This window comes from Venturia canescens, chromosome 9, assembly GCF_019457755.1.
Source record: "Venturia canescens isolate UGA chromosome 9, ASM1945775v1, whole genome shotgun sequence".
Classification (NCBI taxonomy): domain Eukaryota; kingdom Metazoa; phylum Arthropoda; class Insecta; order Hymenoptera; family Ichneumonidae; genus Venturia; species Venturia canescens.
Window position 1 is genome coordinate 950,361 of NC_057429.1, and position 144,179 is coordinate 1,094,539.

Consider the following 144,179-nt stretch of genomic DNA (forward strand, 5'->3'; position numbering starts at 1 on the left):
GTTCATAAACGTGAAAATTGGTGATCACCGATACACTTTTGTGTGAATCGATACAATTTTACAACATTCACTGACATTTCGAACAGAACAGCCTTCCGACGAGCGATTCGAGATCATACCTTACAATCGAGTGATGTCGTTTCCGAACGTTCATGAACATGAAAATTGGTGATCACCGATACACTTTTGTGTGAATCGATACAATTTAACAACATTCACTGACATTTCGAACAGAACAGCTTTCCGACGTGCGATTCGAGATCATACCTTACAATCGAGTGATGTCGTTTCCGAACGTTCATGAACATGAAAATTGGTGATCACCGATACACTTTTGTGTGAATCGATACATTTTATCAACATTCACTGACATTTCGAACAGAACAGCTTTCCGACGTGCGATTCGAGATCATAACCTACAATCGAGTGATGTCGTTTCCGAACATTCATAAACATGAAAATTTGTGATCACCAATACACTTTTGTGCGAATCGATGGAAATTAACGGGATTCACTGACATTTCGTTCTGAATCGCTTTCCGATGTGCGAATCGAGATAATACATTACAATCGAGTGATGTCGTTTCCGAACGTTCATAAACGTGAAAATTGGAGTTCACCGATACACTTTTGTGTGAATCGATACATTTTATCAACATTCACTGACATTTCGAACAGAACAGCTTTCCGACGTGCGATTCGAGATCATAACCTACAATCGACTGATGTCGTTTCCGTACGTTCATAAACATGAAAATTTGTGATCACCGATACACTTTTGTGCGAATCGATACAAATTAACAAGGTTCACGGACATTTCGTTCTGAATAGCTTTCCGATGTGCGAATCGAGATAATACATTACAATCGAGTGATGTCGTTTCCGAACGTTCATAAACGTGAAAATTGGAGATCACCGATACACTTTTGTGTGAATCGATACAATTTAACAACATTCACTGACATTTCGAAAAGAGCAGCTTGTCGATGTGCGATTCGATATCATAACTTACAATCGAGTGATGTCGTTTCCGACCGTTCATAAACGTGGAAATTGGAGATCACCGATACACTTTTGTGTGAATCGATTCAATTTAACAACATTCACGGACATTTCGAACAGAACAGCTTTCCGACGTGCGATTCGAGATCATAACCTACAATCGAGTGATGTCGTTTCCGAACGTTCATAAACATGAAAATTTGTGATCACCAATTCACTTTTGTGCGAATCGATGGAAATTAACAGGATTCACTGACATTTCGTTCTGAACCGCTTTCCGATGTGCGAATCGAGGTAATAATCGAGTGATGTCGTTTCCGAACGTTCATAAACGTGAAAATTGGAGTTCACCGATACACTTTTGTGTGAATCGATACATTTTATCAACATTCACTGACATTTCGAACAGAACAGCTTTCCGACGTGCGATTCGAGATCATAACCTACAATCGAGTGATGTCGTTTCCGAACGTTCATAGACATGAGAATTTGTGATCACCGATAAACTTTTGTGCGATTCGATACGAATTAACAAGGTTCACTGACATTTCGTTCTGAATAGCTTCCCGATGTGCGAATCGAGATAATACATTACAATCGAGTGATGTCGTTTCCGAACGTTCATAAACGTGAAAATTGGAGATCACCGATACACTTTTGTGTGAATCGATACATTTTATCAACATTCACTGACATTTCGAACAGAACAGCTTTCCGACGTGCGATTCGAGATCATAACCTACAATCGACTGATGTCGTTTCCGTACGTTCATAAACATGAAAATTTGTGATCACCGATACACTTTTGTGCGAATCGATACAAATTAACAAGGTTCATTGACATTTCGTTCTAAATAGCTTTCCGATGTGCGAATCGAGATAATACATTACAATGGAGTGATGTCGTTTCCGAACGTTCATAAACGTGAAAATGGGAGATCACCGATACACTTTTGTGTGAATCGATACATTTTATCAACATTCACTGACATTTCGAACAGAACAGCTTTCCGACGTGCGATTCGAGATTATAACTTACAATCGAGTGAGGTCGTTTCCGAATGTTCATAAACATGAAAATTTGTGATCACCGATACACTTTTGTGCGAATCGATACAAATTAACAACGTTCACTGTCATTTCGTTCTGAATCGCTTTCCGACGTGGTGATCGAGATCATAACTTACAATCGAGTGATATCGTTTCCGAACCATCATAAACGTGAAAATTGGAGATCACCGATACACTTTTGTGTTTATCGATACAATTTAACAACATTCACTGACATTTCGAAAAGAGCAGCTTTTCGATGTGCGATTCGATATCATAACTTACAATCGAGTGATGTCGTTTCCGACCGTTCATAAACGTGAAAATTGGAGATCACCGATACACTTTTGTGTGAATCGATACATTTTATCAACATTCACTGACATTTCGAACAGAACAGCTTTCCGACGTGCGATTCGAGATTATAACCTACAATCGAGTGATGTCGTTTCCGAACGTTCATAAACATTAAAATTTGTGATCACCGATACACTTTTGTGCGAATCGATACAAATTAACAAGGTTCACTGACATTTCGTTCTGAATAGCTTTCCGATGTGCGAATCGAGATAATACATTACAATCGAGTGATGTCGTTTCCGAACGTTCATAAACATGAAAATTTGTGATCACCAATACACTTTTGTGCGAATCGATGGAAATTAACAGGATTCACTGACATTTCGTTCTGAATCGCTTTCCGATGTGCGAATTGAGATAATACATTACAATCGAGTGATGTCGTTTCCGAACGTTCATAAACGTGAAAATTGGAGATCACCGATACACTTTTGTGTGAATCGATACATTTTATCAACATTCACTGACATTTCGAACAGAACAGCTTTCCGACGTGCGATGCGAGATCATAACCTACAATCGACTGATGTCGTTTCCGTACGTTCATAAACATGAAAATTTGTGATCACCGATACACTTTTGTGCGAATCGATACAAATTAACAAGGTTCATTGACATTTCGTTCTAATTAGCTTTCCGATGTGCGAATCGAGATAATACATTACAATCGAGTGATGTCGTTTCCGAACGTTCATAAACGTGAAAATTGGAGATCACCGATACACTTTTGTGTGAATCGATACATTGTATCAACATTCACTGACATTTCGAACAGAACAGCTTTCCGACGTGCGATTCGAGATTATAACCTACAATCGACTGATGTCGTTTCCGTACGTTCGTAAACATGAAAATTTGTGATCACCGATACACTTTTGTGCGAATCGATACAAATTAACAAGGTTCATTGACATTTCGTTCTAAATAGCTTTCCGATGTGCGAATCGAGATAATACATTACAATCGAGTGATGTCGTTTCCGAACGTTCATAAACGTGAAAATTGGAGATCACCGATACACTTTTGTGTGAATCGATACATTTTATCAACATTCACTGACATTTCGAACAGAACAGCTTTCCGACGTGCGATTCGGGATTATAACCTACAATCGAGTGATGTCGTTTCCGAACGTTCATAAACATGAAAATTTGTGATCACCGATACACTTTTGTGCGAATCGATACAAATTAACAACGTTCACTGTCATTTCGTTCTGAATCGCTTTCCGACGTGTAATGATCTCGAATCGCACGTCGGAAAGCGATGCTAGTCGAAATGTCAGTGAATGTTGTTAAATTGTATCGATTCACACAAAAGTGTATCGGTGATCACCGTTCTTAATGTTTATGAACGTTCGGAAACGACATCACTCAATTCTAAGGTATGATCTCGAATCGCACGTTGGAAAGCTGTTCTGTTCGAAATGTCAGTGAATGTTGTTAAATTGTATCGATTCACACAAAAGTGTATCGGTGATCACCAATTTTCACGTTTATGAACGTTCGGAAATGACATCACTCGATTGTAAGTTATGATCTCGGATCGCACGTCGGAAAGCTGTTCTGTTCGAAATGTCAGTGAATGTTGTTAAATTGTATAGATTCACACAAAAGTGTATCGGTGATCACCAATTTGCACGTTTATGAACGTTCGGAAACGACATCACTCGATTGTAATTTATGATCTCGAATCGAAATGTCATTGAATATTGTTAATTTGTCATGAATTGAACAAAAATTTTATTGGTGATCACCAACTTCATGTTTATGAACGTTCGGAAACGTTTTCATCGCTCGATTGTCAGTTCAGATCTCAAATGGCCCTTCGGATTGCGATACTAAATGTCTGTAAAATTGTTGATATGTGACGTTTATCGGTGACCGTTTCCAATCTTTCATAAACATGAAAATAGGTAATCAGCGATAATCTTTTCTGTTAATCGTTACAAATCAACAATTTTTTCCGACATTTCTATCAGAATCGCAATCCGAGATGCGATTCGAGACCGGAACTGACAATCGAACGATGTCGTTTCTGAACGTTCACAAATATGAAAATTGGTGATCACAAATAAATTTTTGTGAGAATCGCTACAAATTATCAAGATTCACTGACAATTCGAACAGAATCGGTTTCCGACGTGCGATTCGAGATCATAACTTACAATCGAGTGATGTCGTCTCCGAAAGTTCGTATACATGAAAAACGGTGATCACTATAAACTTTTTGTTCAAGTCATCACAAATTAACAAGATTCTATGACATTTCGAACAGAATCGCTTTGTGACGTGCGATTTGAGATCATAACTTACAATCGAGTTATGTCGTTTCCGAACGTGCATAAACATGAAAATTGGTGAACACGGATTCACTTTTGTGTGAATCGATAGAAATTAACAAGATTCACTGACATTTCGTTCTCAATCGCTTTCCGATGTGGTGATCGAGATCATAACTTACAATCGAGTGATATCGTTTCCGAACCATCATAAACGTGAAAATTGGAGATCACCGATACACTTTTGTGTGAATCGATACAATTTAACAACATTCACTGACATTTCGAAAAGAGCAGCTTTTCGATGTGCGATTCGATATCATAACTTACAATCGAGTGATGTCGTTTCCGACCGTTCATAAACGTGAAAATTGGAGATCACCGATACACTTTTGTGTGAATCGATTCAATTTAACAACATTCACTGACATTTCGAACAGAACAGCTTTCCGACGTGCGATTCGAGATCATAACCTACAATCGAGTGATGTCGTTTCCGAACGTTCATAAACATGAAAATTTGTGATCACCAATACACTTTTGTGCGAATCGATGGAAATTAACAGGATTCACTGACATTTCGTTCTGAATCGCTTTCCGATGTGCGAATCGAGATAATACATTACAATCGAGTGATGTCGTTTCCGAACCTTCATAAACGTGAAAATTGGAGATCACCGATACACTTTTGTGTGAATCGATACATTTTATCAACATTCACTGACATTTCGAACAGAACAGCTTTCCGACGTGCGATTCGAGATCATAACCTACAATCGACTGATGTCGTTTCCGTACGTTCGTAAACATGAAAATTTGTGATCACCGATACACTTTTGTGCGAATCGATACAAATTAACAAGGTTCATTGACATTTCGTTCTAAATAGCTTTCCGATGTGCGAATCGAGATAATACATTACAATCGAGTGATGTCGTTTCCGAACGTTCATAAACGTGAAAATTGGAGATCACCGATACACTTTTGTGTGAATCGATACATTGTATCAACATTCACTGACATTTCGAACAGAACAGCTTTCCGACGTGCGATTCGAGATTATAACCTACAATCGACTGATGTCGTTTCCGTACGTTCGTAAACATGAAAATTTGTGATCACCGATACACTTTTGTGCGAATCGATACAAATTAACAAGGTTCATTGACATTTCGTTCTAAATAGCTTTCCGATGTGCGAATCGAGATAATACATTACAATCGAGTGATGTCGTTTCCGAACGTTCATAAACGTGAAAATTGGAGATCACCGATACACTTTTGTGTGAATCGATACATTTTATCAACATTCACTGACATTTCGAACAGAACAGCTTTCCGACGTGCGATTCGAGATTATAACCTACAATCGAGTGATGTCGTTTCCGAACGTTCATAAACATGAAAATTTGTGATCACCGATACACTTTTGTGCGAATCGATACAAATTAACAACGTTCACTGTTATTTCGTTCTGAATCGCTTTCCGACGTGTAATGATCTCGAATCGCACGTCGGAAAGCGATGCTAGTCGAAATGTCAGTGAATGTTGTTAAATTGTATCGATTCACACAAAAGTGTATCGGTGATCACCGTTCTTAATGTTTATGAACGTTCGGAAACGACATCGCTCAATTCTAAGGTATGATCTCGAATCGCACGTTGGAAAGCTGTTCTGTTCGAAATGTCAGTGAATGTTGTTAAATTGTATCGATTTACACAAAAGTGTATCGGTGATCACCAATTTTCATGTTCAGGAACGTTCGGAAACGACATCACTCGATTGTAAGGTATGATCTCGAATCGCACGTCGGAAAGCTGTTCTGTTCGAAATGTCAGTGAATGTTGTTAAATTGTATCGATTCACACAAAAGTGTATCGGTGATCACCAATTTTCACGTTTATGAACGTTCCGAAATGACATCACTCGATTGTAAGTTATGATCTCGGATCGCACGTCGGAAAGCTGTTCTGTTCGAAATGTCAGTGAATGTTGTTAAATTGTATAGATTCACACAAAAGTGTATCGGTGATCACCAATTTGCACGTTTATGAACGTTCGGAAACGACATCACTCGATTGTAATTTATGATCTCGAATCGAAATGTCATTGAATATTGTTAATTTGTCATGAATTGAACAAAAATTTTATTGGTGATCACCAACTTCATGTTTATGAACGTTCGGAAACGTTTTCATCGCTCGATTGTCAGTTCAGATCTCAAATGGCCCTTCGGATTGCGATACTAAATGTCTGTAAAATTGTTGATATGTGACGTTTATCGGTGACCGTTTCCAATCTTTCATAAACATGAAAATAGGTAATCAGCGATAATCTTTTCTGTTAATCGTTACAAATCAACAATTTTTTCCGACATTTCTATCAGAATCGCAATCCGAGATGCGATTCGAGACCGGAACTGACAATCGAACGATGTCGTTTCTGAACGTTCACAAATATGAAAATTGGTGATCACAAATAAATTTTTGTGAGAATCGCTACAAATTATCAAGATTCACTGACAATTCGAACAGAATCGGTTTCCGACGTGCGATTTGAGATCATAACTTACAATCGAGTTATGTCGTTTCCGAACGTGCATAAACATGAAAATTGGTGAACACGGATTCACTTTTGTGTGAATCGATAGAAATTAACAAGATTCACTGACATTTCGTTCTCAATCGCTTTCCGAAGTGGTGATCGAGATCATAACTTACAATCGAGTGATATCGTTTCCGAACCATCATAAACGTGAAAATTGGAGATCACCGATACACTTTTGTGTGAATCGATACAATTTAACAACGTTCACTGACATTTCGAAAAGAGCAGCTTTTCGATGTGCGATTCGATATCATAACTTACAATCGAGTGATGTCGTTTCCGACCGTTCATAAACGTGAAAATTGGAGATCACCGATACACTTTTGTGTGAATCGATTCAATTTAACAACATTCACTGACATTTCGAACAGAACAGCTTTCCGACGTGCGATTCGAGATCATAACCTACAATCGAGTGATGTCGTTTCCGAACGTTCATAAACATGAAAATTTGTGATCACCAATACACTTTTGTGCGAATCGATGGAAATTAACAGGATTCACTGACATTTCGTTCTGAATCGCTTTCCGATGTGCGAATCGAGATAATACATTACAATCGAGTGATGTCGTTTCCGAACCTTCATAAACGTGAAAATTGGAGATCACCGATACACTTTTGTGTGAATCGATACATTTTATCAACATTCACTGACATTTCGAACAGAACAGCTTTCCGACGTGCGATTCGAGATCATAACCTACAATCGACTGATGTCGTTTCCGTACGTTCGTAAACATGAAAATTTGTGATCACCGATACACTTTTGTGCGAATCGATACAAATTAACAAGGTTCATTGACATTTCGTTCTAAATAGCTTTCCGATGTGCGAATCGAGATAATACATTACAATCGAGTGATGTCGTTTCCGAACGTTCATAAACGTGAAAATTGGAGATCACCGATACACTTTTGTGTGAATCGATACATTGTATCAACATTCACTGACATTTCGAACAGAACAGCTTTCCGACGTGCGATTCGAGATTATAACCTACAATCGACTGATGTCGTTTCCGTACGTTCGTAAACATGAAAATTTGTGATCACCGATACACTTTTGTGCGAATCGATACAAATTAACAAGGTTCATTGACATTTCGTTCTAAATAGCTTTCCGATGTGCGAATCGAGATAATACATTACAATCGAGTGATGTCGTTTCCGAACGTTCATAAACGTGAAAATTGGAGATCACCGATACACTTTTGTGTGAATCGATACATTTTATCAACATTCACTGACATTTCGAACAGAACAGCTTTCCGACGTGCGATTCGAGATTATAACCTACAATCGAGTGATGTCGTTTCCGAACGTTCATAAACATGAAAATTTGTGATCACCGATACACTTTTGTGCGAATCGATACAAATTAACAACGTTCACTGTTATTTCGTTCTGAATCGCTTTCCGACGTGTAATGATCTCGAATCGCACGTCGGAAAGCGATGCTAGTCGAAATGTCAGTGAATGTTGTTAAATTGTATCGATTCACACAAAAGTGTATCGGTGATCACCGTTCTTAATGTTTATGAACGTTCGGAAACGACATCGCTCAATTCTAAGGTATGATCTCGAATCGCACGTTGGAAAGCTGTTCTGTTCGAAATGTCAGTGAATGTTGTTAAATTGTATCGATTTACACAAAAGTGTATCGGTGATCACCAATTTTCATGTTCAGGAACGTTCGGAAACGACATCACTCGATTGTAAGGTATGATCTCGAATCGCACGTCGGAAAGCTGTTCTGTTCGAAATGTCAGTGAATGTTGTTAAATTGTATCGATTCACACAAAAGTGTATCGGTGATCACCAATTTTCACGTTTATGAACGTTCCGAAATGACATCACTCGATTGTAAGTTATGATCTCGGATCGCACGTCGGAAAGCTGTTCTGTTCGAAATGTCAGTGAATTTCGTTAAATTGTATAGATTCACACAAAAGTGTATCGGTGATCACCAATTTGCACGTTTATGAACGTTCGGAAACGACATCACTCGATTGTAATTTATGATCTCGAATCGAAATGTCATTGAATATTGTTAATTTGTCATGAATTGAACAAAAATTTTATTGGTGATCACCAACTTCATGTTTATGAACGTTCGGAAACGTTTTCATCGCTCGATTGTCAGTTCAGATCTCAAATGGCCCTTCGGATTGCGATACTAAATGTCTGTAAAATTGTTGATATGTGACGTTTATCGGTGACCGTTTCCAATCTTTCATAAACATGAAAATAGGTAATCAGCGATAATCTTTTCTGTTAATCGTTACAAATCAACAATTTTTTCCGACATTTCTATCAGAATCGCAATCCGAGATGCGATTCGAGACCGGAACTGACAATCGAACGATGTCGTTTCTGAACGTTCACAAATATGAAAATTGGTGATCACAAATAAATTTTTGTGAGAATCGCTACAAATTATCAAGATTCACTGACAATTCGAACAGAATCGGTTTCCGACGTGCGATTTGAGATCATAACTTACAATCGAGTTATGTCGTTTCCGAACGTGCATAAACATGAAAATTGGTGAACACGGATTCACTTTTGTGTGAATCGATAGAAATTAACAAGATTCACTGACATTTCGTTCTCAATCGCTTTCCGAAGTGGTGATCGATATCATAACTTACAATCGAGTGATATCGTTTCCGAACCATCATAAACGTGAAAATTGGAGATCACCGATACACTTTTGTGTGAATCGATACAATTTAACAACGTTCACTGACATTTCGAAAAGAGCAGCTTTTCGATGTGCGATTCGATATCATAACTTACAATCGAGTGATGTCGTTTCCGACCGTTCATAAACGTGAAAATTGGAGATCACCGATACACTTTTGTGTGAATCGATTCAATTTAACAACATTCACTGACATTTCGAACAGAACAGCTTTCCGACGTGCGATTCGAGATCATAACCTACAATCGAGTGATGTCGTTTCCGAACGTTCATAAACATGAAAATTTGTGATCACCAATACACTTTTGTGCGAATCGATGGAAATTAACAGGATTCACTGACATTTCGTTCTGAATCGCTTTCCGATGAGCGAATCGAGATAATACATTACAATCGAGTGATGTCGTTTCCGAACGTTCATAAACGTGAAAATTGGAGTTCACCGATACACTTTTGTGTGAATCGATACATTTTATCAACATTCACTGACATTTCGAACAGAACAGCTTTCCGACGTGCGATTCGAGATCATAACCTACAATCGACTGATGTCGTTTCCGTACGTTCATAAACATGAAAATTTGTGATCACCGATACACTTTTGTGCGAATCGATACAAATTAACAAGGTTCACGGACATTTCGTTCTGAATAGCTTTCCGATGTGCGAATCGAGATAATACATTACAATCGAGTGATGTCGTTTCCGAACGTTCATAAACGTGAAAATTGGAGATCACCGATACACTTTTGTGTGAATCGATACAATTTAACAACATTCACTGACATTTCGAAAAGAGCAGCTTGTCGATGTGCGATTCGATATCATAACTTACAATCGAGTGATGTCGTTTCCGACCGTTCATAAACGTGGAAATTGGAGATCACCGATACACTTTTGTGTGAATCGATTCAATTTAACAACATTCACGGACATTTCGAACAGAACAGCTTTCCGACGTGCGATTCGAGATCATAACCTACAATCGAGTGATGTCGTTTCCGAACGTTCATAAACATGAAAATTTGTGATCACCAATTCACTTTTGTGCGAATCGATGGAAATTAACAGGATTCACTGACATTTCGTTCTGAATCGCTTTCCGATGTGCGAATCGAGATAATAATCGAGTGATGTCGTTTCCGAACGTTCATAAACGTGAAAATTGGAGTTCACCGATACACTTTTGTGTGAATCGATACATTTTATCAACATTCACTGACATTTCGAACAGAACAGCTTTCCGACGTGCGATTCGAGATCATAACCTACAATCGAGTGATGTCGTTTCCGAACGTTCATAGACATGAAAATTTGTGATCACCGATACACTTTTGTGCGATTCGATACGAATTAACAAGGTTCACTGACATTTCGTTCTGAATAGCTTTCCGATGTGCGAATCGAGATAATACATTACAATCGAGTGATGTCGTTTTCGAACGTTCATAAACGTGAAAATTGGAGATCACCGATACACTTTTGTGTGAATCGATACATTTTATCAACATTCACTGACATTTCGAACAGAACAGCTTTCCGACGTGCGATTCGAGATTATAACCTACAATCGAGTGATGTCGTTTCCGAACGTTCATAAACATTAAAATTTGTGATCACCGATACACTTTTGTGCGAATCGATACAAATTAACAAGGTTCACTGACATTTCGTTCTGAATAGCTTTCCGATGTGCGAATCGAGATAATACATTACAATCGAGTGATGTCGTTTCCGAACGTTCATAAACGTGAAAATTGGAGATCACCGATACACTTTTGTGTGAATCGATACATTTTATCAACATTCACTGACATTTCGAACAGAACAGCTTTCCGACGTGCGATTCGAGATCATAACCTACAATCGACTGATGTCGTTTCCGTACGTTCATAAACATGAAAATTTGTGATCACCGATACACTTTTGTGCGAATCGATACAAATTAACAAGGTTCATTGACATTTCGTTCTAAATAGCTTTCCGATGTGCGAATCGAGATAATACTGTTACGTCGTGTGGTTTAATGCCCGGATTTTTAGAGAGAGACAAATTATCTAACGAAATACTGACAATACGATTCACGGCTACGGACGGTAAGAGAGAAACTTTTTAGAGCAGCCCGCTTGGTATGACAGGGATTTACCCTGGTCGCGGTTGGTTAATTTACCGACTGCTGGAAATGTGGAACTCTACTTGACCGATTGAATTGATACAGACTGAATTACCGTCAGCAGTATGCTCGAGGGTCGGTAACCGGAAGAATTTATTTGTCCAGAAAAATGATACACGGGGTACGACGCGTAGACTTATTTTAGATCTCGTATTTGAGAAGGTGAGATTTTCCCCCTCAGGACCGAAACCTATGCTCGTGAGATATTTACCGGATGACCTTTTCAGAATAAAAATAAAATAAAACTCACTTACCGTTTAGTTATTCTTCGACGGATGAGTTAATCGATTGTTATTACTTCGATGTCGATTGGTGTTGATGGTCGGGAAACGGTCGATGCCTCCGAGATGTTTTCACAATCGGGATTGTACTCCTCTCGTTGAGTGAAGATCGATGAACCGACCAAACGTCCCAATGAGTATGGCGAATTAGGGTCGATAATGAAGATGCTCTTCCGAATGATAACGTCGGAAACGACGCGAATTTTACTCGGACCCGATTTTAACACCAAATTATAAATAATATCGTTCGGATATTCGACACCAGAGTTTTCAGATAGCTGTGAGTGTTGAGTGGCTTTGCACAATGTTTTCACCCACGATTTATTATTACCGCGGTTTAGAGCGGGTCTGTTACAGGCACGTGCGATAGCCCGGCGGATTTGAAATTTAACGCCTCCTCGACGTCTAGGCATAATAAGAGAATTTCATAATTAAATTTATATTTCGATAATTAATTCAAGTTTGTTTAAAGGATAGAAAAGAGAAAGAAATCTCGTTGACGTGCCAAATTCTCCAGCACAGAACAATGAGGAGGAGAGAGAGAGATAGAAATCTCGTTGGCGTGCCAAATTCTCCAGCACAGAACAATGAGAAAGAGAGAGAGAGATAGAAATATGTATCGGCGTGCCAAATTCTCCAGCACCGAACGATACAAATGAAGGAATTTAAAATACGATCTAACGTGCCTGAGTCTAGCACAAAAAGAATCGTATGCAAAAACTTGAATTAATTATTCAACTGAGAGATTGAATAAAAGAAATATGCCAGATTATAAAGGAAATAAATCCGCAGGTTTATCGCTGAATTAAGGCACGAAAATGAAATTAAATGATGCCACGTTTCAAATAATTTACAATGTTAGATAAAAGAGAGAATGAAAATTAATAAATTCGTTCAGTAATGAACACGAGTTTTGTAAAACATGAAGTTGAGACTCTAGTTAATCTTGATGAAAATAACTCGTGAAAATTTATAATTCGAGAAAAATAATTAGACTCGATTTTATCGAATTAAGAAATATTAATTCTCGAGGAAAAGAATGGAAAAATCACTCGAAGAAAATTGATGATAATAATTCGCGAGTTTCGGTGAAAAAATACTCGAACGAAAGAAATGATTTCGAATTATCGCGAGTTTCGGTGGAAATTACTCAACGGAAATAAATTGTTAATTAATCGCGAGATTCGGTGGAAATTGCTCAGCGGAAATAAATTGTTAATTAATCGCGAGATTCGGTGGAAATTACTCAACGGAAATAAATTGTTAATTAATCGCGAGATTCGGTGGAAATTACTCAACGAGGGTTTAAGGATGATTTGAATGATTATTTTAAACACTTTTCACCCTTTTTACACTTATGTATTGTTACAAACTTTTAAGTTGCGATGTTACAAAATTAAAATAAACTTGTACGATTAACTTGTACGAAAAAGAACTTTAAAAACTTATTAAAAACTTTTCGATTTTCAGCTGCTCTGCGGGAGTATCCGTGCTCGCTCTCGGCCGGAGTTCGACTGGCTAGCTGTGGAGAGATTCGAGAACTTTAAAAACTTATTAAAAACTATTCGATTTTCAGCTGCTCTGCGGGAGTATCCGTGCTCGCTCTCGGCCGGAGTTCGACTGGCTTGCTGGGGAGAGATTCGAGAACAGATGAGTGCGGCGCGCCTGCGCTCTTAAATAGCAGCGTCCCGTTGGAGTATCGGTGAGGCCGGGCGTCTCGGTGTTGGTTGGCGCACACAAATAAAGTGAGTATCCGTGACTCTTATATACTGTTTCTATATACTTTATAAATTCGTTTAACTCGTAATTATTGATTATTTAAAACCAGTTTAATTAATCATTAATTTTACATTTATTTTCAGCTTAATTTTAAGGTAAGTACATTTTCGTTATATTTTATTTATCAATAATTAATTAACTTCAGTTAAATAATTATTGATTTTACATTCTTATTTACTATTCATTGTAAGATTATTATCTCATTATTGTTTCTAGGTTTTCTCTGGATACAACGGGTGTGTAAGTATATTTAATTTCTTCTTATAACAATTAATTGGTTGTTTATTAATTGATTACGAATCGATGTTTATTTTATTGATTGATTGCCATTTTCTATTTTCAGGTTCTTCTGGATTCGACGGTGATAACATTTCGAGTTTGGTAAGTACAATTATTGCTTATTTAATTAATTATTTCGTTATTTTATAAATATTATTTTGATCGCAGGATCTCTACGGGTGTTTACAACGATTTGGACGGAGCGCAGCGAAGTTTCATCGGTAAGTGTACGTTTTCTACATACTTTCTTTTATTGTTTAACATTTAACAATTTATTTTTCTGTGCGTTTTCCAGGAAGTTTTGTACAGCGTTTTGACGAGGACTGTCACATCTGGCACGTGCGTGACTTCGCCTAAGAGACTCTTGAGAAGTTTTTCTAGAGTCCTTTCTTTTCGCTGGGAAAAACCCTCGAAAAAATTGGAAAGAAAGGGTCATAAAAAAGGACTCGAGTGAAGGGTCAGGGTTGACGAGTGTCGACGTATGAATTTTGGTAAGTTTGGAAAGAAGAATTATTTAGTTTTGTTTGTGCGTGAATTCGCGTAATTAATTCTTTTGATAGGCTGTACTGTCGCGCTACGCCGGATGAAGATATCGGGTTTCACCTCGCGGATTTTCTGATGACAATAATCAATACGAGATTTATCCTCTGCGAGTGGGTGAATTATTATTATTTTATTTGTATAAAAATATGCTTTCGGACCGGAAATGCATTTGCAGTTTTTGTAAATAAGTGTTCCAGAGATTCACCTATGTGAATTTATATCGTAGCCTAAGCATTATATAAGAAGCGTTTTAGCGAGTCTATGTACATACATGTCCACACGTATCTATATATACTTTAACTTATGTATAAACCTTATATACTCATATACCTCGATAGAAATAGCGAAATAAGCGTTTCTGTTCCCCATATACATATATTTGTGTTTCTTGATTGAAAATAAAGATAATTTGTTTGTAACGAAATTTGTTTATTTATTAACAATTATTGTTTATATGCTTAAAAATGTGTCAATCGCTTTTGAACTGTGTCCTATGTCGCCTTGCTATGAAATCCCATTGATTTCCTGAGTTTTTGATGTGTTTTGGGTGATCCGCGGTTTTCCGCGGTTTTTCGCGGTTAACCCGCGAATTGGTATATCAGCGAAATATTTGTGTAAAGTGGTCGAGTTTGTAATCATTTTAAAGGGCATTGAATTCCCTATCGTTTGAGAGTAACAGAGATAATTTATCCACATAATTGTTAATTAATGAAATTAAATATTGTTAAATTTTTATGTTTCGGAAAAGTTGTAAAAAGCACCCAAGTTACTTATTACGGTCTTTGCTATTGAATCTAATCGTTTGGAACTTGATTTTCGACGTTTTTGGACGATTCGCGGTAATTCGCGGTTATTCGCGGTTTTTCCGCGAATTGATAACTCACAGAAGAATTATTGCAAAATGGTCGTGCGAGTATTCATTTGAAAGGGATTTTGATCTAGAACACGCTCGTAGCGTTAAAATTTAGATAACTGTAAAATTGTTAGTTAATGAAATTTGAAATTGTTAACTTTTGATATTTGGTAAAAATGATTAAAAGGTACCCGTGTGAGGTATCAAAATAAAGCTCTTTTCATAAGAAACACGTTCCAATTGTTAAAAATGCTCTAAGTCGATTATTGTTAGTTAATGAAAATTGAAATTTCGAGAGCGCTGAGTGATGACTCATCGGGCGCTCGGGCTCCGTGAGGCAGGTCAGTTGCGCGCGGGGCTCGCTAGTCTACATACTATAGCGTTTACTGAACTATAGCGCTCCTTAAAAGTTATTTTCGCCTTTCTATGTTGGTCACTATTATTTCCAATAATAAATTTTATTTTTTAAGCGGCAATTTTAAATATATTTTCTTTATGTTACAGATACATACCAGCCAACACGATGGTGGAGACCCTAGGACGTAACACAATTTAACAACATTCACTGACATTTCGACTAGCATCGCTTTCCGACGTGCGATTCGAGATCATTACACGTCGGAAAGCGATTCAGAACGAAATGACAGTGAACGTTGTTAATTTGTATCGATTCGCACTAAAGTGTATCGGTGATCACAAATTTTCATGTTTATGAACGTTCGGAAACGACATCACTCGATTGTAGGTTATAATCTCGAATCGCACGTCGGAAGGCTGTTCTGTTCGAAATGTCAGTGAATGTTGATAAAATGTATCGATTCACACAAAAGTGTATCGGTGATCTCCAATTTTCACGTTTATGAACGTTCGGAAACGGCATCACTCGATTGTAATGTATTATCTCGATTCGCACATCGGAAAGCTATTCAGAACGAAATGTCAGTGAACCTTGTTAATTTGTATCGAATCGCACAAAAGTGTATCGGTGATCACAAATTTTCATATCTATGAACGTTCGGAAACGACATCACTCGATTGTAGGTTATAATCTCGAATCGCACGTCGGAAAGTGGTTCTGTTCGAAATGTCAGTGAATGTTGAAAAAATGTATCGATTCACACAAAAGTGTATCGGTGATCTCCAATTTTCACGTTTATGAACGTTCGGAAACGACATCACTCGATTGTAATGTATTATCTCGATTCGCACATCGGAAAGCTATTCAGAACGAAATGTCCGTGAACCTTGTTAATTTGTATCGATTCGCACAAAAGTGTATCGGTGATCACAAATTTTCATGTTTATGAACGTACGGAAACGACATCAGTCGATTGTAGGTTATGATCTCGAATCGCACGTCGGAAAGCTGTTCTGTTCGAAATGTCAGTGAATGTTGATAAAATGTATCGATTCACACAAAAGTGTATCGGTGAACTCCAATTTTCACGTTTATGAACGTTCGGAAACGACATCACTCGATTGAAATGTATTATCTCGATTCGCACATCGGAAAGCGATTCAGAACGAAATGTCAGTGAATCCTGTTAATTTCCATCGATTCGCACAAAAGTGTATTGGTGATCACAAATTTTCATGTTTATGAACGTTCGGAAACGACATCACTCGATTGTAGGTTATGATCTCGAATCGCACGTCGGAAAGCTGTTCTGTTCGAAATGTCAGTGAATGTTGTTAAATTGAATCGATTCACACAAAAGTGTATCGGTGATCTCCAATTTTCACTTTTATGAACGGTCGGAAACGACATCACTCGATTGTAAGTTATGATATCGAATCGCACATCGAAAAGCTGCTCTTTTCGAAATGTCAGTGAATGTTGTTAAATTGTATCGATTCACACAAAAGTGTATCGGTGATCTCCAATTTTCACGTTTATGATGGTTCGAAAACGATATCACTCGATTGTAAGTTATGATCTCGATCACCACATCGGAAAGCGATTGAGAACGAAATGTCAGTGAAACTTGTTAATTTCTATCGATTCACACAAAAGTAAATCCGTGTTCACCAATTTTCATGTTTATGCACGTTCGGAAACGACATAACTCGATTGTAAGTTATGATCTCAAATCGCACGTCAGAAAGCGATTCTGTTCGAAATGTCATAGAATCTTGTTAATTTGTGATGACTTGAACAAAAAGTTTATCGTGATCACCGTTTTTCATGTATACGAACTTTCGGAGACGACATCACTCGATTGTAAGTTATGATCTCGAATCGCACGTCGGAAACCGATTCTGTTCGAATTGTCAGTGAATCTTGATAATTTGTAGCGATTCTCACAAAAATTTATTTGTGATCACCAATTTTCATATTTGTGAACGTTCAGAAACGACATCGTTCGATTGTCAGTTCCGGTCTCGAATCGCATCTCGGATTGCGATTCTGATAGAAATGTCGGAAAAAATTGTTGATTTGTAACGATTAACAGAAAAGATTATCGCTGATTACCTATTTTCATGTTTATGAAAGATTGGAAACGGTCACCGATAAACGTCACATATCAACAATTTTACAGACATTTAGTATCGCAATCCGAAGGGCCAATTGAGATCTGAACTGACAAACGAGCGATGAAAACGTTTCCGAACGTTCATAAACATGAAGTTGGTGATCACCAATAAAATTTTTGTTCAATTCATGACAAATTAACAATATTCAATGACATTTCAATTCGAGATCATAAATTACAATCGAGTGATGTCGTTTCCGAACGTTCATAAACGTGCAAATTGGTGATCACCGATACACTTTTGTGTGAATCTATACAATTTAACAACATTCACTGACATTTCGAACAGAACAGCTTTCCGACGTGCGATCCGAGATCATAACTTACAATCGAGTGATGTCATTTCGGAACGTTCATAAACGTGAAAATTGGTGATCACCGATACACTTTTGTGTGAATCGATACAATTTAACAACATTCACTGACATTTCGAACAGAACAGCTTTCCGACGTGCGATTCGAGATCATACCTTACAATCGAGTGATGTCGTTTCCGAACGTTCATGAACATGAAGAACGGTGATCACCTATACACTTTTGTGTGAATCGACACAAATTAACCAGATTCACTGACATTTCGTTCTGAATCGCTTTCCGATGTGCGAATCGCGATCACAGCTTACAATCGAGTGTTTTTGTTTCCGAACGTTCATAAACATGAAGAACGGTGATCGCCGATAGATTTTTGTGAGAATCGCAACAAATCAAGAAGATTCACTGACATTTCGAACAAAATCAGATTCCCACGTGCGATTCGAGATCATACCTTACAATCGAATGATGTCGTTTCCGAACGTTCATGAACATGAAAATTGGTGATCACCGGTACACTTTTGTGTGAATCGATACAATTTAACTAAATTCACTGAATTTTCGAACAGAACAGCTTTCCGACGTGCGATTCGAGATCATACCTTACAATCGAGTGATGTCGTTTCCGAACGTTCCTGAACATGAAAATTGGTGATCACCGATACACTTTCGTGTAAATCGATAAAAATTAACAAGATTCACTGACATTTCGAACTGAACAGCTTTCCGACGTGCGATTCGAGATCATACCTTACGATCGAGTGATGTCGTTTCCGAACGTTCATAAACATGAAGAACGGTGATCACCGATAGATTTTTGCGAGGATCGCAACAAATCAAGAAGATTCACTGACATTTCGAACAAAATCAGATTCCGACCTGCGATTCGAGAACATAACTTACAATCGAGTGATGTAGTTTTCGAACGTTCATAAACGTGAAAATTGGTGATCACCGATACACTTTTGTGTGAATCGATACAATTTTACAACATTCACTGACATTTCGAACAGAACAGCCTTCCGACGAGCGATTCGAGATCATACCTTACAATCGAGTGATGTCGTTTCCGAACGTTCATGAACATGAAAATTGGTGATCACCGATACACTTTTGTGTGAATCGATACAATTTAACAACATTCACTGACATTTCGAACAGAACAGCTTTCCGACGTGCGATTCGAGATCATACCTTACAATCGAGTGATGTCGTTTCCGAACGTTCATGAACATGAAAATTGGTGATCACCGATACACTTTTGTGTGAATCGATACATTTTATCAACATTCACTGACATTTCGAACAGAACAGCTTTCCGACGTGCGATTCGAGATCATAACCTACAATCGAGTGATGTCGTTTCCGAACATTCATAAACATGAAAATTTGTGATCACCAATACACTTTTGTGCGAATCGATGGAAATTAACGGGATTCACTGACATTTCGTTCTGAATCGCTTTCCGATGTGCGAATCGAGATAATACATTACAATCGAGTGATGTCGTTTCCGAACGTTCATAAACGTGAAAATTGGAGTTCACCGATACACTTTTGTGTGAATCGATACATTTTATCAACATTCACTGACATTTCGAACAGAACAGCTTTCCGACGTGCGATTCGAGATCATAACCTACAATCGACTGATGTCGTTTCCGTACGTTCATAAACATGAAAATTTGTGATCACCGATACACTTTTGTGCGAATCGATACAAATTAACAAGGTTCACGGACATTTCGTTCTGAATAGCTTTCCGATGTGCGAATCGAGATAATACATTACAATCGAGTGATGTCGTTTCCGAACGTTCATAAACGTGAAAATTGGAGATCACCGATACACTTTTGTGTGAATCGATACAATTTAACAACATTCACTGACATTTCGAAAAGAGCAGCTTGTCGATGTGCGATTCGATATCATAACTTACAATCGAGTGATGTCGTTTCCGACCGTTCATAAACGTGGAAATTGGAGATCACCGATACACTTTTGTGTGAATCGATTCAATTTAACAACATTCACGGACATTTCGAACAGAACAGCTTTCCGACGTGCGATTCGAGATCATAACCTACAATCGAGTGATGTCGTTTCCGAACGTTCATAAACATGAAAATTTGTGATCACCAATTCACTTTTGTGCGAATCGATGGAAATTAACAGGATTCACTGACATTTCGTTCTGAACCGCTTTCCGATGTGCGAATCGAGGTAATAATCGAGTGATGTCGTTTCCGAACGTTCATAAACGTGAAAATTGGAGTTCACCGATACACTTTTGTGTGAATCGATACATTTTATCAACATTCACTGACATTTCGAACAGAACAGCTTTCCGACGTGCGATTCGAGATCATAACCTACAATCGAGTGATGTCGTTTCCGAACGTTCATAGACATGAGAATTTGTGATCACCGATAAACTTTTGTGCGATTCGATACGAATTAACAAGGTTCACTGACATTTCGTTCTGAATAGCTTCCCGATGTGCGAATCGAGATAATACATTACAATCGAGTGATGTCGTTTCCGAACGTTCATAAACGTGAAAATTGGAGATCACCGATACACTTTTGTGTGAATCGATACATTTTATCAACATTCACTGACATTTCGAACAGAACAGCTTTCCGACGTGCGATTCGAGATCATAACCTACAATCGACTGATGTCGTTTCCGTACGTTCATAAACATGAAAATTTGTGATCACCGATACACTTTTGTGCGAATCGATACAAATTAACAAGGTTCATTGACATTTCGTTCTAAATAGCTTTCCGATGTGCGAATCGAGATAATACATTACAATGGAGTGATGTCGTTTCCGAACGTTCATAAACGTGAAAATGGGAGATCACCGATACACTTTTGTGTGAATCGATACATTTTATCAACATTCACTGACATTTCGAACAGAACAGCTTTCCGACGTGCGATTCGAGATTATAACTTACAATCGAGTGAGGTCGTTTCCGAATGTTCATAAACATGAAAATTTGTGATCACCGATACACTTTTGTGCGAATCGATACAAATTAACAACGTTCACTGTCATTTCGTTCTGAATCGCTTTCCGACGTGGTGATCGAGATCATAACTTACAATCGAGTGATATCGTTTCCGAACCATCATAAACGTGAAAATTGGAGATCACCGATACACTTTTGTGTTTATCGATACAATTTAACAACATTCACTGACATTTCGAAAAGAGCAGCTTTTCGATGTGCGATTCGATATCATAACTTACAATCGAGTGATGTCGTTTCCGACCGTTCATAAACGTGAAAATTGGAGATCACCGATACACTTTTGTGTGAATCGATACATTTTATCAACATTCACTGACATTTCGAACAGAACAGCTTTCCGACGTGCGATTCGAGATTATAACCTACAATCGAGTGATGTCGTTTCCGAACGTTCATAAACATTAAAATTTGTGATCACCGATACACTTTTGTGCGAATCGATACAAATTAACAAGGTTCACTGACATTTCGTTCTGAATAGCTTTCCGATGTGCGAATCGAGATAATACATTACAATCGAGTGATGTCGTTTCCGAACGTTCATAAACATGAAAATTTGTGATCACCAATACACTTTTGTGCGAATCGATGGAAATTAACAGGATTCACTGACATTTCGTTCTGAATCGCTTTCCGATGTGCGAATTGAGATAATACATTACAATCGAGTGATGTCGTTTCCGAACGTTCATAAACGTGAAAATTGGAGATCACCGATACACTTTTGTGTGAATCGATACATTTTATCAACATTCACTGACATTTCGAACAGAACAGCTTTCCGACGTGCGATGCGAGATCATAACCTACAATCGACTGATGTCGTTTCCGTACGTTCATAAACATGAAAATTTGTGATCACCGATACACTTTTGTGCGAATCGATACAAATTAACAAGGTTCATTGACATTTCGTTCTAATTAGCTTTCCGATGTGCGAATCGAGATAATACATTACAATCGAGTGATGTCGTTTCCGAACGTTCATAAACGTGAAAATTGGAGATCACCGATACACTTTTGTGTGAATCGATACATTGTATCAACATTCACTGACATTTCGAACAGAACAGCTTTCCGACGTGCGATTCGAGATTATAACCTACAATCGACTGATGTCGTTTCCGTACGTTCGTAAACATGAAAATTTGTGATCACCGATACACTTTTGTGCGAATCGATACAAATTAACAAGGTTCATTGACATTTCGTTCTAAATAGCTTTCCGATGTGCGAATCGAGATAATACATTACAATCGAGTGATGTCGTTTCCGAACGTTCATAAACGTGAAAATTGGAGATCACCGATACACTTTTGTGTGAATCGATACATTTTATCAACATTCACTGACATTTCGAACAGAACAGCTTTCCGACGTGCGATTCGGGATTATAACCTACAATCGAGTGATGTCGTTTCCGAACGTTCATAAACATGAAAATTTGTGATCACCGATACACTTTTGTGCGAATCGATACAAATTAACAACGTTCACTGTCATTTCGTTCTGAATCGCTTTCCGACGTGTAATGATCTCGAATCGCACGTCGGAAAGCGATGCTAGTCGAAATGTCAGTGAATGTTGTTAAATTGTATCGATTCACACAAAAGTGTATCGGTGATCACCGTTCTTAATGTTTATGAACGTTCGGAAACGACATCACTCAATTCTAAGGTATGATCTCGAATCGCACGTTGGAAAGCTGTTCTGTTCGAAATGTCAGTGAATGTTGTTAAATTGTATCGATTCACACAAAAGTGTATCGGTGATCACCAATTTTCACGTTTATGAACGTTCGGAAATGACATCACTCGATTGTAAGTTATGATCTCGGATCGCACGTCGGAAAGCTGTTCTGTTCGAAATGTCAGTGAATGTTGTTAAATTGTATAGATTCACACAAAAGTGTATCGGTGATCACCAATTTGCACGTTTATGAACGTTCGGAAACGACATCACTCGATTGTAATTTATGATCTCGAATCGAAATGTCATTGAATATTGTTAATTTGTCATGAATTGAACAAAAATTTTATTGGTGATCACCAACTTCATGTTTATGAACGTTCGGAAACGTTTTCATCGCTCGATTGTCAGTTCAGATCTCAAATGGCCCTTCGGATTGCGATACTAAATGTCTGTAAAATTGTTGATATGTGACGTTTATCGGTGACCGTTTCCAATCTTTCATAAACATGAAAATAGGTAATCAGCGATAATCTTTTCTGTTAATCGTTACAAATCAACAATTTTTTCCGACATTTCTATCAGAATCGCAATCCGAGATGCGATTCGAGACCGGAACTGACAATCGAACGATGTCGTTTCTGAACGTTCACAAATATGAAAATTGGTGATCACAAATAAATTTTTGTGAGAATCGCTACAAATTATCAAGATTCACTGACAATTCGAACAGAATCGGTTTCCGACGTGCGATTCGAGATCATAACTTACAATCGAGTGATGTCGTCTCCGAAAGTTCGTATACATGAAAAACGGTGATCACTATAAACTTTTTGTTCAAGTCATCACAAATTAACAAGATTCTATGACATTTCGAACAGAATCGCTTTGTGACGTGCGATTTGAGATCATAACTTACAATCGAGTTATGTCGTTTCCGAACGTGCATAAACATGAAAATTGGTGAACACGGATTCACTTTTGTGTGAATCGATAGAAATTAACAAGATTCACTGACATTTCGTTCTCAATCGCTTTCCGATGTGGTGATCGAGATCATAACTTACAATCGAGTGATATCGTTTCCGAACCATCATAAACGTGAAAATTGGAGATCACCGATACACTTTTGTGTGAATCGATACAATTTAACAACATTCACTGACATTTCGAAAAGAGCAGCTTTTCGATGTGCGATTCGATATCATAACTTACAATCGAGTGATGTCGTTTCCGACCGTTCATAAACGTGAAAATTGGAGATCACCGATACACTTTTGTGTGAATCGATTCAATTTAACAACATTCACTGACATTTCGAACAGAACAGCTTTCCGACGTGCGATTCGAGATCATAACCTACAATCGAGTGATGTCGTTTCCGAACGTTCATAAACATGAAAATTTGTGATCACCAATACACTTTTGTGCGAATCGATGGAAATTAACAGGATTCACTGACATTTCGTTCTGAATCGCTTTCCGATGTGCGAATCGAGATAATACATTACAATCGAGTGATGTCGTTTCCGAACCTTCATAAACGTGAAAATTGGAGATCACCGATACACTTTTGTGTGAATCGATACATTTTATCAACATTCACTGACATTTCGAACAGAACAGCTTTCCGACGTGCGATTCGAGATCATAACCTACAATCGACTGATGTCGTTTCCGTACGTTCGTAAACATGAAAATTTGTGATCACCGATACACTTTTGTGCGAATCGATACAAATTAACAAGGTTCATTGACATTTCGTTCTAAATAGCTTTCCGATGTGCGAATCGAGATAATACATTACAATCGAGTGATGTCGTTTCCGAACGTTCATAAACGTGAAAATTGGAGATCACCGATACACTTTTGTGTGAATCGATACATTGTATCAACATTCACTGACATTTCGAACAGAACAGCTTTCCGACGTGCGATTCGAGATTATAACCTACAATCGACTGATGTCGTTTCCGTACGTTCGTAAACATGAAAATTTGTGATCACCGATACACTTTTGTGCGAATCGATACAAATTAACAAGGTTCATTGACATTTCGTTCTAAATAGCTTTCCGATGTGCGAATCGAGATAATACATTACAATCGAGTGATGTCGTTTCCGAACGTTCATAAACGTGAAAATTGGAGATCACCGATACACTTTTGTGTGAATCGATACATTTTATCAACATTCACTGACATTTCGAACAGAACAGCTTTCCGACGTGCGATTCGAGATTATAACCTACAATCGAGTGATGTCGTTTCCGAACGTTCATAAACATGAAAATTTGTGATCACCGATACACTTTTGTGCGAATCGATACAAATTAACAACGTTCACTGTTATTTCGTTCTGAATCGCTTTCCGACGTGTAATGATCTCGAATCGCACGTCGGAAAGCGATGCTAGTCGAAATGTCAGTGAATGTTGTTAAATTGTATCGATTCACACAAAAGTGTATCGGTGATCACCGTTCTTAATGTTTATGAACGTTCGGAAACGACATCGCTCAATTCTAAGGTATGATCTCGAATCGCACGTTGGAAAGCTGTTCTGTTCGAAATGTCAGTGAATGTTGTTAAATTGTATCGATTTACACAAAAGTGTATCGGTGATCACCAATTTTCATGTTCAGGAACGTTCGGAAACGACATCACTCGATTGTAAGGTATGATCTCGAATCGCACGTCGGAAAGCTGTTCTGTTCGAAATGTCAGTGAATGTTGTTAAATTGTATCGATTCACACAAAAGTGTATCGGTGATCACCAATTTTCACGTTTATGAACGTTCCGAAATGACATCACTCGATTGTAAGTTATGATCTCGGATCGCACGTCGGAAAGCTGTTCTGTTCGAAATGTCAGTGAATGTTGTTAAATTGTATAGATTCACACAAAAGTGTATCGGTGATCACCAATTTGCACGTTTATGAACGTTCGGAAACGACATCACTCGATTGTAATTTATGATCTCGAATCGAAATGTCATTGAATATTGTTAATTTGTCATGAATTGAACAAAAATTTTATTGGTGATCACCAACTTCATGTTTATGAACGTTCGGAAACGTTTTCATCGCTCGATTGTCAGTTCAGATCTCAAATGGCCCTTCGGATTGCGATACTAAATGTCTGTAAAATTGTTGATATGTGACGTTTATCGGTGACCGTTTCCAATCTTTCATAAACATGAAAATAGGTAATCAGCGATAATCTTTTCTGTTAATCGTTACAAATCAACAATTTTTTCCGACATTTCTATCAGAATCGCAATCCGAGATGCGATTCGAGACCGGAACTGACAATCGAACGATGTCGTTTCTGAACGTTCACAAATATGAAAATTGGTGATCACAAATAAATTTTTGTGAGAATCGCTACAAATTATCAAGATTCACTGACAATTCGAACAGAATCGGTTTCCGACGTGCGATTTGAGATCATAACTTACAATCGAGTTATGTCGTTTCCGAACGTGCATAAACATGAAAATTGGTGAACACGGATTCACTTTTGTGTGAATCGATAGAAATTAACAAGATTCACTGACATTTCGTTCTCAATCGCTTTCCGAAGTGGTGATCGAGATCATAACTTACAATCGAGTGATATCGTTTCCGAACCATCATAAACGTGAAAATTGGAGATCACCGATACACTTTTGTGTGAATCGATACAATTTAACAACGTTCACTGACATTTCGAAAAGAGCAGCTTTTCGATGTGCGATTCGATATCATAACTTACAATCGAGTGATGTCGTTTCCGACCGTTCATAAACGTGAAAATTGGAGATCACCGATACACTTTTGTGTGAATCGATTCAATTTAACAACATTCACTGACATTTCGAACAGAACAGCTTTCCGACGTGCGATTCGAGATCATAACCTACAATCGAGTGATGTCGTTTCCGAACGTTCATAAACATGAAAATTTGTGATCACCAATACACTTTTGTGCGAATCGATGGAAATTAACAGGATTCACTGACATTTCGTTCTGAATCGCTTTCCGATGTGCGAATCGAGATAATACATTACAATCGAGTGATGTCGTTTCCGAACCTTCATAAACGTGAAAATTGGAGATCACCGATACACTTTTGTGTGAATCGATACATTTTATCAACATTCACTGACATTTCGAACAGAACAGCTTTCCGACGTGCGATTCGAGATCATAACCTACAATCGACTGATGTCGTTTCCGTACGTTCGTAAACATGAAAATTTGTGATCACCGATACACTTTTGTGCGAATCGATACAAATTAACAAGGTTCATTGACATTTCGTTCTAAATAGCTTTCCGATGTGCGAATCGAGATAATACATTACAATCGAGTGATGTCGTTTCCGAACGTTCATAAACGTGAAAATTGGAGATCACCGATACACTTTTGTGTGAATCGATACATTGTATCAACATTCACTGACATTTCGAACAGAACAGCTTTCCGACGTGCGATTCGAGATTATAACCTACAATCGACTGATGTCGTTTCCGTACGTTCGTAAACATGAAAATTTGTGATCACCGATACACTTTTGTGCGAATCGATACAAATTAACAAGGTTCATTGACATTTCGTTCTAAATAGCTTTCCGATGTGCGAATCGAGATAATACATTACAATCGAGTGATGTCGTTTCCGAACGTTCATAAACGTGAAAATTGGAGATCACCGATACACTTTTGTGTGAATCGATACATTTTATCAACATTCACTGACATTTCGAACAGAACAGCTTTCCGACGTGCGATTCGAGATTATAACCTACAATCGAGTGATGTCGTTTCCGAACGTTCATAAACATGAAAATTTGTGATCACCGATACACTTTTGTGCGAATCGATACAAATTAACAACGTTCACTGTTATTTCGTTCTGAATCGCTTTCCGACGTGTAATGATCTCGAATCGCACGTCGGAAAGCGATGCTAGTCGAAATGTCAGTGAATGTTGTTAAATTGTATCGATTCACACAAAAGTGTATCGGTGATCACCGTTCTTAATGTTTATGAACGTTCGGAAACGACATCGCTCAATTCTAAGGTATGATCTCGAATCGCACGTTGGAAAGCTGTTCTGTTCGAAATGTCAGTGAATGTTGTTAAATTGTATCGATTTACACAAAAGTGTATCGGTGATCACCAATTTTCATGTTCAGGAACGTTCGGAAACGACATCACTCGATTGTAAGGTATGATCTCGAATCGCACGTCGGAAAGCTGTTCTGTTCGAAATGTCAGTGAATGTTGTTAAATTGTATCGATTCACACAAAAGTGTATCGGTGATCACCAATTTTCACGTTTATGAACGTTCCGAAATGACATCACTCGATTGTAAGTTATGATCTCGGATCGCACGTCGGAAAGCTGTTCTGTTCGAAATGTCAGTGAATGTTGTTAAATTGTATAGATTCACACAAAAGTGTATCGGTGATCACCAATTTGCACGTTTATGAACGTTCGGAAACGACATCACTCGATTGTAATTTATGATCTCGAATCGAAATGTCATTGAATATTGTTAATTTGTCATGAATTGAACAAAAATTTTATTGGTGATCACCAACTTCATGTTTATGAACGTTCGGAAACGTTTTCATCGCTCGATTGTCAGTTCAGATCTCAAATGGCCCTTCGGATTGCGATACTAAATGTCTGTAAAATTGTTGATATGTGACGTTTATCGGTGACCGTTTCCAATCTTTCATAAACATGAAAATAGGTAATCAGCGATAATCTTTTCTGTTAATCGTTACAAATCAACAATTTTTTCCGACATTTCTATCAGAATCGCAATCCGAGATGCGATTCGAGACCGGAACTGACAATCGAACGATGTCGTTTCTGAACGTTCACAAATATGAAAATTGGTGATCACAAATAAATTTTTGTGAGAATCGCTACAAATTATCAAGATTCACTGACAATTCGAACAGAATCGGTTTCCGACGTGCGATTTGAGATCATAACTTACAATCGAGTTATGTCGTTTCCGAACGTGCATAAACATGAAAATTGGTGAACACGGATTCACTTTTGTGTGAATCGATAGAAATTAACAAGATTCACTGACATTTCGTTCTCAATCGCTTTCCGAAGTGGTGATCGATATCATAACTTACAATCGAGTGATATCGTTTCCGAACCATCATAAACGTGAAAATTGGAGATCACCGATACACTTTTGTGTGAATCGATACAATTTAACAACGTTCACTGACATTTCGAAAAGAGCAGCTTTTCGATGTGCGATTCGATATCATAACTTACAATCGAGTGATGTCGTTTCCGACCGTTCATAAACGTGAAAATTGGAGATCACCGATACACTTTTGTGTGAATCGATTCAATTTAACAACATTCACTGACATTTCGAACAGAACAGCTTTCCGACGTGCGATTCGAGATCATAACCTACAATCGAGTGATGTCGTTTCCGAACGTTCATAAACATGAAAATTTGTGATCACCAATACACTTTTGTGCGAATCGATGGAAATTAACAGGATTCACTGACATTTCGTTCTGAATCGCTTTCCGATGAGCGAATCGAGATAATACATTACAATCGAGTGATGTCGTTTCCGAACGTTCATAAACGTGAAAATTGGAGTTCACCGATACACTTTTGTGTGAATCGATACATTTTATCAACATTCACTGACATTTCGAACAGAACAGCTTTCCGACGTGCGATTCGAGATCATAACCTACAATCGACTGATGTCGTTTCCGTACGTTCATAAACATGAAAATTTGTGATCACCGATACACTTTTGTGCGAATCGATACAAATTAACAAGGTTCACGGACATTTCGTTCTGAATAGCTTTCCGATGTGCGAATCGAGATAATACATTACAATCGAGTGATGTCGTTTCCGAACGTTCATAAACGTGAAAATTGGAGATCACCGATACACTTTTGTGTGAATCGATACAATTTAACAACATTCACTGACATTTCGAAAAGAGCAGCTTGTCGATGTGCGATTCGATATCATAACTTACAATCGAGTGATGTCGTTTCCGACCGTTCATAAACGTGGAAATTGGAGATCACCGATACACTTTTGTGTGAATCGATTCAATTTAACAACATTCACGGACATTTCGAACAGAACAGCTTTCCGACGTGCGATTCGAGATCATAACCTACAATCGAGTGATGTCGTTTCCGAACGTTCATAAACATGAAAATTTGTGATCACCAATTCACTTTTGTGCGAATCGATGGAAATTAACAGGATTCACTGACATTTCGTTCTGAATCGCTTTCCGATGTGCGAATCGAGATAATAATCGAGTGATGTCGTTTCCGAACGTTCATAAACGTGAAAATTGGAGTTCACCGATACACTTTTGTGTGAATCGATACATTTTATCAACATTCACTGACATTTCGAACAGAACAGCTTTCCGACGTGCGATTCGAGATCATAACCTACAATCGAGTGATGTCGTTTCCGAACGTTCATAGACATGAAAATTTGTGATCACCGATACACTTTTGTGCGATTCGATACGAATTAACAAGGTTCACTGACATTTCGTTCTGAATAGCTTTCCGATGTGCGAATCGAGATAATACATTACAATCGAGTGATGTCGTTTTCGAACGTTCATAAACGTGAAAATTGGAGATCACCGATACACTTTTGTGTGAATCGATACATTTTATCAACATTCACTGACATTTCGAACAGAACAGCTTTCCGACGTGCGATTCGAGATTATAACCTACAATCGAGTGATGTCGTTTCCGAACGTTCATAAACATTAAAATTTGTGATCACCGATACACTTTTGTGCGAATCGATACAAATTAACAAGGTTCACTGACATTTCGTTCTGAATAGCTTTCCGATGTGCGAATCGAGATAATACATTACAATCGAGTGATGTCGTTTCCGAACGTTCATAAACGTGAAAATTGGAGATCACCGATACACTTTTGTGTGAATCGATACATTTTATCAACATTCACTGACATTTCGAACAGAACAGCTTTCCGACGTGCGATTCGAGATCATAACCTACAATCGACTGATGTCGTTTCCGTACGTTCATAAACATGAAAATTTGTGATCACCGATACACTTTTGTGCGAATCGATACAAATTAACAAGGTTCATTGACATTTCGTTCTAAATAGCTTTCCGATGTGCGAATCGAGATAATACTGTTACGTCGTGTGGTTTAATGCCCGGATTTTTAGAGAGAGACAAATTATCTAACGAAATACTGACAATACGATTCACGGCTACGGACGGTAAGAGAGAAACTTTTTAGAGCAGCCCGCTTGGTATGACAGGGATTTACCCTGGTCGCGGTTGGTTAATTTACCGACTGCTGGAAATGTGGAACTCTACTTGACCGATTGAATTGATACAGACTGAATTACCGTCAGCAGTATGCTCGAGGGTCGGTAACCGGAAGAATTTATTTGTCCAGAAAAATGATACACGGGGTACGACGCGTAGACTTATTTTAGATCTCGTATTTGAGAAGGTGAGATTTTCCCCCTCAGGACCGAAACCTATGCTCGTGAGATATTTACCGGATGACCTTTTCAGAATAAAAATAAAATAAAACTCACTTACCGTTTAGTTATTCTTCGACGGATGAGTTAATCGATTGTTATTACTTCGATGTCGATTGGTGTTGATGGTCGGGAAACGGTCGATGCCTCCGAGATGTTTTCACAATCGGGATTGTACTCCTCTCGTTGAGTGAAGATCGATGAACCGACCAAACGTCCCAATGAGTATGGCGAATTAGGGTCGATAATGAAGATGCTCTTCCGAATGATAACGTCGGAAACGACGCGAATTTTACTCGGACCCGATTTTAACACCAAATTATAAATAATATCGTTCGGATATTCGACACCAGAGTTTTCAGATAGCTGTGAGTGTTGAGTGGCTTTGCACAATGTTTTCACCCACGATTTATTATTACCGCGGTTTAGAGCGGGTCTGTTACAGGCACGTGCGATAGCCCGGCGGATTTGAAATTTAACGCCTCCTCGACGTCTAGGCATAATAAGAGAATTTCATAATTAAATTTATATTTCGATAATTAATTCAAGTTTGTTTAAAGGATAGAAAAGAGAAAGAAATCTCGTTGACGTGCCAAATTCTCCAGCACAGAACAATGAGGAGGAGAGAGAGAGATAGAAATCTCGTTGGCGTGCCAAATTCTCCAGCACAGAACAATGAGAAAGAGAGAGAGAGATAGAAATATGTATCGGCGTGCCAAATTCTCCAGCACCGAACGATACAAATGAAGGAATTTAAAATACGATCTAACGTGCCTGAGTCTAGCACAAAAAGAATCGTATGCAAAAACTTGAATTAATTATTCAACTGAGAGATTGAATAAAAGAAATATGCCAGATTATAAAGGAAATAAATCCGCAGGTTTATCGCTGAATTAAGGCACGAAAATGAAATTAAATGATGCCACGTTTCAAATAATTTACAATGTTAGATAAAAGAGAGAATGAAAATTAATAAATTCGTTCAGTAATGAACACGAGTTTTGTAAAACATGAAGTTGAGACTCTAGTTAATCTTGATGAAAATAACTCGTGAAAATTTATAATTCGAGAAAAATAATTAGACTCGATTTTATCGAATTAAGAAATATTAATTCTCGAGGAAAAGAATGGAAAAATCACTCGAAGAAAATTGATGATAATAATTCGCGAGTTTCGGTGAAAAAATACTCGAACGAAAGAAATGATTTCGAATTATCGCGAGTTTCGGTGGAAATTACTCAACGGAAATAAATTGTTAATTAATCGCGAGATTCGGTGGAAATTGCTCAGCGGAAATAAATTGTTAATTAATCGCGAGATTCGGTGGAAATTACTCAACGGAAATAAATTGTTAATTAATCGCGAGATTCGGTGGAAATTACTCAACGAGGGTTTAAGGATGATTTGAATGATTATTTTAAACACTTTTCACCCTTTTTACACTTATGTATTGTTACAAACTTTTAAGTTGCGATGTTACAAAATTAAAATAAACTTGTACGATTAACTTGTACGAAAAAGAACTTTAAAAACTTATTAAAAACTTTTCGATTTTCAGCTGCTCTGCGGGAGTATCCGTGCTCGCTCTCGGCCGGAGTTCGACTGGCTAGCTGTGGAGAGATTCGAGAACTTTAAAAACTTATTAAAAACTATTCGATTTTCAGCTGCTCTGCGGGAGTATCCGTGCTCGCTCTCGGCCGGAGTTCGACTGGCTTGCTGGGGAGAGATTCGAGAACAGATGAGTGCGGCGCGCCTGCGCTCTTAAATAGCAGCGTCCCGTTGGAGTATCGGTGAGGCCGGGCGTCTCGGTGTTGGTTGGCGCACACAAATAAAGTGAGTATCCGTGACTCTTATATACTGTTTCTATATACTTTATAAATTCGTTTAACTCGTAATTATTGATTATTTAAAACCAGTTTAATTAATCATTAATTTTACATTTATTTTCAGCTTAATTTTAAGGTAAGTACATTTTCGTTATATTTTATTTATCAATAATTAATTAACTTCAGTTAAATAATTATTGATTTTACATTCTTATTTACTATTCATTGTAAGATTATTATCTCATTATTGTTTCTAGGTTTTCTCTGGATACAACGGGTGTGTAAGTATATTTAATTTCTTCTTATAACAATTAATTGGTTGTTTATTAATTGATTACGAATCGATGTTTATTTTATTGATTGATTGCCATTTTCTATTTTCAGGTTCTTCTGGATTCGACGGTGATAACATTTCGAGTTTGGTAAGTACAATTATTGCTTATTTAATTAATTATTTCGTTATTTTATAAATATTATTTTGATCGCAGGATCTCTACGGGTGTTTACAACGATTTGGACGGAGCGCAGCGAAGTTTCATCGGTAAGTGTACGTTTTCTACATACTTTCTTTTATTGTTTAACATTTAACAATTTATTTTTCTGTGCGTTTTCCAGGAAGTTTTGTACAGCGTTTTGACGAGGACTGTCACATCTGGCACGTGCGTGACTTCGCCTAAGAGACTCTTGAGAAGTTTTTCTAGAGTCCTTTCTTTTCGCTGGGAAAAACCCTCGAAAAAATTGGAAAGAAAGGGTCATAAAAAAGGACTCGAGTGAAGGGTCAGGGTTGACGAGTGTCGACGTATGAATTTTGGTAAGTTTGGAAAGAAGAATTATTTAGTTTTGTTTGTGCGTGAATTCGCGTAATTAATTCTTTTGATAGGCTGTACTGTCGCGCTACGCCGGATGAAGATATCGGGTTTCACCTCGCGGATTTTCTGATGACAATAATCAATACGAGATTTATCCTCTGCGAGTGGGTGAATTATTATTATTTTATTTGTATAAAAATATGCTTTCGGACCGGAAATGCATTTGCAGTTTTTGTAAATAAGTGTTCCAGAGATTCACCTATGTGAATTTATATCGTAGCCTAAGCATTATATAAGAAGCGTTTTAGCGAGTCTATGTACATACATGTCCACACGTATCTATATATACTTTAACTTATGTATAAACCTTATATACTCATATACCTCGATAGAAATAGCGAAATAAGCGTTTCTGTTCCCCATATACATATATTTGTGTTTCTTGATTGAAAATAAAGATAATTTGTTTGTAACGAAATTTGTTTATTTATTAACAATTATTGTTTATATGCTTAAAAATGTGTCAATCGCTTTTGAACTGTGTCCTATGTCGCCTTGCTATGAAATCCCATTGATTTCCTGAGTTTTTGATGTGTTTTGGGTGATCCGCGGTTTTCCGCGGTTTTTCGCGGTTAACCCGCGAATTGGTATATCAGCGAAATATTTGTGTAAAGTGGTCGAGTTTGTAATCATTTTAAAGGGCATTGAATTCCCTATCGTTTGAGAGTAACAGAGATAATTTATCCACATAATTGTTAATTAATGAAATTAAATATTGTTAAATTTTTATGTTTCGGAAAAGTTGTAAAAAGCACCCAAGTTACTTATTACGGTCTTTGCTATTGAATCTAATCGTTTGGAACTTGATTTTCGACGTTTTTGGACGATTCGCGGTAATTCGCGGTTATTCGCGGTTTTTCCGCGAATTGATAACTCACAGAAGAATTATTGCAAAATGGTCGTGCGAGTATTCATTTGAAAGGGATTTTGATCTAGAACACGCTCGTAGCGTTAAAATTTAGATAACTGTAAAATTGTTAGTTAATGAAATTTGAAATTGTTAACTTTTGATATTTGGTAAAAATGATTAAAAGGTACCCGTGTGAGGTATCAAAATAAAGCTCTTTTCATAAGAAACACGTTCCAATTGTTAAAAATGCTCTAAGTCGATTATTGTTAGTTAATGAAAATTGAAATTTCGAGAGCGCTGAGTGATGACTCATCGGGCGCTCGGGCTCCGTGAGGCAGGTCAGTTGCGCGCGGGGCTCGCTAGTCTACATACTATAGCGTTTACTGAACTATAGCGCTCCTTAAAAGTTATTTTCGCCTTTCTATGTTGGTCACTATTATTTCCAATAATAAATTTTATTTTTTAAGCGGCAATTTTAAATATATTTTCTTTATGTTACAGATACATACCAGCCAACACGATGGTGGAGACCCTAGGACGTAACACAATTTAACAACATTCACTGACATTTCGACTAGCATCGCTTTCCGACGTGCGATTCGAGATCATTACACGTCGGAAAGCGATTCAGAACGAAATGACAGTGAACGTTGTTAATTTGTATCGATTCGCACTAAAGTGTATCGGTGATCACAAATTTTCATGTTTATGAACGTTCGGAAACGACATCACTCGATTGTAGGTTATAATCTCGAATCGCACGTCGGAAGGCTGTTCTGTTCGAAATGTCAGTGAATGTTGATAAAATGTATCGATTCACACAAAAGTGTATCGGTGATCTCCAATTTTCACGTTTATGAACGTTCGGAAACGGCATCACTCGATTGTAATGTATTATCTCGATTCGCACATCGGAAAGCTATTCAGAACGAAATGTCAGTGAACCTTGTTAATTTGTATCGAATCGCACAAAAGTGTATCGGTGATCACAAATTTTCATATCTATGAACGTTCGGAAACGACATCACTCGATTGTAGGTTATAATCTCGAATCGCACGTCGGAAAGTGGTTCTGTTCGAAATGTCAGTGAATGTTGAAAAAATGTATCGATTCACACAAAAGTGTATCGGTGATCTCCAATTTTCACGTTTATGAACGTTCGGAAACGACATCACTCGATTGTAATGTATTATCTCGATTCGCACATCGGAAAGCTATTCAGAACGAAATGTCCGTGAACCTTGTTAATTTGTATCGATTCGCACAAAAGTGTATCGGTGATCACAAATTTTCATGTTTATGAACGTACGGAAACGACATCAGTCGATTGTAGGTTATGATCTCGAATCGCACGTCGGAAAGCTGTTCTGTTCGAAATGTCAGTGAATGTTGATAAAATGTATCGATTCACACAAAAGTGTATCGGTGAACTCCAATTTTCACGTTTATGAACGTTCGGAAACGACATCACTCGATTGAAATGTATTATCTCGATTCGCACATCGGAAAGCGATTCAGAACGAAATGTCAGTGAATCCTGTTAATTTCCATCGATTCGCACAAAAGTGTATTGGTGATCACAAATTTTCATGTTTATGAACGTTCGGAAACGACATCACTCGATTGTAGGTTATGATCTCGAATCGCACGTCGGAAAGCTGTTCTGTTCGAAATGTCAGTGAATGTTGTTAAATTGAATCGATTCACACAAAAGTGTATCGGTGATCTCCAATTTTCACTTTTATGAACGGTCGGAAACGACATCACTCGATTGTAAGTTATGATATCGAATCGCACATCGAAAAGCTGCTCTTTTCGAAATGTCAGTGAATGTTGTTAAATTGTATCGATTCACACAAAAGTGTATCGGTGATCTCCAATTTTCACGTTTATGATGGTTCGAAAACGATATCACTCGATTGTAAGTTATGATCTCGATCACCACATCGGAAAGCGATTGAGAACGAAATGTCAGTGAAACTTGTTAATTTCTATCGATTCACACAAAAGTAAATCCGTGTTCACCAATTTTCATGTTTATGCACGTTCGGAAACGACATAACTCGATTGTAAGTTATGATCTCAAATCGCACGTCAGAAAGCGATTCTGTTCGAAATGTCATAGAATCTTGTTAATTTGTGATGACTTGAACAAAAAGTTTATCGTGATCACCGTTTTTCATGTATACGAACTTTCGGAGACGACATCACTCGATTGTAAGTTATGATCTCGAATCGCACGTCGGAAACCGATTCTGTTCGAATTGTCAGTGAATCTTGATAATTTGTAGCGATTCTCACAAAAATTTATTTGTGATCACCAATTTTCATATTTGTGAACGTTCAGAAACGACATCGTTCGATTGTCAGTTCCGGTCTCGAATCGCATCTCGGATTGCGATTCTGATAGAAATGTCGGAAAAAATTGTTGATTTGTAACGATTAACAGAAAAGATTATCGCTGATTACCTATTTTCATGTTTATGAAAGATTGGAAACGGTCACCGATAAACGTCACATATCAACAATTTTACAGACATTTAGTATCGCAATCCGAAGGGCCAATTGAGATCTGAACTGACAAACGAGCGATGAAAACGTTTCCGAACGTTCATAAACATGAAGTTGGTGATCACCAATAAAATTTTTGTTCAATTCATGACAAATTAACAATATTCAATGACATTTCAATTCGAGATCATAAATTACAATCGAGTGATGTCGTTTCCGAACGTTCATAAACGTGCAAATTGGTGATCACCGATACACTTTTGTGTGAATCTATACAATTTAACAACATTCACTGACATTTCGAACAGAACAGCTTTCCGACGTGCGATCCGAGATCATAACTTACAATCGAGTGATGTCATTTCGGAACGTTCATAAACGTGAAAATTGGTGATCACCGATACACTTTTGTGTGAATCGATACAATTTAACAACATTCACTGACATTTCGAACAGAACAGCTTTCCGACGTGCGATTCGAGATCATACCTTACAATCGAGTGATGTCGTTTCCGAACGTTCATGAACATGAAGAACGGTGATCACCTATACACTTTTGTGTGAATCGACACAAATTAACCAGATTCACTGACATTTCGTTCTGAATCGCTTTCCGATGTGCGAATCGCGATCACAGCTTACAATCGAGTGTTTTTGTTTCCGAACGTTCATAAACATGAAGAACGGTGATCGCCGATAGATTTTTGTGAGAATCGCAACAAATCAAGAAGATTCACTGACATTTCGAACAAAATCAGATTCCCACGTGCGATTCGAGATCATACCTTACAATCGAGTGATGTCGTTTCCGAACGTTCATGAACATGAAAATTGGTGATCACCGGTACACTTTTGTGTGAAACGATACAATTTAACTACATTCACTGACATTTCGAACAGAACAGCTTTCCGACGTGCGATTGGAGATCATACCTTACAATCGAGTGATGTCGTTTCCGAACGTGCCTGAACATGAAAATTGGTGATCACCGATACACTTTCGAGTATATCGATAAAAATTAACAAGATTCACTGACATTTCGAACTGAACAGCTTTCCGACGTGCGATTCGAGATCATACCTTAGGATCGAGTGATGTCGTTTCCGAACGTTCATAAACATGAAGAACGGTGATCACCGATACATTTTTGCGAGAATCGATACAATTTAACAACATTCACTGACATTTCGAACAGAACAGCTTTCCAACGTGCGATTCGAGATCATACCTTAGAATTGAGTGATGTCGTTTCCGAACGATCATAAACATTAAGAACGGTGATCACCGATACACTTTTGTGTGAATCGATACAATTTAACAACATTCACTGACATTTCGACTAGCATCGCTTTCCGACGTGCGATTCGAGATCATTACACGTCGGAAAGCGATTCAGAACGAAATGACAGTGAACGTTGTTAATTTGTATCGATTCGCACAAAAGTGTATCGGTGATCACAAATTTCCATGTTTATGAACGTTCGGAAACGACATCACTCGATTGTAGGTTATAATCTCGAATCGCACGTCGGAAAGCTGTTCTGTTCGAAATGTCAGTGAATGTTGATAAAATGTATCGATTCACACAAAAGTGTATCGGTGATCTCCAATTTTCACGTTTATGAACGTTCGGATACGACATCACTCGATTGTAATGTATTATCTCGATTCGCACATCGGAAAGCTATTCAGAACAAAATGTCAGTGAACCTTGTTAATTCGTATCGAATCGCACAAAAGTGTATCGGTGATCACAAATTTTCATGTCTATGAACGTTCGGAAACGACATCACTCGATTGTAGGTTATGATCTCGAATCGCACGTCGGAAAGCTGTTCTGTTCGAAATGTCAGTGAATGTTGATAAAATGTATCGATTCACACAAAAGTGTATCGGTGATCTCCAATTTTCACGTTTATGAACGTTCGGAAACGACATCACTCGATTGTAATGTATTATCTCGATTCGCACATCGGAAAGCTATTCAGAACGAAATGTCAGTGAACCTTGTTAATTTGTGTCGATTCGCACAAAAGTGTATCGGTGATCACAAATTTTAATGTTTATGAACGTTCGGAAACAACATCACTCGATTGTAGGTTATAATCTCGAATCGCACGTCGGAAAGCTGTTCTGTTCGAAATGTCAGTGAATGTTGATAAAATGTATCGATTCACACAAAAGTGTATCGGTGATCTCCAATTTTCACGTTTATGAACGTTCGGAAACGGCATCACTCGATTGTAATGTATTATCTCGATTCGCACATCGGAAAGCTATTCAGAACGAAATGTCAGTGAACCTTGTTAATTTGTATCGAATCGCACAAAAGTGTATCGGTGATCACAAATTTTCATGTCTATGGACGTTCGGAAACGACATCACTCGATTGTAGGTTATGATCTCGAATCGCACGTCGGAAAGCTGTTCTGTTCGAAATGTCAGTGAATGTTGATAAATTGTATCGATTCACACAAAAGTGTATGGGTGATCACAAATTTTCATGTTTATGAACGTTCGGAAACGACATCACTCGATTGTAATGTATTATCTCGATTCGCACATCGGAAAGCTATTCAGAACGAAATGTCCGTGAACCTTGTTAATTTCCATCGATTCGCACAAAAGTGTATTGGTGATCACAAATTTTCATGTTTATGAACGTTCGGAAACGACATCACTCGATTGTAGGTTATGATCTCGAATCGCACGTCGGAAAGCTGTTCTGTTCGAAATGTCAGTGAATGTTGTTTAATTGAATCGATTCACACAAAAGTGTATCGGTGATCTCCAATTTTCACGTTTATGAACGGTCGGAAACGACATCACTCGATTGTAAGTTATGATATCGAATCGCACATCGAAAAGCTGCTCTTTTCGAAATGTCAGTGAATGTTGTTAAACTGTATCGATTCACACAAAAGTGTATCGGTGATCTCCAATTTTCACGTTTATGAACGTTCGGAAACGACATCACTCGATTGTAATGTATTGTCTCGATTCGCACATCGGAAAGCTATTCAGAACGAAATGTCAGTGAACCTTGTTAATTTGTGTCGATTCGCACAAAAGTGTATCGGTGATCACAAATTTTAATGTTTATGAACGTTCGGAAACGACATCACTCGATTGTAGGTTATAATCTCGAATCGCACGTCGGAAAGCTGTTCTGTTCGAAATGTCAGTGAATGTTGATAAAATGTATCGATTCACACAAAAGTGTATCGGTGATCTCCAATATTCACGTTTATGAACGTTCGGAAACGGCATCACTCGATTGTAATGTATTATCTCGATTCGCACATCGGAAAGCTATTCAGAACGAAATGTCAGTGAACCTTGTTAATTTGTATCGAATCGCACAAAAGTGTATCGGTGATCACAAATTTTCATGTCTATGAACGTTCGGAAACGACATCACTCGATTGTAGGTTATGATCTCGAATCGCACGTCGGAAAGCTGTTCTGTTCGAAATGTCAGTGAATGTTGTTTAATTGAATCGATTCACACAAAAGTGTATCGGTGATCACCAATTTTCATGTTCATGAACGTTCGGAAACGACATCACTCGATTGTAAGTTATGATCTCGATCAGCACATCGGAAAGCGATTGAGAACGAAATGTCAGTGAATCTTGTTAATTTCTATCGATTCACACAAAAGTCAATCCGTGTTCACCAATTTTCATGTTTATGCACGTTCGGAAACGACATAACTCGATTGTAAGTTATGATCTCAAATCGCAGGTCAGAAAGCGATTCTGTTCGAAATGTCATAGAATCTTGTTAATTTGTGATGACTTGAACAAAAAGTTTATCGTGATCACCGTTTTTCATGTATACGAACTTTCGGAGACGACATCACTCGATTGTAAGTTATGATCTCGAATCGCACGTCGGAAACCGATTCTGTTCGAATTGTCAGTGAATCTTGATAATTTGTAGCGATTCTCACAAAAGTTTATTTGTGATCACCAATTTTCATATTTGTGAACGTTCAGAAACGACATCGTTCGATTGTCAGTTCCGGTCTCGAATCGCATCTCGGATTGCGATTCTGATAGAAATGTCGGAAAAAATTGTTGATTTGTAACGATTAACAGAAAAGATTATCGCTGATTACCTATTTTCATGTTTATGAAAGATTGGAAACGGTCACCGATAAACGTCACATATCAACAATTTTACAGACATTTAGTATTGCAATCCGAAGGGCTATTTGAGATCTGAACTGGCAATCGAGCGATGAAAACGTTTCCGAACGTTCATAAACATGAAGTTGGTGATCACCAACAAAATTTTTGTTCAATTCATGACAAATTAACAATATTCAATGACATTTCGATTCGAGATCATAAATTACAATCGAGTGATGTCGTTTACGAACGTTCATAAACGTGCAAATTGGTGATCACCGATACACTTTTGTGTGAATCTATACAATTTAACAACATTCACTGACATTTCGAACAAAATCAGATTCCCACGTGCGATTCGAGATCATACCTTACAATCGAATGATGTCGTTTCCGAACGTTCATGAACATGAAAATTGGTGATCACCGGTACACTTTTGTGTGAATCGATACAATTTAACTAAATTCACTGAAATTTCGAACAGAACAGCTTTCCGACGTGCGATTCGAGATCATACCTTACAATCGAGTGATGTCGTTTCCGAACGTTCCTGAACATGAAAATTGGTGATCACCGATACACTTTCGTGTAAATCGATAAAAATTAACAAGATTCACTGACATTTCGAACTGAACAGCTTTCCGACGTGCGATTCGAGATCATACCTTACGATCGAGTGATGTCGTTTCCGAACGTTCATAAACATGAAGAACGGTGATCACCGATAGATTTTTGCGAGAATCGCAACAAATCAAGAAGATTCACTGACATTTCGAACAAAATCCGATTCCGACCTGCGATTCGAGAACATAACTTACAATCGAGTGATGTAGTTTTCGAACGTTCATAAACGTGAAAATTGGTGATCACCGATACACTTTTGTGTGAATCGATACAATTTTACAACATTCACTGACATTTCGAACAGAACAGCCTTCCGACGAGCGATTCGAGATCATACCTTAGAATTGAGTGATGTCGTTTCCGAACGTTCATAAACATTAAGAACGGTGATCACCGATACACTTTTGTGTGAATCGATACAATTTAACAACATTCACTGACATTTCGACTAGCATCGCTTTCCGACGTGCGATTCGAGATCATTACACGTCGGAAAGCGATTCAGAACGAAATGACAGTGAACGTTGTTAATTTGTATCGATTCGCACTAAAGTGTATCGGTGATCACAAATTTTCATGTTTATGAACGTTCGGAAACGACATCACTCGATTGTAGGTTATAATCTCGAATCGCACGTCGGAAAGCTGTTCTGTTCGAAATGTCAGTGAATGTTGATAAAATGTATCGATTCACACGAAAGTGTATCGGTGATCTCCAATTCCCACGTTTATGAACGTTCGGAAACGGCATCACTCGATTGTAATGTATTATCTCGATTCGCACATCGGAAAGCTATTCAGAACGAAATGTCAGTGAACCTTGTTAATTTGTATCGAATCGCACAAAAGTGTATCGGTGATCACAAATTTTCATATCTATGAACGTTCGGAAACGACATCACTCGATTGTAGGTTATAATCTCGAATCGCACGTCGGAAAGTGGTTCTGTTCGAAATGTCAGTGAATGTTGATAAAATGTATCGATTCACACAAAAGTGTATCGGTGATCTCCAATTTTCACGTTTATGAACGTTCGGAAACGACATCACTCGATTGTAATGTATTATCTCGATTCGCACATCGGAAAGCTATTCAGAACGAAATGTCAGTGAACCTTGTTAATTTGTGTCGATTCGCACAAAAGTGTATCGGTGATCACAAATTTTAATGTTTATGAACGTTCGGAAACGACATCACTCGATTGTAGGTTATAATCTCGAATCGCACGTCGGAAAGCTGTTCTGTTCGAAATGTCAGTGAATGTTGATAAAATGTATCGATTCACACAAAAGTGTATCGGTGATCTCCAATTTTCACGTTTATGAACGTTCGGAAACGGCATCACTCGATTGTAATGTATTATCTCGATTCGCACATCGGAAAGCTATTCAGAACGAAATGTCAGTGAATCTTGTTAATTTGTATCGATTCGCACAAAAGTGTATCGGTGATCACAAATTTTCATGTTTATGAACGTTCGGAAATGACATCACTCGATTGTAGGTTATAATCTCGAATCGCACGTCGGAAAGCTGTTCTGTTCGAAATGTCAGTGAATGTTGATAAAATGTATCGATTCACACAAAAGTGTATCGGTGATCTCCAATTTTCACGTTTATGAACGTTCGGAAACGACATCACTCGATTGTAATGTATTATCTCGATTCGCACATCGGAAAGCTATTCAGAACGAAATGTCAGTGAACCTTGTTAATTTGTGTCGATTCGCACAAAAGTGTATCGGTGATCACAAATTTTAATGTTTATGAACGTTCGGAAACAACATCACTCGATTGTAGGTTATAATCTCGAATCGCACGTCGGAAAGCTGTTCTGTTCGAAATGTCAGTGAATGTTGATAAAATGTATCGATTCACACAAAAGTGTATCGGTGATCTCCAATTTTCACGTTTATGAACGTTCTGAAACGGCATCACTCGATTGTAATGTATTATCTCGATTCGCACATCGGAAAGCTTTTCAGAACGAAATGTCAGTGAACCTTGTTAATTTGTATCGAATCTCACAAAAGTGTATCGGTGATCACAAATTTTCATGTCTATGGACGTTCGGAAACGACATCACTCGATTGTAGGTTATGATCTCGAATCGCACGTCGGAAAGCTGTTCTGTTCGAAATGTCAGTGAATGTTGATAAATTGTATCGATTCACACAAAAGTGTATGGGTGATCACAAATTTTCATGTTTATGAACGTTCGGAAACGACATCACTCGATTGTAATGTATTATCTCGATTCGCACATCGGAAAGCTATTCAGAACGAAATGTCCGTGAACCTTGTTAATTTCCATCGATTCGCACAAAAGTGTATTGGTGATCACAAATTTTCATGTTTATGAACGTTCGGAAACGACATCACTCGATTGTAGGTTATGATCTCGAATCGCACGTCGGAAAGCTGTTCTGTTCGAAATGTCAGTGAATGTTGTTTAATTGAATCGATTCACACAAAAGTGTATCGGTGATCACCAATTTTCATGTTCATGAACGTTCGGAAACGACATCACTCGATTGTAAGTTATGATCTCGATCAGCACATCGGAAAGCGATTGAGAACGAAATGTCAGTGAATCTTGTTAATTTCTATCGATTCACACAAAAGTCAATCCGTGTTCACCAATTTTCATGTTTATGCACGTTCGGAAACGACATAACTCGATTGTAAGTTATGATCTCAAATCGCACGTCAGAAAGCGATTCTGTTCGAAATGTCATAGAATCTTGTTAATTTGTGATGACTTGAACAAAAAGTTTATCGTGATCACCGTTTTTCATGTATACGAACTTTCGGAGACGACATCACTCGATTGTAAGTTATGATCTCGAATCGCACGTCGGAAACCGATTCTGTTCGAATTGTCAGTGAATCTTGATAATTTGTAGCGATTCTCACAAAAGTTTATTTGTGATCACCAATTTTCATATTTGTGAACGTTCAGAAACGACATCGTTCGATTGTCAGTTCCGGTCTCGAATCGCATCTCGGATTGCGATTCTGATAGAAATGTCGGAAAAAATTGTTGATTTGTAACGATTAACAGAAAAGATTATCGCTGATTACCTATTTTCATGTTTATGAAAGATTGGAAACGGTCACCGATAAACGTCACATATCAACAATTTTACAGACATTTAGTATTGCAATCCGAAGGGCTATTTGAGATCTGAACTGGCAATCGAGCGATGAAAACGTTTCCGAACGTTCATAAACATGAAGTTGGTGATCACCAACAAAATTTTTGTTCAATTCATGACAAATTAACAATATTCAATGACATTTCGATTCGAGATCATAAATTACAATCGAGAGATGTCGTTTACGAACGTTCATAAACGTGCAAATTGGTGATCACCGATACACTTTTGTGTGAATCGACACAATTTAACAACATTCACTGACATTTCGAATAGAACAGCTTTCCGACGAGCGATTCGAGATCATACGTTACAATCGAGTGATGTCGTTTCCGAACGTTCATGAACATGAAAATTGGTGATCACCGATACACTTTTGTGTGAATCGATACAATTTAACAACATTCACTGACATTTCGAACAGAACAGCTTTCCGACGTGCGATTCGAGATCATACCTTACAATCGAGTGATGTCGTTTCCGAACGTTCATGAACATGAAAATTGGTCATCACCGATACACTTTTGTGTGAATCGACACAAATTAACCAGATTCACTGACATTTCGTTCTGAATCGCTTTCCGATGTGCGAATCGCGATCACAGCTTACAATCGAGTGTTTTTGTTTCCGAACGTTCATAAACATGAAGAACGGTGATCGCCGATAGATTTTTGTGTGAATCGATACAATTTAACAACATTCACTGACATTTCGACTAGCATCGCTTTCCGACGTGCGATTCGAGATCATTACACGTCGGAAAGCGATTCAGAACGAAATGACAGTGAACGTTGTTAATTTGTATCGATTCGCACTAAAGTGTATCGGTGATCACAAATTTTCATGTTTATGAACGTTCGGAAACGACATCACTCGATTGTAGGTTATAATCTCGAATCGCACGTCGGAAAGCTGTTCTGTTCGAAATGTCAGTGAATGTTGATAAAATGTATTCGAGAAAAAAGAAGTTCGTGAAAAAAAAGTCATAACGGAAGTTACGTGCAGTACTAAAATTGATTATATCTATTCGAGGCCAAGTATTTATCAGTTATTCGAAATATAATCTCCGGCGACAAAAGAGCGTTGAGAATCCTCGTCGGGCTCAGAACGTTTTATCAAAATTACTAAAAAATTAATGGAAATAAAAAATCGCAGAATCTTTCTTTCGAATAATAAGAACGATGTCAACCCATTTCTTTTTAACCAGACCATATAAAAATCGTTAAAAATTCACATGAAAGTCATTCGTTACTTCAACAAGGTACAGACTTTAAAGAATCGATTCCCCTCCGACTTTCAGGATCCCCTGGTATTATTCACAACATTCAACTTCGATTGGATCGGTACAAATTATGTTCAAATACGTCTTAAACGTACTTGTCCGGCCCATCACTTTTTATTCAAATTGCCCATTCGAAAACAAATCGGGGCTGTTCTATAATCACAAATATAATAAAATGGATAGAAATAAAAATAATATCTCCAAGTAATTTGAACTTGATTGTTCTCAAGTTCGTATTGCAATAATAGCAATATCCACTTCTCATTTACTTCAGTGAACACATATGAACCATTCGGTAAGAACCAATGAAAATGAGAAATAATCAGGCGCATTACAAGAAATTTTCGAACCTACTCAGCCATGCAAAGTTTTTTTTTCGATAGTCACTTACACATTTTGATAAATATCACTAGTCGAGTACGACACGCGCGATTCCTGGAATTTGGAGAAAAGTGATTTTGTTGTGAATTATGACTCCATATAATATAAATAGATTAATCAAATTCATCTTTCATTTTCGTTTCATTTTGACAAGAGCGATTCGAAGGAAAATTATTTTCTCGGGAATTACTGTTCCTTAATATTAACACATGGATTAAATTCGTTTTTTATTTGTTTTCGAATGAGCAATTTGAATAAAAAGTGATGGGCCGGACAAGTACGTTTAAGACGTATTTGAACATAATTTGTACCGATCCAATCGAAGTTGAATGTTGTGAATAATACCAGGGGATCCTGAAAGTCGGAGGGGAATCGATTCTTTAAAGTCTGTACCTTGTTGAAGTAACGAATGACTTTCATGTGAATTTTTAACGATTTTTATATGGTCTGGTTAAAAAGAAATGGGTTGACATCGTTCTTATTATTCGAAAGAAAGATTCTGCGATTTTTTATTTCCATTAATTTTTTAGTAATTTTGATAAAACGTTCTGAGCCCGACGAGGATTCTCAACGCTCTTTTGTCGCCGGAGATTATATTTCGAATAACTGATAAATACTTGGCCTCGAATAGATATAATCAATTTTAGTACTGCACGTAACTTCCGTTATGACTTTTTTTTCACGAACTTCTTTTTTCTCGAAAATAATTATTATGAATGATTAGTGGCTCCTATGCATAAAACGTCAATTTTTCAATGAAAGTTTCCAATTTGTTCGATAAATATTCCAAATTATCAATAAAAACTTGGCCTCCAATTGATATCATACATTTTTATACTGCATGAAACTTGGATAGTACATTTTTCAATTTGCTCAATATTTATGAATTTTTTTGAAAGCTTTTTATTTTCCTTTATAGAGATTTTTTTACATCTATAAAATTTTTTTCCTGGTTTTGAATATTTTTTCTATGTTATCCAGAAACAAGGGACCATCAATGTACTTGTCCCAACCTTTTTTCCCTAGGGGAATTTTGGGGTTTGATATCACGTTTTTTTTCTCGACTTCCTCGATTTCATTTTGATGGCTATAGAATTTAAATTTAAATTTTCATGTGTTATTTTGTTAGTATGTTTTTTAAGAATATTATTTTGTTAGTGCATTTTCAAAGATTTTAAACACGCACGATGATGATGATATGATACTGTGATCTCTTTTCCGCACCACCGCAGGGGTAGAGTTCCAGGCGCGTTTTTTTTTACGTCACGTTATGTCCATCAGGAACCCAAGAACATGAGGAAGTTCATGTTGGTGTCAGGAATATGATTTTCGGCTCTTAACGTCGGATTCCGAGAAAAGAAGACCGATTTTTCGTCAAAATTATACTGAAAACATTTCGTCACAGGTCTGTCCTTGGCCTTTAGCGATTTTTTTCCCTTTACTCTAATATATTATGACCATTAGAAACCCAAGAGCATGGAGAAATCCGGGATGGGTGCCGAGGTATGATTTTCGGTTAAAAATTTTGGTTTCCACGAAAAAAGACCAAATTTTCGTCAAAATTGTACAGAACAAATATCGTCATAAGTCTGTCCTTGGACTTAGGCGATTTTTTTCCTTGTACTATAATATGTTATGCCCACTGTGAACCCAAGAGCACGGAGGAACGCGCGTTGGAGGCCGAGATATGATTTTCGTCTTGTAACTTTGGTTTCCGCGAAAAAAGACAAACTTTTCGTCACAAATAAACTAAAAATATTTTATCACGGTCTGTTCTTGGACTTTGTCGATTTTTCCCTTCTACTCTAATATGTTATGCTCATTGGGAACCCAAGAGCACCGAGGAATGCACATTGGAGGCCGAGATATTATTTTCGGTTTGTCACTTTGGTTTCCACGAAAAAGGACTTATTTTTCGTAAAATTTGATGTAAAAAATTATCGGCACAGATCTATCCCTAGACTTTGGCGATTTTTCCCAAGTCTTCATACCAGGAATGAAGGAATGTGAAGACTTCTTTCATAGAACAGATTTTTTCGATCCTTTTTCTCCAAAATTCAAGTGAGAGATAGATAAAATTCAAAAAAAAATCCAACAGAATTGGCAGTTTTAAGATATTATATATATTGCATTCTGAAGATAGAAATTTTTATTGCATTTGAAATGAGCTTTCCAATGACTTTTCGATGAATTCACTTTTATTCATATCACTATATCCAGAGATGCAAAGTGAATGCACACATGTCGATGCACAAAATTTTCAAATTCTGCATGTACCCACCGAGTTTCAATAGGAGCAAGAAACAATATAGTGTGTCTAGACCAACAGAATCGCTTATTTTTTTATGTATGCATGGCATTCTGAAACCATAAAATGTTATGCCATTCTTAAATGAGCCACCGCTGACTTTTTGTAACATTTATGATTATTTTTTTATTATGTTATTTACTTATTATTTATATATATCCATATTTTATATTTCTTCTGTAATTTTTATTATTTATTTATGTCCATATTCCATAATCAAAAATGCAAAGCGATAATATCTGGCGCATATGTTAATACACAGAGTTTTCAAAGTTTGCAAGTATCCGCGGCGGTTCATTCATCTTCATTTTCCTACAGACCACAGATTCATTAACTTAATTATGCCAATACTGAAAGTAATAAAGACAGTACGCTTAACAGCCAACAGAGCTCAAAATTGTTTCATGTATCTGTGCATTGGCTTTCGAGGACAGTAATTTCAGACCTATTCAGTAATAAGCGACTGCATGAAGACTTTAGTAATGACTTTCTCTGTTTATATACTACAGTCGATACCAAAAAGTGAAATGATTTCCACACCGGCTGCTTTACAGAAATATCAAAGTTTACAGGTACTCGCTGTATACTGGTAATACAAACTTTCATACTATGGGGAAAAACATTTCAGAATTTCCTGAACCACATTCTCGAATGTTATTATGTCACATTTGAGAGAAAAAGTGAAAGACATGGTGCATGTTGAGGCAAGCAAAATATGGTGTACTTTTGTATGTCTCCATGGCTATTCGCAGACTAAATATCTGATCATATCCAAACATTATCAGGCGTAGACTTACAGACATAAATTTTTCAACCCATAATGCCAATTGCAGATATGAAGTAGAAATACTCTCTATATATGTCCTTTCATAACGTTCTTCAACTTTAGAGGTGTCCATCGCATTTCAACAATACAAATTTTGATATCACGAGAAATAAAGCACCCAATAACTTTTTGATATAAATTTCCAAATTCATCATGCAACTCAAGGGAATATCTATGCATTTACTCGGCCCAAATTGTATAAACTAGACTCTTCGTTCTATATTTTTCATATTATGTTGTTGAAATCATTACGAGGAAATAGAAATACCCACAACACACATATTATCTAGAGAATAATGAATTGAAATTGGTAGGGATATTCTGTAAGCTAAGAAGGTAGAAAAAAGGGAGTGGAGAGCACAGCCAAACTCAATGAAAGAAAATATTAGAATGCACTAGATTAGACACTTTTATTTAATCAACATTTTTTTTAATTTAAATGATTTCATTTAAATACAACCAATTTTGCGAGTTTTTTTTTCAATATAATTGCATGACATACAATTTAGGAAGGCACACAGTTTAGAAAGAGCGTTTGAGGTTATAATGAACGAACGTTTTTTTTTCTCGCAACTCTCCTGTTGAAAATTTAACCAAATAAGAACAAATGATTGCAAGAAAATTATGTCACAAAATAAACGTAAAAGTCAAAGTGTTTATACAAGGAGACCTTTCCCAATATTAATGTTTATATATTAACAAACACTTGCGAACACATAGCCATGAGATTGATCTAAACCGCACTGTTTTCACGAAATTCGCATAACACATTTTACAGTTATATAAGAACTGTGAATCGAATTTACACATCTCGCACTGTTTCCCCGAAATTTTATTATATGGACGATGAACGAATTTACGCAGACGGTGACCGAAAGAAATTATTTTGACAGTAGATATAAATTATGTGACACGAAGGGTGCGTTCGACTTGGGCGCTTACACGCTTTCAGCGTCCGAACGTAGAGTGTCGTAAAACAAACATAGGAACGATGATGTTACAAGAAGACCGACGGTGTGAAGATAGACGACAGGACCACTGAGAAGTTTTCTAATCGGCGATTGGTTGGAACCGTTATTTTCTCGGTGCGGATTGGCTATGAAGGGCATCAAAACGCTCTTATATGTGTCGGTCAGAACGCGTATACAGATACCTCCAGTTCATAAGTGTGTTAGTAACTTTTGCATAATCTTAGGCCTGTGCAAAGTTTTTTCTCAGCAATTACGGCACCGATCACATTGACTTTGAGCTCATTCGAAAGGGATTTTGAAAATTAGTCTCCAAACTGATTTTCGCTTTACAGCAAATCTCCTGGGCTCCGCAATTCTAGAAAATCACATGTCAGTTTTACCCCCACCACCGCGAATCGGTTTATTCAGAGATAATATAGTCTCGGCGAGCTCGGGCCAGCAGACGACAGGGCTGTCAATGTACTTGTCCCGAGACTCTACCGAGTCTCTTGATCGATTCACACAAAAGTGTATCGGTGATCTCCAATTTTCACGTTTATGAACGTTCGGAAACGACATCACTCGATTGTAATGTATTATCTCGATTCGCACATCGGAAAGCTATTCAGAACGAAATGCCAGTGAACCTTGTTAATTTGTATCGATTCGCACAAAAGTGTATCGGTGATCACAAATTTTAATGTTTATGAACGTTCGGAAACGACATCACTCGATTGTAGGTTATAATCTCGAATCGCACGTCGGAAAGCTGTTCTGTTCGAAATGTCAGTGAATGTTGATAAAATGTATCGATTCACACAAAAGTGTATCGGTGATCTCCAATTTTCACGTTTATGAACGGTCGGAAACGACATCACTCGATTGTAAGTTATGATATCGAATCGCACATCGAAAAGCTGCTCTTTTCGAAATGTCAGTGAATCTTGTTAAACTGTATCGATTCACACAAAAGGGTATCGGTGATCTCCAATTTTCACGTTTATGAACGTTCGGAAAGGACATCACTCGATTGTAATGTATTATCTCGATTCGCACATCGGAAAGCTATTCAGAACGAAATGTCCGTGAACCTTGTTAATTTGTATCGATTCGCACAAAAGTGTATCGGTGATCACAAATTTTCATGTTTATGAACGTTCGGAAACGACATCACTCGATTGTAGGTTATAATCTCGAATCGCACGTCGGAAAGCTGTTCTGTTCGAAATGTCAGTGAATGTTGATAAAATGTATCGATTCACACAAAAGTGTATCGGTGATCTCCAATTTTCACGTTTATGAACGTTCGGAAACGACATCACTCGATGTAATGTATAATCTCGATTCGCACATCGGAAAGCTATTCAGAACGAAATGTCAGTGAACCTTGTTAATTTGTGTCGATTCGCACAAAAGTGTATCGGTGATCACAAATTTTAATGTTTATGAACGTTCCGAAACGACATCACTCGATTGTAGGTTATAATCTCGAATCGCACGTCGGAAAGCTGTTCTGTTCGAAATGTCAGTGAATGTTGATAAAATGTATCGATTCACACAAAAGTGTATCGGTGATCTCCAATTTTCACGTTTATGAACGTTCGGAAACGACATCACTCGATTGTAATGTATTATCTCGATTCGCACATCGGAAAGCTATTCAGAACGAAATGTCAGTGAACCTTGTTAATTTGTATCGAATCGCACAAAAGTGTATCGGTGATCACAAATTTTCATGTCTATGAACGTTCGGAAACGACATCACTCGATTGTAGGTTATGATCTCGAATCGCACGTCGGAAAGCTGTTCTGTTCGAAATGTCAGTGAATGTTGTTAAACTGTATCGATTCACACAAAAGTGTATCGGTGATCTCCAATTTTCACGTTTATGAACGTTCGGAAACGACATCACTCGATTGTAATGTATTATCTCGATTCGCACATCGGAAAGCTATTCAGAACGAAATGTCAGTGAACCTTGTTAATTTGTGTCGATTCGCACAAAAGTGTATCGGTGATCACAAATTTTAATGTTTATGAACGTTCGGAAACGACATCACTCGATTGTAGGTTATAATCTCGAATCGCACGTCGGAAAGCTGTTCTATTCGAAATGTCAGTGAATGTTGATAAAATGTATCGATTCACACAAAAGTGTATCGGTGATCTCCAATTTTCACGTTTATGAACGTTCGGAAACGGCATCACTCGATTGTAATGTATTATCTCGATTCGCACATCGGAAAGCTATTCAGAACGAAATGTCAGTGAACCTTGTTAATTTGTATCGAATCGCACAAAAGTGTATCGGTGATCACAAATTTTCATGTCTATGAACGTTCGGAAACGACATCACTCGATTGTAGGTTATGATCTCGAATCGCACGTCGGAAAGCTGTTCTGTTCGAAATGTCAGTGAATGTTGATAAATTGTATCGATTCACACAAAAGTGTATCGGTGATCTCCAATTTTCACGTTTATGAACGTTCGGAAACGACATCACTCGATTGTAATGTATTATCTCGATTCGCACATCGGAAAGCTATTCAGAACGAAATGTCAGTGAACCTTGTTAATTTGTATCGATTCGCACAAAAGTGTATCGGTGATCATAAAATTTAATGTTTATGAACGTTCGGAAACGACATCACTCGATTGTAGGTTATAATCTCGAATCGCACGTCGGAAAGCTGTTCTGTTCGAAATGTCAGTGAATGTTGATAAAATGTATCGATTTACACAAAAGTGTATGGGTGATCACAAATTTTCACGTTTATGAACGTTCGGAAACGACATCACTCGATTGTAATGTATTATCTCGATTCGCACATCGGAAAGCTATTCAGAACGAAATGTCAGTGAACCTTGTTAATTTGTATCGATTCGCACAAAAGTGTATCGGTGATCACAAATTTTAATGTTTATGAACGTTCGGAAACGACATCACTCGATTGTAGGTTATAATCTCGAATCGCACGTCGGAAAGCTGTTCTGTTCGAAATGTCAGTGAATGTTGATAAAATGTATCGATTCACACAAAAGTGTATCGGTGATCTCCAATTTTCACGTTTATGAACGTTCGGAAACGACATCACTCGATTGTAATGTATTATCTCGATTCGCACATCGGAAAGCTATTCAGAACGAAATGTCAGTGAACCTTGTTAATTCGTATCGAATCGCACAAAAGTGTATCGGTGATCACAAATTTTCATGTCTATGAACGTTCGGAAACGACATCACTCGATTGTAGGTTATGATCTCGAATCGCACGTCGGAAAGCTGTTCTGTTCGAAATGTCAGTGAATGTTGATAAAATGTATCGATTCACACAAAAGTGTATCGGTGAACTCCAATTTTCACGTTTATGAACGTTCGGAAACGACATCACTCGATTGTAATGTATTATCTCGATTCGCACATCGGAAAGCGATTCAGAACGAAATGTCAGTGAATCCTGTTAATTTCCATCGATTCGCACAAAAGTGTATTGGTGATCACAAATTTTCATGTTTATGAACGTTCGGAAACGACATCACTCGATTGTAGGTTATGATCTCGAATCGCACGTCGGAAAGCTGTTCTGTTCGAAATGTCAGTGAATGTTGTTAAATTGAATCGATTCACACAAAAGTGTATCGGTGATCTCCAATTTTCACGTTTATGAACGGTCGGAAACGACATCACTCGATTGTAAGTTATGATATCGAATCGCACATCGAAAAGCTGCTCTTTTCGAAATGTCCGTGAATGTTGTTAAACTGTATCGATTCACACAAAAGTGTATCGGTGATCTCCAATTTTCACGTTTATGAACGTTCGGAAACGACATCACTCGATTGTAATGTATTATCTCGATTCGCACATCGGAAAGCTATTCAGAACGAAATGTCAGTGAACCTTGTTAATTTGTATCGAATCGCACAAAAGTGTATCGGTGATCACAAATTTTCATGTCTATGAACGTTCGGAAACGACATCACTCGATTGTAGGTTATGATCTCGAATCGCACGTCGGAAAGCTGTTCTGTTCGAAATGTCAGTGAATGTTGATAAATTGTATCGATTTACACAAAAGTGTATGGGTGATCACAAATTTTCATGTTTATGAACGTTCGGAAACGACATCACTCGATTGTAATGTATTATCTCGATTCGCACATCGGAAAGCTATTCAGAACGAAATGTCCGTGAACCTTGTTAATTTCCATCGATTCGCACAAAAGTGTATTGGTGATCACAAATTTTCATGTTTATGAACGTTCGGAAACGACATCACTCGATTGTAGGTTATGATCTCGAATCGCACGTCGGAAAGCTGTTCTGTTCGAAATGTCAGTGAATGTTGTTTAATTGAATCGATTCACACAAAAGTGTATCGGTGATCACCAATTTTCATGTTCATGAACGTTCGGAAACGACATCACTCGATTGTAAGTTATGATCTCGATCAGCACATCGGAAAGCGATTGAGAACGAAATGTCAGTGAATCTTGTTAATTTCTATCGATTCACACAAAAGTCAATCCGTGTTCACCAATTTTCATGTTTATGCACGTTCGGAAACGACATAACTCGATTGTAAGTTATGATCTCAAATCGCACGTCAGAAAGCGATTCTGTTCGAAATGTCATAGAATTTTGTTAATTTGTGATGACTTGAACAAAAAGTTTATCGTGATCACCGTTTTTCATGTATACGAACTTTCGGAGACGACATCACTCGATTGTAAGTTATGATCTCGAATCGCACGTCGGAAACCGATTCTGCTCGAATTGTCAGTGAATCTTGATAATTTGTAGCGATTCTCACAAAAGTTTATTTGTGATCACCAATTTTCATATTTGTGAACGTTCAGAAACGACATCGTTCGATTGTCAGTTCCGGTCTCGAATCGCATCTCCGATTGCGATTCTGATAGAAATGTCGGAAAAAATTGTTGATTTGTAACGATTAACAGAAAAGATTATCGCTGATTACCTAATTTCATGTTTATGAAAGATTGGAAACGGTCACCGATAAACGTCACATATCAACAATTTTACAGACATTTAGTATTGCAATCCGAAGGGCTATTTGAGATCTGAACTGGCAATCGAGCGATGAAAACGTTTCCGAACGTTCATAAACATGAAGTTGGTGATCACCAACAAAATTTTTGTTCAATTCATGACAAATTAACAATATTCAATGACATTTCGATTCGAGATCATAAATTACAATCGAGTGATGTCGTTTCCGAACGTTCATAAACGTGCAAATTGGTGATCACCGATACACTTTTGTGTGAATCTATACAATTTAACAACATTCACTGACGTTTCGAACAGAACAGCTTTCCGACGTGCGATCCGGGATCATAACTTACAATCGAGTGATGTCATTTCCGAACGTTCATAAACGTGAAAATTGGTGATCACCGATACACTTTTGTGTGAATCGACACAATTTAACAACATTCACTGACATTTCGAACAGAACAGCTTTCCGACGTGCGATTCGAGATCATACCTTACAATCGAGTGATGTCGTTTTCGAACGTTCATGAACATGAAAATTGGTGATCACCTATACACTTTTGTGTGAATCGACACAAATTAACCAGATTCACTGACATTTCGTTCTGAATCGCTTTCCGATGTGCGAATCGCGATCACAGCTTACAATCGAGTGTTGTCGTCTCCGAACGTTCATAAACATGAAGAACGGTGATCACCGATAGATTTTTGTGAGAATCGCAACAAATCAAGAAGATTCACTGACATTTCGAACAAAATCAGATTCCTACGTGCGATTCGAGATCACACCTTACAATCGAGTGGTGTCGTTTCCGAACGTTCATAAACGTGAAAATTGGTGATCACCGATACACTTTTGTGTGAATCGATACAATTTAACAACATTCACTGACATTTCGAACAGAACAGCCTTCCGACGAGCGATTCGAGATCATACCTTACAATCGAGTGATGTCGTTTCCGAACGTTCATGAACATGAAAATTGGTGATCACCGATACACTTTTGTGTAAATCGATACAATTTAACAACATTCACTGACATTTCGAACAGAACAGCTTTCCAACGTGCGATTCGAGATCATACCTTAGAATTGAGTGATGTCGTTTCCGAACGTTCATAAACATTAAGAACGGTGATCACCGATACACTTTTGTGTGAATCGATACAATTTAACAACATTCACTGACATTTCGACTAGCATCGCTTTCCGACGTGCGATTCGAGATCATTACACGTCGGAAAGCGATTCAGAACGAAATGACAGTGAACGTTGTTAATTTGTATCGATTCGCACTAAAGTGTATGGGTGATCACAAATTTTAATGTTTATGAACGTTCGGAAACGACATCACTCGATTGTAGGTTATAATCTCGAATCGCACGTCGGAAAGCTGTTCTGTTCGAAATGTCAGTGAATGTTGTTAAACTGTATCGATTCACACAAAAGTGTATCGGTGATCTCCAATTTTCACGTTTATGAACGTTCGGAAACGACATCACTCGATTGTAATGTATTATCTCGATTCGCACATCGGAAAGCTATTCAGAACGAAATGTCAGTGAACCTTGTTAATTTGTGTCGATTCGCACAAAAGTGTATCGGTGATCACAAATTTTAATGTTTATGAACGTTCGGAAACGACATCACTCGATTGTAGGTTATAATCTCGAATCGCACGTCGGAAAGCTGTTCTGTTCGAAATGTCAGTGAATGTTGATAAAATGTATCGATTCACACAAAAGTGTATCGGTGATCTCCAATTTTCACGTTTATGAACGTTCGGAAACGGCATCACTCGATTGTAATGTATTATCTCGATTCGCACATCGGAAAGCTATTCAGAACGAAATGTCAGTGAACCTTGTTAATTTGTATCGAATCGCACAAAAGTGTATCGGTGATCACAAATTTTCATGTCTATGAACGTTCGGAAACGACATCACTCGATTGTAGGTTATAATCTCGAATCGCACGTCGGAAAGTGGTTCTGTTCGAAATGTCAGTGAATGTTGATAAAATGTATCGATTCACACAAAAGTGTATCGGTGATCTCCAATTTTCACGTTTATGAACGTTCGGAAACGACATCACTCGATTGTAATGTATTATCTCGATTCGCACATCGGAAAGCTATTCAGAACGAAATGTCAGTGAACCTTGTTAATTCGTATCGAATCCCACAAAAGTGTATCGGTGATCACAAATTTTCATGTCTATGAACGTTCGGAAACGACATCACTCGATTGTAGGTTATGATCTCGAATCGCACGTCGGAAAGCTGTTCTGTTCGAAATGTCAGTGAATGTTGATAAAATGTATCGATTCACACAAAAGTGTATCGGTGAACTCCAATTTTCACGTTTATGAACGTTCGGAAACGACATCACTCGATTGTAATGTATTATCTCGATTCGCACATCGGAAAGCGATTCAGAACGAAATGTCAGTGAATCCTGTTAATTTCCATCGATTCGCACAAAAGTGTATTGGTGATCACAAATTTTTATGTTTATGAACGTTCGGAAACGACATCACTCGATTGTAGGTTATGATCTCGAATCGCACGTCGGAAAGCTGTTCTGTTCGAAATGTCAGTGAATGTTGTTAAATTGAATCGATTCACACAAAAGTGTATCGGTGATCTCCAATTTTCACGTTTATGAACGGTCGGAAACGACATCACTCGATTGTAAGTTATGATATCGAATCGCACATCGAAAAGCTGCTCTTTTCGAAATGTCAGTGAATGTTGTTAAACTGTATCGATTCACACAAAAGTGTATCGGTGATCTCCAATTTTCACGTTTATGAACGTTCGGAAACGACATCACTCGATTGTAATGAATTATCTCGATTCGCACATCGGAAAGCTATTCAGAACGAAATGTCCGTGAACCTTGTTAATTTGTATCGATTTGCACAAAAGTGTATCGGTGATCACAAATTTTCATGTTTATGAACGTTCGGAAACGACATCACTCGATTGTAGGTTATAATCTCGAATCGCACGTCGGAAAGCTGTTCTGTTCGAAATGTCAGTGAATGTTGATAAAATGTATCGATTCACACAAAAGTGTATCGGTGATCTCCAATTTTCACGTTTATGAACGTTCGGAAACGACATCACTCGATTGTAATGTATTATCTCGATTCGCACATCGGAAAGCTATTCAGAACGAAATGTCAGTGAACCTTGTTAATTTGTGTCGATTCGCACAAAAGTGTATCGGTGATCACAAATTTTAATGTTTATGAACGTTCGGAAACAACATCACTCGATTGTAGGTTATAATCTCGAATCGCACGTCGGAAAGCTGTTCTGTTCGAAATGTCAGTGAATGTTGATAAAATGTATCGATTCACACAAAAGTGTATCGGTGATCTCCAATTTTCACGTTTATGAACGTTCTGAAACGGCATCACTCGATTGTAATGTATTATCTCGATTCGCACATCGGAAAGCTTTTCAGAACGAAATGTCAGTGAACCTTGTTAATTTGTATCGAATCGCACAAAAGTGTATGGGTGATCACAAATTTTCATGTTTATGAACGTTCGGAAACGACATCACTCGATTGTAATGTATTATCTCGATTCGCACATCGGAAAGCTATTCAGAACGAAATGTCCGTGAACCTTGTTAATTTCCATGGATTCGCACAAAAGTGTATTGGTGATCACAAATTTTCATGTTTATGAACGTTCGGAAACGACATCACTCGATTGTAGGTTATGATCTCGAATCGCACGTCGGAAAGCTGTTCTGTTCGAAATGTCAGTGAATGTTGTTTAATTGAATCGATTCACACAAAAGTGTATCGGTGATCACCAATTTTCATGTTCATGAACGTTCGGAAACGACATCACTCGATTGTAAGTTATGATCTCGATCAGCACATCGGAAAGCGATTGAGAACGAAATGTCAGTGAATCTTGTTAATTTCTATCGATTCACACAAAAGTCAATCCGTGTTCACCAATTTTCATGTTTATGCACGTTCGGAAACGACATAACTCGATTGTAAGTTATGATCTCAAGTCGCACGTCAGAAAGCGATTCTGTTCGAAATGTCATAGAATCTTGTTAATTTGTGATGACTTGAACAAAAAGTTTATCGTGATCACCGTTTTTCATGTATACGAACTTTCGGAGACGACATCACTCGATTGTAAGTTATGATCTCGAATCGCACGTCGGAAACCGATTCTGTTCGAATTGTCAGTGAATCTTGATAATTTGTAGCGATTCTCACAAAAGTTTATTTGTGATCACCAATTTTCATATTTGTGAACGTTCAGAAACGACATCGTTCGATTGTCAGTTCCGGTCTCGAATCACATCTCGGATTGCGATTCTGATAGAAATGTCGGAAAAAATTGTTGATTTGTAACGATTAACAGAAAAGATTATCGCTGATTACCTATTTTCATGTTTATGAAAGATTGGAAACGGTCACCGATAAACGTCACATATCAACAATTTTACAGACATTTAGTATTGCAATCCGAAGGGCTATTTGAGATCTGAACTGGCAATCGAGCGATGAAAACGTTTCCGAACGTTCATAAACATGAAGTTGGTGATCACCAACAAAATTTTTGTTCAATTCATGACAAATTAACAATATTCAATGACATTTCGATTCGAGATCATAAATTACAATCGAGTGATGTCGTTTACGAACGTTCATAAACGTGCAAATTGGTGATCACCGATACACTTTTGTGTGAATCTATACAATTTAACAACATTCACTGACATTTCGAACAGAACAGCTTTCCGACGTGCGCTCCGAGATCATAACTTACAATCGAGTGATGTCATTTCCGAACGTTCATAAACGTGAAAATTGGTCATCACCGATACACTTTTGTGTGAATCGACACAATTTAACAACATTCACTGACATTTCGAACAGAACAGCTTTCCGACGTGCGATTCGAGATCATACCTTACAATCGAGTGATGTCGTTTCCGAACGTTCATGAACATGCAAATTGGTGATCACCTATACACTTTTGTGTCAATCGACACAAATTAACCAGATTCACTGACATTTCGTTCTGAATCGCTTTCCGATGTGCGAATCGCGATCACAGCTTACAATCGAGTGTTGTCGTTTCCGAACGTTCATAAACATGAAGAACGGTGATCACCGATAGATTTTTGTGAGAATCGCAACAAATCAAGAAGATTCACTGACATTTCGAACAAAATCAGATTCCTACGTGCGATTCGAGATCACACCTTACAATCGAGTGGTGTCGTTTCCGAACGTTCATAAACGTGAAAATTGGTGATCACCGATACACTTTTGTGTGAATCGATACAATTTAACAACATTCACTGACATTTCGAACAGAACAGCCTTCCGACGAGCGATTCGAGATCATACCTTACAATCGAGTGATGTCGTTTCCGAACGTTCATGAACATGAAAATTGGTGATCACCGATACACTTTTGTGTGAATCGATACAATTTAACAACATTCACTGACATTTCGAACAGAACAGCTTTCCGACGTGCGATTCGAGATCATACCTTACAATCGAGTGATGTCGTTTCCGAACGTTCATGAACATGAAAATTGGTCATCACCGATACACTTTTGTGTGAATCGACACAAATTAACCAGATTCACTGACATTTCGTTCTGAATCGCTTTCCGATGTGCGAATCGCGATCACAGCTTACAATCGAGTGTTTTTGTTTCTGAACGTTCATAAACATGAAGAACGGTGATCGCCGATAGATTTTTGTGAGAATCGCAACAAATCAAGAAGATTCACTGACATTTCGAACAAAATCAGATTCCCACGTGCGATTCGAGATCATACCTTACAATCGAATGATGTCGTTTCCGAACGTTCATGAACATGAAAATTGGTGATCACCGGTACACTTTTGTGTGAATCGATACAATTTAACTAAATTCACTGAAATTTCGAACAGAACAGCTTTCCGACGTGCGATTCGAGATCATACCTTACGATCGAGTGATGTCGTTTCCGAACGTTCCTGAACATGAAAATTGGGGATCACCGATACACTTTCGTGTAAATCGATAAAAATTAACAAGATTCACTGACATTTCGAACTGAACAGCTTTCCGACGTGCGATTCGAGATCATACCTTACGATCGAGTGATGTCGTTTCCGAACGTTCATAAACATGAAGAACGGTGATCACCGATAGATTTTTGCGAGAATCGCAACAAATCAAGAAGATTCACTGACATTTCGAACAAAATCAGATTCCGACCTGCGATTCGAGAACATAACTTACAATCGAGTGATGTAGTTTTCGAACGTTCATAAACGTGAAAATTGGTGATCACCGATACACTTTTGTGTGAATCGATACAATTTTACAACATTCACTGACATTTCGAACAGAACAACCTTCCGACGAGCGATTCGAGATCATACCTTACAATCGAGTGATGTCGTTTCCGAACGTTCATGAACATGGAAATTGGTGATCACCGATACACTTTTGTGTGAATCGATACAATTTAACAACATTCACTGACATTTCGAACAGAACAGCTTTCCGACGTGCGATTCGAGATCATACCTTACAATCGAGTGATGTCGTTTCCGAACGTTCATGAACATGAAAATTGGTGATCACCGATACACTTTTGTGTAAATCGATACAATTTAACAACATTCACTGACATTTCGAACAGAACAGCTTTCCAACGTGCGATTCGAGACCTTAGAATTGAGTGATGTCGTTTCCGACCGTTCATAAACATTAAGAACGGTGATCACCGATACACTTTTGTGTGAATCGATACAATTTAACAACATTCACTGACATTTCGACTAGCATCGCTTTCCGACGTGCGATTCGAGATCATTACACGTCGGAAAGCGATTCAGAACGAAATGACAGTGAACGTTGTTAATTTGTATCGATTCGTACTAAAGTGTATCGGTGATCACAAATTTTCATGTTTATGAACGTTCGGAAACGACATCACTCGATTGTAGGTTATAATCTCGAATCGCACGTCGGAAAGCTGTTCTGTTCGAAATGTCAGTGAATGTTGATAAAATGTATCTATTCTAACAAAAGTGTATCGGTGATCTCCAATTTTCACGTTTATGAACGTTCGGAAACGACATCACTCGATTGTAATGTATTATCTCGATTCGCACATCGGAAAGCTATTCAGAACGAAATGTCAGTGAACCTTGTTAATTTGTATCGATTCGCACAAAAGTGTATCGGTGATCACAAATTTTAATGTTTATGAACGTTCGGAAACGACATCACTCGATTGTAGGTTATAATCTCGAATCGCACGTCGGAAAGCTGTTCTGTTCGAAATGTCAGTGAATGTTGATAAAATGTATCGATTCACACAAAAGTGTATCGGTGATCTCCAATTTTCACGTTTATGAACGTTCGGAAACGACATCACTCGATTGTAATGTATTATCTCGATTCGCACATCGGAAAGCTATTCAGAACGAAATGTCAGTGAACCTTGTTAATTTGTGTCGATTCGCACAAAAGTGTATCGGTGATCACAAATTTTAATGTTTATGAACGTTCGGAAACGACATCACTCGATTGTAGGTTAAAATCTCGAATCGCACGTCGGAAAGCTGTTCTGTTCGAAATGTCAGTGAATGTTGATAAAATGTATCGATTCACACAAAAGTGTATCGGTGATCTCCAATTTTCACGTTTATGAACGTTCGGAAACGGCATCACTCGATTGTAATGTATTATCTCGATTCGCACATCGGAAAGCTATTCAGAACGAAATGTCAGTGAACCTTGTTAATTCGTATCGAATCGCACAAAAGTGTATCGGTGATCACAAATTTTCATGTCTATGAACGTTCGGAAACGACATCACTCGATTGTTGGTTATGATCTCGAATCGCACGTCGGAAAGCTGTTCTGTTCGAAATGTCAGTGAATGTTGATAAAATGTATCGATTCACACAAAAGTGTATCGGTGAACTCCAATTTTCACGTTTATGAACGTTCGGAAACGACATCACTCGATTGTAATGTATTATCTCGATTCGCACATCGGAAAGCGATTCAGAACGAAATGTCAGTGAATCCTGTTAATTTCCATCGATTCGCACAAAAGTGTATTGGTGATCACAAATTTTCATGTTTATGAACGTTCGGAAACGACATCACTCGATTGTAGGTTATGATCTCGAATCGCACGTCGGAAAGCTGTTCTGTTCGAAATGTCAGTGAATGTTGTTAAATTGAATCGATTCACACAAAAGTGTATCGGTGATCTCCAATTTTCACGTTTATGAACGGTCGGAAACGACATCACTCGATTGTAAGTTATGATATCGAATCGCACATCGAAAAGCTGCTCTTTTCGAAATGTCAGTGAATGTTGTTAAACTGTATCGATTCACACAAAAGTGTATCGGTGATCTCCAATTTTCACGTTTATGAACGTTCGGAAACGACATCACTCGATTGTAATGTATTATCTCGATTCGCACATCGGAAAGCTATTCAGAACGAAATGTCCGTGAACCTTGTTAATTTGTATCGATTCGCACAAAAGTGTATCGGTGCTCACAAATTTTCATGTCTATGAACGTTCGGAAACGACATCACTCGATTGTAGGTTATGATCTCGAATCGCACGTCGGAAAGCTGTTCTGTTCGAAATGTCAGTGAATGTTGATAAATTGTATCGATTCACACAAAAGTGTATGGGTGATCACAAATTTTCATGTTTATGAACGTTCGGAAACGACATCACTCGATTGTAATGTATTATCTCGATTCGCACATCGGAAAGCTATTCAGAACGAAATGTCCGTGAACCTTGTTAATTTCCATCGATTCGCACAAAAGTGTATTGGTGATCACAAATTTTCATGTTTATGAACGTTCGGAAACGACATCACTCGATTGTAGGTTATGATCTCGAATCGCACGTCGGAAAGCTGTTCTGTTCGAAATGTCAGTGAATGTTGTTTAATTGAATCGATTCACACAAAAGTCTATCGGTGATCACCAATTTTCATGTTCATGAACGTTCGGAAACGACATCACTCGATTGTAAGTTATGATCTCGATCAGCACATCGGAAAGCGATTGAGAACGAAATGTCAGTGAATCTTGTTAATTTCTATCGATTCACACAAAAGTCAATCCGTGTTCACCAATTTTCATGTTTATGCACGTTCGGAAACGACATAACTCGATTGTAAGTTATGATCTCAAATCGCACGTCAGAAAGCGATTCTGTTCGAAATGTCATAGAATCTTGTTAATTTGTGATGACTTGAACAAAAAGTTTATCGTGATCACCGTTTTTCATGTATACGAACTTTCGGAGACGACATCACTCGATTGTAAGTTATGATCTCGAATCGCACGTCGGAAACCGATTCTGTTCGAATTGTCAGTGAATCTTGATAATTTGTAGCGATTCTCACAAAAGTTTATTTGTGATCACCAATTTTCATATTTGTGAACGTTCAGAAACGACATCGTTCGATTGTCAGTTCCGGTCTCGAATCGCATCTCGGATTGCGATTCTGATAGAAATGTCGGAAAAAATTGTTGATTTGTAACGATTAACAGAAAAGATTATCGCTGATTACCTATTTTCATGTTTATGAAAGATTGGAAACGGTCACCGATAAACGTCACATATCAACAATTTTACAGACATTTAGTATTGCAATCCGAAGGGCTATTTGAGATCTGAACTGGCAATCGAGCGATGAAAACGTTTCCGAACGTTCATAAACATGAAGTTGGTGATCACCAACAAAATGTTTGTTCCATTCATGACAAATTATCAATATTCAATGACATTTCGATTCGAGATCATAAATTACAATCGAGTGATGTCGTTTCCGAACGTTCATAAACGTGCAAATTGGTGATCACCGATACACTTTTGTGTGAATCTATACAATTTAACAACATTCACTGACATTTCGAACAGAACAGCTTTCCGACGTGCGATCCGAGATCATAACTTACAATCGAGTGATGTCATTTCCGAACTTTCATAAACGTGAAAATTGGTGATCACCGATACACTTTTGTGTGAATCGACACAATTTAACAACATTCACTGACATTTCGAACAGAACAGCTTTCCGACGTGCGATTCGAGATCATACCTTACAATCGAGTGATGTCGTTTCCGAACGTTCATGAACATGAAAATTGGTGATCACCTATACACTTTTGTGTGAATCGACACAAATTAACCAGATTCACTGACATTTCGTTCTGAATCGCTTTCCGATGTGCGAATCGCGATCACAGCTTACAATCGAGTGTTGTCGTTTCCGAACGTTCATAAACATGAAGATCGGTGATCACCGATAGATTTTTGTGAGAATCGCAACAAATCAAGAAGATTCACTGACATTTCGAACAAAATCAGATTCCTACGTGCGATTCGAGATCACACCTTACAATCGAGTGGTGTCGTTTCCGAACGTTCATAAACGTGAAAATTGGTGATCACCGATACACTTTTGTGTGAATCGATACAATTTAACAACATTCACTGACATTTCGAACAGAACAGCCTTCCGACGAGCGATTCGAGGTCATACCTTACAATCGAGTGATGTCGTTTCCGAACGTTCATGAACATGAAAATTGGTGATCACCGATACACTTTTGTGTGAATCGATACAATTTAACAACATTCACTGACATTTCGAACAGAACAGCTTTCCGACGTGCGATTCGAGATCATACCTTACAATCGAGTGATGTCGTTTCCGTACGTTCATGAACATGAAAATTGGTGATCACCGATACACTTTTGTGTGAATCGACACAAATTAAGCAGATTCACTGACATTTCGTTCTGAATCGCTTTCCGATGTGCGAATCGCGATCACAGCTTACAATCGAGTGTTTTTGTTTCCGAACGTTCATAAACATGAAGAACGGTGATCGCCGATAGATTTTTGTGAGAATCGCAACAAATCAAGAAGATTCACTTACATTTCGAACAAAATCAGATTCTCACGTGCGATTCGAGATCATACCTTACAATCGAGTGATGTCGTTTCCGAACGTTCATGAACATGAAAATTGGTGATCACCGGTACACTTTTGTGTGAATCGATACAATTTAACTACATTCACTGACATTTCGAACAGAACAGCTTTCCGACGTGCGATTCGAGATCATACCTTACAATCGAGTGATGTCGTTTCCGAATGTTCCTGAACATGAAAATTGGTGATCACCGATACACTTTCGTGTAAATCGATAAAAATTAACAAGATTCACTGACATTTCGAACTGAACAGCTTTCCGACGTGCGATTCGAGATCATACCTTACGATCGAGTGATGTCGTTTCCGAACGTTCATAAACATGAAGAACGGTGATCACCGATAGATTTTTGCGAGAATCGCAACAAATCAAGAAGATTCACTGACATTTCGAACAAAATCAGATTCTGACGTGCGATTCGAGATCATAACTTACAATCGAGTGATGTCATTTCGGAACGTTCATAAACGTGAAAATTGGTGATCACCGATACACTTTTGTGTGAATCGATACAATTTAACAACATTCACTGACATTTCGAACAGAACAGCCTTCCGACGAGCGATTCGAGATCATACCTTACAATCGAGTGATGTCGTTTCCGAACGTTCATGAACATGAAAATTGGTGATCACCGATACACTTTTGTGTGAATCGATACAATTTAACAACATTCACTGACATTTCGAACAGAACAGCTTTCCGACGTGCGATTCGAGATCATACCTTACAATCGAGTGATGTCGTTTCCGAACGTTCATGAACATGAAAATTGGTGATCACCGATACACTTTTGTGTAAATCGATACAATTTAACAACATTCACTGACATTTCGAACAGAACAGCTTTCCAACGTGCGATTCGAGATCATACCTTAGAATTGAGTGATGTCGTTTCCGAACGTTCATAAACATTAAGAACGGTGATCACCGATACACTTTTATGTGAATCGATACAATTTAACAACATTCACTGACATTTCGACTAGCATCGCTTTCCGACGTGCGATTCGAGATCATTACACGTCGGAAAGCGATTCAGAACGAAATGACAGTGAACGTTGTTAATTTGTATCGATTCGCACTAAAGTGTATCGGTGATCACAAATTTTCATGTTTATGAACGTTCGGAAACGACATCACTCGATTGTAGGTTATAATCTCGAATCGCACGTCGGAAAGTGGTTCTGTTCGAAATGTCAGTGAATGTTGATAAAATGTATCGATTCACACAAAAGTGTATCGGTGATCTCCAATTTTCACGTTTATGAACGTTCGGAAACGACATCACTCGATTGTAATGTATTATCTCGATTCGCACATCGGAAAGCTATTCAGAACGAAATGTCAGTGAACCTTGTTAATTCGTATCGAATCCCACAAAAGTGTATCGGTGATCACAAATTTTCATGTCTATGAACGTTCGGAAACGACATCACTCGATTGTAGGTTATGATCTCGAATCGCACGTCGGAAAGCTGTTCTGTTCGAAATGTCAGTGAATGTTGATAAAATGTATCGATTCACACAAAAGTGTATCGGTGAACTCCAATTTTCACGTTTATGAACGTTCGGAAACGACATCACTCGATTGTAATGTATTATCTCGATTCGCACATCGGAAAGCGATTCAGAACGAAATGTCAGTGAATCCTGTTAATTTCCATCGATTCGCACAAAAGTGTATTGGTGATCACAAATTTTTATGTTTATGAACGTTCGGAAACGACATCACTCGATTGTAGGTTATGATCTCGAATCGCACGTCGGAAAGCTGTTCTGTTCGAAATGTCAGTGAATGTTGTTAAATTGAATCGATTCACACAAAAGTGTATCGGTGATCTCCAATTTTCACGTTTATGAACGGTCGGAAACGACATCACTCGATTGTAAGTTATGATATCGAATCGCACATCGAAAAGCTGCTCTTTTCGAAATGTCAGTGAATGTTGTTAAACTGTATCGATTCACACAAAAGTGTATCGGTGATCTCCAATTTTCACGTTTATGAACGTTCGGAAACGACATCACTCGATTGTAATGAATTATCTCGATTCGCACATCGGAAAGCTATTCAGAACGAAATGTCCGTGAACCTTGTTAATTTGTATCGATTTGCACAAAAGTGTATCGGTGATCACAAATTTTCATGTTTATGAACGTTCGGAAATGACATCACTCGATTGTAGGTTATAATCTCGAATCGCACGTCGGAAAGCTGTTCTGTTCGAAATGTCAGTGAATGTTGATAAAATGTATCGATTCACACAAAAGTGTATCGGTGATCTCCAATTTTCACGTTTATGAACGTTCGGAAACGACATCACTCGATTGTAATGTATTATCTCGATTCGCACATCGGAAAGCTATTCAGAACGAAATGTCAGTGAACCTTGTTAATTTGTGTCGATTCGCACAAAAGTGTATCGGTGATCACAAATTTTAATGTTTATGAACGTTCGGAAACAACATCACTCGATTGTAGGTTATAATCTCGAATCGCACGTCGGAAAGCTGTTCTGTTCGAAATGTCAGTGAATGTTGATAAAATGTATCGATTCACACAAAAGTGTATCGGTGATCTCCAATTTTCACGTTTATGAACGTTCTGAAACGGCATCACTCGACTGTAATGTATTATCTCGATTCGCACATCGGAAAGCTTTTCAGAACGAAATGTCAGTGAACCTTGTTAATTTGTATCGAATCGCACAAAAGTGTATCGGTGATCACAAATTTTCATGTCTATGGACGTTCGGAAACGACATCACTCGATTGTAGGTTATGATCTCGAATCGCACGTCGGAAAGCTGTTCTGTTCGAAATGTCAGTGAATGTTGATAAATTGTATCGATTCACACAAAAGTGTATGGGTGATCACAAATTTTCATGTTTATGAACGTTCGGAAACGACATCACTCGATTGTAATGTATTATCTCGATTCGCACATCGGAAAGCTATTCAGAACGAAATGTCCGTGAACCTTGTTAATTTCCATCGATTCGCACAAAAGTGTATTGGTGATCACAAATTTTCATGTTTATGAACGTTCGGAAACGACATCACTCGATTGTAGGTTATGATCTCGATCAGCACATCGGAAAGCGATTGAGAACGAAATGTCAGTGAATCTTGTTAATTTCTATCGATTCACACAAAAGTCAATCCGTGTTCACCAATTTTCATGTTTATGCACGTTCGGAAACGACATAACTCGATTGTAAGTTATGATCTCAAATCGCACGTCAGAAAGCGATTCTGTTCGAAATGTCATAGAATCTTGTTAATTTGTGATGACTTGAACAAAAAGTTTATCGTGATCACCGTTTTTCATGTATACGAACTTTCGGAGACGACATCACTCGATTGTAAGTTATGATCTCGAATCGCACGTCGGAAACCGATTCTGTTCGAATTGTCAGTGAATCTTGATAATTTGTAGCGATTCTCACAAAAGTTTATTTGTGATCACCAATTTTCATATTTGTGAACGTTCAGAAACGACATCGTTCGATTGTCAGTTCCGGTCTCGAATCGCATCTCGGATTGCGATTCTGATAGAAATGTCGGAAAAAATTGTTGATTTGTAACGATTAACAGAAAAGATTATCGCTGATTACCTATTTTCATGTTTATGAAAGATTGGAAACGGTCACCGATAAACGTCACATATCAACAATTTTACAGACATTTAGTATTGCAATCCGAAGGGCTATTTGAGATCTGAACTGGCAATCGAGCGATGAAAACGTTTCCGAACGTTCATAAACATGAAGTTGGTGATCACCAACAAAATTTTTGTTCAATTCATGACAAATTAACAATATTCAATGACATTTCGATTCGAGATCATAAATTACAATCGAGAGATGTCGTTTACGAACGTTCATAAACGTGCAAATTGGTGATCACCGATACACTTTTGTGTGAATCGACACAATTTAACAACATTCACTGACATTTCGAATAGAACAGCTTTCCGACGAGCGATTCGAGATCATACGTTACAATCGAGTGATGTCGTTTCCGAACGTTCATGAACATGAAAATTGGTGATCACCGATACACTTTTGTGTGAATCGATACAATTTAACAACATTCACTGACATTTCGAACAGAACAGCTTTCCGACGTGCGATTCGAGATCATACCTTACAATCGAGTGATGTCGTTTCCGAACGTTCATGAACATGAAAATTGGTCATCACCGATACACTTTTGTGTGAATCGACACAAATTAACCAGATTCACTGACATTTCGTTCTGAATGGCTTTCCGATGTGCGAATCGCGATCACAGCTTACAATCGAGTGTTTTTGTTTCCGAACGTTCATAAACATGAAGAACGGTGATCGCCGATAGATTTTTGTGAGAATCGCAACAAATCAAGAAGATTCACTGACATTTCGAACAAAATCAGATTCCCACGTGCGATTCGAGATCATACCTTACAATCGAATGATGTCGTTTCCGAACGTTCATGAACATGAAAATTGGTGATCACCGGTACACTTTTGTGTGAATCGATACAATTTAACTAAATTCACTGAAATTTCGAACAGAACAGCTTTCCGACGTGCGATTCGAGATCATACCTTACAATCGAGTGATGTCGTTTCCGAACGTTCCTGAACATGAAAATTGGTGATCACCGATACACTTTCGTGTAAATCGATAAAAATTAACAAGATTCACTGACATTTCGAACTGAACAGCTTTCCGACGTGCGATTCGAGATCATACCTTACGATCGAGTGATGTCGTTTCCGAACGTTCATAAACATGAAGAACGATGATCACCGATAGATTTTTGCAAGAATCGCAACAAATCAAGAAGATTCACTGACATTTCGAACAAAATCAGATTCCGACCTGCGATTCGAGAACATAACTTACAATCGAGTGATGTAGTTTTCGAACGTTCATAAACGTGAAAATTGGTGATCACCTATACACTTTTGTGTGAATCGATACAATTTAACAACATTCACTGACATTTCGAACAGAACAGCTTTCCGACGTGCGATTCGAGATCATACCTTACAATCGAGTGATGTCGTTTCCGAACGTTCATGAACATGAAAATTGGTGATCACCGATACACTTTTGTGTAAATCGATACAATTTAACAACATTCACTGACATTTCGAACAGAACAGCTTTCCAACGTGCGATTCGAGATCATACCTTAGAATTCAGTGATGTCGTTTCCGAACGTTCATAAACATTAAGAACGGTGATCACCGATACACTTTTATGTGAATCGATACAATTTAACAACATTCACTGACATTTCGACTAGCATCGCTTTCCGACGTGCGATTCGAGATCATTACACGTCGGAAAGCGATTCAGAACGAAATGACAGTGAACGTTGTTAATTTGTATCGATTCGCACTAAAGTGTATCGGTGATCACAAATTTTCATGTTTATGAACGTTCGGAAACGACATCACTCGATTGTAGGTTATAATCTCGAATCGCACGTCGGAAAGCTGTTCCGTTCGAAATGTCAGTGAATGTTGATAAAATGTATCGATTCACACAAAAGTGTATCGGTGATCTCCAATTTTCACGTTTATGAACGTTCGGAAACGACATCACTCGATTGTAATGTATTATCTCGATTCGCACATCGGAAAGCTATTCAGAACGAAATGCCAGTGAACCTTGTTAATTTGTATCGATTCGCACAAAAGTGTATCGGTGATCACAAATTTTAATGTTTATGAACGTTCGGAAACGACATCACTCGATTGTAGGTTATAATCTCGAATCGCACGTCGGAAAGCTGTTCTGTTCGAAATGTCAGTGAATGTTGATAAAATGTATCGATTCACACAAAAGTGTATCGGTGATCTCCAATTTTCACGTTTATGAACGGTCGGAAACGACATCACTCGATTGTAAGTTATGATATCGAATCGCACGTCGGAAAGCTGTTCTGTTCGAAATGTCAGTGAATGTTGATAAATTGTATCGATTCACACAAAAGTGTATGGGTGATCACAAATTTTCATGTTTATGAACGTTCGGAAACGACATCACTCGATTGTAATGTATTATCTCGATTCGCACATCGGAAAGCTATTCAGAACGAAATGTCCGTGAACCTTGTTAATTGAATCGATTCACACAAAAGTGTATCGGTGATCACCAATTTTCATGTTCATGAACGTTCGGAAACGACATCACTCGATTGTAAGTTATGATCTCGATCAGCACATCGGAAAGCGATTGAGAACGAAATGTCAGTGAATCTTGTTAATTTCTATCGATTCACACAAAAGTCAATCCGTGTTCACCAATTTTCATGTTTATGCACGTTCGGAAACGACATAACTCGATTGTAAGTTATGATCTCAAATCGCACGTCAGAAAGCGATTCTGTTCGCAATGTCATAGAATCTTGTTAATTTGTGATGACTTGAACAAAAAGTTTATCGTGATCACCGTTTTTCATGTATACGAACTTTCGGAGACGACATCACTCGATTGTAAGTTATGATCTCGAATCGCACGTCGGAAACCGATTCTGTTCGAATTGTCAGTGAATCTTGATAATTTGTAGCGATTCTCACAAAAGTTTATTTGTGATCACCAATTTTCATATTTGTGAACGTTCAGAAACGACATCGTTCGATTGTCAGTTCCGGTCTCGAATCGCATCTCGGATTGCGATTCTGATAGAAATGTCGGAAAAAATTGTTGATTTGTAACGATTAACAGAAAAGATTATCGCTGATTACCTATTTTCATGTTTATGAAAGATTGGAAACGGTCACCGATAAACGTCACATATCAACAATTTTACAGACATTTAGTATTGCAATCCGAAGGGCTATTAGAGATCTGAACTGGCAATCGAGCGATGAAAACGTATCCGAACGTTCATAAACATGAAGTTGGTGATCACCAACAAAATTTTTGTTCCATTCATGACAAATTATCAATATTCAATGACATTTCGATTCGAGATCATAAATTACAATCGAGTGATGTCGTTTCCGAACGTTCATAAACGTGCAAATTGGTGATCACCGATACACTTTTGTGTGAATCTATACAATTTAACAACATTCACTGACATTTCGAACAGAACAGCTTTCCGACGTGCGATCCGAGATCATAACTTACAATCGAGTGATGTCATTTCCGAACTTTCATAAACGTGAAAATTGGTGATCACCGATACACTTTTGTGTGAATCGACACAATTTAACAACATTCACTGACATTTCGAACAGAACAGCTTTCCGACGTGCGATTCGAGATCATACCTTACAATCGAGTGATGTCGTTTCCGAACGTTCATGAACATGAAAATTGGTGATCACCTATACACTTTTGTGTGAATCGACACAAATTAACCAGATTCACTGACATTTCGTTCTGAATCGCTTTCCGATGTGCGAATCGCGATCACAGCTTACAATCGAGTGTTGTCGTTTCCGAACGTTCATAAACATGAAGATCGGTGATCACCGATAGATTTTTGTGAGAATCGCAACAAATCAAGAAGATTCACTGACATTTCGAACAAAATCAGATTCCTACGTGCGATTCGAGATCACACCTTACAATCGAGTGGTGTCGTTTCCGAACGTTCATAAACGTGAAAATTGGTGATCACCGATACACTTTTGTGTGAATCGATACAATTTAACAACATTCACTGACATTTCGAACAGAACAGCCTTCCGACGAGCGATTCGAGGTCATACCTTACAATCGAGTGATGTCGTTTCCGAACGTTCATGAACATGAAAATTGGTGATCACCGATACACTTTTGTGTGAATCGATACAATTTAACAACATTCACTGACATTTCGAACAGAACAGCTTTCCGACGTGCGATTCGAGATCATACCTTACAATCGAGTGATGTCGTTTCCGTACGTTCATGAACATGAAAATTGGTGATCACCGATACACTTTTGTGTGAATCGACACAAATTAAGCAGATTCACTGACATTTCGTTCTGAATCGCTTTCCGATGTGCGAATCGCGATCACAGCTTACAATCGAGTGTTTTTGTTTCCGAACGTTCATAAACATGAAGAACGGTGATCGCCGATAGATTTTTGTGAGAATCGCAACAAATCAAGAAGATTCACTTACATTTCGAACAAAATCAGATTCTCACGTGCGATTCGAGATCATACCTTACAATCGAGTGATGTCGTTTCCGAACGTTCATGAACATGAAAATTGGTGATCACCGGTACACTTTTGTGTGAATCGATACAATTTAACTACATTCACTGACATTTCGAACAGAACAGCTTTCCGACGTGCGATTCGAGATCATACCTTACAATCGAGTGATGTCGTTTCCGAATGTTCCTGAACATGAAAATTGGTGATCACCGATACACTTTCGTGTAAATCGATAAAAATTAACAAGATTCACTGACATTTCGAACTGAACAGCTTTCCGACGTGCGATTCGAGATCATACCTTACGATCGAGTGATGTCGTTTCCGAACGTTCATAAACATGAAGAACGGTGATCACCGATAGATTTTTGCGAGAATCGCAACAAATCAAGAAGATTCACTGACATTTCGAACAAAATCAGATTCCGACGTGCGATTCGAGATCATAACTTACAATCGAGTGATGTCATTTCGGAACGTTCATAAACGTGAAAATTGGTGATCACCGATACACTTTTGTGTGAATCGATACAATTTAACAACATTCACTGACATTTCGAACAGAACAGCCTTCCGACGAGCGATTCGAGATCATACCTTACAATCGAGTGATGTCGTTTCCGAACGTTCATGAACATGAAAATTGGTGATCACCGATACACTTTTGTGTGAATCGATACAATTTAACAACATTCACTGACATTTCGAACAGAACAGCTTTCCGACGTGCGATTCGAGATCATACCTTACAATCGAGTGATGTCGTTTCCGAACGTTCATGAACATGAAAATTGGTGATCACCGATACACTTTTGTGTAAATCGATACAATTTAACAACATTCACTGACATTTCGAACAGAACAGCTTTCCAACGTGCGATTCGAGATCATACCTTAGAATTCAGTGATGTCGTTTCCGAACGTTCATAAACATTAAGAACGGTGATCACCGATACACTTTTATGTGAATCGATACAATTTAACAACATTCACTGACATTTCGACTAGCATCGCTTTCCGACGTGCGATTCGAGATCATTACACGTCGGAAAGCGATTCAGAACGAAATGACAGTGAACGTTGTTAATTTGTATCGATTCGCACTAAAGTGTATCGGTGATCACAAATTTTCATGTTTATGAACGTTCGGAAACGACATCACTCGATTGTAGGTTATAATCTCGAATCGCACGTCGGAAAGCTGTTCCGTTCGAAATGTCAGTGAATGTTGATAAAATGTATCGATTCACACAAAAGTGTATCGGTGATCTCCAATTTTCACGTTTATGAACGTTCGGAAACGACATCACTCGATTGTAATGTATTATCTCGATTCGCACATCGGAAAGCTATTCAGAACGAAATGCCAGTGAACCTTGTTAATTTGTATCGATTCGCACAAAAGTGTATCGGTGATCACAAATTTTAATGTTTATGAACGTTCGGAAACGACATCACTCGATTGTAGGTTATAATCTCGAATCGCACGTCGGAAAGCTGTTCTGTTCGAAATGTCAGTGAATGTTGATAAAATGTATCGATTCACACAAAAGTGTATCGGTGATCTCCAATTTTCACGTTTATGAACGGTCGGAAACGACATCACTCGATTGTAAGTTATGATATCGAATCGCACGTCGGAAAGCTGTTCTGTTCGAAATGTCAGTGAATGTTGATAAATTGTATCGATTCACACAAAAGTGTATGGGTGATCACAAATTTTCATGTTTATGAACGTTCGGAAACGACATCACTCGATTGTAATGTATTATCTCGATTCGCACATCGGAAAGCTATTCAGAACGAAATGTCCGTGAACCTTGTTAATTGAATCGATTCACACAAAAGTGTATCGGTGATCACCAATTTTCATGTTCATGAACGTTCGGAAACGACATCACTCGATTGTAAGTTATGATCTCGATCAGCACATCGGAAAGCGATTGAGAACGAAATGTCAGTGAATCTTGTTAATTTCTATCGATTCACACAAAAGTCAATCCGTGTTCACCAATTTTCATGTTTATGCACGTTCGGAAACGACATAACTCGATTGTAAGTTATGATCTCAAATCGCACGTCAGAAAGCGATTCTGTTCGCAATGTCATAGAATCTTGTTAATTTGTGATGACTTGAACAAAAAGTTTATCGTGATCACCGTTTTTCATGTATACGAACTTTCGGAGACGACATCACTCGATTGTAAGTTATGATCTCGAATCGCACGTCGGAAACCGATTCTGTTCGAATTGTCAGTGAATCTTGATAATTTGTAGCGATTCTCACAAAAGTTTATTTGTGATCACCAATTTTCATATTTGTGAACGTTCAGAAACGACATCGTTCGATTGTCAGTTCCGGTCTCGAATCGCATCTCGGATTGCGATTCTGATAGAAATGTCGGAAAAAATTGTTGATTTGTAACGATTAACAGAAAAGATTATCGCTGATTACCTATTTTCATGTTTATGAAAGATTGGAAACGGTCACCGATAAACGTCACATATCAACAATTTTACAGACATTTAGTATTGCAATCCGAAGGGCTATTAGAGATCTGAACTGGCAATCGAGCGATGAAAACGTATCCGAACGTTCATAAACATGAAGTTGGTGATCACCAACAAAATTTTTGTTCCATTCATGACAAATTATCAATATTCAATGACATTTCGATTCGAGATCATAAATTACAATCGAGTGATGTCGTTTCCGAACGTTCATAAACGTGCAAATTGGTGATCACCGATACACTTTTGTGTGAATCTATACAATTTAACAACATTCACTGACATTTCCAACAGAACAGCTTTCCGACGTGCGATCCGAGATCATAACTTACAATCGAGTGATGTCATTTCCGAACTTTCATAAACGTGAAAATTGGTGATCACCGATACACTTTTGTGTGAATCGACACAATTTAACAACATTCACTGACATTTCGAACAGAACAGCTTTCCGACGTGCGATTCGAGATCATACCTTACAATCGAGTGATGTCGTTTCCGAACGTTCATGAACATGAAAATTGGTGATCACCGGTACACTTTTGTGTGAATCGATACAATTTAACTAAATTCACTGAAATTTCGAACAGAACAGCTTTCCGACGTGCGATTCGAGATCATACCTTACAATCGAGTGATGTCGTTTCCGAACGTTCCTGAACATGAAAATTGGTGATCACCGATACACTTTCGTGTAAATCGATAAAAATTAACAAGATTCACTGACATTTCGAACTGAACAGCTTTCCGACGTGCGATTCGAGATCATACCTTACGATCGAGTGATGTCGTTTCCGAACGTTCATAAACATGAAGAACGATGATCACCGATAGATTTTTGCAAGAATCGCAACAAATCAAGAAGATTCACTGACATTTCGAACAAAATCAGATTCCGACCTGCGATTCGAGAACATAACTTACAATCGAGTGATGTAGTTTTCGAACGTTCATAAACGTGAAAATTGGTGATCACCTATACACTTTTGTGTGAATCGATACAATTTAACAACATTCACTGACATTTCGAACAGAACAGCTTTCCGACGTGCGATTCGAGATCATACCTTACAATCGAGTGATGTCGTTTCCGAACGTTCATGAACATGAAAATTGGTGATCACCGATACACTTTTGTGTAAATCGATACAATTTAACAACATTCACTGACATTTCGAACAGAACAGCTTTCCAACGTGCGATTCGAGATCATACCTTAGAATTCAGTGATGTCGTTTCCGAACGTTCATAAACATTAAGAACGGTGATCACCGATACACTTTTATGTGAATCGATACAATTTAACAACATTCACTGACATTTCGACTAGCATCGCTTTCCGACGTGCGATTCGAGATCATTACACGTCGGAAAGCGATTCAGAACGAAATGACAGTGAACGTTGTTAATTTGTATCGATTCGCACTAAAGTGTATCGGTGATCACAAATTTTCATGTTTATGAACGTTCGGAAACGACATCACTCGATTGTAGGTTATAATCTCGAATCGCACGTCGGAAAGCTGTTCCGTTCGAAATGTCAGTGAATGTTGATAAAATGTATCGATTCACACAAAAGTGTATCGGTGATCTCCAATTTTCACGTTTATGAACGTTCGGAAACGACATCACTCGATTGTAATGTATTATCTCGATTCGCACATCGGAAAGCTATTCAGAACGAAATGCCAGTGAACCTTGTTAATTTGTATCGATTCGCACAAAAGTGTATCGGTGATCACAAATTTTAATGTTTATGAACGTTCGGAAACGACATCACTCGATTGTAGGTTATAATCTCGAATCGCACGTCGGAAAGCTGTTCTGTTCGAAATGTCAGTGAATGTTGATAAAATGTATCGATTCACACAAAAGTGTATCGGTGATCTCCAATTTTCACGTTTATGAACGGTCGGAAACGACATCACTCGATTGTAAGTTATGATATCGAATCGCACGTCGGAAAGCTGTTCTGTTCGAAATGTCAGTGAATGTTGATAAATTGTATCGATTCACACAAAAGTGTATGGGTGATCACAAATTTTCATGTTTATGAACGTTCGGAAACGACATCACTCGATTGTAATGTATTATCTCGATTCGCACATCGGAAAGCTATTCAGAACGAAATGTCCGTGAACCTTGTTAATTGAATCGATTCACACAAAAGTGTATCGGTGATCACCAATTTTCATGTTCATGAACGTTCGGAAACGACATCACTCGATTGTAAGTTATGATCTCGATCAGCACATCGGAAAGCGATTGAGAACGAAATGTCAGTGAATCTTGTTAATTTCTATCGATTCACACAAAAGTCAATCCGTGTTCACCAATTTTCATGTTTATGCACGTTCGGAAACGACATAACTCGATTGTAAGTTATGATCTCAAATCGCACGTCAGAAAGCGATTCTGTTCGCAATGTCATAGAATCTTGTTAATTTGTGATGACTTGAACAAAAAGTTTATCGTGATCACCGTTTTTCATGTATACGAACTTTCGGAGACGACATCACTCGATTGTAAGTTATGATCTCGAATCGCACGTCGGAAACCGATTCTGTTCGAATTGTCAGTGAATCTTGATAATTTGTAGCGATTCTCACAAAAGTTTATTTGTGATCACCAATTTTCATATTTGTGAACGTTCAGAAACGACATCGTTCGATTGTCAGTTCCGGTCTCGAATCGCATCTCGGATTGCGATTCTGATAGAAATGTCGGAAAAAATTGTTGATTTGTAACGATTAACAGAAAAGATTATCGCTGATTACCTATTTTCATGTTTATGAAAGATTGGAAACGGTCACCGATAAACGTCACATATCAACAATTTTACAGACATTTAGTATTGCAATCCGAAGGGCTATTAGAGATCTGAACTGGCAATCGAGCGATGAAAACGTATCCGAACGTTCATAAACATGAAGTTGGTGATCACCAACAAAATTTTTGTTCCATTCATGACAAATTATCAATATTCAATGACATTTCGATTCGAGATCATAAATTACAATCGAGTGATGTCGTTTCCGAACGTTCATAAACGTGCAAATTGGTGATCACCGATACACTTTTGTGTGAATCTATACAATTTAACAACATTCACTGACATTTCGAACAGAACAGCTTTCCGACGTGCGATCCGAGATCATAACTTACAATCGAGTGATGTCATTTCCGAACTTTCATAAACGTGAAAATTGGTGATCACCGATACACTTTTGTGTGAATCGACACAATTTAACAACATTCACTGACATTTCGAACAGAACAGCTTTCCGACGTGCGATTCGAGATCATACCTTACAATCGAGTGATGTCGTTTCCGAACGTTCAAGAACATGAAAATTGGTGATCACCTATACACTTTTGTGTGAATCGACACAAATTAACCAGATTCACTGACATTTCGTTCTGAATCGCTTTCCGATGTGCGAATCGCGATCACAGCTTACAATCGAGTGTTGTCGTTTCCGAACGTTCATAAACATGAAGAACGGTGATCACCGATAGATTTTTGTGAGAATCGCAACAAATCAAGAAGATTCACTGACATTTCGAACAAAATCAGATTCCTACGTGCGATTCGAGATCACACCTTACAATCGAGTGGTGTCGTTTCCGAACGTTCATAAACGTGAAAATTGGTGATCACCGATACACTTTTGTGTGAATCGATACAATTTAACAACATTCACTGACATTTCGAACAGAACAGCCTTCCGACGAGCGATTCGAGATCATACCTTACAATCGAGTGATGTCGTTTCCGAACGTTCATGAACATGAAAATTGGTGATCACCGATACACTTTTGTGTGAATCGATACAATTTAACAACATTCACTGACATTTCGAACAGAACAGCTTTCCGACGTGCGATTCGAGATCATACCTTACAATCGAGTGATGTCGTTTCCGAACGTTCATGAACATGAAAATTGGTCATCACCGATACACTTTTGTGTGAATCGACACAAATTAACCAGATTCACTGACATTTCGTTCTGAATCGCTTTCCGATGTGCGAATCGCGATCACAGCTTACAATCGAGTGTTTTTGTTTCTGAACGTTCATAAACATGAAGAACGGTGATCGCCGATAGATTTTTGTGAGAATCGCAACAAATCAAGAAGATTCACTGACATTTCGAACAAAATCAGATTCCCACGTGCGATTCGAGATCATACCTTACAATCGAATGATGTCGTTTCCGAACGTTCATGAACATGAAAATTGGTGATCACCGGTACACTTTTGTGTGAATCGATACAATTTAACTAAATTCACTGAAATTTCGAACAGAACAGCTTTCCGACGTGCGATTCGAGATCATACCTTACGATCGAGTGATGTCGTTTCCGAACGTTCCTGAACATGAAAATTGGTGATCACCGATACACTTTCGTGTAAATCGATAAAAATTAACAAGATTCACTGACATTTCGAACTGAACAGCTTTCCGACGTGCGATTCGAGATCATACCTTACGATCGAGTGATGTCGTTTCCGAACGTTCATAAACATGAAGAACGGTGATCACCGATAGATTTTTGCGAGAATCGCAACAAATCAAGAAGATTCACTGACATTTCGAACAAAATCAGATTCCGACCTGCGATTCGAGAACATAACTTACAATCGAGTGATGTAGTTTTCGAACGTTCATAAACGTGAAAATTGGTGATCACCGATACACTTTTGTGTGAATCGATACAATTTTACAACATTCACTGACATTTCGAACAGAACAACCTTCCGACGAGCGATTCGAGATCATACCTTACAATCGAGTGATGTCGTTTCCGAACGTTCATGAACATGAAAATTGGTGATCACCGATACACTTTTGTGTGAATCGATACAATTTAACAACATTCACTGACATTTCGAACAGAACAGCTTTCCGACGTGCGATTCGAGATCATACCTTACAATCGAGTGATGTCGTTTCCGAACGTTCATGAACATGAAAATTGGTGATCACCGATACACTTTTGTGTAAATCGATACAATTTAACAACATTCACTGACATTTCGAACAGAACAGCTTTCCAACGTGCGATTCGAGACCTTAGAATTGAGTGATGTCGTTTCCGACCGTTCATAAACATTAAGAACGGTGATCACCGATACACTTTTGTGTGAATCGATACAATTTAACAACATTCACTGACATTTCGACTAGCATCGCTTTCCGACGTGCGATTCGAGATCATTACACGTCGGAAAGCGATTCAGAACGAAATGACAGTGAACGTTGTTAATTTGTATCGATTCGTACTAAAGTGTATCGGTGATCACAAATTTTCATGTTTATGAACGTTCGGAAACGACATCACTCGATTGTAGGTTATAATCTCGAATCGCACGTCGGAAAGCTGTTCTGTTCGAAATGTCAGTGAATGTTGATAAAATGTATCTATTCTAACAAAAGTGTATCGGTGATCTCCAATTTTCACGTTTATGAACGTTCGGAAACGACATCACTCGATTGTAATGTATTATCTCGATTCGCACATCGGAAAGCTATTCAGAACGAAATGTCAGTGAACCTTGTTAATTTGTATCGATTCGCACAAAAGTGTATCGGTGATCACAAATTTTAATGTTTATGAACGTTCGGAAACGACATCACTCGATTGTAGGTTATAATCTCGAATCGCACGTCGGAAAGCTGTTCTGTTCGAAATGTCAGTGAATGTTGATAAAATGTATCGATTCACACAAAAGTGTATCGGTGATCTCCAATTTTCACGTTTATGAACGTTCGGAAACGACATCACTCGATTGTAATGTATTATCTCGATTCGCACATCGGAAAGCTATTCAGAACGAAATGTCAGTGAACCTTGTTAATTTGTGTCGATTCGCACAAAAGTGTATCGGTGATCACAAATTTTAATGTTTATGAACGTTCGGAAACGACATCACTCGATTGTAGGTTATAATCTCGAATCGCACGTCGGAAAGCTGTTCTGTTCGAAATGTCAGTGAATGTTGATAAAATGTATCGATTCACACAAAAGTGTATCGGTGATCTCCAATTTTCACGTTTATGAACGTTCGGAAACGGCATCACTCGATTGTAATGTATTATCTCGATTCGCACATCGGAAAGCTATTCAGAACGAAATGTCAGTGAACCTTGTTAATTCGTATCGAATCGCACAAAAGTGTATCGGTGATCACAAATTTTCATGTCTATGAACGTTCGGAAACGACATCACTCGATTGTTGGTTATGATCTCGAATCGCACGTCGGAAAGCTGTTCTGTTCGAAATGTCAGTGAATGTTGATAAAATGTATCGATTCACACAAAAGTGTATCGGTGAACTCCAATTTTCACGTTTATGAACGTTCGGAAACGACATCACTCGATTGTAATGTATTATCTCGATTCGCACATCGGAAAGCGATTCAGAACGAAATGTCAGTGAATCCTGTTAATTTCCATCGATTCGCACAAAAGTGTATTGGTGATCACAAATTTTCATGTTTATGAACGTTCGGAAACGACATCACTCGATTGTAGGTTATGATCTCGAATCGCACGTCGGAAAGCTGTTCTGTTCGAAATGTCAGTGAATGTTGTTAAATTGAATCGATTCACACAAAAGTGTATCGGTGATCTCCAATTTTCACGTTTATGAACGGTCGGAAACGACATCACTCGATTGTAAGTTATGATATCGAATCGCACATCGAAAAGCTGCTCTTTTCGAAATGTCAGTGAATGTTGTTAAACTGTATCGATTCACACAAAAGTGTATCGGTGATCTCCAATTTTCACGTTTATGAACGTTCGGAAACGACATCACTCGATTGTAATGTATTATCTCGATTCGCACATCGGAAAGCTATTCAGAACGAAATGTCCGTGAACCTTGTTAATTTGTATCGATTCGCACAAAAGTGTATCGGTGCTCACAAATTTTCATGTCTATGAACGTTCGGAAACGACATCACTCGATTGTAGGTTATGATCTCGAATCGCACGTCGGAAAGCTGTTCTGTTCGAAATGTCAGTGAATGTTGATAAATTGTATCGATTCACACAAAAGTGTATGGGTGATCACAAATTTTCATGTTTATGAACGTTCGGAAACGACATCACTCGATTGTAATGTATTATCTCGATTCGCACATCGGAAAGCTATTCAGAACGAAATGTCCGTGAACCTTGTTAATTTCCATCGATTCGCACAAAAGTGTATTGGTGATCACAAATTTTCATGTTTATGAACGTTCGGAAACGACATCACTCGATTGTAGGTTATGATCTCGAATCGCACGTCGGAAAGCTGTTCTGTTCGAAATGTCAGTGAATGTTGTTTAATTGAATCGATTCACACAAAAGTGTATCGGTGATCACCAATTTTCATGTTCATGAACGTTCGGAAACGACATCACTCGATTGTAAGTTATGATCTCGATCAGCACATCGGAAAGCGATTGAGAACGAAATGTCAGTGAATCTTGTTAATTTCTATCGATTCACACAAAAGTCAATCCGTGTTCACCAATTTTCATGTTTATGCACGTTCGGAAACGACATAACTCGATTGTAAGTTATGATCTCAAATCGCACGTCAGAAAGCGATTCTGTTCGAAATGTCATAGAATCTTGTTAATTTGTGATGACTTGAACAAAAAGTTTATCGTGATCACCGTTTTTCATGTATACGAACTTTCGGAGACGACATCACTCGATTGTAAGTTATGATCTCGAATCGCACGTCGGAAACCGATTCTGTTCGAATTGTCAGTGAATCTTGATAATTTGTAGCGATTCTCACAAAAGTTTATTTGTGATCACCAATTTTCATATTTGTGAACGTTCAGAAACGACATCGTTCGATTGTCAGTTCCGGTCTCGAATCGCATCTCGGATTGCGATTCTGATAGAAATGTCGGAAAAAATTGTTGATTTGTAACGATTAACAGAAAAGATTATCGCTGATTACCTATTTTCATGTTTATGAAAGATTGGAAACGGTCACCGATAAACGTCACATATCAACAATTTTACAGACATTTAGTATTGCAATCCGAAGGGCTATTTGAGATCTGAACTGGCAATCGAGCGATGAAAACGTTTCCGAACGTTCATAAACATGAAGTTGGTGATCACCAACAAAATTTTTGTTCCATTCATGACAAATTATCAATATTCAATGACATTTCGATTCGAGATCATAAATTACAATCGAGTGATGTCGTTTCCGAACGTTCATAAACGTGCAAATTGGTGATCACCGATACACTTTTGTGTGAATCTATACAATTTAACAACATTCACTGACATTTCGAACAGAACAGCTTTCCGACGTGCGATCCGAGATCATAACTTACAATCGAGTGATGTCATTTCCGAACGTTCATAAACGTGAAAATTGGTCATCACCGATACACTTTTGTGTGAATCGACACAATTTAACAACATTCACTGACATTTCGAACAGAACAGCTTTCCGACGTGCGATTCGAGATCATACCTTACAATCGAGTGATGTCGTTTCCGAACGTTCATGAACATGAAAATTGGTGATCACCTATACACTTTTGTGTGAATCGATACAATTTAACAACATTCACTGACATTTCGAACAGAACAGCTTTCCGACGTGCGATTCGAGATCATACCTTACAATCGAGTGATGTCGTTTCCGAACGTTCATGAACATGAAAATTGGTGATCACCGATACACTTTTGTGTAAATCGATACAATTTAACAACATTCACTGACATTTCGAACAGAACAGCTTTCCAACGTGCGATTCGAGATCATACCTTAGAATTCAGTGATGTCGTTTCCGAACGTTCATAAACATTAAGAACGGTGATCACCGATACACTTTTATGTGAATCGATACAATTTAACAACATTCACTGACATTTCGACTAGCATCGCTTTCCGACGTGCGATTCGAGATCATTACACGTCGGAAAGCGATTCAGAACGAAATGACAGTGAACGTTGTTAATTTGTATCGATTCGCACTAAAGTGTATCGGTGATCACAAATTTTCATGTTTATGAACGTTCGGAAACGACATCACTCGATTGTAGGTTATAATCTCGAATCGCACGTCGGAAAGCTGTTCCGTTCGAAATGTCAGTGAATGTTGATAAAATGTATCGATTCACACAAAAGTGTATCGGTGATCTCCAATTTTCACGTTTATGAACGTTCGGAAACGACATCACTCGATTGTAATGTATTATCTCGATTCGCACATCGGAAAGCTATTCAGAACGAAATGCCAGTGAACCTTGTTAATTTGTATCGATTCGCACAAAAGTGTATCGGTGATCACAAATTTTAATGTTTATGAACGTTCGGAAACGACATCACTCGATTGTAGGTTATAATCTCGAATCGCACGTCGGAAAGCTGTTCTGTTCGAAATGTCAGTGAATGTTGATAAAATGTATCGATTCACACAAAAGTGTATCGGTGATCTCCAATTTTCACGTTTATGAACGGTCGGAAACGACATCACTCGATTGTAAGTTATGATATCGAATCGCACGTCGGAAAGCTGTTCTGTTCGAAATGTCAGTGAATGTTGATAAATTGTATCGATTCACACAAAAGTGTATGGGTGATCACAAATTTTCATGTTTATGAACGTTCGGAAACGACATCACTCGATTGTAATGTATTATCTCGATTCGCACATCGGAAAGCTATTCAGAACGAAATGTCCGTGAACCTTGTTAATTGAATCGATTCACACAAAAGTGTATCGGTGATCACCAATTTTCATGTTCATGAACGTTCGGAAACGACATCACTCGATTGTAAGTTATGATCCCGATCAGCACATCGGAAAGCGATTGAGAACGAAATGTCAGTGAATCTTGTTAATTTCTATCGATTCACACAAAAGTCAATCCGTGTTCACCAATTTTCATGTTTATGCACGTTCGGAAACGACATAACTCGATTGTAAGTTATGATCTCAAATCGCACGTCAGAAAGCGATTCTGTTCGCAATGTCATAGAATCTTGTTAATTTGTGATGACTTGAACAAAAAGTTTATCGTGATCACCGTTTTTCATGTATACGAACTTTCGGAGACGACATCACTCGATTGTAAGTTATGATCTCGAATCGCACGTCGGAAACCGATTCTGTTCGAATTGTCAGTGAATCTTGATAATTTGTAGCGATTCTCACAAAAGTTTATTTGTGATCACCAATTTTCATATTTGTGAACGTTCAGAAACGACATCGTTCGATTGTCAGTTCCGGTCTCGAATCGCATCTCGGATTGCGATTCTGATAGAAATGTCGGAAAAAATTGTTGATTTGTAACGATTAACAGAAAAGATTATCGCTGATTACCTATTTTCATGTTTATGAAAGATTGGAAACGGTCACCGATAAACGTCACATATCAACAATTTTACAGACATTTAGTATTGCAATCCGAAGGGCTATTTGAGATCTGAACTGGCAATCGAGCGATGAAAACGTATCCGAACGTTCATAAACATGAAGTTGGTGATCACCAACAAAATTTTTGTTCCATTCATGACAAATTATCAATATTCAATGACATTTCGATTCGAGATCATAAATTACAATCGAGTGATGTCGTTTCCGAACGTTCATAAACGTGCAAATTGGTGATCACCGATACACTTTTGTGTGAATCTATACAATTTAACAACATTCACTGACATTTCGAACAGAACAGCTTTCCGACGTGCGATCCGAGATCATAACTTACAATCGAGTGATGTCATTTCCGAACTTTCATAAACGTGAAAATTGGTGATCACCGATACACTTTTGTGTGAATCGACACAATTTAACAACATTCACTGACATTTCGAACAGAACAGCTTTCCGACGTGCGATTCGAGATCATACCTTACAATCGAGTGATGTCGTTTCCGAACGTTCATGAACATGAAAATTGGTGATCACCTATACACTTTTGTGTGAATCGACACAAATTAACCAGATTCACTGACATTTCGTTCTGAATCGCTTTCCGATGTGCGAATCGCGATCACAGCTTACAATCGAGTGTTGTCGTTTCCGAACGTTCATAAACATGAAGATCGGTGATCACCGATAGATTTTTGCGAGAATCGCAACAAATCAAGAAGATTCACTGACATTTCGAACAAAATCAGATTCCTACGTGCGATTCGAGATCACACCTTACAATCGAGTGGTGTCGTTTCCGAACGTTCATAAACGTGAAAATTGGTGATCACCGATACACTTTTGTGTGAATCGATACAATTTAACAACATTCACTGACATTTCGAACAGAACAGCCTTCCGACGAGCGATTCGAGGTCATACCTTACAATCGAGTGATGTCGTTTCCGAACGTTCATGAACATGAAAATTGGTGATCACCGATACACTTTTGTGTGAATCGATACAATTTAACAACATTCACTGACATTTCGAACAGAACAGCTTTCCGACGTGCGATTCGAGATCATACCTTACAATCGAGTGATGTCGTTTCCGTACGTTCATGAACATGAAAATTGGTGATCACCGATACACTTTTGTGTGAATCGACACAAATTAAGCAGATTCACTGACATTTCGTTCTGAATCGCTTTCCGATGTGCGAATCGCGATCACAGCTTACAATCGAGTGTTTTTGTTTCCGAACGTTCATAAACATGAAGAACGGTGATCGCCGATAGATTTTTGTGAGAATCGCAACAAATCAAGAAGATTCACTTACATTTCGAACAAAATCAGATTCTCACGTGCGATTCGAGATCATACCTTACAATCGAGTGATGTCGTTTCCGAACGTTCATGAACATGAAAATTGGTGATCACCGGTACACTTTTGTGTGAATCGATACAATTTAACTACATTCACTGACATTTCGAACAGAACAGCTTTCCGACGTGCGATTCGAGATCATACCTTACAATCGAGTGATGTCGTTTCCGAATGTTCCTGAACATGAAAATTGGTGATCACCGATACACTTTCGTGTAAATCGATAAAAATTAACAAGATTCACTGACATTTCGAACTGAACAGCTTTCCGACGTGCGATTCGAGATCATACCTTACGATCGAGTGATGTCGTTTCCGAACGTTCATAAACATGAAGAACGGTGATCACCGATAGATTTTTGCGAGAATCGCAACAAATCAAGAAGATTCACTGACATTTCGAACAAAATCAGATTCCGACGTGCGATTCGAGATCATAACTTACAATCGAGTGATGTCATTTCGGAACGTTCATAAACGTGAAAATTGGTGATCACCGATACACTTTTGTGTGAATCGATACAATTTAACAACATTCACTGACATTTCGAACAGAACAGCCTTCCGACGAGCGATTCGAGATCATACCTTACAATCGAGTGATGTCGTTTCCGAACGTTCATGAACATGAAAATTGGTGATCACCGATACACTTTTGTGTGAATCGATACAATTTAACAACATTCACTGACATTTCGAACAGAACAGCTTTCCGACGTGCGATTCGAGATCATACCTTACAATCGAGTGATGTCGTTTCCGAACGTTCATGAACATGAAAATTGGTGATCACCGATACACTTTTGTGTAAATCGATACAAGTTAACAACATTCACTGACATTTCGAACAGAACAGCTTTCCAACGTGCGATTCGAGATCATACCTTAGAATTGAGTGATGTCGTTTCCGAACGTTCATAAACATTAAGAACGGTGATCACCGATACACTTTTATGTGAATCGATACAATTTAACAACATTCACTGACATTTCGACTAGCATCGCTTTCCGACGTGCGATTCGAGATCATTACACGTCGGAAAGCGATTCAGAACGAAATGACAGTGAACGTTGTTAATTTGTATCGATTCGCACTAAAGTGTATCGGTGATCACAAATTTTCATGTTTATGAACGTTCGGAAACGACATCACTCGATTGTAGGTTATAATCTCGAATCGCACGTCGGAAAGCTGTTCTGTTCGAAATGTCAGTGAATGTTGATAAAATGTATCGATTCACACAAAAGTGTATCGGTGATCTCCAATTTTCACGTTTATGAACGGTCGGAAACGACATCACTCGATTGTAAGTTATGATATCGAATCGCACATCGAAAAGCTGCTCTTTTCGAAATGTCAGTGAATCTTGTTAAACTGTATCGATTCACACAAAAGTGTATCGGTGATCTCCAATTTTCACGTTTATGAACGTTCGGAAAGGACATCACTCGATTGTAATGTATTATCTCGATTCGCACATCGGAAAGCTATTCAGAACGAAATGTCCGTGAACCTTGTTAATTTGTATCGATTCGCACAAAAGTGTATCGGTGATCACAAATTTTCATGTTTATGAACGTTCGGAAACGACATCACTCGATTGTAGGTTATAATCTCGAATCGCACGTCGGAAAGCTGTTCTGTTCGAAATGTCAGTGAATGTTGATAAAATGTATCGATTCACACAAAAGTGTATCGGTGATCTCCAATTTTCACGTTTATGAACGTTCGGAAACGACATCACTCGATGTAATGTATAATCTCGATTCGCACATCGGAAAGCTATTCAGAACGAAATGTCAGTGAACCTTGTTAATTTGTGTCGATTCGCACAAAAGTGTATCGGTGATCACAAATTTTAATGTTTATGAACGTTCCGAAACGACATCACTCGATTGTAGGTTATAATCTCGAATCGCACGTCGGAAAGCTGTTCTGTTCGAAATGTCAGTGAATGTTGATAAAATGTATCGATTCACACAAAAGTGTATCGGTGATCTCCAATTTTCACGTTTATGAACGTTCGGAAACGACATCACTCGATTGTAATGTATTATCTCGATTCGCACATCGGAAAGCTATTCAGAACGAAATGTCAGTGAACCTTGTTAATTTGTATCGAATCGCACAAAAGTGTATCGGTGATCACAAATTTTCATGTCTATGAACGTTCGGAAACGACATCACTCGATTGTAGGTTATGATCTCGAATCGCACGTCGGAAAGCTGTTCTGTTCGAAATGTCAGTGAATGTTGTTAAACTGTATCGATTCACACAAAAGTGTATCGGTGATCTCCAATTTTCACGTTTATGAACGTTCGGAAACGACATCACTCGATTGTAATGTATTATCTCGATTCGCACATCGGAAAGCTATTCAGAACGAAATGTCAGTGAACCTTGTTAATTTGTGTCGATTCGCACAAAAGTGTATCGGTGCTCACAAATTTTAATGTTTATGAACGTTCGGAAACGACATCACTCGATTGTAGGTTATAATCTCGAATCGCACGTCGGAAAGCTGTTCTGTTCGAAATGTCAGTGAATGTTGATAAAATGTATCGATTCACACAAAAGTGTATCGGTGATCTCCAATTTTCACGTTTATGAACGTTCGGAAACGGAATCACTCGATTGTAATGTATTATCTCGATTCGCACATCGGAAAGCTATTCAGAACGAAATGTCAGTGAACCTTGTTAATTTGTATCGAATCGCACAAAAGTGTATCGGTGATCACAAATTTTCATGTCTATGAACGTTCGGAAACGACATCACTCGATTGTAGGTTATGATCTCGAATCGCACGTCGGAAAGCTGTTCTGTTCGAAATGTCAGTGAATGTTGATAAATTGTATCGATTCACACAAAAGTGTATCGGTGATCTCCAATTTTCACGTTTATGAACGTTCGGAAACGACATCACTCGATTGTAATGTATTATCTCGATTCGCACATCGGAAAGCTATTCAGAACGAAATGTCAGTGAACCTTGTTAATTTGTATCGATTCGCACAAAAGTGTATCGGTGATCACAAATTTTAATGTTTATGAACGTTCGGAAACGACATCACTCGATTGTAGGTTATAATCTCGAATCGCACGTCGGAAAGCTGTTCTGTTCGAAATGTCAGTGAATGTTGATAAAATGTATCGATTTACACAAAAGTGTATGGGTGATCACAAATTTTCACGTTTATGAACGTTCGGAAACGACATCACTCGATTGTAATGTATTATCTCGATTCGCACATCGGAAAGCTATTCAGAACGAAATGTCAGTGAACCTTGTTAATTTGTGTCGATTCGCACAAAAGTGTATCGGTGATCACAAATTTTAATGTTTATGAACGTTCGGAAACGACATCACTCGATTGTAGGTTATAATCTCGAATCGCACGTCGGAAAGCTGTTCTGTTCGAAATGTCAGTGAATGTTGATAAAATGTATCGATTCACACAAAAGTGTATCGGTGATCTCCAATTTTCACGTTTATGAACGTTCGGAAACGGCATCACTCGATTGTAATGTATTATCTCGATTCGCACATCGGAAAGCTATTCAGAACGAAATGTCAGTGAACCTTGTTAATTTGTATCGAATCGCACAAAAGTGTATCGGTGATCACAAATTTTAATGTTTATGAACGTTCGGAAACGACATCACTCGATTGTAGGTTATAATCTCGAATCGCACGTCGGAAAGCTGTTCTGTTCGAAATGTCAGTGAATGTTGATAAAATGTATCGATTCACACAAAAGTGTATCGGTGATCTCCAATTTTCACGTTTATGAACGTTCGGAAACGGCATCACTCGATTGTAATGTATTATCTCGATTCGCACATCGGAAAGCTATTCAGAACGAAATGTCAGTGAACCTTGTTAATTTGTATCGAATCGCACAAAAGTGTATCGGTGATCACAAATTTTCATGTCTATGAACGTTCGGAAACGACATCACTCGATTGTAGGTTATGATCTCGAATCGCACGTCGGAAAGCTGTTCTGTTCGAAATGTCAGTGAATGTTGATAAATTGTATCGATTCACACAAAAGTGTATGGGTGATCACAAATTTTCATGTTTATGAACGTTCGGAAACGACATCACTCGATTGTAATGTATTATCTCGATTCGCACATCGGAAAGCTATTCAGAACGAAATGTCCGTGAACCTTGTTAATTTCCATCGATTCGCACAAAAGTGTATTGGTGATCACAAATTTTCATGTTTATGAACGTTCGGAAACGACATCACTCGATTGTAGGTTATAATCTCGAATCGCACGTCGGAAAGCTGTTCTGTTCGAAATGTCAGTGAATGTTGATAAAATGTATCGATTCACACAAAAGTGTATCGGTGATCTCCAATTTTCACGTTTATGAACGTTCGGAAACGACATCACTCGATTGTAATGTATTATCTCGATTCGCACATCGGAAAGCTATTCAGAACGAAATGTCAGTGAACCTTGTTAATTTGTATCGATTCGCACAAAAGTGTATCGGTGATCACAAATTTTAATGTTTATGAACGTTCGGAAACGACATCACTCGATTGTAGGTTATAATCTCGAATCGCACGTCGGAAAGCTGTTCTGTTCGAAATGTCAGTGAATGTTGTTAAACTGTATCGATTCACACAAAAGTGTATCGGTGATCTCCAATTTTCACGTTTATGAACGTTCGGAAACGACATCACTCGATTGTAATGTATTATCTCGATTCGCACATCGGAAAGCTATTCAGAACGAAATGTCAGTGAACCTTGTTAATTTGTGTCGATTCGCACAAAAGTGTATCGGTGATCACAAATTTTAATGTTTATGAACGTTCGGAAACGACATCACTCGATTGTAGGTTATAATCTCGAATCGCACGTCGGAAAGCTGTTCTGTTCGAAATGTCAGTGAATGTTGATAAAATGTATCGATTCACACAAAAGTGTATCGGTGATCTCCAATTTTCACGTTTATGAACGTTCGGAAACGACATCACTCGATTGTAATGTATTATCTCGATTCGCACATCGGAAAGCTATTCAGAACGAAATGTCAGTGAACCTTGTTAATTTGTATCGATTCGCACAAAAGTGTATCGGTGATCACAAATTTTAATGTTTATGAACGTTCGGAAACGACATCACTCGATTGTAGGTTATGATCTCGAATCGCACGTCGGAAAGCTGTTCTGTTCGAAATGTCAGTGAATGTTGTTTAATTGAATCGATTCACACAAAAGTGTATCGGTGATCACCAATTTTCATGTTCATGAACGTTCGGAAACGACATCACTCGATTGTAAGTTATGATCTCGATCAGCACATCGGAAAGCGATTGAGAACGAAATGTCAGTGAATCTTGTTAATTTCTATCGATTCACACAAAAGTCAATCCGTGTTCACCAATTTTCATGTTTATGCACGTTCGGAAACGACATAACTCGATTGTAAGTTATGATCTCAAGTCGCACGTCAGAAAGCGATTCTGTTCGAAATGTCATAGAATCTTGTTAATTTGTGATGACTTGAACAAAAAGTTTATCGTGATCACCGTTTTTCATGTATACGAACTTTCGGAGACGACATCACTCGATTGTAAGTTATGATCTCGAATCGCACGTCGGAAACCGATTCTGTTCGAATTGTCAGTGAATCTTGATAATTTGTAGCGATTCTCACAAAAGTTTATTTGTGATCACCAATTTTCATATTTGTGAACGTTCAGAAACGACATCGTTCGATTGTCAGTTCCGGTCTCGAATCACATCTCGGATTGCGATTCTGATAGAAATGTCGGAAAAAATTGTTGATTTGTAACGATTAACAGAAAAGATTATCGCTGATTACCTATTTTCATGTTTATGAAAGATTGGAAACGGTCACCGATAAACCTCACATATCAACAATTTTACAGACATTTAGTATTGCAATCCGAAGGGCTATTTGAGATCTGAACTGGCAATCGAGCGATGAAAACGTTTCCGAACGTTCATAAACATGAAGTTGGTGATCACCAACAAAATTTTTGTTCAATTCATGACAAATTAACAATATTCAATGACATTTCGATTCGAGATCATAAATTACAATCGAGTGATGTCGTTTACGAACGTTCATAAACGTGCAAATTGGTGATCACCGATACACTTTTGTGTGAATCTATACAATTTAACAACATTCACTGACATTTCGAACAGAACAGCTTTCCGACGTGCGATCCGAGATCATAACTTACAATCGAGTGATGTCATTTCCGAACGTTCATAAACGTGAAAATTGGTCATCACCGATACACTTTTGTGTGAATCGACACAATTTAACAACATTCACTGACATTTCGAACAGAACAGCTTTCCGACGTGCGATTCGAGATCATACCTTACAATCGAGTGATGTCGTTTCCGAACGTTCATGAACATGCAAATTGGTGATCACCTATACACTTTTGTGTCAATCGACACAAATTAACCAGATTCACTGACATTTCGTTCTGAATCGCTTTCCGATGTGCGAATCGCGATCACAGCTTACAATCGAGTGTTGTCGTTTCCGAACGTTCATAAACATGAAGAACGGTGATCACCGATAGATTTTTGTGAGAATCGCAACAAATCAAGAAGATTCACTGACATTTCGAACAAAATCAGATTCCTACGTGCGATTCGAGATCACACCTTACAATCGAGTGGTGTCGTTTCCGAACGTTCATAAACGTGAAAATTGGTGATCACCGATACACTTTTGTGTGAATCGATACAATTTAACAACATTCACTGACATTTCGAACAGAACAGCCTTCCGACGAGCGATTCGAGATCATACCTTACAATCGAGTGATGTCGTTTCCGAACGTTCATGAACATGAAAATTGGTGATCACCGATACACTTTTGTGTGAATCGATACAATTTAACAACATTCACTGACATTTCGAACAGAACAGCTTTCCGACGTGCGATTCGAGATCATACCTTACAATCGAGTGATGTCGTTTCCGAACGTTCATGAACATGAAAATTGGTCATCACCGATACACTTTTGTGTGAATCGACACAAATTAACCAGATTCACTGACATTTCGTTCTGAATCGCTTTCCGATGTGCGAATCGCGATCACAGCTTACAATCGAGTGTTTTTGTTTCTGAACGTTCATAAACATGAAGAACGGTGATCGCCGATAGATTTTTGTGAGAATCGCAACAAATCAAGAAGATTCACTGACATTTCGAACAAAATCAGATTCCCACGTGCGATTCGAGATCATACCTTACAATCGAATGATGTCGTTTCCGAACGTTCATGAACATGAAAATTGGTGATCACCGGTACACTTTTGTGTGAATCGATACAATTTAACTAAATTCACTGAAATTTCGAACAGAACAGCTTTCCGACGTGCGATTCGAGATCATACCTTACGATCGAGTGATGTCGTTTCCGAACGTTCCTGAACATGAAAATTGGTGATCACCGATACACTTTCGTGTAAATCGATAAAAATTAACAAGATTCACTGACATTTCGAACTGAACAGCTTTCCGACGTGCGATTCGAGATCATACCTTACGATCGAGTGATGTCGTTTCCGAACGTTCATAAACATGAAGAACGGTGATCACCGATAGATTTTTGCGAGAATCGCAACAAATCAAGAAGATTCACTGACATTTCGAACAAAATCAGATTCCGACCTGCGATTCGAGAACATAACTTACAATGGAGTGATGTAGTTTTCGAACGTTCATAAACGTGAAAATTGGTGATCACCGATACACTTTTGTGTGAATCGATGAAATTTTACAACATTCACTGACATTTCGAACAGAACAACCTTCCGACGAGCGATTCGAGATCATACCTTACAATCGAGTGATGTCGTTTCCGAACGTTCATGAACATGAAAATTGGTGATCACCGATACACTTTTGTGTGAATCGATACAATTTAACAACATTCACTGACATTTCGAACAGAACAGCTTTCCGACGTGCGATTCGAGATCATACCTTACAATCGAGTGATGTCGTTTCCGAACGTTCATGAACATGAAAATTGGTGATCACCGATACACTTTTGTGTAAATCGATACAATTTAACAACATTCACTGACATTTCGAACAGAACAGCTTTCCAACGTGCGATTCGAGACCTTAGAATTGAGTGATGTCGTTTCCGACCGTTCATAAACATTAAGAACGGTGATCACCGATACACTTTTGTGTGAATCGATACAATTTAACAACATTCACTGACATTTCGACTAGCATCGCTTTCCGACGTGCGATTCGAGATCATTACACGTCGGAAAGCGATTCAGAACGAAATGACAGTGAACGTTGTTAATTTGTATCGATTCGTACTAAAGTGTATCGGTGATCACAAATTTTCATGTTTATGAACGTTCGGAAACGACATCACTCGATTGTAGGTTATAATCTCGAATCGCACGTCGGAAAGCTGTTCTGTTCGAAATGTCAGTGAATGTTGATAAAATGTATCTATTCTAACAAAAGTGTATCGGTGATCTCCAATTTTCACGTTTATGAACGTTCGGAAACGGCATCACTCGATTGTAATGTATTATCTCGATTCGCACATCGGAAAGCTATTCAGAACGAAATGTCAGTGAACCTTGTTAATTCGTATCGAATCGCACAAAAGTGTATCGGTGATCACAAATTTTCATGTCTATGAACGTTCGGAAACGACATCACTCGATTGTTGGTTATGATCTCGAATCGCACGTCGGAAAGCTGTTCTGTTCGAAATGTCAGTGAATGTTGATAAAATGTATCGATTCACACAAAAGTGTATCGGTGAACTCCAATTTTCACGTTTATGAACGTTCGGAAACGACATCACTCGATTGTAATGTATTATCTCGATTCGCACATCGGAAAGCGATTCAGAACGAAATGTCAGTGAATCCTGTTAATTTCCATCGATTCGCACAAAAGTGTATTGGTGATCACAAATTTTCATGTTTATGAACGTTCGGAAACGACATCACTCGATTGTAGGTTATGATCTCGAATCGCACGTCGGAAAGCTGTTCTGTTCGAAATGTCAGTGAATGTTGTTAAATTGAATCGATTCACACAAAAGTGTATCGGTGATCTCCAATTTTCACGTTTATGAACGTTCGGAAACGACATCACTCGATTGTAATGTATTATCTCGATTCGCACATCGGAAAGCTATTCAGAACGAAATGTCAGTGAACCTTGTTAATTTGTGTCGATTCGCACAAAAGTGTATCGGTGATCACAAATTTTAATGTTTATGAACGTTCGGAAACGACATCACTCGATTGTAGGTTATAATCTCGAATCGCACGTCGGAAAGCTGTTCTGTTCGAAATGTCAGTGAATGTTGATAAAATGTATCGATTCACACAAAAGTGTATCGGTGATCTCCAATTTTCACGTTTATGAACGTTCGGAAACGGCATCACTCGATTGTAATGTATTATCTCGATTCGCACATCGGAAAGCTATTCAGAACGAAATGTCAGTGAACCTTGTTAATTTGTATCGAATCGCACAAAAGTGTATCGGTGATCACAAATTTTCATGTCTATGAACGTTCGGAAACGACATCACTCGATTGTAGGTTATGATCTCGAATCGCACGTCGGAAAGCTGTTCTGTTCGAAATGTCAGTGAATGTTGATAAATTGTATCGATTCACACAAAAGTGTATGGGTGATCACAAATTTTCATGATTATGAACGTTCGGAAACGACATCACTCGATTGTAATGTATTATCTCGATTCGCACATCGGAAAGCTATTCAGAACGAAATGTCCGTGAACCTTGTTAATTTCCATCGATTCGCACAAAAGTGTATTGGTGATCACAAATTTTCATGTTTATGAACGTTCGGAAACGACATCACTCGATTGTAGGTTATAATCTCGAATCGCACGTCGGAAAGCTGTTCTGTTCGAAATGTCAGTGAATGTTGATAAAATGTATCGATTCACACAAAAGTGTATCGGTGATCTCCAATTTTCACGTTTATGAACGTTCGGAAACGACATCACTCGATTGTAATGTATTATCTCGATTCGCACATCGGAAAGCTATTCAGAACGAAATGTCAGTGAACCTTGTTAATTTGTATCGATTCGCACAAAAGTGTATCGGTGATCACAAATTTTAATGTTTATGAACGTTCGGAAACGACATCACTCGATTGTAGGTTATAATCTCGAATCGCACGTCGGAAAGCTGTTCTGTTCGAAATGTCAGTGAATGTTGTTAAACTGTATCGATTCACACAAAAGTGTATCGGTGATCTCCAATTTTCACGTTTATGAACGTTCGGAAACGACATCACTCGATTGTAATGTATTATCTCGATTCGCACATCGGAAAGCTATTCAGAACGAAATGTCAGTGAACCTTGTTAATTTGTGTCGATTCGCACAAAAGTGTATCGGTGATCACAAATTTTAATGTTTATGAACGTTCGGAAACGACATCACTCGATTGTAGGTTATAATCTCGAATCGCACGTCGGAAAGCTGTTCTGTTCGAAATGTCAGTGAATGTTGATAAAATGTATCGATTCACACAAAAGTGTATCGGTGATCTCCAATTTTCACGTTTATGAACGTTCGGAAACGACATCACTCGATTGTAATGTATTATCTCGATTCGCACATCGGAAAGCTATTCAGAACGAAATGTCAGTGAACCTTGTTAATTTGTATCGATTCGCACAAAAGTGTATCGGTGATCACAAATTTTAATGTTTATGAACGTTCGGAAACGACATCACTCGATTGTAGGTTATGATCTCGAATCGCACGTCGGAAAGCTGTTCTGTTCGAAATGTCAGTGAATGTTGTTTAATTGAATCGATTCACACAAAAGTGTATCGGTGATCACCAATTTTCATGTTCATGAACGTTCGGAAACGACATCACTCGATTGTAAGTTATGATCTCGATCAGCACATCGGAAAGCGATTGAGAACGAAATGTCAGTGAATCTTGTTAATTTCTATCGATTCACACAAAAGTCAATCCGTGTTCACCAATTTTCATGTTTATGCACGTTCGGAAACGACATAACTCGATTGTAAGTTATGATCTCAAGTCGCACGTCAGAAAGCGATTCTGTTCGAAATGTCATAGAATCTTGTTAATTTGTGATGACTTGAACAAAAAGTTTATCGTGATCACCGTTTTTCATGTATACGAACTTTCGGAGACGACATCACTCGATTGTAAGTTATGATCTCGAATCGCACGTCGGAAACCGATTCTGTTCGAATTGTCAGTGAATCTTGATAATTTGTAGCGATTCTCACAAAAGTTTATTTGTGATCACCAATTTTCATATTTGTGAACGTTCAGAAACGACATCGTTCGATTGTCAGTTCCGGTCTCGAATCACATCTCGGATTGCGATTCTGATAGAAATGTCGGAAAAAATTGTTGATTTGTAACGATTAACAGAAAAGATTATCGCTGATTACCTATTTTCATGTTTATGAAAGATTGGAAACGGTCACCGATAAACGTCACATATCAACAATTTTACAGACATTTAGTATTGCAATCCGAAGGGCTATTTGAGATCTGAACTGGCAATCGAGCGATGAAAACGTTTCCGAACGTTCATAAACATGAAGTTGGTGATCACCAACAAAATTTTTGTTCAATTCATGACAAATTAACAATATTCAATGACATTTCGATTCGAGATCATAAATTACAATCGAGTGATGTCGTTTACGAACGTTCATAAACGTGCAAATTGGTGATCACCGATACACTTTTGTGTGAATCTATACAATTTAACAACATTCACTGACATTTCGAACAGAACAGCTTTCCGACGTGCGATCCGAGATCATAACTTACAATCGAGTGATGTCATTTCCGAACGTTCATAAACGTGAAAATTGGTCATCACCGATACACTTTTGTGTGAATCGACACAATTTAACAACATTCACTGACATTTCGAACAGAACAGCTTTCCGACGTGCGATTCGAGATCATACCTTACAATCGAGTGATGTCGTTTCCGAACGTTCATGAACATGCAAATTGGTGATCACCTATACACTTTTGTGTCAATCGACACAAATTAACCAGATTCACTGACATTTCGTTCTGAATCGCTTTCCGATGTGCGAATCGCGATCACAGCTTACAATCGAGTGTTGTCGTTTCCGAACGTTCATAAACATGAAGAACGGTGATCACCGATAGATTTTTGTGAGAATCGCAACAAATCAAGAAGATTCACTGACATTTCGAACAAAATCAGATTCCTACGTGCGATTCGAGATCACACCTTACAATCGAGTGGTGTCGTTTCCGAACGTTCATAAACGTGAAAATTGGTGATCACCGATACACTTTTGTGTGAATCGATACAATTTAACAACATTCACTGACATTTCGAACAGAACAGCCTTCCGACGAGCGATTCGAGATCATACCTTACAATCGAGTGATGTCGTTTCCGAACGTTCATGAACATGAAAATTGGTGATCACCGATACACTTTTGTGTGAATCGATACAATTTAACAACATTCACTGACATTTCGAACAGAACAGCTTTCCGACGTGCGATTCGAGATCATACCTTACAATCGAGTGATGTCGTTTCCGAACGTTCATGAACATGAAAATTGGTCATCACCGATACACTTTTGTGTGAATCGACACAAATTAACCAGATTCACTGACATTTCGTTCTGAATCGCTTTCCGATGTGCGAATCGCGATCACAGCTTACAATCGAGTGTTTTTGTTTCTGAACGTTCATAAACATGAAGAACGGTGATCGCCGATAGATTTTTGTGAGAATCGCAACAAATCAAGAAGATTCACTGACATTTCGAACAAAATCAGATTCCCACGTGCGATTCGAGATCATACCTTACAATCGAATGATGTCGTTTCCGAACGTTCATGAACATGAAAATTGGTGATCACCGGTACACTTTTGTGTGAATCGATACAATTTAACTAAATTCACTGAAATTTCGAACAGAACAGCTTTCCGACGTGCGATTCGAGATCATACCTTACGATCGAGTGATGTCGTTTCCGAACGTTCCTGAACATGAAAATTGGTGATCACCGATACACTTTCGTGTAAATCGATAAAAATTAACAAGATTCACTGACATTTCGAACTGAACAGCTTTCCGACGTGCGATTCGAGATCATACCTTACGATCGAGTGATGTCGTTTCCGAACGTTCATAAACATGAAGAACGGTGATCACCGATAGATTTTTGCGAGAATCGCAACAAATCAAGAAGATTCACTGACATTTCGAACAAAATCAGATTCCGACCTGCGATTCGAGAACATAACTTACAATCGAGTGATGTAGTTTTCGAACGTTCATAAACGTGAAAATTGGTGATCACCGATACACTTTTGTGTGAATCGATGAAATTTTACAACATTCACTGACATTTCGAACAGAACAACCTTCCGACGAGCGATTCGAGATCATACCTTACAATCGAGTGATGTCGTTTCCGAACGTTCATGAACATGAAAATTGGTGATCACCGATACACTTTTGTGTGAATCGATACAATTTAACAACATTCACTGACATTTCGAACAGAACAGCTTTCCGACGTGCGATTCGAGATCATACCTTACAATCGAGTGATGTCGTTTCCGAACGTTCATGAACATGAAAATTGGTGATCACCGATACACTTTTGTGTAAATCGATACAATTTAACAACATTCACTGACATTTCGAACAGAACAGCTTTCCAACGTGCGATTCGAGACCTTAGAATTGAGTGATGTCGTTTCCGACCGTTCATAAACATTAAGAACGGTGATCACCGATACACTTTTGTGTGAATCGATACAATTTAACAACATTCACTGACATTTCGACTAGCATCGCTTTCCGACGTGCGATTCGAGATCATTACACGTCGGAAAGCGATTCAGAACGAAATGACAGTGAACGTTGTTAATTTGTATCGATTCGTACTAAAGTGTATCGGTGATCACAAATTTTCATGTTTATGAACGTTCGGAAACGACATCACTCGATTGTAGGTTATAATCTCGAATCGCACGTCGGAAAGCTGTTCTGTTCGAAATGTCAGTGAATGTTGATAAAATGTATCTATTCTAACAAAAGTGTATCGGTGATCTCCAATTTTCACGTTTATGAACGTTCGGAAACGGCATCACTCGATTGTAATGTATTATCTCGATTCGCACATCGGAAAGCTATTCAGAACGAAATGTCAGTGAACCTTGTTAATTCGTATCGAATCGCACAAAAGTGTATCGGTGATCACAAATTTTCATGTCTATGAACGTTCGGAAACGACATCACTCGATTGTTGGTTATGATCTCGAATCGCACGTCGGAAAGCTGTTCTGTTCGAAATGTCAGTGAATGTTGATAAAATGTATCGATTCACACAAAAGTGTATCGGTGAACTCCAATTTTCACGTTTATGAACGTTCGGAAACGACATCACTCGATTGTAATGTATTATCTCGATTCGCACATCGGAAAGCGATTCAGAACGAAATGTCAGTGAATCCTGTTAATTTCCATCGATTCGCACAAAAGTGTATTGGTGATCACAAATTTTCATGTTTATGAACGTTCGGAAACGACATCACTCGATTGTAGGTTATGATCTCGAATCGCACGTCGGAAAGCTGTTCTGTTCGAAATGTCAGTGAATGTTGTTAAATTGAATCGATTCACACAAAAGTGTATCGGTGATCTCCAATTTTCACGTTTATGAACGGTCGGAAACGACATCACTCGATTGTAAGTTATGATATCGAATCGCACATCGAAAAGCTGCTCTTTTCGAAATGTCAGTGAATGTTGTTAAACTGTATCGATTCACACAAAAGTGTATCGGTGATCTCCAATTTTCACGTTTATGAACGTTCGGAAACGACATCACTCGATTGTAATGTATTATCTCGATTCGCACATCGGAAAGCTATTCAGAACGAAATGTCCGTGAACCTTGTTAATTTCCATCGATTCGCACAAAAGTGTATTGGTGATCACAAATTTTCATGTTTATGAACGTTCGGAAACGACATCACTCGATTGTAGGTTATGATCTCGAATCGCACGTCGGAAAGCTGTTCTGTTCGAAATGTCAGTGAATGTTGTTTAATTGAATCGATTCACACAAAAGTGTATCGGTGATCACCAATTTTCATGTTCATGAACGTTCGGAAACGACATCACTCGATTGTAAGTTATGATCTCGATCAGCACATCGGAAAGCGATTGAGAACGAAATGTCAGTGAATCTTGTTAATTTCTATCGATTCACACAAAAGTCAATCCGTGTTCACCAATTTTCATGTTTATGCACGTTCGGAAACGACATAACTCGATTGTAAGTTATGATCTCAAATCGCACGTCAGAAAGCGATTCTGTTCGAAATGTCATAGAATCTTGTTAATTTGTGATGACTTGAACAAAAAGTTTATCGTGATCACCGTTTTTCATGTATACGAACTTTCGGAGACGACATCACTCGATTGTAAGTTATGATCTCGAATCGCACGTCGGAAACCGATTCTGTTCGAATTGTCAGTGAATCTTGATAATTTGTAGCGATTCTCACAAAAGTTTATTTGTGATCACCAATTTTCATATTTGTGAACGTTCAGAAACGACATCGTTCGATTGTCAGTTCCGGTCTCGAATCGCATCTCGGATTGCGATTCTGATAGAAATGTCGGAAAAAATTGTTGATTTGTAACGATTAACAGAAAAGATTATCGCTGATTACCTATTTTCATGTTTATGAAAGATTGGAAACGGTCACCGATAAACGTCACATATCAACAATTTTACAGACATTTAGTATTGCAATCCGAAGGGCTATTTGAGATCTGAACTGGCAATCGAGCGATGAAAACGTTTCCGAACGTTCATAAACATGAAGTTGGTGATCACCAACAAAATTTTTGTTCCATTCATGACAAATTATCAATATTCAATGACATTTCGATTCGAGATCATAAATTACAATCGAGTGATGTCGTTTCCGAACGTTCATAAACGTGCAAATTGGTGATCACCGATACACTTTTGTGTGAATCTATACAATTTAACAACATTCACTGACATTTCGAACAGAACAGCTTTCCGACGTGCGATCCGAGATCATAACTTACAATCGAGTGATGTCATTTCCGAACGTTCATAAACGTGAAAATTGGTCATCACCGATACACTTTTGTGTGAATCGACACAATTTAACAACATTCACTGACATTTCGAACAGAACAGCTTTCCGACGTGCGATTCGAGATCATACCTTACAATCGAGTGATGTCGTTTCCGAACGTTCATGAACATGAAAATTGGTGATCACCTATACACTTTTGTGTGAATCGATACAATTTAACAACATTCACTGACATTTCGAACAGAACAGCTTTCCGACGTGCGATTCGAGATCATACCTTACAATCGAGTGATGTCGTTTCCGAACGTTCATGAACATGAAAATTGGTGATCACCGATACACTTTTGTGTAAATCGATACAATTTAACAACATTCACTGACATTTCGAACAGAACAGCTTTCCAACGTGCGATTCGAGATCATACCTTAGAATTCAGTGATGTCGTTTCCGAACGTTCATAAACATTAAGAACGGTGATCACCGATACACTTTTATGTGAATCGATACAATGTAACAACATTCACTGACATTTCGACTAGCATCGCTTTCCGACGTGCGATTCGAGATCATTACACGTCGGAAAGCGATTCAGAACGAAATGACAGTGAACGTTGTTTATTTGTATCGATTCGCACTAAAGTGTATCGGTGATCACAAATTTTCATGTTTATGAACGTTCGGAAACGACATCACTCGATTGTAGGTTATAATCTCGAATCGCACGTCGGAAAGCTGTTCCGTTCGAAATGTCAGTGAATGTTGATAAAATGTATCGATTCACACAAAAGTGTATCGGTGATCTCCAATTTTCACGTTTATGAACGTTCGGAAACGACATCACTCGATTGTAATGTATTATCTCGATTCGCACATCGGAAAGCTATTCAGAACGAAATGCCAGTGAACCTTGTTAATTTGTATCGATTCGCACAAAAGTGTATCGGTGATCACAAATTTTAATGTTTATGAACGTTCGGAAACGACATCACTCGATTGTAGGTTATAATCTCGAATCGCACGTCGGAAAGCTGTTCTGTTCGAAATGTCAGTGAATGTTGATAAAATGTATCGATTCACACAAAAGTGTATCGGTGATCTCCAATTTTCACGTTTATGAACGGTCGGAAACGACATCACTCGATTGTAAGTTATGATATCGAATCGCACGTCGGAAAGCTGTTCTGTTCGAAATGTCAGTGAATGTTGATAAATTGTATCGATTCACACAAAAGTGTATGGGTGATCACAAATTTTCATGTTTATGAACGTTCGGAAACGACATCACTCGATTGTAATGTATTATCTCGATTCGCACATCGGAAAGCTATTCAGAACGAAATGTCCGTGAACCTTGTTAATTGAATCGATTCACACAAAAGTGTATCGGTGATCACCAATTTTCATGTTCATGAACGTTCGGAAACGACATCACTCGATTGTAAGTTATGATCTCGATCAGCACATCGGAAAGCGATTGAGAACGAAATGTCAGTGAATCTTGTTAATTTCTATCGATTCACACAAAAGTCAATCCGTGTTCACCAATTTTCATGTTTATGCACGTTCGGAAACGACATAACTCGATTGTAAGTTATGATCTCAAATCGCACGTCAGAAAGCGATTCTGTTCGCAATGTCATAGAATCTTGTTAATTTGTGATGACTTGAACAAAAAGTTTATCGTGATCACCGTTTTTCATGTATACGAACTTTCGGAGACGACATCACTCGATTGTAAGTTATGATCTCGAATCGCACGTCGGAAACCGATTCTGTTCGAATTGTCAGTGAATCTTGATAATTTGTAGCGATTCTCACAAAAGTTTATTTGTGATCACCAATTTTCATATTTGTGAACGTTCAGAAACGACATCGTTCGATTGTCAGTTCCGGTCTCGAATCGCATCTCGGATTGCGATTCTGATAGAAATGTCGGAAAAAATTGTTGATTTGTAACGATTAACAGAAAAGATTATCGCTGATTACCTATTTTCATGTTTATGAAAGATTGGAAACGGTCACCGATAAACGTCACATATCAACAATTTTACAGACATTTAGTATTGCAATCCGAAGGGCTATTTGAGATCTGAACTGGCAATCGAGCGATGAAAACGTATCCGAACGTTCATAAACATGAAGTTGGTGATCACCAACAAAATTTTTGTTCCATTCATGACAAATTATCAATATTCAATGACATTTCGATTCGAGATCATAAATTACAATCGAGTGATGTCGTTTCCGAACGTTCATAAACGTGCAAATTGGTGATCACCGATACACTTTTGTGTGAATCTATACAATTTAACAACATTCACTGACATTTCGAACAGAACAGCTTTCCGACGTGCGATCCGAGATCATAACTTACAATCGAGTGATGTCATTTCCGAACTTTCATAAACGTGAAAATTGGTGATCACCGATACACTTTTGTGTGAATCGACACAATTTAACAACATTCACTGACATTTCGAACAGAACAGCTTTCCGACGTGCGATTCGAGATCATACCTTACAATCGAGTGATGTCGTTTCCGAACGTTCATGAACATGAAAATTGGTGATCACCTATACACTTTTGTGTGAATCGACACAAATTAACCAGATTCACTGACATTTCGTTCTGAATCGCTTTCCGATGTGCGAATCGCGATCACAGCTTACAATCGAGTGTTGTCGTTTCCGAACGTTCATAAACATGAAGATCGGTGATCACCGATAGATTTTTGTGAGAATCGCAACAAATCAAGAAGATTCACTGACATTTCGAACAAAATCAGATTCCTACGTGCGATTCGAGATCACACCTTACAATCGAGTGGTGTCGTTTCCGAACGTTCATAAACGTGAAAATTGGTGATCACCGATACACTTTTGTGTGAATCGATACAATTTAACAACATTCACTGACATTTCGAACAGAACAGCCTTCCGACGAGCGATTCGAGGTCATACCTTACAATCGAGTGATGTCGTTTCCGAACGTTCATGAACATGAAAATTGGTGATCACCGATACACTTTTGTGTGAATCGATACAATTTAACAACATTCACTGACATTTCGAACAGAACAGCTTTCCGACGTGCGATTCGAGATCATACCTTACAATCGAGTGATGTCGTTTCCGTACGTTCATGAACATGAAAATTGGTGATCACCGATACACTTTTGTGTGAATCGACACAAATTAAGCAGATTCACTGACATTTCGTTCTGAATCGCTTTCCGATGTGCGAATCGCGATCACAGCTTACAATCGAGTGTTTTTGTTTCCGAACGTTCATAAACATGAAGAACGGTGATCGCCGATAGATTTTTGTGAGAATCGCAACAAATCAAGAAGATTCACTTACATTTCGAACAAAATCAGATTCTCACGTGCGATTCGAGATCATACCTTACAATCGAGTGATGTCGTTTCCGAACGTTCATGAACATGAAAATTGGTGATCACCGGTACACTTTTGTGTGAATCGATACAATTTAACTACATTCACTGACATTTCGAACAGAACAGCTTTCCGACGTGCGATTCGAGATCATACCTTACAATCGAGTGATGTCGTTTCCGAATGTTCCTGAACATGAAAATTGGTGATCACCGATACACTTTCGTGTAAATCGATAAAAATTAACAAGATTCACTGACATTTCGAACTGAACAGCTTTCCGACGTGCGATTCGAGATCATACCTTACGATCGAGTGATGTCGTTTCCGAACGTTCATAAACATGAAGAACGGTGATCACCGATAGATTTTTGCGAGAATCGCAACAAATCAAGAAGATTCACTGACATTTCGAACAAAATCAGATTCCGACGTGCGATTCGAGATCATAACTTACAATCGAGTGATGTCATTTCGGAACGTTCATAAACGTGAAAATTGGTGATCACCGATACACTTTTGTGTGAATCGATACAATTTAACAACATTCACTGACATTTCGAACAGAACAGCCTTCCGACGAGCGATTCGAGATCATACCTTACAATCGAGTGATGTCGTTTCCGAACGTTCATGAACATGAAAATTGGTGATCACCGATACACTTTTGTGTGAATCGATACAATTTAACAACATTCACTGACATTTCGAACAGAACAGCTTTCCGACGTGCGATTCGAGATCATACCTTACAATCGAGTGATGTCGTTTCCGAACGTTCATGAACATGAAAATTGGTGATCACCGATACACTTTTGTGTAAATCGATACAATTTAACAACATTCACTGACATTTCGAACAGAACAGCTTTCCAACGTGCGATTCGAGATCATACCTTAGAATTGAGTGATGTCGTTTCCGAACGTTCATAAACATTAAGAACGGTGATCACCGATACACTTTTATGTGAATCGATACAATTTAACAACATTCACTGACATTTCGACTAGCATCGCTTTCCGACGTGCGATTCGAGATCATTACACGTCGGAAAGCGATTCAGAACGAAATGACAGTGAACGTTGTTAATTTGTATCGATTCGCACTAAAGTGTATCGGTGATCACAAATTTTCATGTTTATGAACGTTCGGAAACGACATCACTCGATTGTAGGTTATAATCTCGAATCGCACGTCGGAAAGCTGTTCTGTTCGAAATGTCAGTGAATGTTGATAAAATGTATCGATTCACACAAAAGTGTATCGGTGATCTCCAATTTTCACGTTTATGAACGTTCGGAAACGACATCACTCGATTGTAATGTATTATCTCGATTCGAACATCGGAAAGCTATTCAGAACGAAATGCCAGTGAACCTTGTTAATTTGTATCGATTCGCACAAAAGTGTATCGGTGATCACAAATTTTAATGTTTATGAACGTTCGGAAACGACATCACTCGATTGTAGGTTATAATCTCGAATCGCACGTCGGAAAGCTGTTCTGTTCGAAATGTCAGTGAATGTTGATAAAATGTATCGATTCACACAAAAGTGTATCGGTGATCTCCAATTTTCACGTTTATGAACGGTCGGAAACGACATCACTCGATTGTAAGTTATGATATCGAATCGCACATCGAAAAGCTGCTCTTTTCGAAATGTCAGTGAATCTTGTTAAACTGTATCGATTCACACAAAAGTGTATCGGTGATCTCCAATTTTCACGTTTATGAACGTTCGGAAAGGACATCACTCGATTGTAATGTATTATCTCGATTCGCACATCGGAAAGCTATTCAGAACGAAATGTCCGTGAACCTTGTTAATTTGTATCGATTCGCACAAAAGTGTATCGGTGATCACAAATTTTCATGTTTATGAACGTTCGGAAACGACATCACTCGATTGTAGGTTATAATCTCGAATCGCACGTCGGAAAGCTGTTCTGTTCGAAATGTCAGTGAATGTTGATAAAATGTATCGATTCACACAAAAGTGTATCGGTGATCTCCAATTTTCACGTTTATGAACGTTCGGAAACGACATCACTCGATGTAATGTATAATCTCGATTCGCACATCGGAAAGCTATTCAGAACGAAATGTCAGTGAACCTTGTTAATTTGTGTCGATTCGCACAAAAGTGTATCGGTGATCACAAATTTTAATGTTTATGAACGTTCCGAAACGACATCACTCGATCAAGAGACTCGGTAGAGTCTCGGGACAAGTACATTGACAGCCCTGTCGTCTGCTGGCCCGAGACTCTCGCCGAGACTATACTTTCTCTGAATAAAACGATTCGCCGTGGTGGGGGTAAAATTGGCATGTGCTTTTATTGAATTACGAAGCTCAGGAGCCATTTAACAACTTGAAAATTGAAGTTTAAGCCAATTGAGTAATTCTCTTTCGATTCCGCCCTAAATCAGCTTGATCGGTAGCGTATTTGCTGAGAAAAAACTTTGCACGGGCTCAAGATTATGCAAAAGTTACCAACACATTCAAGAATTTATGCGTCTGTATTTATAAACACCATCAAAGGCACTTTGATGCTCTCGAGTTTCTGATTCGTTGGATCTGACGACATCCATTTTTAGACGTTGTGATTGGTTGTTGAAATTAGTTGTTGATGATTGGAAATCTGACGTCAACTTCAGAACGTAGCACACAGCGCAGCACAGCTGGTAACAGCAGTCATAAATTCGACCGATATACATATAATATGTACAAACCATGTGTCAGTTTTTGATCGTATGAACAAAGTTTCGACATTACGAAGTGTGTGCGGGATCAATAAAAAAATAATTTTCGTTATCCAAAGAAGTGCATATTACTATTTATTTTGTTATTTGTGATATATTAAACCGGTATTAAAGCGGCCGCGTAAATGTAATCTGTGATGTGTGTATGAAAAAGAATATAAAAAATGCGTGATGCATATATGTCAACGAAACTTTTCAAGATTTCATTATTTCGTTCGATTGGAAATAAGTGTTGACTGAAATAATCCTTCAATTAAACCAGAGTACGAGAAATATTGTCCAGTGCGAATATATTGTCAGTGGCGTGGTTATATATCATGTGTACATAGGTTATATATACGAATAAATAGAACAAAAATACACGCAACTGTTAGAATGATATTAGAAACTTTAATTGAATAAATGTTTTCTAATTTATTTCTTGTGTCGTCATTATTTTTAAACATCCCCATATTTTGCTCGATATTCAGTTTGGCTCTGCCCTCTCTGATCCTTGTTTTCACCCGCTCAGTTTGCAGCGGATCGATTCATATTATTAATTCGTTCCCTAATATGTGTTCTATGATTTTCTACTCTTTCATGATGATTGTGGTAACATGATTCGAGAGGTTTCTAACCATGATCTTGAATTGCACATTTTGTAAATCAGATTTTCAAAAAAAAATCTGGTCTTGGTATAGTGTGTAGTTATTCTTTTCCCATTAGGTCTGTCGAGTGATAAATTTGGAAACTTTTCCAGAAAGCCTTTGGATGCTTTTTTTGCTAATGATATGAAAAGTCGTATCTTAGGAATGAGGTATGCAAACACAAATTTTGATAACAAAACTTATAGAATGACATGTATGTTGAGTATTTCCACTTTGCAAACTACAAATATGGAATTATTATAAAAAAAATTCATTCCGATAAGTCTACTGTTGCTCAGTTTTGGATGCGATCAAATATGATGCCTACCAACATCCCCAGAAACTTACAGAATTGCTGAATGCAATGTGCGCTATGTCATTTTAATGTAACATCATGACTTTTGACAACTTTTCATTATAATGCTGTAGATTCGGATCATTAAAATACTGCAAAAATCTGCAAACTATACAATTTAAATACTGTGCCATTCATTTTACATTTTGACTCTAACTGTAACATCTGTATGAAGTAAAAAATTGATTATAAAAGTCTTCAGTTGCTCATTTATGGATAGATTTGAAATTGCTGTCTTCGAAGCTCATTGCGCACATACATTGAACCGCAGCAGATACCTGCGAACTCTGAAATTTCTGTGGATAAATATATATGCGACGGATCACCCCTTATCTTTGATTATGGTAATATGTAAGGGAACTTGGTTCGGCAAGTTTTTAAGTGTTCCTTTTCAAATAGTATTGAAGTTTGTATGCCTGATATACAGCGAATACTTCCAAACTTTGATATTTCTGTGTTGCAGCATGTGTGCCAATCATTCAAATCATTTACTACAACCGTATCATGTAATCTATAAAATTCATCACAAAAGTCTTCCGCTTTTCTAGATACTTCAATTTTCCTTTTTCTACTCCATTGTGAGTTTTCGAATTTCTAAATTCATTTTTGAATTGTCCTGAAATGGTTTTCCTCCAAAACCAATGCAGGTACCTTAAACGTCTTTGAATTCTGTTGCTTTGTTGAATTAAGTTCGCTTAGTTTTTTTTGCTGCTTTGAGTTCTGGCATAATAAATGTTAGAAGTTTTCGGGTACTTTTTTTCAGCAACTATCAAACTGTGGATAATTGGACCTCAGCGGCCACTTGCAAACTTTGGAAATATATTTCATTGAGGGCATCTCTAGATTCAGAACACAAAAGCGACATTTAAAGTGGGCAAATCTTTTGGATTTTTCGTGTCTTGAATTTGATCTATCTTTCATTTGAATTTTGAAGAAAAGGGATAAATAAAATCTGTTCTATTAAGGAAATCTTTACATCAGTTCTTTCTTGGTATGAAGACTTGGAAAAAATCGCCAAAGGCCAAGGACAGACAGGTGACGAAATATTTTCAGTACAATTTTGACGAAAAATAGATCTTTTGTCGCGGAAACCAACGTGCTGAAATATTTCCAGTACAATTTTGACGAAAAATAGGTCCTTTTTCGTGGAAACCAACGTTATAAGCCGAAAATGATATCTCGGCCCCCAACCCGCTTTCTACCATTCTCTTGGGTTCCCAATAAGCATAGCAAATTAGAGTAGAAGAAAAAAAATAGCCCAACTCCATGGACAGACCTGTGACGGAATATTTTCTGTACAATGTTGACGAGAAATTTGTTGTTGTTCGTGGAAAACAACGTTATAGGCCGAAAATCATATCTCGGCCCGCAACACACTTTTCTCCATGCTCTTGGATTCCAAATAGACGAAACGTATTAGAGTACAAGGAAAAAAATCGCCAAAGTCCAAAGACAGACCTGTGACGAAATATTTCCAGTACAATTTTAACGAAAAATAGATCTTATTTCGTGGAAACCAACGTTATAAGCCGAAAACCATATTATGGCCCATAACACGCATTTCTTCATGCTCTTGGATTCCCAATAGACAAAACATTTTAGAAGACAAGGAGAAAAATCACCAAAGTCCAAGACCAAACCAGTGCCGAAATATTTTCAGTACAATTTTGAAGAAAAATTGGTCTTTTACGTGGAAACCAACATTATAAACCGAAATTCATTTCTCGGGCCTCATCCCGGATTCCTCCATGCTGTTGAGTTTCTAATAGGCATAACATATTAGAGTATAAGGAAAAAAATCGCCAAAGTTCAAGGGCAGACTTGTGACGGAATATTTTCACTACAATTTTTACGAAAAATTGGTCTTTTATGGTGGAAACCAACATTATAAGCCGAACATCATACCTAGGGAAAATAAGATTGGGAAAAGTACATTGATGGTCCCTTATTTGCTGATAATTTCATGAAAAAGATTATCCCATAAAAAATGTTCGTATGAGAATGGAATCTATAAAAATGTACTAAGCAAATAATTCATAGAAATTTATACTAAAATCCTATAACCATCATAACATAAAGGAGGAACTTTTGAGAAAAAAGGCGTGATATCAAACCATAAACTTCCCCTAGGGAAAAAAAGGTTGGGACAAGTACATTGATGGTCTCTTGTTTCTGGATGGCATAGAAAAAAAATTTAGAACCAGGAAAAAAATTCTATAAAAATAATAAACGAAAAATTGAAAAGTTCAAAAAAATTCAACAAAAATAAAAAACAATCGAAAAAATTCTCTAAAGAAAAATAAAAAAATTTCAAAAAAATTCATAAATATTGAAGACATTGAAAAATGTACTATCCAAGTTACATGTAGTATCAAGAGACTCGGTAGAGTCTCGGGACAAGTACATTGACAGCCCTGTCGTCTGCTGGCCCGAGGCTCTCGCCGAGTATACTTTCTCTGAATAAAACGATTCGCCGTGGTGGGGGTAAAATTGGCAAGTGATTTTTTTGAATTACCGAAGTTATGAGTCATCTGAGGCTTTGAAAATCGAACTTTCAGCTAATTAAGAAATTCTCTTTAGATTGCGCCCAAAATCAACACGATCGGTGGCGTAATTGCTGAGAAAAAACTTTGCACGGGCTCAAGATTATGCAAAAGTTACTGACACATCACGAGTTCGACGTATACGTATACGCGTTTTGACGTAGTTAGTAGTAGTAGAGTTGTTGCCTCTACGCATTCTGATTGGCTCAACGATGTCGGCTCCTCCAGCTGCTAGGCCGACCGCGGGTGAGGCTCAAGTGTTAGAAGGCCTAAAATAGCGAACAGGCATTCTGTATATCTATATATGCGTTATACAGAATGCCTGTTCGCCATTTTAGGCCTTCTAACTTTTGAGTCTTACCCCGACCGCGCTCAGACTCCGTTAATATTATATTATATATATATATATAAACCATGTGCCAGTTTTCGATCATCGTATAAACAAACGGAGTTTTGACATTATGGAATGCGTGTGGGATAAATAAAAAAAACTTTCGTCATCTAACGAAGTGCATAGTACTAAAACCTGTGGAATGCTAAACTAAACCGGTATAAAAGCAGTCGCGTAAATGTAGTCTGTGATCTGTCGTGTGTAAAAAAGAATAAAATAAAAATGAAATGCATGTCGACGAAACTTTTTAAGATTTCATTAATTCGTTTGACTGAAAATAAGTTTATCATTTATATCATTTTTGTAAATAGGTTATATGATATCAATACATCGATACGCACATCCGAAACCACCTGAAACTTGTTTTCATACTGAACGTCATTTTGACAGGTGAGGTTATAATCCCCAAAGTGCTGTTGTGCAGACTCTAATTAATAAATGAAAATGGTTAGTGAAAAGTGGTTAATATTTATTTTGTTAAAACTTGTGGTATACTAAACCGGTATAAAAGCGGCCGCGTAAATGTAGACTATGATCTGTGTGTGCTAAAAAATATAAAAAAATGCGCGATGCATATGTCAACGAAACTTTTCAAGATTTCATTATTTCGTTCGATTGGAAATAAGTGTCAACTGAGATAATCTTTCAATTAAACCAGAGTTCGCGGAATATTGTCCAGTGTAAATATATCATCAGTTGCGTGATAACATATCATATGTAATAATGTAGGTCATATATACGAGTTCCCTTTGTATATTGATAGCTGTGTGGTAACGAACCGGCCGGGGTTTGACGTTACGAAGTGCGGGACAAATGTAACAAACGTTCGCATAGTTAGAGAATAATATAAATAAGGCAAATCAGTTTATCAAAAATAGGTCTGGAAGTTGTAAGAAAAAATGTTCGTCAACCTATAACGTCAAATTTTCTATTTGCGACCTGACATATTATGGTTGATATTTAATAAAACAAGAACACACAGAACTGTTAGTATATATAATGTGAGAAACTCCAATCGAATAAATGTTTTCTAATTTATTTCTTGTGTCATCATTATTTTTGAATATTCCCATATTTTGCTTCCTATTGAGTTTGGCTCTGCTCTATCCGATCCTTGTTTTGACTCCATCGGTTTGCAGCGGATGGATACATAGTATTAATTGGTTTCCTAATATGTGTCCTATGATTTTCTAATATTTCTTCATGCTGATTGTGGTAACGTAATTCAAGTGGTTTCCGACTATGATCATCAATCGCACATTTTGTATATCAGATTCTCAAAACAGTTTCTGGTGTTGATATAAGTGTAGTTATACTTTTTCCACCTGGTCTGTCGAGTAATAAATTTTGAAACTTGTTCCAAAAAGTCTTTGGATGTTTTTTTTGCTGATAGTATGAAAAGTTGAATCTTCGGAATGCGGTAGGCAAACACAAATTTTGACAACAATACTTATGAAATAACGTGTATGTTGAGTATTCCTATTCCGCAAACTGCAAATGTGGAATTATTGGTGAAAACATTCATTACGATATGTCTACAGTTGCTCAGTTTTGGATGCGATTGAGTATAATGCCTGCCAACATCATGGAAACCTACAGAATTTCTGAATGTTATGTGCGCTATGTCATTTTAATGTAACATCATGACTTTGAACAACTTTTCACTATAATACTATATAGATTTGGACCATTGAAATACAGCAAAAATCTGCAAACTATAAAATTTATATACTTTGCCATTCATTTTACTTTTTGACTCTCACTGCAACATAAATATGAAGTGAAAAATTCATTAGAAAAGTCTTCAGTTGCTCATTAATGCTTTGAAATTTGATTTGAAATTGCTGTTTTCGAAACTCATTGCGCAGATACATTGAATTGCAGCAGATAGCTGCGAACTTTAAAATTTCTGTGGATAAATATATGTGCTAAGTATCACTTCCTATCTTTAATTATGGTAATATGTAATGGAACTTGATTCAGCAAGTTTTAAAGTGTTTCTTTTCAAATAGTATTGAAGTTTGTATTACTGCGGTATGGAGCGAATACCTTCAAATTTTGATATTTTTGTGTCGCAGCATGTGTGCCAATCATTTTAATTTTTTACTCCAACGTAACATGTAATTTCAAAAATTCATCACAAAAGTTTTCATCTTTATTATTTAACTTAATTTTCCTTTTTCTAAATTCCATGCTAAATTTCTGATTTTCTAAATTTATTTCTAAATTATCCTGAAATGAAATTGTTTTCCTCCACAACCAATGCAGGTACCTTAAACGTCTTTGATTTCCGTTGCTCTGTTGAATTAAGTACGCTCAGTTTTTTTTGCTTCTTTGAGTTCTGACATAGTAAATGTTTCTGAGTGCCTTTTATCTGCAACTATCAAACTGTAGATAATTGGATCTCAGCGGCCACTTGCAAACTTTGGAAATATATTTCATCAGGGGCATGTTTTGGATGACACGAAAACGTCTATATTCCGAATGCAAAAGCGACATTTAAAAATGGCCAATTCTGTTGGATTTGTTGTGTCTTGAATTTGATCTGTTTTCCTCTTTTCCTTTCTTTTTTCTAACGTTATAAGCCGGAAATCATATCTCAGCCCGCAACACGCATTGCTACATGCTCTTGAGTTCCCAATGGACAAAAGATATTAGAAGACATGGGGAAAAATCGCCAAAGTCCAAGAATAGATCTGTGACGAAATATTTCCAGTACAATTTCGACGAAATTTAGGTCTTTTTTCGTGGAAACCAACGTTATAAGCCGAAAATCATATCCCGGCCTCCAACCCGCTTTCGACCGTGCTCTTTGGTTCCTAATTGTCAAAACATATTAGAGTACGAAGAAAAAAATTGCCAAAGTCCAAGGACAGACCTGTGACGAAATATTTTCAGTACAATTTGGAGGAAAATTAGGTCTTTTTTCGTAGAAACCAACGTTATAAGACGAAAATCATAAATAATTCATAGAAATTTAAACTAAAATCCTATAGTCAACTGAACATAAATAAGGAACTTTTGAGAAAAAAGACGTGATATCAAACCATAAACTTCCCCTAGGAAAAAAAAGGTTGGGACAAATACATTGATGGTCCCTCGTTTGCTGATAATTCCATCCATAAAAAAAACTTTAAAAATATTTTCTTTTTAAATTGTCAAAAAAATGATTTTATAAAAAAAAATACAGAACAATTCGAAAAAATTTGCACAAATCTTGAAAAAACATTATCTGTAAAAAAAACTAATCTGTATCTATTTTTTAAAGTGTCAAAAGATTCAAATAACAAGTAAAAAAAAAAACCGAAAAATCGCGCTTGAAATCATTTTGGAAACCGATGCCCCATTCTTCTTATTTGATTCGAACAGCTAAATCAATTGAAAAAAATTCCATCTATTTTACGTGCAGCATTAAAATTTGTTATATCAATTCGAGGCCAAGTATTTTCTAATGAATTGAAAAAAGTTACCACTTGAGTTACATGCAGCACTAAAATTTATGATATCAATCGAAGGACAAGTAATTTATGAGTAACTCCAAATTTCAACATTATGGAATTGTTCCAAGAAGCTTTTAAATCCAAAAAAATCACATGCAAGCTAGTCATTTCTTACTCTATGGTGGCAAAGACTTATAAGAAAATCGATTCTTTTCAGACTTTCAGGAGCTTCTGATATTATTCACAATATTCGACGTCGATTGGATCGATACAAATTATGTTTAAATATGAGTTAAAAGTACTTGTCCGGCCCATCACTTTCCATTAAAATTGTTTATTCAAATAAAAATCAGGGCTTCTCTAGAACTGATCGAGCACAAATATTCATGCAGAGCGAATTTAGAGAGTTATCTTCAAGTAATATTCCCTTAATTGCACTAATTGAATAAGAATGGAAACGAATTGTCCTGTACTATACAAGGGATGTTGTTGTGCATCGATAAATAAAAAACATTTTGCACATTAAATATGTTCAAGCTTCCAAAAATAACTCCCCAGTTGGTATTGGAATGACGGCAATTTTTACTTCTCACTTTTTCCAGCGAACGAATTTCATTCGGTATAACTAACCTATACTATTATTAAGAACATTAAACTAATAATAAATCGCATGTCAATAAATTTTTAACCGGATTCTGCCGTACAATTTCGTTTTTTTATGATTGATTTTTATTTTAATGGAAAGTGATGGGCCGGACAAGTACTTTTAACTCATATTTAAACATAATTTGTATCGATCCAATCGACGTCGAATATTGTGAATAATATCAGAAGCTCCTGAAAGTCTGAAAAGAATCGATTTTCTTATAAGTCTTTGCCACCATAGAGTAAGAAATGACTAGCTTGCATGTGATTTTTTTGGATTTAAAAGCTTCTTGGAACAATTCCATAATGTTGAAATTTGGAGTTACTCATAAATTACTTGTCCTTCGATTGATATCATAAATTTTAGTGCTGCATGTAACTCAAGTGGTAACTTTTTTCAATTCATTAGAAAATACTTGGCCTCGAATTGATATAACAAATTTTAATGCTGCACGTAAAATAGATGGAATTTTTTTCAATTGATTTAGCTGTTCGAATCAAATAAGAAGAATGGGGCATCGGTTTCCAAAATGATTTCAAGCGCGATTTTTCGGTTTTTTTTTTTACTTGTTATTTGAATCTTTTGACACTTTAAAAAATAGATACAGATTAGTTTTTTTTACAGATAATGTTTTTTCAAGATTTGTGCAAATTTTTTCGAATTGTTCTGTATTTTTTTTTATAAAATCATTTTTTTGACAATTTAAAAAGAAAATATTTTTAAAGTTTTTTTTATGGATGGAATTATCAGCAAACGAGGGACCATCAATGTATTTGTCCCAACCTTTTTTTTCCTAGGGGAAGTTTATGGTTTTGTAGGTTATAATCTCGAATCGCACGTCGGAAAGCTGTTCTGTTCGAAATGTCAGTGAATGTTGATAAAATGTATCGATTCACACAAAAGTGTATCGGTGATCTCCAATTTTCACGTTTATGAACGTTCGGAAACGACATCACTCGATTGTAATGTATTATCTCGATTCGCACATCGGAAAGCTATTCAGAACGAAATGTCAGTGAACCTTGTTAATTTGTATCGAATCGCACAAATGTGTATCGGTGATCACAAATTTTCATGTCTATGAACGTTCGGAAACGACATCACTCGATTGTAGGTTATGATCTCGAATCGCACGTCGGAAAGCTGTTCTGTTCGAAATGTCAGTGAATGTTGTTAAACTGTATCGATTCACACAAAAGTGTATCGGTGATCTCCAATTTTCACGTTTATGAACGTTCGGAAACGACATCACTCGATTGTAATGTATTATCTCGATTCGCACATCGGAAAGCTATTCAGAACGAAATGTCAGTGAACCTTGTTAATTTGTGTCGATTCGCACAAAAGTGTATCGGTGCTCACAAATTTTAATGATTATGAACGTTCGGAAACGACATCACTCGATTGTAGGTTATAATCTCGAATCGCACGTCGGAAAGCTGTTCTGTTCGAAATGTCAGTGAATGTTGATAAAATGTATCGATTCACACAAAAGTGTATCGGTGATCTCCAATTTTCACGTTTATGAACGTTCGGAAACGGCATCACTCGATTGTAATGTATTATCTCGATTCGCACATCGGAAAGCTATTCAGAACGAAATGTCAGTGAACCTTGTTAATTTGTATCGAATCGCACAAAAGTGTATCGGTGATCACAAATTTTCATGTCTATGAACGTTCGGAAACGACATCACTCGATTGTAGGTTATGATCTCGAATCGCACGTCGGAAAGCTGTTCTGTTCGAAATGTCAGTGAATGTTGATAAATTGTATCGATTCACACAAAAGTGTATCGGTGATCTCCAATTTTCACGTTTATGAACGTTCGGAAACGACATCACTCGATTGTAATGTATTATCTCGATTCGCACATCGGAAAGCTATTCAGAACGAAATGTCAGTGAACCTTGTTAATTTGTATCGATTCGCACAAAAGTGTATCGGTGATCACAAATTTTAATGTTTATGAACGTTCGGAAACGACATCACTCGATTGTAGGTTATAATCTCGAATCGCACGTCGGAAAGCTGTTCTGTTCGAAATGTCAGTGAATGTTGATAAAATGTATCGATTTACACAAAAGTGTATGGGTGATCACAAATTTTCACGTTTATGAACGTTCGGAAACGACATCACTCGATTGTAATGTATTATCTCGATTCGCACATCGGAAAGCTATTCAGAACGAAATGTCAGTGAACCTTGTTAATTTGTGTCGATTCGCACAAAAGTGTATCGGTGATCACAAATTTTAATGTTTATGAACGTTCGGAAACGACATCACTCGATTGTAGGTTATAATCTCGAATCGCACGTCGGAAAGCTGTTCTGTTCGAAATGTCAGTGAATGTTGATAAAATGTATCGATTCACACAAAAGTGTATCGGTGATCTCCAATTTTCACGTTTATGAACGTTCGGAAACGGCATCACTCGATTGTAATGTATTATCTCGATTCGCACATCGGAAAGCTATTCAGAACGAAATGTCAGTGAACCTTGTTAATTTGTATCGAATCGCACAAAAGTGTATCGGTGATCACAAATTTTCATGTCTATGAACGTTCGGAAACGACATCACTCGATTGTAGGTTATGATCTCGAATCGCACGTCGGAAAGCTGTTCTGTTCGAAATGTCAGTGAATGTTGATAAATTGTATCGATTCACACAAAAGTGTATGGGTGATCACAAATTTTCATGTTTATGAACGTTCGGAAACGACATCACTCGATTGTAATGTATTATCTCGATTCGCACATCGGAAAGCTATTCAGAACGAAATGTCCGTGAACCTTGTTAATTTCCATCGATTCGCACAAAAGTGTATTGGTGATCACAAATTTTCATGTTTATGAACGTTCGGAAACGACATCACTCGATTGTAGGTTATAATCTCGAATCGCACGTCGGAAAGCTGTTCTGTTCGAAATGTCAGTGAATGTTGATAAAATGTATCGATTCACACAAAAGTGTATGGGTGATCACAAATTTTCATGTTTATGAACGTTCGGAAACGACATCACTCGATTGTAATGTATTATCTCGATTCGCACATCGGAAAGCTATTCAGAACGAAATGTCCGTGAACCTTGTTAATTTCCATCGATTCGCACAAAAGTGTATTGGTGATCACAAATTTTCATGTTTATGAACGTTCGGAAACGACATCACTCGATTGTAGGTTATGATCTCGAATCGCACGTCGGAAAGCTGTTCTGTTCGAAATGTCAGTGAATGTTGTTTAATTGAATCGATTCACACAAAAGTGTATCGGTGATCACCAATTTTCATGTTCATGAACGTTCGGAAACGACATCACTCGATTGTAAGTTATGATCTCGATCAGCACATCGGAAAGCGATTGAGAACGAAATGTCAGTGAATCTTGTTAATTTCTATCGATTCACACAAAAGTCAATCCGTGTTCACCAATTTTCATGTTTATGCACGTTCGGAAACGACATAACTCGATTGTAAGTTATGATCTCAAATCGCACGTCAGAAAGCGATTCTGTTCGAAATGTCATAGAATCTTGTTAATTTGTGATGACTTGAACAAAAAGTTTATCGTGATCACCGTTTTTCATGTATACGAACTTTCGGAGACGACATCACTCGATTGTAAGTTATGATCTCGAATCGCACGTCGGAAACCGATTCTGTTCGAATTGTCAGTGAATCTTGATAATTTGTAGCGATTCTCACAAAAGTTTATTTGTGATCACCAATTTTCATATTTGTGAACGTTCAGAAACGACATCGTTCGATTGTCAGTTCCGGTCTCGAATCGCATCTCGGATTGCGATTCTGATAGAAATGTCGGAAAAAATTGTTGATTTGTAACGATTAACAGAAAAGATTATCGCTGATTACCTATTTTCATGTTTATGAAAGATTGGAAACGGTCACCGATAAACGTCACATATCAACAATTTTACAGACATTTAGTATTGCAATCCGAAGGGCTATTTGAGATCTGAACTGGCAATCGAGCGATGAAAACGTTTCCGAACGTTCATAAACATGAAGTTGGTGATCACCAACAAAATTTTTGTTCCATTCATGACAAATTATCAATATTCAATGACATTTCGATTCGAGATCATAAATTACAATCGAGTGATGTCGTTTCCGAACGTTCATAAACGTGCAAATTGGTGATCACCGATACACTTTTGTGTGAATCTATACAATTTAACAACATTCACTGACATTTCGAACAGAACAGCTTTCCGACGTGCGATCCGAGATCATAACTTACAATCGAGTGATGTCATTTCCGAACGTTCATAAACGTGAAAATTGGTCATCACCGATACACTTTTGTGTGAATCGACACAATTTAACAACATTCACTGACATTTCGAACAGAACAGCTTTCCGACGTGCGATTCGAGATCATACCTTACAATCGAGTGATGTCGTTTCCGAACGTTCATGAACATGAAAATTGGTGATCACCTATACACTTTTGTGTGAATCGATACAATTTAACAACATTCACTGACATTTCGAACAGAACAGCTTTCCGACGTGCGATTCGAGATCATACCTTACAATCGAGTGATGTCGTTTCCGAACGTTCATGAACATGAAAATTGGTGATCACCGATACACTTTTGTGTAAATCGATACAATTTAACAACATTCACTGACATTTCGAACAGAACAGCTTTCCAACGTGCGATTCGAGATCATACCTTAGAATTCAGTGATGTCGTTTCCGAACGTTCATAAACATTAAGAACGGTGATCACCGATACACTTTTATGTGAATCGATACAATTTAACAACATTCACTGACATTTCGACTAGCATCGCTTTCCGACGTGCGATTCGAGATCATTACACGTCGGAAAGCGATTCAGAACGAAATGACAGTGAACGTTGTTAATTTGTATCGATTCGCACTAAAGTGTATCGGTGATCACAAATTTTCATGTTTATGAACGTTCGGAAACGACATCACTCGATTGTAGGTTATAATCTCGAATCGCACGTCGGAAAGCTGTTCCGTTCGAAATGTCAGTGAATGTTGATAAAATGTATCGATTCACACAAAAGTGTATCGGTGATCTCCAATTTTCACGTTTATGAACGTTCGGAAACGACATCACTCGATTGTAATGTATTATCTCGATTCGCACATCGGAAAGCTATTCAGAACGAAATGCCAGTGAACCTTGTTAATTTGTATCGATTCGCACAAAAGTGTATCGGTGATCACAAATTTTAATGTTTATGAACGTTCGGAAACGACATCACTCGATTGTAGGTTATAATCTCGAATCGCACGTCGGAAAGCTGTTCTGTTCGAAATGTCAGTGAATGTTGATAAAATGTATCGATTCACACAAAAGTGTATCGGTGATCTCCAATTTTCACGTTTATGAACGGTCGGAAACGACATCACTCGATTGTAAGTTATGATATCGAATCGCACGTCGGAAAGCTGTTCTGCTCGAAATGTCAGTGAATGTTGATAAATTGTATCGATTCACACAAAAGTGTATGGGTGATCACAAATTTTCATGTTTATGAACGTTCGGAAACGACATCACTCGATTGTAATGTATTATCTCGATTCGCACATCGGAAAGCTATTCAGAACGAAATGTCCGTGAACCTTGTTAATTGAATCGATTCACACAAAAGTGTATCGGTGATCACCAATTTTCATGTTCATGAACGTTCGGAAACGACATCACTCGATTGTAAGTTATGATCCCGATCAGCACATCGGAAAGCGATTGAGAACGAAATGTCAGTGAATCTTGTTAATTTCTATCGATTCACACAAAAGTCAATCCGTGTTCACCAATTTTCATGTTTATGCACGTTCGGAAACGACATAACTCGATTGTAAGTTATGATCTCAAATCGCACGTCAGAAAGCGATTCTGTTCGCAATGTCATAGAATCTTGTTAATTTGTGATGACTTGAACAAAAAGTTTATCGTGATCACCGTTTTTCATGTATACGAACTTTCGGAGACGACATCACTCGATTGTAAGTTATGATCTCGAATCGCACGTCGGAAACCGATTCTGTTCGAATTGTCAGTGAATCTTGATAATTTGTAGCGATTCTCACAAAAGTTTATTTGTGATCACCAATTTTCATATTTGTGAACGTTCAGAAACGACATCGTTCGATTGTCAGTTCCGGTCTCGAATCGCATCTCGGATTGCGATTCTGATAGAAATGTCGGAAAAAATTGTTGATTTGTAACGATTAACAGAAAAGATTATCGCTGATTACCTATTTTCATGTTTATGAAAGATTGGAAACGGTCACCGATAAACGTCACATATCAACAATTTTACAGACATTTAGTATTGCAATCCGAAGGGCTATTTGAGATCTGAACTGGCAATCGAGCGATGAAAACGTATCCGAACGTTCATAAACATGAAGTTGGTGATCACCAACAAAATTTTTGTTCCATTCATGACAAATTATCAATATTCAATGACATTTCGATTCGAGATCATAAATTACAATCGAGTGATGTCGTTTCCGAACGTTCATAAACGTGCAAATTGGTGATCACCGATACACTTTTGTGTGAATCTATACAATTTAACAACATTCACTGACATTTCGAACAGAACAGCTTTCCGACGTGCGATCCGAGATCATAACTTACAATCGAGTGATGTCATTTCCGAACTTTCATAAACGTGAAAATTGGTGATCACCGATACACTTTTGTGTGAATCGACACAATTTAACAACATTCACTGACATTTCGAACAGAACAGCTTTCCGACGTGCGATTCGAGATCATACCTTACAATCGAGTGATGTCGTTTCCGTACGTTCATGAACATGAAAATTGGTCATCACCGATACACTTTTGTGTGAATCGACACAAATTAACCAGATTCACTGACATTTCGTTCTGAATCGCTTTCCGATGTGCGAATCGCGATCACAGCTTACAATCGAGTGTTTTTGTTTCCGAACGTTCATAAACATGAAGAACGGTGATATCCGATAGATTTTTGTGAGAATCGCAACAAATCAAGAAGATTCACTGACATTTCGAACAAAATCAGATTCCCACGTGCGATTCGAGATCATACCTTACAATCGAATGATGTCGTTTCCGAACGTTCATGAACATGAAAATTGGTGATCACCGATACACTTTTGTGTGAATCGATACAATTTAACAACATTCACTGACATTTCGAACAGAACAGCTTTCCGACGTGCGATTCGAGATCATACCTTACAATCGAGTGATGTCGTTTCCGAACGTTCATGAACATGAAAATTGGTGATCACCGATACACTTTTGTGTAAATCGATACAATTTAACAACATTCACTGACATTTCGAACAGAACAGCTTTCCAACGTGCGATTCGAGATCATACCTTAGAATTGAGTGATGTCGTTTCCGAACGTTCATAAACATTAAGAACGGTGATCACCGATACACTTTTATGTGAATCGATACAATTTAACAACATTCACTGACATTTCGACTAGCATCGCTTTCCGACGTGCGATTCGAGATCATTACACGTCGGAAAGCGATTCAGAACGAAATGACAGTGAACGTTGTTAATTTGTATCGATTCGCACTAAAGTGTATCGGTGATCACAAATTTTCATGTTTATGAACGTTCGGAAACGACATCACTCGATTGTAGGTTATAATCTCGAATCGCACGTCGGAAAGCTGTTCTGTTCGAAATGTCAGTGAATGTTGATAAAATGTATCGATTCACACAAAAGTGTATCGGTGATCTCCAATTTTCACGTTTATGAACGGTCGGAAACGACATCACTCGATTGTAAGTTATGATATCGAATCGCACATCGAAAAGCTGCTCTTTTCGAAATGTCAGTGAATCTTGTTAAACTGTATCGATTCACACAAAAGTGTATCGGTGATCTCCAATTTTCACGTTTATGAACGTTCGGAAAGGACATCACTCGATTGTAATGTATTATCTCGATTCGCACATCGGAAAGCTATTCAGAACGAAATGTCCGTGAACCTTGTTAATTTGTATCGATTCGCACAAAAGTGTATCGGTGATCACAAATTTTCATGTTTATGAACGTTCGGAAACGACATCACTCGATTGTAGGTTATAATCTCGAATCGCACGTCGGAAAGCTGTTCTGTTCGAAATGTCAGTGAATGTTGATAAAATGTATCGATTCACACAAAAGTGTATCGGTGATCTCCAATTTTCACGTTTATGAACGTTCGGAAACGACATCACTCGATGTAATGTATAATCTCGATTCGCACATCGGAAAGCTATTCAGAACGAAATGTCAGTGAACCTTGTTAATTTGTGTCGATTCGCACAAAAGTGTATCGGTGATCACAAATTTTAATGTTTATGAACGTTCCGAAACGACATCACTCGATTGTAGGTTATAATCTCGAATCGCACGTCGGAAAGCTGTTCTGTTCGAAATGTCAGTTAATGTTGATAAAATGTATCGATTCACACAAAAGTGTATCGGTGATCTCCAATTTTCACGTTTATGAACGTTCGGAAACGACATCACTCGATTGTAATGTATTATCTCGATTCGCACATCGGAAAGCTATTCAGAACGAAATGTCAGTGAACCTTGTTAATTTGTATCGAATCGCACAAAAGTGTATCGGTGATCACAAATTTTCATGTCTATGAACGTTCGGAAACGACATCACTCGATTGTAGGTTATGATCTCGAATCGCACGTCGGAAAGCTGTTCTGTTCGAAATGTCAGTGAATGTTGTTAAACTGTATCGATTCACACAAAAGTGTATCGGTGATCTCCAATTTTCACGTTTATGAACGTTCGGAAACGACATCACTCGATTGTAATGTATTATCTCGATTCGCACATCGGAAAGCTATTCAGAACGAAATGTCAGTGAACCTTGTTAATTTGTGTCGATTCGCACAAAAGTGTATCGGTGCTCACAAATTTTAATGTTTATGAACGTTCGGAAACGACATCACTCGATTGTAGGTTATAATCTCGAATCGCACGTCGGAAAGCTGTTCTGTTCGAAATGTCAGTGAATGTTGATAAAATGTATCGATTCACACAAAAGTGTATCGGTGATCTCCAATTTTCACGTTTATGAACGTTCGGAAACGGCATCACTCGATTGTAATGTATTATCTCGATTCGCACATCGGAAAGCTATTCAGAACGAAATGTCAGTGAACCTTGTTAATTTGTATCGAATCGCACAAAAGTGTATCGGTGATCACAAATTTTCATGTCTATGAACGTTCGGAAACGACATCACTCGATTGTAGGTTATGATCTCGAATCGCACGTCGGAAAGCTGTTCTGTTCGAAATGTCAGTGAATGTTGATAAATTGTATCGATTCACACAAAAGTGTATCGGTGATCTCCAATTTTCACGTTTATGAACGTTCGGAAACGACATCACTCGATTGTAATGTATTATCTCGATTCGCACATCGGAAAGCTATTCAGAACGAAATGTCAGTGAACCTTGTTAATTTGTATCGATTCGCACAAAAGTGTATCGGTGATCACAAATTTTAATGTTTATGAACGTTCGGAAACGACATCACTCGATTGTAGGTTATAATCTCGAATCGCACGTCGGAAAGCTGTTCTGTTCGAAATGTCAGTGAATGTTGATAAAATGTATCGATTTACACAAAAGTGTATGGGTGATCACAAATTTTCACGTTTATGAACGTTCGGAAACGACATCACTCGATTGTAATGTATTATCTCGATTCGCACATCGGAAAGCTATTCAGAACGAAATGTCAGTGAACCTTGTTAATTTGTGTCGATTCGCACAAAAGTGTATCGGTGATCACAAATTTTAATGTTTATGAACGTTCGGAAACGACATCACTCGATTGTAGGTTATAATCTCGAATCGCACGTCGGAAAGCTGTTCTGTTCGAAATGTCAGTGAATGTTGATAAAATGTATCGATTCACACAAAAGTGTATCGGTGATCTCCAATTTTCACGTTTATGAACGTTCGGAAACGGCATCACTCGATTGTAATGTATTATCTCGATTCGCACATCGGAAAGCTATTCAGAACGAAATGTCAGTGAACCTTGTTAATTTGTATCGAATCGCACAAAAGTGTATCGGTGATCACAAATTTTCATGTCTATGAACGTTCGGAAACGACATCACTCGATTGTAGGTTATGATCTCGAATCGCACGTCGGAAAGCTGTTCTGTTCGAAATGTCAGTGAATGTTGATAAATTGTATCGATTCACACAAAAGTGTATGGGTGATCACAAATTTTCATGTTTATGAACGTTCGGAAACGACATCACTCGATTGTAATGTATTATCTCGATTCGCACATCGGAAAGCTATTCAGAACGAAATGTCCGTGAACCTTGTTAATTTCCATCGATTCGCACAAAAGTGTATTGGTGATCACAAATTTTCATGTTTATGAACGTTCGGAAACGACATCACTCGATTGTAGGTTATAATCTCGAATCGCACGTCGGAAAGCTGTTCTGTTCGAAATGTCAGTGAATGTTGTTAAACTGTATCGATTCACACAAAAGTGTATCGGTGATCTCCAATTTTCACGTTTATGAACGTTCGGAAACGACATCACTCGATTGTAATGTATTATCTCGATTCGCACATCGGAAAGCTATTCAGAACGAAATGTCAGTGAACCTTGTTAATTTGTGTCGATTCGCACAAAAGTGTATCGGTGATCACAAATTTTAATGTTTATGAACGTTCGGAAACGACATCACTCGATTGTAGGTTATAATCTCGAATCGCACGTCGGAAAGCTGTTCTGTTCGAAATGTCAGTGAATGTTGATAAAATGTATCGATTCACACAAAAGTGTATCGGTGATCTCCAATTTTCACGTTTATGAACGTTCGGAAACGACATCACTCGATTGTAATGTATTATCTCGATTCGCACATCGGAAAGCTATTCAGAACGAAATGTCAGTGAACCTTGTTAATTTGTATCGATTCGCACAAAAGTGTATCGGTGATCACAAATTTTAATGTTTATGAACGTTCGGAAACGACATCACTCGATTGTAGGTTATGATCTCGAATCGCACGTCGGAAAGCTGTTCTGTTCGAAATGTCAGTGAATGTTGATAAATTGTATCGATTCACACAAAAGTGTATGGGTGATCACAAATTTTCACGTTTATGAACGTTCGGAAACGACATCACTCGATTGTAATGTATTATCTCGATTCGCACATCGGAAAGCTATTCAGAACGAAATGTCAGTGAACCTTGTTAATTTGTGTCGATTCGCACAAAAGTGTATCGGTGATCACAAATTTTAATGTTTATGAACGTTCGGAAACGACATCACTCGATTGTAGGTTATAATCTCGAATCGCACGTCGGAAAGCTGTTCTGTTCGAAATGTCAGTGAATGTTGATAAAATGTATCGATTCACACAAAAGTGTATCGGTGATCTCCAATTTTCACGTTTATGAACGTTCGGAAACGGCATCACTCGATTGTAATGTATTATCTCGATTCGCACATCGGAAAGCTATTCAGAACGAAATGTCAGTGAACCTTGTTAATTTGTATCGAATCGCACAAAAGTGTATCGGTGATCACAAATTTTCATGTCTATGAACGTTCGGAAACGACATCACTCGATTGTAGGTTATGATCTCGAATCGCACGTCGGAAAGCTGTTCTGTTCGAAATGTCAGTGAATGTTGATAAATTGTATCGATTCACACAAAAGTGTATGGGTGATCACAAATTTTCATGTTTATGAACGTTCGGAAACGACATCACTCGATTGTAATGTATTATCTCGATTCGCACATCGGAAAGCTATTCAGAACGAAATGTCCGTGAACCTTGTTAATTTCCATCGATTCGCACAAAAGTGTATTGGTGATCACAAATTTTCATGTTTATGAACGTTCGGAAACGACATCACTCGATTGTAGGTTATAATCTCGAATCGCACGTCGGAAAGCTGTTCTGTTCGAAATGTCAGTGAATGTTGATAAAATGTATCGATTCACACAAAAGTGTATCGGTGATCTCCAATTTTCACGTTTATGAACGTTCGGAAACGACATCACTCGATTGTAATGTATTATCTCGATTCGCACATCGGAAAGCTATTCAGAACGAAATGTCAGTGAACCTTGTTAATTTGTATCGATTCGCACAAAAGTGTATCGGTGATCACAAATTTTAATGTTTATGAACGTTCGGAAACGACATCACTCGATTGTAGGTTATAATCTCGAATCGCACGTCGGAAAGCTGTTCTGTTCGAAATGTCAGTGAATGTTGTTAAACTGTATCGATTCACACAAAAGTGTATCGGTGATCTCCAATTTTCACGTTTATGAACGTTCGGAAACGACATCACTCGATTGTAATGTATTATCTCGATTCGCACATCGGAAAGCTATTCAGAACGAAATGTCAGTGAACCTTGTTAATTTGTGTCGATTCGCACAAAAGTGTATCGGTGATCACAAATTTTAATGTTTATGAACGTTCGGAAACGACATCACTCGATTGTAGGTTATAATCTCGAATCGCACGTCGGAAAGCTGTTCTGTTCGAAATGTCAGTGAATGTTGATAAAATGTATCGATTCACACAAAAGTGTATCGGTGATCTCCAATTTTCACGTTTATGAACGTTCGGAAACGACATCACTCGATTGTAATGTATTATCTCGATTCGCACATCGGAAAGCTATTCAGAACGAAATGTCAGTGAACCTTGTTAATTTGTATCGATTCGCACAAAAGTGTATCGGTGATCACAAATTTTAATGTTTATGAACGTTCGGAAACGACATCACTCGATTGTAGGTTATGATCTCGAATCGCACGTCGGAAAGCTGTTCTGTTCGAAATGTCAGTGAATGTTGTTTAATTGAATCGATTCACACAAAAGTGTATCGGTGATCACCAATTTTCATGTTCATGAACGTTCGGAAACGACATCACTCGATTGTAAGTTATGATCTCGATCAGCACATCGGAAAGCGATTGAGAACGAAATGTCAGTGAATCTTGTTAATTTCTATCGATTCACACAAAAGTCAATCCGTGTTCACCAATTTTCATGTTTATGCACGTTCGGAAACGACATAACTCGATTGTAAGTTATGATCTCAAGTCGCACGTCAGAAAGCGATTCTGTTCGAAATGTCATAGAATCTTGTTAATTTGTGATGACTTGAACAAAAAGTTTATCGTGATCACCGTTTTTCATGTATACGAACTTTCGGAGACGACATCACTCGATTGTAAGTTATGATCTCGAATCGCACGTCGGAAACCGATTCTGTTCGAATTGTCAGTGAATCTTGATAATTTGTAGCGATTCTCACAAAAGTTTATTTGTGATCACCAATTTTCATATTTGTGAACGTTCAGAAACGACATCGTTCGATTGTCAGTTCCGGTCTCGAATCACATCTCGGATTGCGATTCTGATAGAAATGTCGGAAAAAATTGTTGATTTGTAACGATTAACAGAAAAGATTATCGCTGATTACCTATTTTCATGTTTATGAAAGATTGGAAACGGTCACCGATAAACGTCACATATCAACAATTTTACAGACATTTAGTATTGCAATCCGAAGGGCTATTTGAGATCTGAACTGGCAATCGAGCGATGAAAACGTTTCCGAACGTTCATAAACATGAAGTTGGTGATCACCAACAAAATTTTTGTTCAATTCATGACAAATTAACAATATTCAATGACATTTCGATTCGAGATCATAAATTACAATCGAGTGATGTCGTTTACGAACGTTCATAAACGTGCAAATTGGTGATCACCGATACACTTTTGTGTGAATCTATACAATTTAACAACATTCACTGACATTTCGAACAGAACAGCTTTCCGACGTGCGATCCGAGATCATAACTTACAATCGAGTGATGTCATTTCCGAACGTTCATAAACGTGAAAATTGGTCATCACCGATACACTTTTGTGTGAATCGACACAATTTAACAACATTCACTGACATTTCGAACAGAACAGCTTTCCGACGTGCGATTCGAGATCATACCTTACAATCGAGTGATGTCGTTTCCGAACGTTCATGAACATGCAAATTGGTGATCACCTATACACTTTTGTGTCAATCGACACAAATTAACCAGATTCACTGACATTTCGTTCTGAATCGCTTTCCGATGTGCGAATCGCGATCACAGCTTACAATCGAGTGTTGTCGTTTCCGAACGTTCATAAACATGAAGAACGGTGATCACCGATAGATTTTTGTGAGAATCGCAACAAATCAAGAAGATTCACTGACATTTCGAACAAAATCAGATTCCTACGTGCGATTCGAGATCACACCTTACAATCGAGTGGTGTCGTTTCCGAACGTTCATAAACGTGAAAATTGGTGATCACCGATACACTTTTGTGTGAATCGATACAATTTAACAACATTCACTGACATTTCGAACAGAACAGCCTTCCGACGAGCGATTCGAGATCATACCTTACAATCGAGTGATGTCGTTTCCGAACGTTCATGAACATGAAAATTGGTGATCACCGATACACTTTTGTGTGAATCGATACAATTTAACAACATTCACTGACATTTCGAACAGAACAGCTTTCCGACGTGCGATTCGAGATCATACCTTACAATCGAGTGATGTCGTTTCCGAACGTTCATGAACATGAAAATTGGTCATCACCGATACACTTTTGTGTGAATCGACACAAATTAACCAGATTCACTGACATTTCGTTCTGAATCGCTTTCCGATGTGCGAATCGCGATCACAGCTTACAATCGAGTGTTTTTGTTTCTGAACGTTCATAAACATGAAGAACGGTGATCGCCGATAGATTTTTGTGAGAATCGCAACAAATCAAGAAGATTCACTGACATTTCGAACAAAATCAGATTCCCACGTGCGATTCGAGATCATACCTTACAATCGAATGATGTCGTTTCCGAACGTTCATGAACATGAAAATTGGTGATCACCGGTACACTTTTGTGTGAATCGATACAATTTAACTAAATTCACTGAAATTTCGAACAGAACAGCTTTCCGACGTGCGATTCGAGATCATACCTTACGATCGAGTGATGTCGTTTCCGAACGTTCCTGAACATGAAAATTGGTGATCACCGATACACTTTCGTGTAAATCGATAAAAATTAACAAGATTCACTGACATTTCGAACTGAACAGCTTTCCGACGTGCGATTCGAGATCATACCTTACGATCGAGTGATGTCGTTTCCGAACGTTCATAAACATGAAGAACGGTGATCACCGATAGATTTTTGCGAGAATCGCAACAAATCAAGAAGATTCACTGACATTTCGAACAAAATCAGATTCCGACCTGCGATTCGAGAACATAACTTACAATCGAGTGATGTAGTTTTCGAACGTTCATAAACGTGAAAATTGGTGATCACCGATACACTTTTGTGTGAATCGATGAAATTTTACAACATTCACTGACATTTCGAACAGAACAACCTTCCGACGAGCGATTCGAGATCATACCTTACAATCGAGTGATGTCGTTTCCGAACGTTCATGAACATGAAAATTGGTGATCACCGATACACTTTTGTGTGAATCGATACAATTTAACAACATTCACTGACATTTCGAACAGAACAGCTTTCCGACGTGCGATTCGAGATCATACCTTACAATCGAGTGATGTCGTTTCCGAACGTTCATGAACATGAAAATTGGTGATCACCGATACACTTTTGTGTAAATCGATACAATTTAACAACATTCACTGACATTTCGAACAGAACAGCTTTCCAACGTGCGATTCGAGACCTTAGAATTGAGTGATGTCGTTTCCGACCGTTCATAAACATTAAGAACGGTGATCACCGATACACTTTTGTGTGAATCGATACAATTTAACAACATTCACTGACATTTCGACTAGCATCGCTTTCCGACGTGCGATTCGAGATCATTACACGTCGGAAAGCGATTCAGAACGAAATGACAGTGAACGTTGTTAATTTGTATCGATTCGTACTAAAGTGTATCGGTGATCACAAATTTTCATGTTTATGAACGTTCGGAAACGACATCACTCGATTGTAGGTTATAATCTCGAATCGCACGTCGGAAAGCTGTTCTGTTCGAAATGTCAGTGAATGTTGATAAAATGTATCTATTCTAACAAAAGTGTATCGGTGATCTCCAATTTTCACGTTTATGAACGTTCGGAAACGGCATCACTCGATTGTAATGTATTATCTCGATTCGCACATCGGAAAGCTATTCAGAACGAAATGTCAGTGAACCTTGTTAATTCGTATCGAATCGCACAAAAGTGTATCGGTGATCACAAATTTTCATGTCTATGAACGTTCGGAAACGACATCACTCGATTGTTGGTTATGATCTCGAATCGCACGTCGGAAAGCTGTTCTGTTCGAAATGTCAGTGAATGTTGATAAAATGTATCGATTCACACAAAAGTGTATCGGTGAACTCCAATTTTCACGTTTATGAACGTTCGGAAACGACATCACTCGATTGTAATGTATTATCTCGATTCGCACATCGGAAAGCGATTCAGAACGAAATGTCAGTGAATCCTGTTAATTTCCATCGATTCGCACAAAAGTGTATTGGTGATCACAAATTTTCATGTTTATGAACGTTCGGAAACGACATCACTCGATTGTAGGTTATGATCTCGAATCGCACGTCGGAAAGCTGTTCTGTTCGAAATGTCAGTGAATGTTGTTAAATTGAATCGATTCACACAAAAGTGTATCGGTGATCTCCAATTTTCACGTTTATGAACGGTCGGAAACGGCATCACTCGATTGTAATGTATTATCTCGATTCGCACATCGGAAAGCTATTCAGAACGAAATGTCAGTGAACCTTGTTAATTTGTATCGAATCGCACAAAAGTGTATCGGTGATCACAAATTTTCATGTCTATGAACGTTCGGAAACGACATCACTCGATTGTAGGTTATGATCTCGAATCGCACGTCGGAAAGCTGTTCTGTTCGAAATGTCAGTGAATGTTGATAAATTGTATCGATTCACACAAAAGTGTATCGGTGATCTCCAATTTTCACGTTTATGAACGTTCGGAAACGACATCACTCGATTGTAATGTATTATCTCGATTCGCACATCGGAAAGCTATTCAGAACGAAATGTCAGTGAACCTTGTTAATTTGTATCGATTCGCACAAAAGTGTATCGGTGATCACAAATTTTAATGTTTATGAACGTTCGGAAACGACATCACTCGATTGTAGGTTATAATCTCGAATCGCACGTCGGAAAGCTGTTCTGTTCGAAATGTCAGTGAATGTTGATAAAATGTATCGATTTACACAAAAGTGTATGGGTGATCACAAATTTTCACGTTTATGAACGTTCGGAAACGACATCACTCGATTGTAATGTATTATCTCGATTCGCACATCGGAAAGCTATTCAGAACGAAATGTCAGTGAACCTTGTTAATTTGTGTCGATTCGCACAAAAGTGTATCGGTGATCACAAATTTTAATGTTTATGAACGTTCGGAAACGACATCACTCGATTGTAGGTTATAATCTCGAATCGCACGTCGGAAAGCTGTTCTGTTCGAAATGTCAGTGAATGTTGATAAAATGTATCGATTCACACAAAAGTGTATCGGTGATCTCCAATTTTCACGTTTATGAACGTTCGGAAACGGCATCACTCGATTGTAATGTATTATCTCGATTCGCACATCGGAAAGCTATTCAGAACGAAATGTCAGTGAACCTTGTTAATTTGTATCGAATCGCACAAAAGTGTATCGGTGATCACAAATTTTCATGTCTATGAACGTTCGGAAACGACATCACTCGATTGTAGGTTATGATCTCGAATCGCACGTCGGAAAGCTGTTCTGTTCGAAATGTCAGTGAATGTTGATAAATTGTATCGATTCACACAAAAGTGTATGGGTGATCACAAATTTTCATGTTTATGAACGTTCGGAAACGACATCACTCGATTGTAATGTATTATCTCGATTCGCACATCGGAAAGCTATTCAGAACGAAATGTCCGTGAACCTTGTTAATTTCCATCGATTCGCACAAAAGTGTATTGGTGATCACAAATTTTCATGTTTATGAACGTTCGGAAACGACATCACTCGATTGTAGGTTATAATCTCGAATCGCACGTCGGAAAGCTGTTCTGTTCGAAATGTCAGTGAATGTTGTTAAACTGTATCGATTCACACAAAAGTGTATCGGTGATCTCCAATTTTCACGTTTATGAACGTTCGGAAACGACATCACTCGATTGTAATGTATTATCTCGATTCGCACATCGGAAAGCTATTCAGAACGAAATGTCAGTGAACCTTGTTAATTTGTGTCGATTCGCACAAAAGTGTATCGGTGATCACAAATTTTAATGTTTATGAACGTTCGGAAACGACATCACTCGATTGTAGGTTATAATCTCGAATCGCACGTCGGAAAGCTGTTCTGTTCGAAATGTCAGTGAATGTTGATAAAATGTATCGATTCACACAAAAGTGTATCGGTGATCTCCAATTTTCACGTTTATGAACGTTCGGAAACGACATCACTCGATTGTAATGTATTATCTCGATTCGCACATCGGAAAGCTATTCAGAACGAAATGTCAGTGAACCTTGTTAATTTGTATCGATTCGCACAAAAGTGTATCGGTGATCACAAATTTTAATGTTTATGAACGTTCGGAAACGACATCACTCGATTGTAGGTTATGATCTCGAATCGCACGTCGGAAAGCTGTTCTGTTCGAAATGTCAGTGAATGTTGATAAATTGTATCGATTCACACAAAAGTGTATGGGTGATCACAAATTTTCACGTTTATGAACGTTCGGAAACGACATCACTCGATTGTAATGTATTATCTCGATTCGCACATCGGAAAGCTATTCAGAACGAAATGTCAGTGAACCTTGTTAATTTGTGTCGATTCGCACAAAAGTGTATCGGTGATCACAAATTTTAATGTTTATGAACGTTCGGAAACGACATCACTCGATTGTAGGTTATAATCTCGAATCGCACGTCGGAAAGCTGTTCTGTTCGAAATGTCAGTGAATGTTGATAAAATGTATCGATTCACACAAAAGTGTATCGGTGATCTCCAATTTTCACGTTTATGAACGTTCGGAAACGGCATCACTCGATTGTAATGTATTATCTCGATTCGCACATCGGAAAGCTATTCAGAACGAAATGTCAGTGAACCTTGTTAATTTGTATCGAATCGCACAAAAGTGTATCGGTGATCACAAATTTTCATGTCTATGAACGTTCGGAAACGACATCACTCGATTGTAGGTTATGATCTCGAATCGCACGTCGGAAAGCTGTTCTGTTCGAAATGTCAGTGAATGTTGATAAATTGTATCGATTCACACAAAAGTGTATGGGTGATCACAAATTTTCATGTTTATGAACGTTCGGAAACGACATCACTCGATTGTAATGTATTATCTCGATTCGCACATCGGAAAGCTATTCAGAACGAAATGTCCGTGAACCTTGTTAATTTCCATCGATTCGCACAAAAGTGTATTGGTGATCACAAATTTTCATGTTTATGAACGTTCGGAAACGACATCACTCGATTGTAGGTTATAATCTCGAATCGCACGTCGGAAAGCTGTTCTGTTCGAAATGTCAGTGAATGTTGATAAAATGTATCGATTCACACAAAAGTGTATCGGTGATCTCCAATTTTCACGTTTATGAACGTTCGGAAACGACATCACTCGATTGTAATGTATTATCTCGATTCGCACATCGGAAAGCTATTCAGAACGAAATGTCAGTGAACCTTGTTAATTTGTATCGATTCGCACAAAAGTGTATCGGTGATCACAAATTTTAATGTTTATGAACGTTCGGAAACGACATCACTCGATTGTAGGTTATAATCTCGAATCGCACGTCGGAAAGCTGTTCTGTTCGAAATGTCAGTGAATGTTGTTAAACTGTATCGATTCACACAAAAGTGTATCGGTGATCTCCAATTTTCACGTTTATGAACGTTCGGAAACGACATCACTCGATTGTAATGTATTATCTCGATTCGCACATCGGAAAGCTATTCAGAACGAAATGTCAGTGAACCTTGTTAATTTGTGTCGATTCGCACAAAAGTGTATCGGTGATCACAAATTTTAATGTTTATGAACGTTCGGAAACGACATCACTCGATTGTAGGTTATAATCTCGAATCGCACGTCGGAAAGCTGTTCTGTTCGAAATGTCAGTGAATGTTGATAAAATGTATCGATTCACACAAAAGTGTATCGGTGATCTCCAATTTTCACGTTTATGAACGTTCGGAAACGACATCACTCGATTGTAATGTATTATCTCGATTCGCACATCGGAAAGCTATTCAGAACGAAATGTCAGTGAACCTTGTTAATTTGTATCGATTCGCACAAAAGTGTATCGGTGATCACAAATTTTAATGTTTATGAACGTTCGGAAACGACATCACTCGATTGTAGGTTATGATCTCGAATCGCACGTCGGAAAGCTGTTCTGTTCGAAATGTCAGTGAATGTTGTTTAATTGAATCGATTCACACAAAAGTGTATCGGTGATCACCAATTTTCATGTTCATGAACGTTCGGAAACGACATCACTCGATTGTAAGTTATGATCTCGATCAGCACATCGGAAAGCGATTGAGAACGAAATGTCAGTGAATCTTGTTAATTTCTATCGATTCACACAAAAGTCAATCCGTGTTCACCAATTTTCATGTTTATGCACGTTCGGAAACGACATAACTCGATTGTAAGTTATGATCTCAAGTCGCACGTCAGAAAGCGATTCTGTTCGAAATGTCATAGAATCTTGTTAATTTGTGATGACTTGAACAAAAAGTTTATCGTGATCACCGTTTTTCATGTATACGAACTTTCGGAGACGACATCACTCGATTGTAAGTTATGATCTCGAATCGCACGTCGGAAACCGATTCTGTTCGAATTGTCAGTGAATCTTGATAATTTGTAGCGATTCTCACAAAAGTTTATTTGTGATCACCAATTTTCATATTTGTGAACGTTCAGAAACGACATCGTTCGATTGTCAGTTCCGGTCTCGAATCACATCTCGGATTGCGATTCTGATAGAAATGTCGGAAAAAATTGTTGATTTGTAACGATTAACAGAAAAGATTATCGCTGATTACCTATTTTCATGTTTATGAAAGATTGGAAACGGTCACCGATAAACGTCACATATCAACAATTTTACAGACATTTAGTATTGCAATCCGAAGGGCTATTTGAGATCTGAACTGGCAATCGAGCGATGAAAACGTTTCCGAACGTTCATAAACATGAAGTTGGTGATCACCAACAAAATTTTTGTTCAATTCATGACAAATTAACAATATTCAATGACATTTCGATTCGAGATCATAAATTACAATCGAGTGATGTCGTTTACGAACGTTCATAAACGTGCAAATTGGTGATCACCGATACACTTTTGTGTGAATCTATACAATTTAACAACATTCACTGACATTTCGAACAGAACAGCTTTCCGACGTGCGATCCGAGATCATAACTTACAATCGAGTGATGTCATTTCCGAACGTTCATAAACGTGAAAATTGGTCATCACCGATACACTTTTGTGTGAATCGACACAATTTAACAACATTCACTGACATTTCGAACAGAACAGCTTTCCGACGTGCGATTCGAGATCATACCTTACAATCGAGTGATGTCGTTTCCGAACGTTCATGAACATGCAAATTGGTGATCACCTATACACTTTTGTGTCAATCGACACAAATTAACCAGATTCACTGACATTTCGTTCTGAATCGCTTTCCGATGTGCGAATCGCGATCACAGCTTACAATCGAGTGTTGTCGTTTCCGAACGTTCATAAACATGAAGAACGGTGATCACCGATAGATTTTTGTGAGAATCGCAACAAATCAAGAAGATTCACTGACATTTCGAACAAAATCAGATTCCTACGTGCGATTCGAGATCACACCTTACAATCGAGTGGTGTCGTTTCCGAACGTTCATAAACGTGAAAATTGGTGATCACCGATACACTTTTGTGTGAATCGATACAATTTAACAACATTCACTGACATTTCGAACAGAACAGCCTTCCGACGAGCGATTCGAGATCATACCTTACAATCGAGTGATGTCGTTTCCGAACGTTCATGAACATGAAAATTGGTGATCACCGATACACTTTTGTGTGAATCGATACAATTTAACAACATTCACTGACATTTCGAACAGAACAGCTTTCCGACGTGCGATTCGAGATCATACCTTACAATCGAGTGATGTCGTTTCCGAACGTTCATGAACATGAAAATTGGTCATCACCGATACACTTTTGTGTGAATCGACACAAATTAACCAGATTCACTGACATTTCGTTCTGAATCGCTTTCCGATGTGCGAATCGCGATCACAGCTTACAATCGAGTGTTTTTGTTTCTGAACGTTCATAAACATGAAGAACGGTGATCACCGATAGATTTTTGTGAGAATCGCAACAAATCAAGAAGATTCACTGACATTTCGAACAAAATCAGATTCCTACGTGCGATTCGAGATCACACCTTACAATCGAGTGGTGTCGTTTCCGAACGTTCATAAACGTGAAAATTGGTGATCACCGATACACTTTTGTGTGAATCGATACAATTTAACAACATTCACTGACATTTCGAACAGAACAGCCTTCCGACGAGCGATTCGAGATCATACCTTACAATCGAGTGATGTCGTTTCCGAACGTTCATGAACATGAAAATTGGTGATCACCGATACACTTTTGTGTGAATCGATACAATTTAACAACATTCACTGACATTTCGAACAGAACAGCTTTCCGACGTGCGATTCGAGATCATACCTTACAATCGAGTGATGTCGTTTCCGAACGTTCATGAACATGAAAATTGGTCATCACCGATACACTTTTGTGTGAATCGACACAAATTAACCAGATTCACTGACATTTCGTTCTGAATCGCTTTCCGATGTGCGAATCGCGATCACAGCTTACAATCGAGTGTTTTTGTTTCTGAACGTTCATAAACATGAAGAACGGTGATCGCCGATAGATTTTTGTGAGAATCGCAACAAATCAAGAAGATTCACTGACATTTCGAACAAAATCAGATTCCCACGTGCGATTCGAGATCATACCTTACAATCGAATGATGTCGTTTCCGAACGTTCATGAACATGAAAATTGGTGATCACCGGTACACTTTTGTGTGAATCGATACAATTTAACTAAATTCACTGAAATTTCGAACAGAACAGCTTTCCGACGTGCGATTCGAGATCATACCTTACGATCGAGTGATGTCGTTTCCGAACGTTCCTGAACATGAAAATTGGTGATCACCGATACACTTTCGTGTAAATCGATAAAA